The 116,088-nt window shown below is 36.9% G+C and overlaps 5 protein-coding genes across 7 annotated transcripts; 3 read left to right on the top strand and 2 right to left on the bottom strand.

Moving 5' to 3' along the window:
* Positions 1–3,857: 3,857 nt before the first annotated feature.
* Positions 3,858–42,328, top strand: pdlim4 (PDZ and LIM domain 4). The gene is made up of 7 exons (XM_079405403.1): positions 3,858–4,016; positions 10,615–10,766; positions 22,220–22,301; positions 32,802–33,001; positions 34,306–34,469; positions 37,742–37,895; positions 39,575–42,328. Exons 1-7 carry the CDS (start codon positions 3,924–3,926, stop codon positions 39,777–39,779), a joined length of 1,050 nt encoding a protein of 349 aa, XP_079261529.1. The 5' UTR covers positions 3,858–3,923; the 3' UTR covers positions 39,780–42,328.
* A 7,357-nt stretch (positions 42,329–49,685) lies between these two features.
* On the bottom strand, positions 49,686–62,384 carry dkc1 (dyskeratosis congenita 1, dyskerin). Its single transcript, XM_079405563.1, has 15 exons — positions 62,326–62,384; positions 61,689–61,744; positions 58,907–58,993; positions 58,486–58,577; positions 57,402–57,586; positions 57,237–57,301; positions 55,433–55,559; positions 54,783–54,913; positions 54,318–54,461; positions 54,113–54,233; positions 53,813–53,931; positions 53,629–53,732; positions 51,391–51,439; positions 51,152–51,310; positions 49,686–50,815 (listed from the first exon to the last, which is right to left on the bottom strand). The coding sequence occupies exons 1-15, from the start codon at positions 62,339–62,341 to the stop codon at positions 50,750–50,752; spliced, it is 1,521 nt and encodes a 506-aa protein (XP_079261689.1). The 5' UTR covers positions 62,342–62,384; the 3' UTR covers positions 49,686–50,749.
* Positions 62,385–64,866: 2,482 nt separating this feature from the next.
* Positions 64,867–78,242, bottom strand: tmlhe (trimethyllysine hydroxylase, epsilon). 3 transcript variants are annotated; one of them, XM_079405235.1, is made up of 8 exons: positions 78,024–78,242; positions 77,761–77,911; positions 76,541–76,717; positions 74,164–74,443; positions 69,596–69,715; positions 68,260–68,496; positions 67,274–67,412; positions 64,867–65,990 (listed from the first exon to the last, which is right to left on the bottom strand). In XM_079405235.1, exons 2-8 carry the CDS (start codon positions 77,903–77,905, stop codon positions 65,859–65,861), a joined length of 1,230 nt encoding a protein of 409 aa, XP_079261361.1. In that variant the 5' UTR covers positions 77,906–77,911; positions 78,024–78,242; the 3' UTR covers positions 64,867–65,858. The 3 variants fall into 3 exon arrangements, with proteins under 3 accessions (XP_079261361.1, XP_079261360.1, XP_079261359.1); XM_079405234.1 differs by having other exon boundaries at positions 78,013–78,213; XM_079405233.1 differs by having other exon boundaries at positions 77,761–78,225.
* A 6,006-nt stretch (positions 78,243–84,248) lies between these two features.
* LOC306862020 (5-hydroxytryptamine receptor 2A-like) lies at positions 84,249–97,301 on the top strand. The gene is made up of 5 exons (XM_079404601.1): positions 84,249–84,294; positions 85,304–85,365; positions 89,838–90,274; positions 91,576–91,776; positions 94,248–97,301. Exons 3-5 carry the CDS (start codon positions 89,977–89,979, stop codon positions 94,814–94,816), a joined length of 1,068 nt encoding a protein of 355 aa, XP_079260727.1. The 5' UTR covers positions 84,249–84,294; positions 85,304–85,365; positions 89,838–89,976; the 3' UTR covers positions 94,817–97,301.
* A 6,773-nt stretch (positions 97,302–104,074) lies between these two features.
* On the top strand, positions 104,075–115,006 carry LOC306862313 (actin-binding protein WASF3; the record flags this gene model as incomplete). The annotated part of the gene is made up of 8 exons (XM_079405062.1): positions 104,075–104,207; positions 106,831–106,965; positions 109,200–109,353; positions 109,852–109,969; positions 110,966–111,141; positions 112,078–112,320; positions 113,087–113,466; positions 114,849–115,006. The coding sequence occupies 8 exons, from the start codon at positions 104,075–104,077 to the stop codon at positions 115,004–115,006; spliced, it is 1,497 nt and encodes a 498-aa protein (XP_079261188.1).
* Between the last annotated feature and the right edge of the window lie 1,082 nt (positions 115,007–116,088).

Raw genomic sequence — 116,088 nt, 5'->3', positions numbered from 1 at the left:
CAACATTTCCAGAATTCGGGCTGTAATAAATAATAACATTTATTATGAAAAAAAAACTTATGGACTCACATAAGCATTGTTTTTATTTTGTGGTGTGTGTGAAAAAGCTATTGTTAATTTGAAAGAACTGTTGTTAATTTTGTTGCAACACAGTAGATAAAAACAGGATGATGCAGAAATGTACTAAGTACTGTATGTATTAACAAGCTTGGCCTTGTGTTGACTCGACTTTGCCCTCGGCTAGAACACTTATAAGCTCTCTATTGTGAAGCTGAATGTCAGTCTAAAGTCACATCCATGTAACAGGGAGTGGAATAATAATGGGCATGACATCATTTGTGTGGTAATGATTAATACAGTGCGAAGTAAGATGTTAAGAAGCTACAAAGTTTCCCTGTATTTTTAATGTTCTTAATAAACTTTAAATGTATCTAATGTTGACCTTTTTAAAAGCGGAGTCATAAATGGTCAATGATAAAAGATCATGTTATTTCAAAGGTGAGGGGGCAGAATTATACTCTCATTGGTAGCTGAAAACCAAATCAAACAGGCCAAAACATGACTTCTTCAGAAGCGTCCTGCAGATTCAGACCTTGTTCTGTCAGGTGGCCTGACAAAGGAGTCATGGTTTGTAAGCATTTATGGCTGTTCTGGTTAATCGTAAACCTTTGATCCATGCCAGGTTCTTCTCTTTTCTATATGTTTGTATGCTATGATTCAAAGGAAATTTACATGTAATCTTGCAGACCATCAGCTCCACAAGTATTTTTTCATAAGCCAATGAAATAAAGTAAATAAAAGAAGAAAGCTGCAGTGGACAGTTCAGCAGTTCAGTCTATTTTACAGATCATTATTTAAAGTTATTACATTTTAAATGTTCTAAATTGCAGCTTCATCATTACAAATGTGTAATTATAAATATATTTATAACAATAAAATTACATGATTTACATTACATTAGTTAATAGTGAGAATGTCTCCCTAAAGTGTTACCATATTTTTTTAAAGTTTATGAAGTATTTGTTTTAATCAAGTGTACTTCTGCTTCACAAGGGTTCCCGTGCTAGAAAGCACTTTGTATCAACTTTCTTCCATTCTTAAGGCTAGTTTAAGTCGAAACGGAGACAAGATTCAGTCTGAAGTCAAAGAAAGTTAGCATGAGGTGAAAATGAGGAAGGAAGCACAGAATCAACCAATGAAAAGCCTAAGGCTGTTTGTCATAGAGTATTATTCACTTATGTGCTCTGCATATGTGACACACATCAACTCCTTTTTTAACACACAACACTATTAAGTATTAAACAGGACCATCTGTCAAACACAGGTTTGTTATTCATGAAAAGTCAAAATGATACATATTATATTATTTTAGTATTTTATTTGATAATTGTAATTTTATTTGATCTTTCCCTATTCTACACAGCTCTCCCTATGTGTGATAAAGCACATATAGTCTTACTGTACTCAGAAGTTGGACACGATTGCACATCACGTCATCTACAAATACATCTGCTATTAATATCCCATGTAGCATTATGCTATCAACATGAATAAAACAGTCTAATTTTCTCCATTGCCTTCAGGAATTGGTTAGGAAATCTATATTGCCATTCCAAATCTCATACTGTAAAGCAAATTATTAATTGTGACTTTCTGCCAATTGGATAGTTGTTTGGAAAAACAATGTGCTGAAGAGTTGAGGTCAAGGAAAATGTATATGAACAGAGACGTCTTTAGCTTTCTGTTTAGACTGATGATGAAAAAGGTGAGGAGTATGCATGTGGGGTTTGGCTGCTTTACCAAACTAATGAGGCACATTTTTTCTCAAGTTAGATTGTTCATATTGGTTAAATGTGCAATGATTCATTCATATGAGCATTGCTGACCATGTTGTTTGTCTGATTTTCTGAGTATTCAAGTCAAAGTGTATATGATGCCACACAAAATGGAAAAAAAAAACCAAGGCACATAATGTTTTTTCCTCCGATAGGCCTTATGCATCAGAGAAACAAGTGTGAAGCCATCTTTAGAATTTTGCCTTTGAACTTCCTTTTATTGCATAGCTGTTTAAGAGTAGCCAAGTTAGCCAGTGAAGATTCACGTAGGCCTATTGAAGAGTTAACATGATGAGCATTGTAATGTTCGAAGCAGATGTCATAATAAAGTCATTCATAAAGTCGTACGAGCTTACCTTCAGGCTGTGAAAATACAAACACAAGCGCAGCTCGATCTTCTTTTATGTGAAGAGCATTTACAAAATCTAAGAAAATAACAAAAAAAAAAACTAATATTTTCCCATTATAAAGAACCTTTTGTGGAATCTTCATGGAACCACAGATGCAATAAAGAACCTTTATTTTTAAGAGTGTCACTAAAAAGCAATTGAGCTGTTTTGTTGAGATAAATAAGCCCAATTGGGTTTTAAAACTTTTTTCTTGCTCTAAAAAGTATTCATTGCTTATGATGTTGTGTTGATTTGCATATGCACTGAATGAATTGTGTGTTGTACTGAAGCCTTTAGAGAAGAAAATTAGTTTTGTTCTTAATTTGTTTGTTATGTTTGGGAAATATCACATTCATAAATGTTGATGGGCAAAAAGTACACCTAGCTTTGTGCAGTTTGAGCTTTGTCAGGTAGCCTATTTTAAAGCATTGGAGGGTGTAAAGACTATTGTTGTAAAGCCTTGAAATTTTATCCTTTTTTAGGATTCTTATATTTATTTTGTAATTAGAGATAAGGATTTGTTTCAATACCCCTCTGTAGGCTATATAGGGTGAAGTGAAGTCCACGCTTTGGTAAATGACTTATAATACCATCAAATAAGCTATGCATGAGATCTAATGATGTTCTTATAAATTAGCATGGGTCTCTTAAACAATCAGGTAAAATGGACCAGCTGCTCAGTTAAAATGGGCCAATATAAAAACAACACAGGTAATTTCAGCTTAAATCATTTTATTTTTAACAGTAAATTGACACTAATGTTTTTAGTGTGCCATAGCAACACCATAAATGTATTTCATTAAATAGAAAGTTGAATGAATATTTAATTAAACAATGCAATATAAAATGAACTGATCATGTCGTATAGGTGTGTGTTTCTGTGCACTGGTATCTTTTGTGTGCATGTATGTGTGTATGCTTGTATTTTTTTAAAAGACTGTTAAGATTTTGCATGGATACATATCTACAGTAGGCCTATAAACTTATTTTCACCCTCAGTTTCTGTGTGTGTGTGTGCATGTTTATGTGGTTTATGAGGATCCAAATTTGTATAATGACATGGGTATGACAGAGGTATTACAATATGAAGGTGGTTTATGAGGACACTGCCTATGTCCCCGTAATTCAAAAGGCTTAAAAAACATACTAAATGGTGTTTTTTTGAAAATCTAAAAATGCACAAAGTCTCCTGTGAGGGCTAAGTTTAGGTGTAGGGTTGGTGTAGGGCAATAGCACACACAGTTTGCCATAAACCACAAAAACCAACATGTGTGTGTGTGTGTGTGTGTGTGCAGCCCATTTTAGCTGAAAATTGTGGCCCATTTTAGCTTAACCAGCCATTTACCTTTTTCACAAAACTCAAAGTTTCTTTTATAAATGTTTGTTTTGTTTAGTATTATTATTACTATATTTGTAATATTTTTATTGATTTGATTGATTTATTGATTTTATATTTTATTGATTCTTGTTGTTGTTATTTTTACACATGTTGTGTGAGTTGTTACTAAAAAATTTTTTTTATTATTTTATTTTTTATTTTTTTTAATAAGTGTTCTGTTGCAGTGGGCGGGTTGTGAAGTTGTTCTTCTCTTGAAGCGCTGCTCTGAGTTGCTCCTCCTCGCGCGTCAGCGCTGGTTTTATTTAAAGAGTGAATGAGGAGAGCGCAGTTTTTCTGCTGTGGATACTGTTTGACTCAAATATGTCTGACACCGTGACTCTCACCGGTCCCTCGCCGTGGGGTTTTCGTCTGGTGGGTGGACGGGACTTCAGCACACCGCTCACCATTTCAAGAGTACGTCTTTTCTTATTCTTCTCTTTAATGATGCACTTTTTCAGTGCCGGGCTCACAATGCAACGGAGGCGAGGGCCTCTTTACCCCCGGCGTGTTACTTCACTGTAAAGATGGAACGTGGAATTTTAGTTTTTTTTGTTTTGCGTTGTATGTTGTGTCGGTTCTGTTACAGTAGCAAGATAGTGACCGTCTTTGCATTCGCGTCCCTTGTTACGAAAATATTTCAGTTTCACATGATTTTGTTGTTCACGCCGCTGTCAAGCAAACATATTGGTCAGAAGTTGTTCTTTTATGCTCTTTAAACTTAATGGAGTTCTTAATTCGGTTCCATTGAAATATCAATCTCTAAAGAGAAATAACATGAGAAACATTAAAGAGTTCATGACTTACAATTTGAGCATATAGTTGTTAAATGAATAGCATTGTGATCTTGGAAGAATCTAAAGGAGAATTGTTTTCTGATTTGGGCTCGGTCGAGGAGTTGAGAGATTTAGGAGAAAAATGTAAAAAGCAGGAGACATAAAGGGAAAGTTCACCCAAAAGTGAAAATGATGACAGCATCGTTTACTCACTGTACAGCTGTTCCAAACCTGTACGAGTTTTTTTCTTCTGCTGAGCACTTAAGAAGATATTCTGAAGAATGACAATAGCCATTGACTTCCATGGTATAATTTTGCATCAGCTTTTTAGTTACCCGCTTTCTTCAAGATATCTTCTTTTGTATTCAACTGAAGAAAAAACAGGTTTGGAACAACATGAAGATGAGTAAATATTAACAGAATTTAGATTTTTGGGCAAGCTGTCACTTTATGAAGAGGTCTATGAGAAACATTTAAGATATTTCAGAGATCTCACATATCTTTGGGCACTGACTTCGATGCTTCTCAAATGAATGAAAAGCTGAATCATGCACGACAAACCCTATCATTTACTGCACATTTGTGGTCAGTAAATGCTTGTGCCAGAAGAAATCTTACTCCGCTGCCTTCCACTTGCATTGCTTTAGAAAAGCGGCAGCTGGTTTTCACCAATTAATATTTACAGCCAGCCAAGGCTTTATCTGTGGTATGAAGTGGTCGTGGATGTTTAGTCTACTCCATCCATCCATATTTTATTTGTATAGGATCTGGATCTGGATTTTTATCGGCTCTAATAAAACTGTACCTGCATCCACTCCATCCATACATCCACTGAATCCATGCAGAACCTTGCGTTGAATGCTTTTGATGTTGTGCAGGCCAAAGAAATATCTGCAACTTGTAAAGATAGCAGCTTGATCGTACTGAAAGCTGGTGAAAGGCTCATCAGCACCACTGGCTTGAGCAAACTGGTAAAGTGGAGGCTCGGCTTCGGATATTTTGCATTCACGTCCTATGAAGGTTTCCATCTGGCACTGTGGGGATACATTTCCCAGTAAATGCTGAGATTAATAGGTCAGCCACAGGTTTTGTTAGGGAACGTGTCTGTTAGGGTTGCAGATGTTAAGTTGTCTGTTGGCAAAATAGCCATTTTTCCTGAATCCGAATGGAAAACCTCCAAATGGAAAAGAGGTAACAGTTTAAACACAACCCAAGATGCAGGTTTAATTCTGATTCGGATAAAGTGGCAGATGCATTGTTAATCTGGAGATGTTGTGTTGAAATCTGCAGTTACAATAGCCAGTGGGGTCTCTCCACAACCTTGTTGTCAAATGCTTTCGCTTCTGGGCTAATGGGTTGAACATTTGGTGTTTTCCTGGTGAATGTGAGAGTGGTGAGGTAAAAGCTGTGACTGAATCACTGCCAAGCGCAATATATAACAAATTGTCAGCACTTGTCCAGACTGACAAACATGGCCATCCATTCACAGGAATTCACAGCCCCGTGTCACACAGAAGGCAGAATGGAGCAATGCTTTCACTACTCTTCACTACAAAATAACTGAAAGTCTCATTTTCATTCCGATGATAAACCTTACATTTCGCATGCACCGTCTAATAAACATATTTACTCTGTTAATCTTCAGTGTCTGGCTGGCTCCTTTGGGGATTTCACAAGGCTAATTTATTGCATCCAGGGCCTTCCTCTTGTTCTTGCTCTGTAAGGGCATGCAGTAATGCTGGCACGCTGCAGCTCATTGTCCACAGTCGTTCAGCTCTGCATTCATAGCACAGCCACATTCCAGGAAGCCATGTGACATTATTCAAAATGAGATTAAGTAGCAAATAGGAGATTTTCAAGCACAGGACTCATCAAAGTTCACAATTGTTCAGCCTCATGGGCATCTTGCCAAGCAAGTTGAGTGTCTGTTCAAATGCTCTATACAACTGGGAAAAAATGGGTTGCTGCTCTATTCTGACAGGGTTATGGACGGTAGGGAAAAAACAATGCTTAAATTCCAAGGATTGCCTAATCAAACAATGCTTACCCAAAAAAACAGTATGCAAATTCATCTGATGCTAGGTAGAAACTAGGCAGATGCCAGCACTGACAGGTTGCGTGACATGCCCCCATCCTTGAAAAACAATACAAAATAAGAAACGTTCATGAAAATATGGTCTAGTTTACAATAAACACGGGTTCAGTTGCAACAAAGATAAACATGGATTGTGCTGACCACAGTGAAAGCATGATTCCCTGTTGCAGGTAATTTGTTGGGACTAAAGATCTGGATCCTGAAGCTAAACCGGTTTAGAACAGTGGCTCTATACTCATTTTTTATTAATTTTTTTACTATGTGTCATAAGAATTTGAGTTATAATGGATTTTTCTCTGCTGTGTTTATCACAAATTTAAAGCGTTTGGTCTGGAAGGATAAAAAATAAGCAGTTATACAGTGAAGTCTTGTGCAACATTCAGGATAGGTCGTTGTAAACCGCTTATGATATTCTGGTTCTGGGTACACTGAAACCAACATTTTTGACTCTTTATATCCAATTTTCAGTGAGTGTTCAGCGAACAGTGTTTTTTCATATTCCCATTATAATCATTAAACATTTTAAGGGATAGAAAGCACATTTTTATTTTGACAACTAACTCATCCTTTCTCCTCGTCATTTTCTCTGAATTGTCAAGTTCTCACAATGTAGGCCTATTTCCAGTGTTTTTCTCTGTAAAGCTTGGCTTTTTTTAGTTTTCTTAGATCAGTGTGAAAAATTAGTCTTCACACTCTCAGAAAAAAAGGTTACTGTGATGGTACTTTTTCAATGGATACACTTTTGTACCTTACATATGGACCTTTAAGGTACCAATAATAGATACTTTAGGTCCAAATTTGTACCTTTTGAAAAAAAGGTCCCGCCCTAGTGACAGCTTCTGTACCTTTTTTTCTGAGAGTGCACAAACTCTCCAGTGAGTTCAAATCACATAAATTGCCCTCTGTAACTAGTCATTTTCTGAGCAGGGTAAACCAAGATGTTTCAAGATAAAACACCATCCCCCGGTTTCACAGACAAGGCTTAAGCCTAGTCCTAGACTAAAATGTAATTCTGAACTGTTTCAAGTGAAATAAACGTGCACTGACTAGTCTTAAAACATATCAGTGCCTTTGTTTTGTCTCAAGATGGACACCAGTAATGTTTTTTCTAAGGCATGTTAATAAAAATTACTTAAATGTCCTAATTGAACTATGTATGGCCTAATCCTGGTTTAGTCTAAGCCCTGTCTGTGAAACCGGGCCCATGTGTCTTAGTTTGACTCAGGACAGTCACAAACATGGCAATGAAGCTTGTTAAATGGGATGAATTAGTAGGTCAGTAGCTTCTGTTTGCTAAATATTTAGGGTTGTACATATGTGCTTGGCTTATTATAGGCAGTTTGCTGATATAGTCTTGTAGTTAATGACTTTTAGGTCGGCTAAATCCCACTGTAATAACAACAGACCTCAGTGCTTAAGTCAAGTGTCCTGTACTTAGGAACAAATTCAGGCAATTTCCTGGCTTTACATCAAAAGTGGTCTTTTGTGTGACATTTAGAGGTCTCTGAATACTTCAACTTCATTGTATCTACAGTGTGTTGTTATAGTTGATCTTTAACATTAGATCTCTGTATCAAATAATTATTTTTACTACGGCTGGGCGAACATTATTATCACAATATTTTATTTTCATTTCATACAATATCAATACCATTAATAGGAAAATGGGAAATGCTTTCCACATGTTTGTTAGACCTTGAGAATGAATGTAAAGATAATTCGTTTTTTCACAATTAAACTCGCTTTAAATTGAGCTCGCTTTAATTTAGGGCCCCATAAAAACTTTTTTATTTTCCACAAAATTTTGTCTTCCATTTGAATTTTTTTCCTGGATATAATGGTGTCTAATTAAAAATAATAATAAAAAAAAATTATAAAACTTTTAACAATTTTACCAATGTTTTCAAATGTAATGAAAACATAATTAAACAAATTATTGCATTTTTATTTTTTGTCAAATAAGTACTGCATGGAAAAAAAAAATACCTTGGTCATATAATATTCCTTAAAATTATTATTATTATTATTATTTGAGAATTACTTTTTAGTATAGAATAGTAATATATTTCTGTCATAAATTCCTCAAGTTAAACCAGACTTTTATTTTGACAGTTTGTCATGAAGGTCTTTCAGTTTTACCCGTTTCATCTGAGATTAATCCATGTCAAGTAAAAATGTCCTGAGCTTATCATCGTTATCAACATAAATTTTATTGCGACTCCGTATGATATCATTTATCTCCCAGCTCTAACTGTAACCGGTTACAGAAGCATTTAACCTTTTACTGTACATTAGAATGTTTTTTGATACCTGATGTCTACATTCATCCATTTTTCAAACCACTTGTCATTGTGGCTGGTGATTTCTAAAGCTCTATATAGGAGTTTAATTGTGAAACACTTGAGTATAGATTTATAATATCGTCCCATATAACAGTTCCTTACTAACATAAACAGGCTATCTAATGGTAAAAATGGCTATTTGCATTTCATCACTAATTTTAAGTATTCAGAGATCAAAAAAATGGTGGCTGCTGTAAAATCACATGACCAGTTTTATCCCCATGAACTGAACAGATAACTGAGTTTAGTTTGTGAGATCTCAAAACCAGCGAGTGCTGGCAGGGTTTGTGATGAGGGTGAGTTAGATTATATAATTACTGAAAATCGTATTGAAAAGTCATACTTTTTTTTTTTTTTTTTTTTTAAGGAATTCAGCCATTGTTTACTGTAATTGTTTGAAGTACTTTTAAAAAATAATATTTTGGTTTTTGCTTCTCATGAAAACTTTGTCATTAAAAATCATGTGTAGATAAATATTTCTCCATAAAATCAAAAGAAAAAAACACTAAATTTGTTTTACGTAGTTTCAGTTAGTCTTTTTTTAGAATATTTTTTTATTACAAAAACCTTTGGCATTATGATGTTCCTTTTATGACTTCATTATTGCCTTTTCTGCTGTCAGAAAAAAATCTCTCTCATTACTGTAAGAAAAAAAAAAAAAAACACCAACAACTTTTAATCCTTTCCACACAAATTATGGTTGAAGGGGCAGATTATTGATTAATGAAGACTTTTTCCTTACACAGTACTCTTATAACCTCAGAACACTTTTAGTGTAAAATATAGTGCAGGGGACCCACATTTTTTGTCAGCAGATCTCCTTATACATAAAATATTTACATATCCCCTGGGATTTTCGGTTAATATTTTAATAATTTAATGACACATTGAGTTCTCTGATAACAGTCACATGACATGCAAGTAAACAGATACAATATTTAATCTTTTTTAGCACGTTTTGTTATTATTTTATAAAATATTTAAATAAAATTAGTAGTAGTAATTATAAAAAATTAAGGCAGAAATGTTACTGTTGTAAATTACAGTTGTACTACAAAATAAAAAATGAAATCTTTGACAACAATTTTATTATACACTATAATACTAATGTTTATGTCTAAAGTTCTTCACTTTCAAATGTTCAAACCAGAATGAACTCGTGAACTTCTGTCCACAAAATATGGAAAATTATGCATGAATCATGTAAATGAAATGAACATGGTGCTTGCAACACCAAGGTCATTGGTTTCATTCCCAGGTAATGCATAATAAGCTTACACAGTAAATGTACTGATTGTTGTACTAAATTTAATTAATGCTAGTTTTAATAATAAATAATGTTTTGAAAAGATGTTTTTAATTGCTGTGTTAAGTTGTAGTGATGAAAATTAGTTTTTCGCATTGCAATAACAATATTGTGATCTGTTAGCATAATAATGAGAATTTAAGGGGAAATTTGGATCATTATGCAAAAAAAATTATTAGATTTTTGGGAAATGAATCAGACATTTCTATAGAAGGTTTACACTAAGCATAATGAGCTGAATTTTGACGTGCAAGGTCTTGATCATAGAGTCAAAAAAGCAAACAGTGACTATGGAGCTGCCTCATAAGCATGGACTCATCACATTGAATAGTCATTACATTTCACATTGAGTGACTGATCATCTGTCATTGGTCTAGTTGTCGGCTTTGTCTCACTGACGGTTTCCAGTCAGTCAGTAATAGTACCTTGCAGGCGCTGTAGTGTTTGTCTTGGGTGTGGTGCTTCTTTAACCTTTCTTTTGTTCGTCTTTTGTTAGATAACACCTGCGAGTAAAGCAGCGCTGGGCGATTTGTGCCCTGGAGACACCATCCTAGCCATCAATGGAGAAAGCACAGAGACCATGACACACATGGAGGCTCAGAACCGCATTAAAGCCTGCACCGATCAGCTCGTGTTGGCCATCAGCAGGTAAATCTGCCTTACTGTCCATACATTCACATGGAGGTACTTTACAAGAGCTGTGACTGGGACGGTACCAATTTAAAGGACTTTTGTGCCTTATTAACCCCTGAATGGTGTATATTAGTTCCTAAAGTGTACATATTAGTACCTACAGTGCCCTCCATAAGTATTGGAGCAGTAAAGACAAAATTGCTCTGTTGGCTGTGGAGTCAAGACATTTGCAAATATGATTAAAAGATGAATATGAGACAAAACTACAGAATGTCACATTTTATTATTAGGCGTTTCAACACATACATGTTTTACCAAATAAAAAGAACAGCACTTTTAGAGTTCATCACTCATTGATGGACCCCAGCATGACAACTGATGTGAAATAACGATTGGCTTAGAAGAGTGTGGCTGGAATATGGCTGCGCTGTTTCTGCTCTGCTTACGCATCCAGTAAGAAACAGCCACTTTTCATCGATTTTCACATCTCATTTTAATCGTTACAGTCATAATAAATTGTTTAATTGTTCAACCCCTTTATCTTGAATTTGAGGGGCAATTTTGTTCATTTTGGTGCTCCAAGCCCCTGTTCATTACTGACCCTGCTCTTTAGTCAATTCTGTGTTGACAGAACAGAAACAAACTGTTTTTTTTTTTTTTTGGCCATTTTTATTCAACCACAGGAAACCTTGATCATCATTCTCCTTAAAAGTTTATCGAAATGACAATATGATAAAAGACAATCCTTTTCACACCAACAGATTTTTAGTGTGTGAGTGTCAGATTCACCCAGAGGCATCATATGCTACATTTTGCCATATTTGGTGTGTGTTCTCAGAGCGAGCTGCTCTTGTTATTTGGAAAAGCCCTGAACTCTTGGTAGACCTGTTCATATATCATCTTTCGACATTAAGTGGTACATTCACATAGGAGTAGTAAATTTATTTAAGGATACTCTGGGTTTTTTATACTCCGCATTCGACTGGGAACTTTAGAGACTCCTTTAGTTTTCCTCCACAGCTGATCACATTTCAAAACCTTCAGCCTAGCTTTTTTTCACACCAGTGAATCTACGTGATCTCTGCTGTCTTCGTAGGTGTTTTTTATGGCCTGTGTAAATGGCCCTGTGAAGGTCATGTGACAGCATTGTAAATGTAAAAACAAGGCCCCCCGTATCTTTTGGTATGTGACCTTTAGCATATGCCAATGAGTCATTTGTATTAGTCTGTGCTTTTGAAATGAGTTGTGCGCTGGCACGATAAGCACCGTTTCATTCCAGTGTGCATGGATGTACTGGAGCAGGGCGGGGAAACTGATTACAGACTGCAGATACTGTTTTCCGTGTGTTTGGATGGAAATACTTAAAACATGCCACCCAGAATCATACTGAATCATATTCTTCTTGATGACTTTGAAATAGACATATATTAAAATCAAAAACAATGAAGAGACATTATACAAATTTGTGAACTACTGTAGGGGTTTGTGTCACACTATTATGTTTAGATGGAAGAAATAAAGCAAATCATATGTTAGTAGTTGCTGTTTCAGTTGAGATATGCATAATGATAAATTGAAAAAATGAGTGACACATAATAAATAAGCCAATTCAGGTGTAGACAAAGAATGTGCTGCCTCTTCAAAAAACAAAACTTCTATAACCCATGTTAAAAAAAAGCAGGTTCTTCCAGTTAAATCAAATGTGCATGTCAGTTTAGATTCAAGAACAAGATTTAAGATTCAGGAGAAATCATTCCTGGATTATTTTCGGTAAACTGTGTCATTTGTGCCAAAGGGAAGTTTTTATTTTTACTTTCAAGAAATCATATTTTCCCACCAGGGTTACAACTGCCATATACCACCGTATACAGTATATATACAGCCCCCTACATTTAGAGTATACAAGTCAACAAATATGAGTTTTTCAGTAATTGATTGTTAAACTACTACCTATAATGCTAAAATGTGGTTTATAACCTTGTCAAGTATCAACAGTTTTTATAATAATTAGCCCCTGTGTTATTTTAGCCCTGTCACAGCAAGACTGGAATTGATGTGCTTATGCAGTGAATTGAATTACACTGTAGTAGTATTACAATCAGTGTTGGGGGTAACACGTTAAATGTAACGTGAGCTACGTAATCAGATTACTTTTTTCAAGTAACTAGTAAAGTAACACCTTACTTTTAAATTAAGTCCCATTTATTGACTGACAGCTCTCCTGTCCCTGTGTTGAGAGAAATGTGCAGAGGTAGAAACTCTTCCTTCAGCCGGAGGCTTATTAATTTCACTTTTGGTGTGAAAGGGCCTTTACAGTCGCCAAAAATATAACTTTTGGGTTTTTCGTTATTAAAATAAAAAAACAAATAAGCAAGCCCAGCCCAGGTGACAAAAAAGTAATGCAAAACTAATATAATGCATTGCTTTCCATTAAAAAGTAACTAAGTATTGTGATTAGTTACTTTTATATGGAGTAGTGCAATATCGTAATGCATTGCTTTTAAAAGTAACTTTCCCCAACACTGATTACAATATTAAGTTTTGGTGTGCCTTGTAATAAATCACAGGCTATCATTCAAAATGTACATGGTTGAGCATTATGGGATGAACTTATGCATAAAATAGCTGGCAACATTCAAATATCTTCACATCATCTTCCTATTATCTACAGTTATGCGGTCTTCATGCTTTTTATTTGTGCTGGTGCTGATGAAATGGGGACATGTAAATAATATATTCATATGAAAAAAATAAATCTTTAAAAAAGTTTAACGTTACATACTAAACAGTCACATATTTGAAATAATGTGATTAAATTTAATCAGTGTGACATACAGCACGTACACACGGCTCTGTTTATAATAATTACTACCATAATAAGTTCAATTTTTTAAGTAGCTGATTTATGCCACATGATGTTTGCTTTAGTGTATTTGTTCAGCCATAAATTCTAAAACAGATGAATTTGTTGTCCAAACATGTCAGTGTTTGAGGAATGAGGCTGGAAGTGACACGCATATGCTGACAGTGTAAAATTAGAGCATCACATTACAGCCAAAATGACCAGGAAAGCATGGGATTCTGAAGTAGAAGAGCATCCAGTACTTACATAAACATATTTGGGCACTGACTAAAGCAATTCGAGAAACCATTGTCTGGATGAGGTCGTATATTCAGCTTTTTATTGTTTTCAAGTGTCACAGTATGATTGATCTCTCAGTGATGCAGGTTAGTAAAGGTCATGACACACTAAGCTTATGGCCTGCATCTGGGCCCAAGTTGAACACGTTGCAAAGACTACACCTAACGGCCAACTTACATGCAAGGACTCTATGTGTAGGTGGCAGTAGTCTGTATTCAGCATTCAAAAGAGAAACTAAAGCTAGAACTGCAGATATACCATTTTGAATATGAATCATAACCAGACAGTTGTTGGTCACTTCACTTTCTTCATTCCAGACCGTCATGTCATTATGAAAATATTTATTAAAATATGAATATATGAAATAATAATAGAAATGAAAATCTAGCAAAAAAGTACATTTACTAAAAAAACTACTAAAATTAAATAAAGAAAATATAACTAAAGAAAATATCAAATTTAACTTATAAAAATAAAATCGAATTCATAATATTAACAAAAAACTATAATAGTGTATTAATGGTACTAAAATAACACTGTCGTTGATGGTCTGATTAGTTATAATGGTGCAAAACTGTAAAAACTGACCCGACAGACAATCAACAACAGGTTGTTCCAAACCTGTATGACTTTCTTTCTTCAGCTGAACATAAAAGAAAATATATTGAAGAATGTTGGTAACCAAACAGTTGACGATATCCATTGACTTCCATAGTATTTTTTCCATACCATGGAAGTCAGTGGCTATCATCAGCTGTTTGACTACCAACATTCTTCAAACCAGCTTGGTATTGTTACAATGCCAGTAGCAGTGTTGGGGAAAGTTATTTTAAAAGTAATGCATTACAATGTTGCGTTACTTTAATTAATAAGCTACGGATGCGAAAACTCAGAAAATCGAACCTGATCCGATTTTTCTTTTTTTTGACAGACGTAAGTTTCAGAGGCAGTGTGCAAACATGATTGACACAACATGAGGTCGTATTTATTTTTTAACGTGCGAAAATTTCGGACTCAGTGTGCAATGACCTTTACTCCCAATTTCTCTCAACATGTGAACAGGAGAGCTGTCAGTCAATAAACAGGAAAACAAAATTATTTGAAAAAGTAACTTAATTTAAAAAGTAATGTTAATTTACTAGTTACTTGGGAAAAGTAATCTGATTACGTAACTGATTGCGTTACTTGTAACGCAATACCCCCTCATACTGATCAGTAGTATACAGTATGTAAATGAACAATGTGTATTTTTTTCTGTTAACATAACCCAGATATCCCTCAGCAAAAGGGATTTGTGAAAACTACATAAAACATTAAACATCGTACTTCCGGATTTTTGTCTCCCCATTCACAAACAGTCGGATCGAGCCCAGTGCATTATGGGGGATGACGTTTTCCTACCTTTTAGTCAAACGGGAACAGCCTCTTTTCTCAGATTTCTCTAGTAATTATCGTTTTTCTACTGTATAGACAGCCCATGTATTGTTAAAGCCAGTGTTGCCAGTGATGAATTTCCCCTTTAACGCCCCTCATTCTTGTGTTTCTGACTGCAATGTTTAATGGTGCCATGTCTGGTTACTGGATGTACCGGATGTGTTCCCGCTTGACCTCTTGAGTCAGCGCTGGACAAAAAGGTCTAATGTTCATACAGACGCACCCTGGCATATCCTCGAGCCGCTGTGAAGGCCAAGAACAGCTGCTGGGAATGTCTCTGTATCTCCCTAGCCTCCTCCTTCCTCTTTAAGGAAAGAAAGTTGCAGTCTGGAAAAGGCGGAGAGTGCGGATGAGAAAGATTTTTTTCCACAAGTCATGAAGCTGTTGGAAAGAGGCTGCTGGGCCAGCGACTTAAAGCCGAGTGAGTCATAAGACCTGGGTCATGAAAGTGCAGGGGAGCGGAGAAAATAAAAAAGAGGAATTAAGGCACAGAGAAAACAGGGCAAGACTTAGTGCTTAGTGGACAATGACGCAGGAATGAAGAATTATGTGTGGATTTGAAAGCTTAGAGGAGGAAACAAAGGGAGGGAAGAGCTACGTTTGCCGTTCCTTGACAGATGAAAAGGATCGGTGGAGACGGGTGATGTCAGAGAAGAGAAACCCTCATTAGTGTTTGAAATGAAAATATAGTTTAGAAAGTCAAACTGGTTTTGCTGTTGGTTAAACAAACAGGACGTCCCGACCAAAGACACAGTGGTGGTTGAGCCAAAAGTTGACATGTTAGGACATCCTGCATGGGGGGGGGCTTTTTTGTTTTAGCAGCCTTGTATTGTGATACTTTTTTTCCATGAAACACAAATGTTTTATTAATATGATACTAGAGCAGGAATGGACTCTGTCCTCTAGGTTTGATCTCCATCCCTTATTAAATAGGGATGGAGATCAATAAATGCTCTGCATTTAACCCATCCAACGTGCACACACACAGCAGTGAACACACACACATACACACCGTGAACACACACCCGGAGCAGTGGGCAGCCATTTATGCTGCGGCGCCCAGGAAGCAGTTGGGGGTTCGGTGCCTTGCTCAAGGGCACCTCAGTCGTGGTATTGAGGGTGGAGAGAGCGCTGGACATTCACTCCCCCCACCTACAATCCCTGCCGGCCGGAGACTCGAACCCGCAACCTTTGGATTACGAGTCCGACTCTCTAACCATTAGGCCACGACTTCCCCCAAGTCGTGTAGGGTTATATTATGAGTAAGAGATTGCAAAGCGAAACTGGAACAGTCAGCTGTCAGCAAAGTGACACATCTCTGATGCAATAAAGTTACTCCCCAGTTTCTCTCGCTCCAAATTAGCAGTTTACAACAAAAGAGCTTTGAAGACAAAATTGATGCTTTAGGCCTTTAGCGATGCTTATTTATTACACCCTCAGTCCATTACACATGAGCAATTATAGCTTCACGGCTGGACCCAGGCCACAGCCGTGAAGATGGCCCACGGTGGAGGAGTCTGGCGACCGAGGCGGAGGCAGAGACCCGGAGATCCGCGGCGGAGCCGGAGCAACTGAGGACCCAGGTGGAGCTGAAGGGAGGAAGGAGCCCAACGGAGCGACGAGGCGCAGCCAGAGGAGAGGAGTCCTGAGGCGATGGCGGGTCGACGCCCGACCAAGGCGGAGCCGGAGGGACGAGGGAGCCCGGTGGAGCTGGTGGATCGATGGGTGACGGTGGAGGTGAGGGAGCTAGGAGCCGAGGTGGAGCCACTGGGTCTACGGGCCGAGGCGGAGTCCGAGCCTCGGAGGCTGGAGGCGGAGGTGAGGGATACTCCAGCCCCGGCGATGCTGGAGGATGGCAGACCCACGGGGCTCGCACCGTACAGATAGGGGGCTGAGGGTGAGCGGGGGGCTGCCAGACGACAGCGGTAGAGGAGGCAGGAGCGGGTGGAAGGGTGGGCATTTTTGAGGAGCGGGCACAGGAGGGCATTTTCGAGGAGCGGGCACTGGGGGGGGCACATTCGAGGAGCAGGCACTGGAGGATCGGACACCCCCTCTCTGTCCAGCAGTCCCAGATCTATCCTCAGCTCACCCTCAACCGTCCACGGCTTGTTCCCTCGTGATGGGCACTGTCGCTGGCTCTCGCACCTGGTCTGATGGGTTGGGCTCAACTTCTGGGGCGATCATCCGCTCAGTCGCTCGGCTTAGCGCTGGCTCGCAGATCGCGGCGGGAAATGGCTCTCCGTCATCGGTGGGCTCGGGCTGGTGCTCCACACCGCGGGGAGATGGTGGGCTGGGCTCTGAGTCTGGAGTGGCTCTGGCAAGATCATCTTCTTGGGAGACTGTGAGGGGCGATCCGTTTCTCGCCAGAGTCCACTCCACGAAGGCGGCGAATTCCACTCGAGGACCATCTTCGATCTACAGTGCCGAGGTGTTGAGGCTTGCATTATAGAATGAGCAGAGCGCGTTGTCCGGGTAGCTGGTGAGTTCCGCGAGGGCCAGAAACAGTCTGGTATGGTCCTCGAGCTCCAGCAGGAGGAGGAGGAATTCAGGGCGAAGGAAGGGATCCATAGGACACAACGTGGAGAAAAACACTGAGGAAAAAAAAAAAAAAAACGGAAAACAAAACGGAGGGTAGACGCAGGTAACTCTGTTGGTCGGTTCTTCTGTCACACTTCTCAGGATGCACGGAACAAGGAGACGAGGAATTCACAGACGAGAGTCTTTAATCCAACTGGGAGCATAGAAGGCACAGGAAACACAAGGAATGACGTTCAAGAACGGACAAACACTAACTGAAAGGACTGGGGCTTATAAACACAGGGAAATCAGGGAGGAAGACGAGACACACCTGGAATCAAATTAACACTCAACATGAGGGAGAAACTGGGTCACATGGAACACATGGGGAGCAAAACACACACAAAACAGTCCACAATCCTGACAAAGACTGGTTTTGTGGTCCAGGGTCACATATTGAATATATTAACTAACATTAACTTGCAATAAGCAATACATTGTTTCAGTGTTTATTAATCTTTGTTAACCTTAGTTAATAAAAATACAGTGATGGCCAAAATTATTAGAACACTTGGCATATTTAAGAGGTTTCAGTTGTTTTGTTGAATTGTCCATTACAATACCCATAAAACGACAGAAGGAATCTGCGGGAACATTGAAAATGATGGACTGGCCCCTAAAAGTCCAGACCTCAACCCCATCCAGCAATTTTTGGGGAAATATATTGACACTATGCCAGAGAGATGTGCTGCTGTAATTGCTCCAAAAGGTGGACATACCAAATATTAAAATTAAAAAGTGGATAAAAACAGTACGACTCACTTTATCTGATATTTGTTGTGCTCAGAGGAACCTTCTGCATGTTCCATGAACAATATGAAATGAAAAAATGTTTCGGAGACAAAAAAAATCAATATTTTCAGATCCGTCAGAGGTTTTCTAATAATTTTGGCCACCACTGTACAACTGTTCATTGTTCATTAGTCCATGTTAGCTCAGGTCCATTAAATATCATTAACAGATACAACTTTTGATTTTAATAATGTATTTGTAAATGTTGGAATCAACATGAACTAAGATTAATAAATGCTTAATGTTAACTAATAAAGGCCCGGTTTCACAGACAGGGCTTAGACTAAGCCAGGATTAGGCCATAGTTCAATTAGGACATTTAAGTAATTTTTATAAACATGCTTAGAAAAAAACATTACTGGGGCGCATCTTGAGACAAAAGAAAGTCACTGATATATTTTAAGATCAGTCAGTGCAAGTTTATTTCATTTGAAACAGCTAAGATTTACATTTTAGTCTAGGACTAGGCTTAAGCCTTGTCTGTGAAACCGGGGGATAGTTAACTAATGTTAACAAATGAAACCTTATTGTAAATTGTTACAATTTTAATTTATATAATACATAATTCATATTATGGCAATTTCATGTTTATAATCTTTCTTTGTGAACTGCTTTCATTTGGGGCAAGACCTCAAAAGGATCAAATGGATTTATAGTATTCGCTGTCTCCTGCTTTTGAAAACACATCTTATCATTGTTGCTAGTGAAGAACATAATGTCTCCAGTGAAAAGACGGGCCAAATGAGTCGATGTGCTTACACTCTTCAGAAAGTCATAGCTGACCGTGACACATTTCACTGAGATCAGAGGAAACATTTTACCATGTAAAAAAATAAAGAAGTAAATAACCACATGCTTCAGGGCAGAACGATTGTAGAACAGACTCCTAAAATGTAACGTAAGAATAATTCCATTCCTGTTTCAATGAATGAACCTGAAATAATTTAATAGTGCTCAGATACAAATACATACACAATACAAATGTAAATGTAAATAAGCGTCTGTTTTGTATTACTGGGGCACAGCAAAGTACCAAATGCTCACTGATCATACCGCAAGGGTCTTATGAAAAATGACATGACAAATTGGAAACTGTTTTTGAACAGTTCATCGCTGTGTTTTCTGGAAACATCTGTGCATTAGTCATCACCTTCCTGAAAATGGAAATAAAACAAAGCAGCAAAGCCAAAGCAAACGCTCTACTATTGCAACTCAGTTACTCATTCAAGGAATCCCAACCAGAAGGAAAATATGATAGACAGGAATGTTTTATTTTAGCAACAGGGCTGAGACACCCACCAATAACATGAGCTCTTTTTTTTTTAGTGTATATAGTACTTTTGAGTTGCTAATCTCACTCTAAACCTAACCGTAACCCTAAGTATATACAATATAAAGAAAAATGCAAACAAATCATGGTGATTACACCTATGTTTATTGCTAAAATGTCACAAAAGCAGTGCCAAAGTAGTCCAAATAACAATGTGAAAAGTAATGGTTAAACAATTACATAAAGGTTTTGAAGTGTAGTCTAGTTTAACATTATGCAATTATTTTACAACATTTCATTCTGTTCTGCCAATTTGTAATAATTTCGAATTAAGTAAATGATTCAACAGTGTTAAACAAATGCAAATGAAAACTAATGCAATAGAATCAAATTTATTCAGACATAATGATTTATAAACATGTTTATGTCTGATCATAAGTTTACGCTTTAGATGGCGTCAATCATTTTATTGTCTATGCAAACATAAGTAAATGTAAGTGTGGTACAACCACACTTTACGTAAAATACAGACAAATGCTCATGAAATCACGTTGAGAAATATCTAATTTGTCCCCATGAGGAGGTCAGTCTCCATTTGCAGTGCATGTCTCAGTCGTGCTGATAGAAGACAGATTTTGAACACCCTCCAATGCATAATTATGTGCCACATTATGAATTCTAAATTACTTCATAGATTATAATGGAGAAAGAGTGGAAACAAAATGGTACATTGTGTGCGTCATTTCTGCCCACTGCATCTGCCTCTCTCATTTTCCTCTCATTCCCAAACACACAATACTTCATGTTGTTGATGCACTAAGAGTATGACTGTTTATTTGCCACGTACCTCGTGTGAATTTTCTAATGTTTCCAATTGTGGCAGGCCAGAAATTCCTAGTAAATTTCACTAATAATTATAAAGAAATAGCAGTTTTCAATTTCAACAAATTTGGCTAGTGAGACATTAAATTAAATTTAATTAAATATCTTGTAAACGTACTCCAATAATCTTGGAAATGTATGTTTTATGGTGTAGTGTGACACATATACACTATGTCATGATATTACAATTTAAAAAAAAAATCCAGTAAAATAAATACTTTTACAATGAATAATACATATTTTATACAATATATTTTCAGTTTTTTTTTTTTTTTCTTTTTTTTTCTTTTTTTTGATGGACACAAACCAAAATGTATTCATCACAAGTAAATTATCGGTATCAGTACAAAAATCATTAAAAAAGACTCAGTAAAATTAATATTTAAAAAATGTTCGAAACTTGGAAAACGTATGTTCAAAGTAAAAAAAAAATAAATAGACGATAAACCCACACCTGTGACAGCATTTCAGTTCAGTTCCATATTAATTTGGAAAGTTGTGATATTACTTGGCGACCCAAAATACTTTCTTTTTCTTTTGCCGCATCTCATTTCGGAGGCTGAGTCCTCCAGAGGTTGTATTTGTCATCGAGGCAGACTCGTTTAAGAAAAGCAACCGTTAGACTGCAAAGTAAGAAAGAAATACCTGTGTTTTACACCTCACAAGGAGTAAAGGTCAATTTTATTTTATGGTCACTTTTCTGAAGTAGGACATCCTTGATGATGTATACAGCCTAACAAACGCAACCTCTGGAGGATGCAGCCTCCGCAGCTTTTGTCTTGAATTTTCCTTTTTACGGCATGGGTAAATAACATGAAGCTTTCCTGCCCAATATATATCTCCTGGTAAATAGTGTGGTCTCTGTACTGTCATACTACCCAGCCTTAAATACAACAAAAAGTCTTTATTCGAGTGGCTTTCATATGGAAAACATCCTTGAATCAGTCACATCCAGATGACCCTAAGTCACTTTGACATTCATTTCTAAGCCATTGCCTCACCCTGCCACATCCAAGCCAACTCAGAAGGGGGTGCATTCATGCTCCAGTGATGATGTGTCCATTATGGGAGGGAGGGACCACAGAGGTTTCTTTGTTGCGCAGATCTGCGTATGGCTGTGTGCATGTAGGTGTAAGTGGAGAGGGGGCAGAGGAAAACCGCCGTCTTTGTTCGTCCATTTGGTCTAAAGATGCTCAATATCCCTTTAGTTTTACCATTTAACTTGACCATCATGCTGTTTGAGATTTTCATGAAAGCAAGCACATTGATCACTGATATCAGTCAGGAATGTTATCTGTTATATAAACAGGCAGACTGTTCTCACTCACCTTTGTATATGGCTTCACTCACCTCAATGCTTTTGTTTTTTAGATCTGGAAAGGTTTGGTCTCCAACTGGAATAGAAGAAAACAAGACAAGTCCATACACCGGCACACTGGAGTCTGAGTCACAGGTATAATGGCTGGTGGCATAAATCTAATGCATAATGGGATGCTTTCAAACCCTCACAGCTTCAATTACATTTTAATTCAAGGCGTTTAGCAGATGCTTCCCTGCAGTGAATGGCAGAATTATTTTAGCTTCACATGTGAGCATGTTGTGATCAACAGATGAGCAGCAGCTGTTTTGACCATTCGTAGGAATATAAAGAACTTCACAATACTGAATTGAGTCTTTAAATCTTAAAAAACACATAACATTACAAAAGCCGCCTTCAAAATTCTAAGGACCAGTCAAAGATAATTATGTGTTGCCTTCTGATCTGTTTCGTATGGAAGCTTGTTTCAGAAAAAAAGTCTGATCTGTGAGATAAACACTTGCAATTACCTTTTTTATTCAGTGGTGAAAACAGGTTTGCCTACAATTCGGTCTCTAATAAATATGTTATAATGTCACTCACTTAATAAATATGCTAACAGAAAAATCAGGCTATTATTGTAACAATTCATTTTTAAAGGAGGTCAAATTCTGAGTTCCGAGTAAAAAAGTCCGAATTTTTTGTTAAGTCACAATAACCTCTTGTTTATGGAAACTTTATGGGTACCTTCGTGCATGGTAAAAGCATGATATTTACATTTTGGTATCATTTTTTTGCTGATACTTTCCATACTATGGAAGTCAATGGCTACCAGCAACTCTTTGGTTACCAGCATTCTTTGAAAGAAGCTCATACAGGTTTGGAACGACATGAGTTTCATTTTTGGGTCAACTGTCCTACAATATTGCTTTTAAATTCATGATGCTAAAGCTTTCTTTCTATTCAGTCATGTCATGAAAAATAGCGTATGTCAGATATTTTGTGGTAAACGAGACAGATGGCCTGAAATGGTTTTTGGCCCTGACATTGGAATCGGTTGGGCATTGCACAAATCTTCAGTAAAATCACATTCACATTTGGTGGCTGTATGTCATAACGTCTATAAAGTGTGTTTCAGTGATTTCCAGAGCAGATGTGTGCCTCATGCTGAGATGTAAGTCATTGTGGCTTTTGCCATGGCCACTGGAAAGTATGAATGTTGAAAGTCTGTAAGAATAGTGATAGAACAAGTCACGTCATTTCCAATGGAAGTAGACACAGCCAAGCATGAAGCCAAAGAATTTTTCAGAGGCTGTATTTTAACCCAGACTGTGTCGGTCAGAGCATAACTGAGGTATTGTTTCATTGCTTGGAATTCTTGTTTCTTCAGAGTTGTAATATGAGGCAGAATTTCTTTTATGAATGGAACAAAATTGCCTATTTCCCGTGATTCGCCGGGCTTTTAAGGCCCTCTTTTATAGCCCTATTTTTTTTATTGTTAAATACATGTTAACATTGTTATTATTTTGACTTATAATTGGGTTTAATTCTTGGTGCTTACCTTTTTTATTTGTACTTTTCCAGTCATGTGAGTAATCATTCTCAAACCAATATCAAATGTGACCCTGGAGCACAAGCAGTGGCCAACAATATGGGTCAAAATTATCAATTTTTCTTTTATGCCAAAAATCATTAGGATATTAAGTAAAGATATTTTGTACATTTCCTACCACAAACATATCAAAACTTCATTTTTGATTAGTAATATGCATTGCTAAGAACTTCATTTGAACAACTTTAAAGGTGATTTTCTCAATATTTAGATTTTTTTGCACCCTCAGATTCCAGATTTTCAAATAATTGCATCTCAGATCCAAATATGGTCCGATCCTAACAAACCATACATCAGTGGAAAGATTATTTATTCATATGAAAAACTCTTGAATGACTGGTTTTGTGGTCCAGGGTCACAAATATTTATCTATCACTCGTCAGTTTAGAATTAATTTGATTTTTAATGTTATTTAAATAAAGTCTCTTATGATCATCAAGGATGCATTTATTTGATCAAAAATGTTGTGAAATATTATTACAGTTTGATCAATCTAATACTGTATTAGTTTGGTGCTCACTTATTATCAATTATCATTGGTGCTCAATTATTAATAATGGTTTTTATTATCAATGATGGAAACAGTTTTTGATACTTTTTTAAGGATTATTTAGGAATATAAATTTCAAATGAATAGCATTTATTTGGAACAGAATTTTTTTTGTAACATTATAAATGTCTTTACTGTCCATTTTGATTCATTTACTGCATCCTTGAATAAAAGCATTAATTTCTTCTTTTTTAAACTTACTTATCCTAAATCTTTCATTGGTAATGTATCACAGTTTCCACAAAAATATTAAGCAGCAACATCTGTTTTCATCATTAATAATAATAATAAGAACCATAATTGACCACCAATGATGATTTATAATAATTGATATTTGACAATAATATTAAAATTATGAATATGAACCAGCTCAGATATTTTCAACATTAATCACTGATACTATTCAGAAATGTTTCTTGAGCAGTAAATCAGTATATTAGAATGATTTCTGAAGGATCATGTGACACTGAAGACTGGAGTAATGATGCTGAAAATTCAGCTTTGATCACAGAAATAAATTACATTAATATATATTCACATAAAAAAAAACTGTGTGTGTGTGTGTAAACTAAATATATCTAAAATATTTTGCCCTGTTTGGTACATTTTGTGCACTGTAATCTATTTTATTAATCTTAAATTAATTTTTTTTGAATGTATCTTTAATTGTTTGCTCTGCATTATGTGGTTGGTGAGGGGGTGACGTTATGTTATGCTGGGAGGTTTTTTTTTAGTCTGTCAACAGAAGCCATATGGTTTCCATCAGGTCCTCCCTTCAACTTCTGTATCTCCCTGGCAGTGCTCAGGTCGATATCAACCTCCATAAATCAGGGGTCATTTCCCCACAGCAAGCCTTAATTCATAAAAGTAGGCTTGGGGTTGGTTTAGATTTATTCAGTTCATTGCTAGCAGTTCGTGGCAGTAGCAGGGTGCTTTAGATGGTTCTGAATGTTCTGGCTCTGTGGGCAGTCACCCAGAACCAATTAAATGCAGTACCACAAATATTGCATTGCATGGTATTGCTTTGCAGTAATTTAAATTGCATTAAAGTAAAAGTAAATTGCATTAATAAAAAAAAAAAAAAAATATATATATATATATATATATATATATATATATATATATATATATATATATAATTCTTATTTCTTTAATAATACTTTTTTTTTTTTTTACATTTTTAATTTGTAAACCTTTTATGGGCTGATAACTCAGGTGAGGTTGGTTAGATCTGAAGACCCACACTGTTTTTAAACTAGTTGTCTGAAAAGGATGTCATGTAATATTTCCTCTGAAGTTGTGATAAACGTGGCCTGTAAAAGCAGAGTTCGTTTCGATGGCTGCTATTTCAGTGCTCCTCTACATTCACTGTACTGCAGAGTAGGTTAAATAAATCAATTTAATGAGACACAAGTCTTATCCAGATAACAAAAATTATATAGTGAAAATTTACAGTTAAAAAGGTACAGAGGTACAAATGAATGGTTTTCAGTGTTAGACTACAAAACTGGCACTTTTATAAGCTATACACCAGATGTGTAGACTAGTAAATCTGCCATTTTTATTGCAGTTACACCCTTTTGTGGCAGACATGTGAAGTAAAGAAGCGTGCATCAACACAGAGGTCCTTAGCGGCTAGGTTTTAGCAACAAGATGATTTCTGCCAAAATTTCTCTATAGAAATGCCTCTGGATGCTGTGTCCTCAACAGGGCTGTAAATATTATCTATAGCAGAACTAGCAGTCTGTTTGTTGGTCTAGTTCAATTTATGTTCCCAGAGGTTTTCGGTCTCTGTGTTTCCTTCCCAGTAAAAGTCAGAACAATCTGCATTGGTCTGAATTTTAATTGTTTTCAAATATTAACATGTTAATATTAACAGGGAAGTCGTGGCCTAATAGTTAGAGAGTCGGCCTCGTAATCCAAAGGTTCGAGTCTCGGGCCGGCAGGGATTGTAGGTGGGGGGAGTGAATGTCCAGCGCTCTCTCCACCCTCAATACCACGACTGAGGTGCCCTTGAGCAAGGCACCGAACCCCCAACTGCTCCCCGGGCGCCGCAGCATAAATGGCTGCCCACTGCTCCGGGTGTGTGTTCACGGTGTGTGTGTGTGTGTGTTCACTGCTGTGTGTGTGCACGTTGGATGGGTTAAATGCAGAGCACGAATTCTGAGTATGGGTCACCATAATTGGCAGTATGTCACTTCACTTCACTCATGTTTATGTGCTTCAGACAACCATAATATTTCTGTTCACTTCAGTGTTAATCAGCTTGTGGCAGAATCATTGTCCAAATACTGTAAAACAAAGAGTGTCTATAATTATAAAATAACAAATGTATATATGATGATAAATGAGCTGCTGTTCAGGTCTAACCAATCTTGCCCCGTTTCAAGACCACAGTCTGTAAATGTGTGGCGTTTGATCTTATTTGAACAGCTTTGTGAAGTTTGATTGAGGTTTTGTATCCATATTGTGTTCATGCTTTTCCAAGATTTTCAAAGGTTCCATATATATACTAAAATATACAGTGCCCTCCGAAAGTATTGGAACCGTAAAGACAAAATTGCTCTGTTGGCTGTGGAGTCAAGACATTTGCAAATATGATTAAAAGATGAATATGAGACAAAACTACAGAACGTCACATTTTATTATTGGGTGATTCAACTCATAGATGTTTTAGCAGCTAAGAAGTTCAGCACTTTTAGAGTTTCATCCCTCTATCTGATGTGAGCATAAGTATTGGAGCAGTTGCCTCTCAGGTCTTTCTAAGTGATCAGCTGTGTCCTGTTGCATTAATTCTTCAGATATTAAAAGCAGGGAATGTGTCGTATCAGTTATATCCATTACTTCTGTATTCTGAATCTTGCATTCGATGATGACACACACAAACCAGGATGAAGATGAGGGAGCTGACTTTGAGAAAAGCAAGCAATTTGGATGCTAAAAGAAAAGAGGAAGTCAGTTAGAGCTCTAGCAAAAACAAAGGGCATGGAGAAATCAAGAGTTTGGAAACCATCAGGGACACCAGCAACCAACAACGACCTGATCAGCTGAGAAAACAACAGTAGTTGATGACAGACAAATCATAAAAGCTGTGAAAATGAATCCTAAAAGACGTGTCTGTAAAAGCACCAAAAATAGAAAGGCAAGATTAGAGTTTGCAAAAAAGCACAAAGGTGAGCCAGGAGAGTTTTGGAACTGTGTTTATGGACCGATGAGACAAATATGAACCTTTATCTAAGTGATGGGAAAGCAAATATGTGGAGAGAAAAAGGGAACTGCAAATGATCCCAAGCATACAGCCTCATCTGTAAAGCATGGTGGAGGGGGTGTCATGGCATGGGCATGCATGGCTGTCTCTGGAACAGGCCCTCTCAACTTTACTGATGACTTAATGTATGATGACAGTAGCAGAATGAATTTGGACGGGTACAAAACCATCTTGCCTTCCAATATTCAAGAAAACGCCACCAGATTAATTAATTATTAATTAATTTATAAGGGCAAAGAAATGGAAAGTCTTAGATTGCCCAAGTCAATCTCCAGATTTATATCTGATTGAACATGAATTTCAGCAGCTGAAGAGGAGAGTAAAGGCAGAAACTCCCCAAAACAAGCAACAATTGGAATTGGCTGCATTAAAGGCTGGGAAAAGTATTTCAAAGGATGAGAGCAAGAGTCTGGTGATGTCTATGGGTCACAGACTCACTGCTGTGATTGTGCACAAGGGATCTGCAACTAAATAATAGCTTTTAATCTTTTATATCTGCCTTATGTTCAACTGTCCCAATACTTATGCTCACATCAATGAGTGGGATGAAACTCTAAAAGTGCTGTTCTTTTTATTTGGTAAAACATGTATGTGGTGAAACGGCTAATAATAAAATGTGACATTCTGTAGTTTTGTCTCATATTCATCTTTTAATCATATTTGCATATGTCTTGACTCCACAGCCAACAGAGCAATTTTGTCTTTACTGTTCCAATACTTATGGAGGTCACTGTATTTTCTACCAGTATATTTTTATTTTATATATTTTTGTTATATTATAATGTAAATATATTTTTTAAACCATTTAAAAATATAGTTTGCCCTCTAAATAATTACCAAAATATATTTACAAAATATTTACATATTTGTTAAAGTATATTTCAAAATACATTTACATATATATTTTTACCAATATATTTTGCCCTCTATATATTTTAGTCCAAGTAAATGCATTCACTTATGTAAAATTTGAAGAAAATCTTTATTTGTTGTCTGTAACGTGTGTGAACATATAACACATAATCCAGCAGGCTATTCCATCACACATTTGCATTTAGCCTAAATGTAGGCTATTGTAAGATTGGAAATTTATTTTCTTACCCCTGAAATACATTTTGAAATATATTTTAGTATGTGATGGTTGATATATGTGATGGTTTGGTATGTGAAACTAAATATATTTTCCATTTCAAAAATAGATGTATTTAAATAAATAAATAAACAAACATTATTTTATGTGATGATATGAGTTCCATGACTTTCCACTTTGTTAATGAAACTAACTAACATTTATTAAGACGAACAGGCAAAACAACTCATTCTGAACTTCTGGATCTTTCTGATGTTAACTTAATGAAAGCATTAGCAAGTTTATTGTTATCCCTGATCATTTCAGTCTGATCTTTACATTTGAGCGCCACATTTCTAAGTGGATCGTTTTTATGAACCTCCCATGCATTTTTGCACCGAAGCTGGATTGGGATGTTGGAGCTAAAACTGTACTTCATGTACTCTATCCTATTCATATTCAGTGAGGCTATTTACAAAGATACAGTGGCAAAGAATTCTGTTTTTCACATTATAAGAGGCCCTCGAGGGAACAGATAACATTATAAAATGCATATGAACCTGTTAAAGCATACGCATAGAAATAGTCTCGTACATTGTTTTAAATGAGTAGCTGAGAACAGCTGGCTTCCGTCCACTCAAAATGAGAAATGCAATTTTCATACTGACTTGTTGCCCTGGGAACATTTTGTACCGTAATACAAAGGGATGTGAGATCTTTTCATTGTCAACAGAAAACAGAACCTCTTCCTCAAAGAGATGAAAATGTGGTTTGCAGACGAATCTTTCTGCCCCCTGCTGTGGAGCTCAAAGACGGAGCACTGCTTGCATGCCACAGTTTGACTCTTGTGAACGTTTATTCACCCAAAAATTAGAATTATGTCATCATTTATTCACCTTCATGTCGTTCCAAACCCAGATACTGTTATTTTTTGGTAAAACACAGTAGGATAAGCCATGCATTTTGGAATCGACTCTAAAGAGATTCAGCTCTTGTTTTAGGATCGTCTGTTTGTTAATGATAGTCCAGTGATGGAGTCGCACCGATCACTAGAACAACAGGCTACAAATGGTACACTACCAGTCAAATGTTTGGAATAATTTTATAAAAGAAGTATTTTCTGCTCACCAAAGCTGCATTTATTTGACCCAAAATACAGTAAAACAGTACTATTGTGAAATATTGTTACAATTTAAAATAACTGTTTTTATGTACATATGCTATTAATATTTATATGATGATTTTTTTAATATAGTATTATATGCAGCAACCATGTATGTCAACTATATGTATTTTATGTATGCATTGGATAAAAGGCCCTGCTAAATGAACAAATGTAAATGTATAAAAAAATCGGTAACACTTTATTTTAAGGTAACACATATTAAATATACCAACGATAATAATAACAATTAATTATATGCAAATAACCCTATAAGCCAAACCCTAAACATATAGTAAGTACATGTAGTTAATTAATATTACTCAGTACTTAAATATATAACACTAACAAGGACACCTTAAAATAAAGTGTAACCCAAAAATCTTTATATGTTTTGTAATATTTTAAATACATGTCCATCTGTCTAAGTACTTGACATGTACTTACAGGTTTTTAGGATGATGTACATGTGCATGGTATAAACACATTATGTGCATGTCTTAAAAATGAATTACAGATATCTTAAAAATACATATTTCTATAGGCTTTTTTCCATTTCTAATAGATTTCATATGTGTTTACTTCATATGACAATGTAGTTTATATATGGAAATGTAATATATGTATATATTACATTTGGATATGGGATATAAATTGAACAGCACAGTTGCAAAATGTAGAATGATTTGCTACCATTCCTTCAGAATTTTCACCAGAATTTATTAATGCTTGTTTGGACTTGATGTAGATTAAATGGCCTGGTATTTCTGGCATGCAGAGATTTGAATTTGGCAGCCATTCATACTGAGAAAAAGTTTCTTCTTTTCTCAGAATTAGTCTTGAAATATGCTACTTCAGACAAACTGTTTACCAAAAAAGGCATATCTACTCCGTCTGCAAACAATAACACAAATATGTTTCCTTAAATGATTGCTGATTTCATAAAATGTCTGCTATAGCTTGTATTTAAGCGTTGAGTTGACCAGAGGTGAGTGTATGATGGGAATTTGTGTGCAACTGTCAATATTTACATATTTGTAAGTAAGCTGTTTATTGGGTGCATGTCAGATCTGTAAACTTGTCCTAGGCTGTTTTACTGTTCCAGTCATGGATCGTGCTGGACTCGTACACAGTTCGGTAGGGATGTAACGATTCACTCAACTCACAATTAGATGCGATTCACAATACTGGGGCACGTTCAAGCTCACGCCCAACGTTTTGCTATGGTTTCCGGGTTGAAAAACATGTTTCCTGGAAACGATGTGCAACGTTTTCTCTTGTTTGGTGGGTGTGCCAAAAATGTCAGCCCAATCAGCAGCAAAGTGTATATAAAGCACACGGTATTAGAGAGACAATGGGTCCAAATGTGTCCCTGCAGCTCGGTTTACGCAACAATTGAAGATATTAGAAGATATGTTTGTCATAAGAGTTTTATAGTAACATAGCATATCAACATGATGATAATGAATTTGTAAGTAAACGTAATTAACATCAAAATAAATTCACAAGAGCAAGTATATTGTTTGCACGTTTATTGACATTAAAGGCAAAATAACTGACATAATAAGAGCACAAGTATAGATCTGGAAGTCTGTCTAAATATCATAATTGCAATGTCTTCTGGTCCACATCCTTTCCTCAGGAAGGTGTGCTAGACACTGATTAATGTAACATAAAAATACTATACATATTTATATATTTTGCTATTGTATTGTGGAGTGACACTTTCATAAACTTTTCTATGCTCCTCTGATTATATAATGGTAAATATTGCAATATCATAGCACAACAACAGTGATCAGCAATAATGATAAGCCTAATACTCACAATAAGGTCATATAGATCATAACACAGTCTCGGAGGTAAGAAGTGGATTATCCTTCACCTGATATGTTTGTCTTTTCATCCTGAAATGCGAGGCAAATGTTGGATCACTATAATTAGGAACCACAGTTTCCACAAATCCCTTCACTCGACTGGGATGTTGTCTTTTATTCTGGATGGCAAGGGCAGTGACTGTTACATCGAGCGTATTTTGCAGTATTAAATATACCGATTTCATCAGGCTCAGAAAATTCTTCAAAAAGAACAGAAAGAATGGCCTTCTCAGCTGCCATAGCTGCAACTCTTGCATCATCAGAACAGGGTGTTCGGCGCACCACCGTTTCTGTTTAATGAACTTTGTGCACCGATTGTTTCGGGGCTGAACGCAGCCCTGGTTTCACGTTATGAATTCATCATGATTTTTTGAACAAAATCAAAATTTAAGACAAATTATAAATGAAAAACTGTCAAAATGCTGCACGTTTCTTTGTGAAATTGAAATATATTTGATGTCAAATAACAAAAATTTTAAAACAAATCCTAAATCAAATAAATGTATAAACCAATAGTACAAATAAAATACATATTTTCATATAAACATAGGCTTTGCTTATGCTCTTTCCTAGCTTGGATTTATTTATTTATTTCAGCATGTCCACATTTTCCATCAGAAAATGGACCTAGTATAGAAAAAGCATTTAAAGCAAAAACAGAATGGTCCAACTTTAGCTTTGTGAAATTATGCTACATAAAAGCACACAGGCTGAATGAGATGCAAATTCACTCTCTGACAGCAGGTGGCGCTTATGGAGCAGCAGCGATACAGTGTTTCTTTGGTTATCGCTGTAAACAAAACAGCACTGCCCTTAGAAACACTACTTTAACATGCATTATACAGAGACAAGATGAACGAAAATACCATCTAAACTCTTCTGAAGACAGTCAGTTCTCCACAGAGATGCACTCATATAAACCCCCACACCCAACGGTATCGTGAATAATTTAACATCTCAACCTACTTGAATCGTCACATTTTCATCAACCAGCTCATGGTGCATCATTACATCCCTACAATTCAGACAGGATTTGCTTTTAGTAAAGCAGTGGATAAGATAATTTGCTTTGGTATTTTGACATTTTTGGAATTCAAATCACTTTTTTTTTTTCACAGACCTTTCGACCAATCAGCAGCGGCTATAGCCCCACTCCCAAGAGTCCATCCCCCAAGAGTCCCATCACAGGCGCTGTGCCCTACAATAACGGCAACTCCAGATCTACATACAACAATCCAGCAGGCCTGTATTCACATAATAACGGAAATGGTGCCCTACCGAAGCAGATGGCAGGCCTCAGCCTGGGCTCCCCTCACAGGTGTGCTATTTCACAGCTTTTCACACATGCACAAGAATAAAGCATTTTTCTTTGGAATAACAATTAGACAAAGCACGCTAGGTAAATTAGGTCAGTTCTGATTTCACATTAACTGTATAACTGTACACCGCTAACTTCTAGCCAGCACAAACCACACTGCTCTTGCAACGGCCAGAAACTGATATTTATGATCCTCACAAGACTGTGATTTATCAAGGAAGCAATTTTGAGCATCTTTCCCATGTTGGAAATCTACAGCGCAGGTCCTGTCTTCACTCAGAGCACTACACAACAATAAACACTTCAGACTGTAAGATATTACAGCTCTTCGTGTCTATTGTTATGAAAAACGAGTTCATGTTAGAACTGGATAGTGAGTGAAGAGTCTTCAAGGAGCATCTGCTGCACTGATATTTGCAAAACACCCTTGAGTTTTCTGAAGCACTAGAGTATTTGTGTGTTAGATAAGGGTGTTAGAGAAGCATTTGGTTGCTTGTAAATCCCACTGTTTACTCTGAAGATGACAAATCCACTGTTTATGAATTCCTCCTGTACTGAAGGTAGAAGTTGTCATAACACTGATCACTCTCGTGGAAACTTCCAACAGGAAAATCCTGCTGTGTACTTGGGAAAAAAAAACTTCAGTACCTTCAAAGGTCTTAATGCATACTCATATCTTCATTATTATTTATATACTTGTAAAATGAATATTAGTTTCAGAAATATGCTGTGCTCAAGATCAAGCACTTGAAGTGTGTTAATTATAATTTTTAGCTATTGTTATTTATTGATTTCTGTAATTGTATCAGTTCATTAAGGCAAACTAAAATTCATCAGATCTGTTAATTGATTGTGCTTTTATTTTCAAATTATAAAGCATGCCATTTCTGGGAGTAACATCAGGGAAATTACTTTTAAAGGAATATTTCAAAAGTCCTAACAGGTGGAAAGTGATACCAGAAATATTTCTTCATGCCAGAAATAACTCCTTGAACCCAAAAGTTTTAAAGCTATTTGTAATTCACTTCTATTTTCACATAATTGTGATATTGTAATAAATATGATTTCCAACTTTAACAATTGCAAGTTTAGTACACTACGCAGCTTTACTGCATTTAAACGTTTGACTGGTAGATTTTTAACAAATGTGTTGAGAATTTTTTAATCAATTACATTGGCTTCCATTCCTTCAGCTTTTATAAATAGCGTGATGCACGGAGAAAGTGTTTAGCTCACTATGAAAACATATGGCAATGGCAGATGTTTCTGGAAGAGAACGAGATCTGGATGTGTTTTCCTCTCAGTTTCAGCCCTGAACTGCCAGTGAATTCATCAGGCAACCCCAACGGTTTCGACCCGCAGTCAGATGTCTACAGGATGCTTCAGGACTATGAGGAACCTGTGTCAGCTCCCAAACAATCTGGCTCCTTCAAATACCTGCAGGGAATCCTGGAAGCTGAGGATGGGGGTCAGTTTTACTTTTTTCATTTCTCTCTCAAAATGGATGTTGAAATTGTTATTTACTGGTATTGTCCTATATAGTCTTTTTTCTGAGTATGCGATTTTAAAAATGGATATCTTTTTTTTTATCAGTTGTATCTTTAAGTCTAAATAACTAGCATGTTTCTACTCGTGTGAAATAAATTCATATTTGCACTTCCAAATATTCAAACGTTAATAAACATTCTGCTAGAAAGAATGTCATATAGGTTTAGAACAAAATGCGGGTAAATAGTGACAGAATTATTTATTAATTATAATTTAATTCCTCTGAAGAATTTGGGTTTCTGATATTAGAATTACAAGGATTTTGGGTCCAAGTTTTTGTAGCTTATTTGGATTTTTATTTTATTTATTTTATTGGTCGGATCGTAGTAAACTCAAACCTTTTAATTCAAAAGTCCAAACGTTACTCTAAAGTATGGGCCGTTCATGAGTGAAATCTGAAACTGACTGAATGGTGAGTTGCCTGCACGCTTGCAATGTTAAGCACTGTATATCTGCTTTTAATTGTAAATAGTCTTTGCAATTTATCCATCCATATCAAAAGTGAAAATGTTGTCCAACGTGGCACACAGATTTACTAGCAGTTTGCACCAGCGCAAGACCTTTTTTGGGGGTTAAAAACTGCTGTCAGGATTTACGAAAAAGACATTAGCGAAAAAGTATGGACTGAAGTTTTTTTTGCAGCTGACCTTGTTGCATATGCATTGGTAGGAGTTTCCCTTTGAGACAAAACATTTATGGGAGGAGAGGATTTACAGTGGGGATCGAAAGTTTGGGAACCCCTTGCAGAATCTGTGAAAATGTGGATAATTTTACCAAAATAAGAGAGATCATACAAAATGCATGTTATTTTTTATTTAGTACTCTACTGAGTAAGATATTTTCCATAAAAGATGTTTACATATAGTCCACAAGACAAAAAAATAGCTGAAATTATTAAAATAACCACATTCAAAAGTTTGGGAACCCTTGGTTCTTAATACTGTGTGTGGTTACCTGGATGATCTTCGATGTTTTGTGATGGTTGTTCATGAGTCCCTTGTTTGTTCTGAACAGTTAAACTGAGCACTGTTCTTCAGAAAAATCCTCCAGGTCCTGCAGAATCTTCAGTTTTCCAGCATCTTTTGCATATTTGAACCCTGAGATTGAACAGTGGTCAACGCTGCAGAAACGGCGTGTTAAAAACCGCACTTATGTGCAAGACGTTGCAGAAGACGTGAAACAGGAGCGCAGTGATTATACACCGCATTTACATAGAAAAACAATGGAAAAGTAGCGCATTGGAATGGAATAACGCGTTCTGTGTGAACGGCCCCTACAGATTCCACTTAGGGTGAGAGCAGTAAATTAGATAAAACACATATTGTATTTATAACTAATGAAATTAGAGAAATGTATGCAAGTCTATGCAGCAAATTTACATGAATCTACATGAACTTTTCACATCAGTATGAGCAAAGGGAATAATAGCATCTGTGATGCAGCATTTTATCACAATGCTTTGCTATTTGCTTGTTAAATGCTATACTCTTTTGAAATTGTCATGCTACTTGCACTGGATTTTTTTGGGCCAGATCACTCTGCAGTCTCTTGCAGGCTAAAAAGCCCCAAAAATGCTGTTCTTTATGTCATATAATCCCAGAAATGTGTTTTGTCTAAGCCTGATCCCGTAGAGAGGCTCCTAGACTGCTATACTTAAACTCTGTGTTCTCTTGCACACTGAATTAAAGCCCCGTGGAGCCACAGGGCTCAGAGATCAAGTGTTTAAGCGTGTAATTAGTGGTATTCGTTGACAGGTTTGGAGTTGTAACCTGTCCCTGCAGTCACTGGGAATAACGCAGAGTTAATGATCTCACTTTGGCACAGCAACAGTCAGATGATGGAGGCGGGCACCATTGTTAACATTTATCCTTCAGATTTTTCTCGGATGTTTCCACATCTAGCAGCAGGGTGGTTTTCTCCACTGAGCTCATGCTACGCCGGCCCTGGTTTTAGGCTTGGCTTGAAACGGAGAAGATGGGAGGAGGCCTTGGCAGCTGTGCTCCATACTTGGCCATATGGTTCGGCCCCCGCCGTGCCCTGAAGCTAACACACACCCGCGATTTTCAGCTATGTCTGCATGGAGAATAGCATCTGACCTGGGACTGAAGTGTGAAGGACATTAATTTCCGGCCATCTCTTGTTCCAGGGACAGCTGCTGAGCGCACATTTTGAGTTATTTCTCACTTTTTAAAGCAATAGTTCACCCAAAAATGAGAATTGTTCATGAATGTTATCTGAAGAGCACATTTGTATGTGAATTAATTATATGAAATCATCAAAAAGTTGAAAATAAAGTATAGGGTAGGGTTATCCTATCGGGGAGGGCTTTATTGTCCCAATAAGGTGGCATCCATTTAATAATTTGAATTAAAATTTAAAAAATTAACTCAATTAGTTATTATTGCATACTGTTTTATAATGTACTAAATACTGAAGTGCAGATAATTGCTACTATTTGCAATAAGTAGTATAAATAGCATTTTTACTTGCTTCTATCGCTATTTACACTAATTATTGCAGGTTTGTGTCATATTCTGAGTTTGCTTCTCTCAGTTTTTATTCATTTTGAGGAATACTGAATCTGTTTTTGGCTGTACATATCTGAAAAAGTAACTTAGATTTTTTCTTGTAAGTTAAAAAGTAATGCATTACTTTACTAGTTACTTGAAAAAAGTAATCTGATTACATAACTCATGTTACTTGTAATGATTTACCTCAACACTGTAATTTAATTCACACAGTGGAGAGACAAAGCTTTGTTGTTTGTATCATCAGTGCTTCATAAGCTGAGCGTTTAGTTAGCGTTTTACTGAATTGATCATGAAAATGAAATATTAAACAGTTCATATTTCCTTAGTTTATGTTGCCCCATTATGAGGAAATGAAATTGAATTTGTGTTTGAATTATCATTTGAATTTTGTTCATACATTCATACATCTGCGAGTTCTTTAAAGGGGTCCTATCATGATTTTTCATCTTTTCAACCTTAGTTTGTGATGTTGCTGATAAAAATAATTAAAGATCTGCAAAGTTACAAAGTTCACTCAAAACAGAAAACACTTTTCAAGAACTACAACAAACAGCTTGTTCCATTCTCAGATCCTGTCTTAGTAGAATAGTTGATTACTTACTGTATATGAGCATATAATATAATATTCTGTGCACTTGACTTGAGTTTATTTTCCTTGCAGGGGTCTCACCTGTGGACAGACATGGGGTCAGAGGCTTGCGTTCCCCTGTCAAATCCCCCGTGCCGAAGCTGGGCAGCCCCATTACGGCTCCTCTGGCACCCATCCCTGGCTTACAGAAGCTGCCGCAGTGCACACGCTGCACAAACGGCATTGTGTAAGTGTGACGTTGAGCTTCTTATCGGTTTGTTGAAATACATTACAATATTTGCCGAGAAAAGCCCCCAAATGAACATTTAGTAAGACATTAAATAGTATTGCATAGTCATAGCAAATGGCTTTGGAAGCCAGTGTGTTTGTTTCCATATCTTTGAACACAAGCCTTAACTTGCTATTAATGAAAGACTTTAACAATAGCGGCACGTTCATTGAGTATGTAATTGTTAATGAAGCCGGACATGCTGCAGCATGTGTTCCTCCCGCTGCACAGGTGATCCAGATATTACTGTAAGTCACTCTACCGCTGTTGGCACTTTCCCACAGTTTCCACTAAAAATGAGTAAACAGTGAGATCATATGATAAGGAAGTTCCACAGAAGAGTAAAACAATGTGTCCATTGTAAATGCTGTTGACAGATATTATAGCTATCAAATATAAAAGGAAATGGATTTCCAGCTAACAAAAAAAAAAATGTTTTACTTTAAGTTCTAATATGTTCTAATATGTCCAGGTTTGGTGAGAACATTACATTTCATTTTTTGCAACATATGAGAATGTTACTTTAGAATGTTCTCTAAACATTCTAAAACAAGTAGTAACATTTAAAAAAAGATGTTTTTAGAACATCATTAAAGACCAGACAACTTTGAACAAACGTTCCATTAACGTTACAGCGTTCCCTGTTAGCTGGGTTAGTGCTATGGATTCAATCAGCCGTCAGGTTCACATAACAGACATTCGTCCAGGACAGTAGCTTTCTGTTTCTGTTTTATGTCTAGGTTGTGTCAGATTAGCCAGGAATTTACCGTTTACTCTGTTACTGAACAAATGTTATCTGGCTATAATCCTGTCATATTATCATACAAGCCTTTTTGAATGAGTCTATCCATAGAGGTCTGTAGTATTGGAGTAGTTTTTAAAGATAATATAGTCTGCAGATGTGAACATACACTGAAAAAAGTTAAGTACATTTTTATATTGGTCTAATTGAAAATCATGGTTTAAATCAATTTTGTTCAGTTTGCCTAAAAGCAAATAACACTTCCTCATAGAAAAATGAAACCAGTTTTGTTGTTGATGTATATTTTAAATAATATACATCAACATATATTTTATATATATTTTATATTATATTTTAAAAAGAAATCACAGTATAAATAAAGACAACTTTGAACAAGATTAAGTAAACTAAATTAAATAAAAAATAATTAAAATAAATGATAATGAGCACTCTTTCATATTATAGCTATTTCTTGTGTCTAAAGCAAATACAAGTATGTTTTCTATAACTTTTTTTTTTTTAAAGAAATGTTTGATTCAATATTTTGAAATCAAAGTTTATGGTTTGAACCAAAACTATTTTAATTTGAGAAAAACTAGTACATTTGGCAGTAACAAATAAGAATGTTTTAATAAGTATTTAGTTTTTTTAGTGTGCAATACTACTTCAGAAGATGCAGAGTATTTTTTTGTTCACTATAGCAATCAAATTGAACAATGTTCATTTTTCTTAAAAATAACCTGAAAATATATTTCAGACGTTTGTAAGGAAAATCTACTTGGATACTCCAAATTGTGTTGCAATTTGAATGAAACATTTATAAAGCATAAACACTTAAAAGTTTTGTCCTTAAAATCTCAGCATTAAGTAACATTTAAGAACTGTCTTATCACAGGGGAACCATCGTGAAGGCCAGAGACAAGCTCTATCATCCCGACTGCTTCATGTGTGATGACTGTGGGCTGAATCTAAAGCAGAGAGGATACTTCTTCATCGATGAGAATCTGTATTGCGAGACGCACGCCAAGGCCCGTGTGCAGCCTCCTGAGGGATACGACGTGGTGGCTGTGTATCCCAACTCCAAAGTGGAACTGGTCTAAGCACGCACACACTCCTTAACCCAAACACACACACAAGCAGGTTTTCCTTAAGGATTCAGCTTGGCGAAGTGGAAATGAGAATAACAAACTGAAATTTCTTTTTCAGTCCCTGCTCAACTTTAACCTGGACTCTGTAGTTTGTTAACCTGCAGTTCACCTCGTACTGAAATCGAGCAGCACGTATTCCTAGGTTAGACAGCCTTCCTAACATTCGTACAGAGCAGTTTGGTGTTGCTTTAAGAGGAAAATTTGAAATGCAAGAGAACAGAATATTCCAGAAGAACATCTGTTCACCTAAATTCCAGTGGCACACCAGCGATTTATTTTTCTGAAAGCTGTGGTGAAACGAGGTGCTCGAAAAGACCACGGAGAATGTCTCGAGCCATGCGGAAAATGGAAATGGTATTCATTTATTCAGAAAGTTTGGGATGGTGTGTTTATTCTTTGGCTAAGAAGCTAAGACGTGAGTGTGTTTTTTTTCGATGATCTAGCTTCCATCACCAAATCCAACTTTATATTGCCGTAAACCGAAGAAAAGGAGACTGCATTTGATTGGCTCTGAGCAAATTTATGCTATATGCATGTTGTATGTGAACACCTAATGACAGTTTTCTGTCATAAATATGCATTGCATTCTTAGAAGAAACATCTACGGACTGTTTTCTCGTTCACATCAGCTATCATCATGGTGAAGCAACCATTTGAAGAGAATATTGCAAAATCAGACCACACATACCAGCATCTTTTATCTATTTAGGATGTTTTCTGTCATAAAGCTAGCTAGCTGAGTACTAATGTTTGTTACTTCCACAGTAACGCAAAAAACACACACGTTATGCACAATAGCGCCACATGGTCCAAATGTGTCAGCCAAGCAATTCTGACTGCGTTTGCATATTTGCGTACAGTATGTGATTTAAACTAGATTAATTTTGATGGTTTGGATGACTTCATGTAAAACTAAACCAGAATAGTAAAGTAGATATACTTCTATTTTTTTTCTTTAAGTGGTGAGGCTTTTGTAAATTCTGTAAAAAAAAATGAGAAATGTTTGTTTTTCTAGTTACTTATGAATGATATATATGTGGGTTTTAAAAACATGTAACACATAACTCTTCTTTGTTGTACTAAGGACCTTCTGTAAATAATTTGAATGCTAACAGATCATCTTTCAACTGAAAAGCAGAAACAGAAACCAGTTATAGTCATTTTAATGTAATAATGTGTCATTCCAACCCCTTCTGACTTTCTTCTGTGGAACACAAATGAATAATGCTAATGGTGTACAGATGCAGTTAAGCTACTAAAAAGCAGCATGAAAGTATTATAAAAATAGTCTGTAATGGTGTGAGCTCCCTGAAGCCAAACGATAAAATTGTGTGCGGAAAAGACCAAAATTGAAGTCATTATTGTGTTTGACTCATATTCTATTTTCAAAACGGCTTTAAAATCGCACTGGTTTAACTATTTATTTCTTCTTAAAATTTTGCGACAGTCATGAATGTGTATGCAAAGTTTCAACACACATACATACCTTTTTTTTTTCAGAATATTTGCCAAAAATCAACCATTTGGAAAACAGCAAACAGTTTCATTTCTCACAAGACACAATTTATACTTAGTTGTCATAATTTGATTCATGGTGTGCACATTTTTTTGTCTATTCAGCTATTTTATTTTTTAAATATGGGAATAATTTGTCATATTTTGTATTTTTTTGTCTCTGACAAGCTACAGTAGAGGTTTTCTGTTCCAACACAAATATAGTGCCCAGATTTTTAACGCAACAGTTGGGTTAAGCGGCCGTTCACAGACACAAAATGCATCTAAAAACGCTCACGAATGGTTTTTAAAGAAGTGCAGTACAGAATGCCTCCTCTGTGACATAAAACACTTGCCAACTTGCTACTGTAAACAAAAGCTTGCAACGCTTGCCCTGCCTCCAGGGTCTTCTGAGGTCCACTGTTTTGGATTTTTTTCAACTTGACACGGCGTCTTAAAACCACAGCGTAATGGTCATACGCAACCATCTAGTGCATGTTTACATAGAAAAACTATAGAAAAGTCTGTGTCTGCGCCTCGCAGAGCTCCTGAGGATGCGTTTCCATACCATTCCCAAATTGCTGTTTTCATTGTCACAACAAGCCCGTATGATTTTTGCTTATCAGACACACTCTGCATAAGTGACCAACATTAAAATCCTCCACTTTCACTGCAGTTGGCTTGTTTCTTCAAAGCACTTCATGCAGACGTAAGTTTCTGTGGTTTAAATGAGCATGTTTTCTTGAAGAAATGTAACCCAGCTGAGAGGTGTGCATGTAAAATGAGAGGGCTTTGTGTTTTCAGCTGTCAAGGTCACACTGCACTTCTGATGCATGGCTCTCGCTCAGTGGCCTCTCCATAATCAGAAGCAGAACTAGTTCTGCACTTCAGTTGCTTTTCAAATTCCATTTCTACTTTTTCTGTATCCCTCACCATCTCCAACCACAATGAGGGCTGTTGTAGTTCCTACATGAGAAATAAAATGACTCAGTGGTTAATATTGCGGCAAACCCTCGGACTCTCCATCACTTTTGCCGAGCTTGACTCAGTGAATGCTTCAGGTCGGGTCATGCTAAAAATATTGTGGAGCATGTTGGTACTTCATACTGAGGCGTTTTCTTCTCAAAACTTTGTGGTTAAGGGTGTAACAAAAAATGAAATGAACTGAGATTATAGGTTTCTGCTAATGAATAATGAGATTTCTCCCCGCTGAGTTGATGTAGGGCCCCGTATTTATAGCTTGTATAGTTTATACTTTTTAACACTTTTATTACACGCACATTTGACAAATAATTTAAAACTGTTAAACGAATATAATCTTTAAAGCATTGACTCATAATTCAAATTAATGCAATCTTCATTTGTGGGCCATATGGTCAAAAGTGACGGAAGCTTTGAAATTTAACTTTTTTTTCAGGAAACTCAATCTACTATATTTGATATATTTATAAAATTTTATGAGCTATTTTTATAATTTTTTTATTTTTTTTGTATTCTTTCACATTTCCCATTCATTTCCTATGTTGGTCTTTTTTTTTTTTGCCAAGTTCATCCCATTCCGATGAAGCAAAAAAAAAAAAATTAAAATTCAATTTATTTCCCATGTCCATCATTTTTGAACATGAAAGTGTTACTTTTTATTTTTTGACCCTTTAACATATCCAAATTATGTCTACGATTGTGTGTGTGTGTGTGTGTGTGTGTGTTCACATAGCTAATGCAACAAAAGTTACCAAGTATCATTTAATTCCGATGAAGCTACATTTTTCAATCAAAAGTGTAGAGGATTTTAAGGCTAAAATATCCAATTGTGAGTTAATAGCCATGTCTTTAAACTCTGTAGAAAGTTCTGTGGTTGCTTAGCTAGATAAACAAGTAATATTTGAGAACTTCTCTTTTCAGGAATTTCTCTTTAGATCAATTCTTTCTTCTTCCTCAATAAAATGTTCATGAACGCTGACTTCTTAAGCAGCAGAAAGACAAAGTATGCCAGTGAACAGCATGATCTGCACCTTCCACGAGACTAGCATCAAACCAGCATGGAAATTTATGGTCATTTCAGTGGGGTCACTAATTTTGAAACGTCGGAAAGATCCGCTGGGAGATCCAGAGGCATGCATACAGAAGCAGATCTCTCTTGTGCTGAGTAGCACACTTCTCAAGACCAAGTTTGGACAAAACTGTGGAAGGCAAATGTGGAGAGGGCTGGGATGGAGTATGGTTTAGATTAAGAGCTTCCTTTGCAACATAGCTAAAAATAAACCAAAAACCTTGTGCATTGTAAAAATCATCAGCAATCGTTATATAACCATCAGAAGGTGTCTCCAAAAACTCCTGAAGGCCACTCCACTTCTGTGCCAAGACTCTACAACTAGTCAGAAATATAGTGAATTACAAGCATATAACAGAACATTTCATAGGTCACAAATATGCTTAATAATGTGTTCTGGCATGTAATATAATAGTAACTGCAATAGTCTTTAGTAGAATGTAACAACTGGTACCAAACAACTGGAAATCTAGCGCAGTGATCTCTATTTGATCATTTTTACAAAATCTTTTCCACACTGAAATGTGTTGGTGAAAAGAGTGGGAACCTCTTCTGAAACCGCCAAAGGCACAATGATTGAGTCTTTCTTTACTGTATTTATGTGTGACAAAATGGCAAACATATAGCAGAGCAAACCGCAGTATAATTAGTGGTTTCACAGAATCCAAAATCCAGCGGCTTCTCAAAACAGTTCATATGAATTAATCATCTTACTACACAAAGTTCCCAAAGTGTGCTAAATGAGGTCATTAGAGGCAAACGGAGAGAAACCCCTGCTCTCCAAAACTATAATAAAAAACAATAAATGTTCTTTCATGTATAGCCAGAATAACCCGGGTTGCCAAGTGCAAGGTTTCCCTGCAGAACTTGTTTCACAGATTGCATACATTTTTTTATCGAAATGTTTGCATGAATGTACACACCTTCCAGTGTATGGTTTTGCAAATAGAGGGACTGTGTGTGTGCTTTGAGAAAGTGTAGGGTTTTGTTCTGTTTGGGCTTCAAATAGTAAATGGAGGGCCACATAGTGAAGTCTCAGCCTCAGTCGTCACGCCCACGAACCGTTGGCTAAATGTCTGACACACGAAATGGCAAACACTCAAGGAGTTTCAAAGTCGTCATCTGATTGGATTAATTCTAAAGGATTTCTGGGAGACGTGTGTCGTGTTCCACCTGGAAGCTGTTGTGACTCCAAAACCCTTTATGGAAGAAGAAGTCGTGTTTATAACTGTGACATAGATCATTTATCAGAATCAACTAAATGCTGGATTATCAAAAGTATGTGAAATTCGCAGCACCATCGTTGCAGTAAACTTGCATGAGATTTTTGTATAATTGATTTATTAGTTGCACGTCGGTCTGTAATTGCAGGGACATCAACTTTACATGTTAACGCCCCTAAATTCAGCGCTGAACCAAACAAACTGTGGCTTTACATGTCTGCCAGATGGTCCTTGGTCAGTGAAAGTTGTAAAGGAGTCTAAAGTTCTGGCTATGGGAGACTAGTGTAACCCCTCTTTGAGATGTTTCTTACCTGGTATTACTTACCTGCTAAGTTTGTTATTTAAATGTGATTAATAAACTTGTAAAACAAGAGGCTTATTTCTCTCTAGAACTGAAGTATGGTTAATATTTCCAGGTCTTTTTAATGTGGCACACAGGTGTAATATATTAATGGAGGAATCACACCAGTGACGGGAAACACTGATCCACTGATGCAGCTGTGACAGACTCTTCTTGGACCAGAGCAGCTTTAGTAGGAACCTCTCTGACTAGAGGGGTAGAGAGGGACTGAAGCAGCTTTGGAGACCAACTCTGGCTGAGGCTACGACAGGAAACCTTGCCTGGAACTATTTTGGCAGCTTCTGACCCATTTTGGGAGGAACCTTTGTGGCGGACAGTGTGGCACGGTTGGTCATGTCAGGAGCCTCTGGGAAGCTTTGCAACTGGAGCTGCCATAACACAGAGCTCTGGAAATGCAGTGGGATCTAGGGCTGCAGCAGCAGGAACCTTCAAGAAACTCTGGGACCAGGGTAGTTCTGAAATGATACCCTGTTGAGTAACTTTTGTGGTGCTTGAGACTCTGACCTCTCTGACCTCAGCCGGTTCTGGAGCAGCGGTGTTCAGGGGGGCAATCACAGTTATTTCTGGAGCAGCTTTGGAAGCGCAGTGCCTGTGGCAGGAACCTGTGGAGCTGCGGTGTGAGGGATCTCTGGGACCTGTGAAGCTGTTGAATCCTTCGATTTTCAAGTCAGGAGACTCTGTGGAGCCTCAGCAGCTTCTGCAGCAACAGGAATACTTTATAGTTGTTTTCACATGGATTTTGGATCTAAGGTGTCTGAGACCGGGAGCTCTGTGGTAGGGTGACCATACGTGCCATTTTTACAGGACACGTCATTGCCAGGATTTCTATATTGCCTAAAATATCCAGGTTTTGGCTGTTTGCACTTATACACACAGATAGAGATAGATAGCTATAGAGGGCAGAGCAGACGGCTCCTTATGCTCCTGTATAAATGGCACATTTGGCCACCCTACTCTGTGGCCATGACTGAAATGTCTGTTACATCCATGACACTAAGTCTCTGGCAAAGCCACTAAAATGTAAGCCTGCAACCTTTATCCAAAAAAAGCGTAACGGCTAATGCTAACGCTTCTGTTTTGGCAGTACTTGGAAAAGTAGACCAGAGGCCTATTTATTTTTTATTTTTTAAATGGATGTCAATGAAGGAGAGGCTTCACTATGCTGAATAAACAGCTTTTTAGAGGAAATGGCTCATCATTTAATGAATCGACAACCTATCTGCTAATCTTCGACATGTTTTACACTAAAAATAGTTCAATCCAAAAGTATTGTTTAGAGTTTACCATGAAAAAAAATGCTGTTTTATAAGAGAAGTCACTGACTTTTTGCGACAGGTGGGATTCAGCTTACGGCACTTCTCATTTATTCCTATGGTATCCGTAAACAGCGATTGAGTGTCGCACACCTCTGACTGAAATTCAGTGACGTCAAGGCTGAAATGTGATTGGTTATTAAGGTTATTAGATCTTTTAGCATGAACTTGACTGGGAGCTCTGGGAAGCCCTGGGCGACTCCATTATATAAAAATATGATTGGATGGTGCAATGCTTAACTAACTTAACTAAAACGAAAAGTTCTGCAGAATGCAAAAACTACCACCTCAAGCCAGATGCAAGGCTGACGCTTTCCACCATGACCAACAGAGGAACCTGAAACACAAAGTTGTACAATTAGACATAATTTATGAACATGTTTTGTTAAAGCAGGTAGGGCTGCATTATTTAAAACTTTATACAAATATTAATACAAATTTTGTACAAATATTAAATGTTCTTATCTGTATAAAACATTTATCACATTGTGAAAAAGTACTTAATTTTAAGTTATGATTTCGATTTTTATATTATGTGTAAATGATTAAGAGACGTCTTATTGAGAAACAAGAGAAAAAACGAGGCAAGCCTCAAAAGCCTGCTCTTTTTCTGCCTCTTCTTCTTGGTTTTCTGTCCCCCGTCTCCTCAGGGTGGCCAGGTCTGCGTAGCAAAACAGAAATTGCCCAGAGACCTTATTCCAAATACAAAAACTCTAAATATGCAATTGCCATAAGGCTCCCTATACCAGAGGCCCTCCGTCACAATACTGTTAAAGGGATAGTTCACCCAAAAATGACAATTCTGTCATTAAGTACTCACCCTCATGTCGTTCCAAACCCGTAAGACCTTTGTTCATCTTCAGACCACAAATTAAGATATTTTTGATAAAACAACAAAACAAAACCATGCGTCAGTGCATGCATCAATACTCTCTCCATAATGGCGGCACGCCGCTGCATACGGGAGGAGAATTGTTGAATAAAGTCATTATTTTTATTTTCTTTGCACATAAAAGTATTCTCGTAGCTTCGTAAAATTATGGTTGAAGCGCTGATGTCACATGGACTATTTTACTGATGTCCTTGCTACGTTTCTGGACCTTGATCGTGGTAGTAACCTTGCTGTCTATGGAGGGACAGAGAGTCTTATGGGTTTGGAATGACATGAGGGTGAGTAATTAATGACAGAATTGTAATTTTTGGGTGAACTAACTAACCCTTTAAGTTGTATCATTGGTAGAATATAATAGTTCAATATGGTATAGTAGAATATAGTAGTAGTCATGCTATTTGTCAAACCATTAACCCACAGCAACAGTGTAAAACTAGCCCAACCCTGTCTTCTTTCTCCCCCGCTCGCCTCCGTCAGTAACCGCAGCCGCCTCTTCAGGAGGGGGATGGAGCGCAGCCGTGTGGTCGATGGGTGTCAGTGCTGTATGAGAAATATATAGGCCTATACAGTCCCCTCCAAAAGTATTGGAACAGTAAAGACAAAATTGCTCTGTTGGCTGTGGAGTCAAGACATTTGCAAATATGATTAAAAGATGAATATGAGACAAAACTACAGAATGTCACATTTTATTATTAGCCGTTTCAACACATACATGTTTTACCAAATTAAACGAACAGCACTTTTAGAGTTCATCCCACATAAGTATTGGGACAGTTGAACATAAGACAGATATAAAAGATTAAAAGCTATTATTTAGTTGCAGATCCCTTGCACACAATCACAGCAGTGAGTCTGTGACCCATAGACATCACCAGACTCTTGGTCTCATCCTTTGAAATGCTTTTCCCAGCCTTTAATGCAGCCAATTCCAATTGTTGCTTGTTTTGGGGAGTTTCTGCCTTTACTCTCCTCTTCAGCTGGTGAAATTCATGTTCAATCAGATTTAAATCTAGAGATTGACTTGAGCAAGCTAAGACTTTCCATTTCTTTGCCCTTATAAATTCCTTGACTGAACTGGCAGGGTGTTTTGGGTCATTGTCCTGATGCAATATGAAGCACTTCCCAATTAATCTGGTGGCATTTTCTTGAATATTGGTAGGCAAGATGACTTTGTACCCGTCCAAATTCATTCTGCTACTGTCATCATACATTAAGTCATCAGTAAAGTTGAGACGGCCTGTTCCAGAGACAGCCATGCATGCCCATGCCATGACACCACCTCCACCATGCTTTACAGATGAGGCTGTATGCTTGGGATCATTGCAGTTTCCTCTTTTTCTCCACATTTTTGCTTTCCCATCACTTAGATGAAGGTTCATCTTTGTCTCATCGGTCCATAAACACAGTTCCAAAACTCTTCTGGCTCACCTTTGTGCTTTTTTGCAAACTCTAATCTTGTCTTTCTATGTTTGGTGCTGGTCAGAGGTTTGCATCTTGCTGTGTAGCATCTGTAATTCTGTGTCAAAGTCTCCTGAGGACAGTAGATTGTCAGAGCATCACCCCAGCTTTCTGGAAGTTGTTGGTGATTTTACAGACACGTCTTTTAGGATTCATTTTCACAGCTTTTATGATTTGTCTGTCATCAACTACTGTTGTTTTCTCAGCTGATCAGGTCGTTGTTGGTTGCTGGTGTCGCTGGTGGTTTCCAAACTCTTGATTTCTCCATGCCCTTTGTTTTTGCTATAGCTATAACTGACATCCTCTTTTCTTTTAGCATCCAAATTGCTTGCTTTTCTCATCTTTAATGCATGGTTTTTCCTTCTGGAGCATCTGTGAGTGTTTGAATCTTCTGTAATAGTTGCATATGTGTCCCTCATTTGTCCTCAGCGTGAAAAGATGGATCTCAAAATCATACAGTCATTGTTGAAAAGGGTTCAAATACACAAAAATGCTGGAAAACCAAAGAATTTGTGGGAGCTGAAGGATTTTTCTGAAGAACAGCAGGCAGTTTAACTGTTCAGGACAAACATGGGACTCATGAACAATCACTTAACAAAAAAAACAAAAACACAGCTTTGGATCGTTCAGGTAACAACACAGTATTAAGAATCAAATGTAAACTTTTGAATTCAGCTATTATTTTCTCTTGTGGACTATATGTAAACATCTTTCATGTGAAATATCTTATTCAGGTCAGTACTAATTAATAACATGCATTTTGTATGATCCCTCTTATTTTGGTAAAATAATTAACATTTTGCAGATTCTGAAAGGTGTACGTAAAGTTTTGACGTCATCTGTATATATACACACACACATATAGTGTTTAATGACGAATGATTGCATTTGTGTATGAATTACTGTAAAATGTTTAGGTAGCTTATTAAAAGTGTTAAAACAACACATCCAAAACACATTTCAGTATATTTTACAGCATATCACCTGTTTGTGTTTTATTAATCTTTGTGTGGTTCTAAGTGTATAATTACTGTGTAAATATAATAATTATAATTACACACTAAGATAAGCCAATTTAGAGATTTATTTTAACAATTAACAGTGTGCTTTAAGGGATTGTTCTGTCTGATAGCGCTGTCAAACAGTTGCTGGTATAGCCATTAACTTCCATAGCATCTTTTTCCACATAGCAAAGCATACAGGTTTGGAATAACATAAGAGTGGGTAAATGATGACAGAGTAGCATTTTATGGGTGAATTATCCTTTTAACTGTTCAATCTTATATACATATATTTTCTTTATTCTTCCAGTAAGACAGACAGATATTTCCTTTGTGCAGTGGCCCCAAAAATATTTGTCTGTTATATAGAGAGAGCGCAGTTTATTGCATTGAAGATATACGTGTGTGTGTAACTTGCTTGGTGCAATGCAATAAACGGTCTATTTTCTGTGATGCAGATGACTGTTGTAGGCCTATAGAGCCCACTGATTATCAGTTACAACTGATTTATACAACAGACTGCATTTAATGCATAAACCTGACTGATTCAAAAGCCATCAGAATTATATCTTCTCAGCCATAAAATTATCAGAAACTCCACCAGATGGCATGTTATTGCTAGTTTTTTTCTTTCCTCAAATATGATCTCTATATTTTCCTGTATCATACTATATGAGAATAAAGCTATGAATTCTTTGCTACTGAAATGGAAATGAAGAAACTCTGACAACTAAACAGATTTTCAATAAGACTGCGAACCCTGCAGCAACGTGTGATGAAAGGGTCCCAGCAGCCACTGAATGGACATTGAAGGAAAAGAGGCTTTTTTTCTTTTGTAAAAAGTCAGTCATGTTTCATTTGATTACAGGATTACAATTTCTGTATTTACAACAATAATAAAAAAAAAAACTCCATTCAAATACATGAATAAAGCCAGGCAACATGGGTTTCATTTGGACGGTATAAAAAAAAAAAAAGAAACTTAACCGCAACCATTTACAGGCAAACTCATGGCCTTTGACCAACCCGCCGTCCACTATGACACTGAACACTGACAGGTGGCTGAAAGAGTTTCCATTTGACAAGTCTGCTGTTAAATTCACTGGCGCAATAATATCACACGAGTCTGTTCATTCTGAGTCAGCCTTGGCATCCTTGGGCTTTTTCTTTTTCTTCTTCTTTGCGCTCTCCGTAACCTGTGTGAGAGAGAGAGAGTACGTTCAGAATTAGTGCTGTCAATCAATTAAAGATAAAACTTTTCTGTAATAAATCGTGACCAATTGTCTGTTAATATATTTAGTTATAATTTCAGTCAAATCTCAAAATAAATGTAGACACATGGTTATATTTGAAATGTCTTTAATGGCATCTTTTTACGAAGTAACCTATTAATAATGAAGGCCAGTATCATTGATATCAATACTGCTACGGAGGTCTCTTAAATGTATTTTTCCCTCAATTTATGTCATTAAATATTGCGGCATAATGTAGTCCTTTTTAACATTTAACAGGCTTTGAAAAATATTACTCGCCTTAGTTTCTTCCTCTGCTGGAGCCTCAGCCGCTGCCTCTTCTGCTGGCTTCAATTTCTTTTCTTTCTTCTTTTTCTTTTTCTCCTTCTTGATTTCTTCCGTCTTTGTGTCCTTAGCAGCCGCAGCTTCACTTTCGCTTCCGCTCCCATCTCGCTTCCTCTAGAATACCCCAGAAAAATTGTTAATTCAATACCAATATGAAAAAGTGCAAATGTATCCATGCGCTCCAGAAATCATACCTTTGATGACGTCTGAGCAGCCTCGGCACTCTTTTTCACCTTGGATGTGCTAGGAGAGGAAAAACTAAACATTAATTTAGTTCCAAACCAATGCAGCTCAGGAGTCTAAAGGAAGCGTGTGAGTGTTTGTGGCCATCAATTGAGCGCATTAATCTGATGAATAAAATGTGTTCAAATTAATGAAACAAGTTTACCAAATAAGACCGGTTTATTTTAATTAGTCTGACTTATTTTCAGTTGATTTGGTTCTAAACAAGTCAGTCTAACTGAAATGAACCTGGCTTATTTGGTAAACTTGTTTTATGAAACAGGACACAACTGTATAATGTAGCCTATTGGGATGGGAAGATTCCCCGATTCGCTCGGTGCATCGGCAAAAAAAAGTTAATGCATCGGTTTAAAAAGCATGCATCGGATACAAGTTGGCATTTGTATAGCCATGCATAGTTTCTAACATTTGCATCGGTAAAAATTGATTTATATATAATTACTACTGGATGCGCCACACTTTTGTTTAGAAAGTGACCAATAATCTGTGACCTATATACCTGTGTTGCATATATATTTTATAGGTAGATTGATTTCTCCTCTTGAAACTGTTTCTAAAGCGTGTTCTTTCATCACCGATGCGCGTGAATATGACGAATCACAACAACACAGTGACTCGAGGAAAAGTGGGGATTAAAGTCCAAAACCTGACTTGAAATAACCCAACAAATCAATCAAGGCTAAAGCGGTTATAAACTATGTAAATTCAGACAAACTAATTTGTGCTCACTTATTCTTAAGCAGCCCTTCAATGTCGATCATGGATCAAATTGATCCAGCATGGCAAACAGCGAATATATTGTGACGTGTTGTTTTCCTCAGTGCATAACTTACAGATGAAAAATATACTCGTGACATGTCAATGTTAGGAAGTCAAGTAAATGTATCCATTTTGCTGTCAGGAGTGGGCTTACGCGCTGCATGCACACTTAATTGCATGCACACATAATTAAGTCAAATATGCATTATATGGCGGCAGTAACTGTAAAGGGACTATTGTAATGGGTAAATAAAACGTAAGCTAATACAGTCCTAATTACTAAGCTCAGATGAGTTAATGTGTTTCTTAGCAGTTAGATTTTAGTGATTGTTAATGCTTTAAAGAGCAATGTTAGATTGTAATGTCTTAATGCTATCTGTTCTAACTATAAAAGCTACAGCTGTTATAAAACCAGAGAGAAAGGCTGCATGGCTATGATCGTATGTGAGAGAGTCAGTGGTAATATTGCATTCCTATTGGTCAGTGTTAGAGGAGCTCAGCTTAGCCTGAACCAGGTTAGCTTTCCAGCATAAGTAGTCACAGTGACTGAGGTTGATCATATCGTTGGCTATGTATCGAGATGCGCATCCCATCGGCCTCAGTTATGGAGCTGCACATCCCTATTCCCCTAAGAATGCAGTTATACACCCTAAAATTCAAGATACGACAGCAAAAATGCTCCTATATGGCTGTGTCTTATATTAAGATCATATGAAAGCGTTTAGCAAGAGTGCTGTTGTTTCTCCAAATATCTACATGATTGAAAAGTGATTTTATACAATTCAACGAACTGAGTTTCCTTTTTGAAACAATATTAACATGCGAGTCAATGATTCATAAAAACACTTGCTTAGTTTCTGAATGAGTCAGTCTTTTCAACATTTGCTGTTATATGAATATTAAAATATAAAACTATGCAATTCCACAATGTAGCCTTAGTGTTAAATCAAAATATTTGTAAACTATGAAATATCTACTCAATGTTTTTAAGACGATAATGACTATAAAAATTCTCTTTTGTTTGGCACCCATTAGACTAACTGCATAAGTGATTTGACGTTATTTAGTGTGATGTTTCTCTTCTGTTAGAATGAGCACTGTGGAGTCAGAGGCAACAAATGCTCTGTTTTCCACCAAAATGGAGCTGTAATTTGTGCCATGCATGCATTTAAAGACTACATCACTGACCTAACACATCCTTCCAGTCTATTTTGACATCAGAAATAATTTTATGTCATTACAAGATTCTTTTGATGCAACAGGAAGAAATTCTTAAATCAAAAATGGCATTTGCAAAGCTGATAGACTCCCTTATGAAATGCACCATTTATTTGTCCTATTATTACTGCTGTTGTGTTGAAAATAAAGATGTGATATGTTTGTGATCTTCATAAGTAAAACATTAAATATCGGCTCAGATGTAAGTGTACCTGTAGTCTACGTAGCCCTCTTTCCAGTCTGTAGGGGTGCTGCCATTCGGTTTGCCATGTTTGTCTAGAAGTCCTTTTTGGATCATCATTTTCTTCTGACTGGCCTGAAATGCATGAATTTTTAAAATACACGTAAACGCCGATTTCACCAATTAGCAGCGTGACTTCTCTGAACGTTTCTCACCTTCGGTCCGAGGCCCCATTTGCGCGGATACGTGTCTCGCTCCATAATGACCCTCTTGATTTTGGCGACAATACCGTGGTCACATGTGGATATGACTGCTGTTGTCATCAGGGCAACCGCTGAGAATAAAATAAAATAAAACTGAAATCTGCTAAAAGACACGTGGCCAGTATCTCACACAGCCATCAGTCTTGGGTGATAGATAGACGGTCATCTTTGCAGTAATGCTCATGAAATCTATATCACATCATGTGGTTTAAAACGGTACATGCTGGGGCTGAGAGATGTGTTAACATTTACCTGTGCAAATGGCTTCTCCTTTTGTAGTTATAATGACTATGTCTTGATTCACTTCGATACCATCTTCATACCGCAGGACGCCTGGTAGCATGATCTTAGCGCCGTAACATATAGCGTTCACCTGTTACACAAAAAGCATCATTAGACCGGCCGACTTCAAAACTGGTCTGGAACTTTGAATTGCATAATGAACAAGTTTTCATACAGCGCTGTCCTTCATGACGATCCTTTTGTGGGAGATGAGGAGTTTTTCCAGAGGGTAGATCACTCTCCTCAGGTAAGACTCGTCTTTGTTGTGGTCAAACTGCCACTGGGCATCCATCACGTCATGCATGGTCACCAGGTTATCCTTGGAGAAACAAACACTGGTATCAGCCAATGTGGCCTTGATCATTCAAAAGTCTTGCAACAGATGAATTAAAAGTTTCTGATGCAAACATTTGAACCTTTGCATTTTATGCAAGTAAATATTGTAATTGTTCATGCAATGCATGTAGTTTAATGTAGGTTGAAGTTCTATAAAGGTGGTCAAAGCATAACCACTTCGTCTTTCTATTGTCATCCAGCCATTTTCTGTATCAAAGATTAATTACCAGAACTGGGGAGAAAGCCCAGATCTGAACTCAACACTTTGGTTCTGCAGACTTCAGCGAACAAGTTATCGACGTACCTTTTCACCCATCACACCGGAGCGCACTCGCCGCAGCTCCTGCATCTGACCGCCAACTCCCAGCAGCAGACCCATATGAACACACAGAGTCCGGATGTATGTGCCCGCTTCACAGCTCACCCAGAAAATACCTGCACACCATATGAGAGCACACAATTACTCTCAATCTTGCACTTTTCAAACAAAGTCATTGTAGGGCATAAAAGCCATCAGTCAAGGGTGATAGATAGCTGGTCATCTTTGCACAGAGTGCTACTGCAATCTACATCACATCATGTGGCTTCAAAATAAGAGTCAACATCCAACTGCATTCACAATATGGCTGGGTGATACGGCTAAAAACAAATCACAATATTTTCCATATCAAACGCTATTGATATTTACTTACGAACAGTGTTGGGGAAAATTACTTTTAAAAGTACTGCATTACAATGTTGCGTTACTCCATAAAAATTAACCTATGCGTTACTTAGCATTTTATGCTGCTCCATTTATTTTACTGTAGGATCACTGTTAGATGAATCCAAAGTAAAAGTGTCCATAGATTAACGTTATCGACAAATTGTATCACCCAGCTTTTTGTAAAACGTAAATAGAAATAAGGTGCAGATTTCACGTGGTCTTCAATTAATCCTTTTAAAAGTTCCTACCTAATCGTCTCTCTGGATCATATTCAATAAGTTTGCTGTCATAGATGGTTCGCACTCGCAGCTGGCGCTTCACAGCGGCGATGAGCGGAGGCCTCTGGAACAGGGCTCCTGTCAAACACTCCAGAGCCTGCAGAGAAAAGCACAAAACACTCAGAATCTCTCTCAGACGTCCTGTAGCCATTTACAGTCACACGGTCCGTGTGTACGTGTTCAGACGTGTCAGCTCTTCTTTGGTGAAACCAGGCCCTCCAAACCTGCATGATCCTCCAGACCAGCGGCTGCAGAAGAACACTGCAGCAGACAGCAGGAGACCAGAGAGAGAGGAGGCCCGGAGACACTCAGAGAATGGATAAAACAAGCTCATCATCACACAACAGCGAACCGCCACGCTAACAACCTACACTATCTGCTGAATGAAGAGAAGTATTCAAGACATCAGAACCTCAATGTCAGAAGGAAAACGCAGTTGGGTCACGTACAATTAAATATTGAGTTCAATACAAGTTAGACTCAAACGACTGCATTCGCAGCATATTGTTGATTACCACAAACAAGAACTCACTGTTTTGTTGTTTTTTTGCCAAACTAAAGGCCTGTTAGACATTTTTAATTTGACAATGATTGCTGATGCCGCGATTTAAACCATCATGTGCACAATTTTTTTTTATAGAGTGTAAAATGTAACTTGGCCAAAAAAATGTGCTCAAATCTTTCATGTTTCTTCACTCTGATTTTAATATTGATCTGATTAACAAATGTCTTGCATGTGTTTGTTTTATTGGTTGTGTTTGACTCGTCCCACCAGACGCATTTTTATTCTTTTTAAATCTAAGGAGAGAACAACCAGATTTGTTTTAACCCAATAAAACCTAGTTTCAAATTTGATAATTTAAGGCCCCTAAACGATCAATCAAAACTTCTCTAATAATGCTGTTGTTCACAATCTACTACATTTTTTTCCATGAAGAAAAATATATTTTAGTATAACTACAAATGTTCACTTCCACTTGTGCTTCATGCATTTTTGCTGTGAAATATTTACTGATCTTTATGAAGTAAAAATAACTTTGATATTAGCAATATTTCCAGATGAATACTTACTGGACTAAAGCAGCTGCGCTTGACTTGATTACCCAGACATTTTTTTTTTAGAAAAATCAGTGAGTCTCAAATATGATCATCATCAGGCTTTTGAGGAACGTTTATTTGTTCATCTCTCAATCACCATTGGATTGAACTGTATTATGTTTTTATCAAACAAAGCATTTAATCTTTTTGTCCATACAAATAACAGCACCTGCACCAAACTTGAGCATTTTGCCCAGTTTGAGCCTCTGAATAAACCTCTGGGCTCCATATTCTCACTAAATCATACTATATGAGCCATAAAGGCCTCATGTATCAAAAATGCATGTGCAGACATTTTAGATTTTGCCTAAAGGCTCAATAAACCTTTGATTTTTCTGTCCATTTCATATTTCAGGCTTTACAGGGTTAAAGGACCAGTCAAAATTAATTGTAGTAACCAACATCATGGGACAAGCACTGTTGACTGAGCTAAGAATATCCCTTAGTCACAATTCTGCACATTTACATAAGCTTGCTTTAACATTACTAATAATGGCTTTCAAAAGTTCATGCAAATGGATTCTATAAGGACTCTATTAATGTTTTTTGGTCCAATTTCTTAACATACAAAAGTACCTCTTTAGAATTAAAGAAAATATACATTTTAAAAAAAGATTTCTAACATCAGCGTATATACAGTACCAACTCGACTAGTTTAAAGCACAGTCCTACTTACCCTGGCTAGCTGGTGCTCGTTCTCTAGTGCATTGTGCAGCCGTACTATGCCCACATACTCTTTGCCTAAAAGCAAGGGCACAAGAGTAGTAAGGAGAGGCCACTAATTTTATTGTGAGTGTGAACATATCAAAGTCTTGATGTGGCAGCGTTACGACAGACCCACCTGCGCTCTGCTGAGACTTGACCAGTCGTGTAGCTCGATCCACACACACGATCAGGCAGCCCGTGACTTTAGGGTCAAGAGTGCCGCTGTGGCCTGTTTTGTCCACACGAAGAATTCTCTTGATCCAAGCCACGACTTCATGGGAAGAGGGGTTTGCAGGTTTGTCCAGATTAATGAAACCAGTCCTGGGCGGATAGATAAAAAAAAAAAAACTTGTAGGAACTCATGGTACAACTCATAACCTTGCATTTTTGGAGAAACCATCAGTCAAGGGTGATAGATAGCTAGTCATCTTTGCACAGAGTGCTACTGCAATCTACATCACATCATGTGGCTGTGTGTCATGACAAATACTTTAGGGATGTAACAGTTCACTCAACTCACCACGATACACGATACTTATTTCATGATAGGATTCTCACGATTTTAACAATTATATTTTAGGCAAATTATAAATGAAAAGGTGTCCTTTTATTATTATTTCTCAGATAAAATGCTGCACATTTCTTTGAGAAAATTAAACGCTAAAATTAAAACAAAAACCTAAATAAAACAAAGATAATCTCGTCATATAAACAAATTAAGGCTTTGCCTGTGCTCTTTCTATTTAAAATGGGAGGCAACTACTGCCTTTTAAATCACGATCCAAACAAAGAAGCCGAATACATGCAGCCTGAGCGGTTTCCGTTTCAGAAAACCGATTTGCTTTGTGAAACTATACTACATTAAACATCAGAACGAACAACCAGCAGATGGAGTGAATGAGATGCAGATTCACTCTCTGACAGCAGGTGGCGCTTATGTAACAGCAGCGATACAGTGTTTCTTTGGTTATCGCCGTAAACAAAGCAGCGCTGGGCTTAAAAACTCTGCTTTCACATGCATTACACAGAGACAAAATTAAAGAAAATACCATCTAAACTCTTCTGAAGACAGTCAGTTCTCCACAGAGATGCACTCATATAAACCCCCACACCCAACGGTATCGTGAATCATTTAACATCTCAACCGGCACATTTTTTTAGATTTTCAACCGGCTCATGGTGCATCGTTACATCCCAATTACTTATTAATGATTTCATACCTGACATAATCATGTATGTTCCTCTTGAGTGGATTCGAGCCATGTGGCAGAGGAGTGTAATGAGCCGTCCGGATGTTGAGCTTATCGAAGTTCTGTAGAGGAGCAGGTTTATAGGTCACAACAAGAACACAAAGCAGAAGCGACTATATCAAAACCTAAGTTTGCATGTGTGATCAGACACGTCTACTCGTCTTTGCCAGAACCGGTCTGACCCTAGCACCAGCGCATCAGATCCCGCCGCGGTCGACCCAATAGAACATTGGAGCAGCCGAGCAGAACCAGACCGCTGTAACCCTGCAGCCCAGAACGGACCACAAGGCCGCTGAGGGACAGAACCAGCAGCGCTCGGCGAATGGATAAACACGTTCATCACGCCACACATGCACTCAGTGAGAGGATCTGTGGGTAATCAGACACCAACCTTCAGCAGTAACGGCCATTGAGACGTGTCCAATCTTGCGACCTTAGATTCAGGTTTGATGAGGAAGTCTCCACATTCTTGAATCTCCTGAAGGCAACAATTTAAGAAATGTATTAGGAAGCTGAATTTGAAAATGACCAACATCTAGATTGAAATCAGGTGGTGTTGTCATACCAAAATTCAATACTACAATAATTCTGTACAAGTCATCAATTCTGGTTTTAACGCGTCTTAGAAACATGTAACTAAGAACGGTCTATTCAGTGGTCAAATACAGGGTTTCTGCAGGTTTTAGGATGATAACATTTTACGAAAATGTGTCATTGCAAAATGGGATGTTCTTTCTCAACATTTCTGTCTTGTTGACCAGTGAAAGTGTCTCAAGGTTCTCAAATCAAGATACATTTACTTTAAAACTTCAAAATTACACAAATCTTGTTTTCTGTGAAACTAATCTGAATTAAGTGAATTTATGTTTTAAAATCTGCCAACGGGCTCAGAAAAATCAACTAAATTTAGAAGCGAAGAGTTATATCGACCGATATTTGTTCATGTTCAGTATACATTCACATTTTGTTCTCTCTCAAAACAAGATTTCATATCTTCATTTTGCATAAAGGAAATCAAGTACCTTAAGACAAGGACATCTATTTATTTGTATTAAAATAAAGAAACATTAGGAAAAAAAAATTTAACATTTAATGCCATGACTTCACGAATTCATGACTTCCATTATGACTGCATTTGTAACCTTCAATCCGTTGAGCACCATTTAAGTCCACTATATGGAGAGAAATATTCAACCCTCTACATATGCAACTCAATCTTGGGCGACTAAATGACTGAATTAGCCACTGGCTAATAAGTTCACAGATTTTACTCGCCAGTGTGTGAGTTGGAAGCCAAGTATATAAGTTTAGCACAGATATATTTTCACTCTCCGAACACGCTTCAGAGTTTCACTCTCCATCAAGCGACCTGTGCTTTTTTTTTCCCAGTTCATCTGAATGGATGATAGATACATTTTTAGATGTTTTTATTAGTAGGCTACATGAACGCTCTTACACATTTTATCTCCCCAACAGATTAATTTGAAATAAGTTTGTTCGCCAATTCAGAAGACCGCACACAAAGCCCGTGTCTCTGAATGCTTCTCATACTCGCTTCACTTCAATTCCACTTGGATGAAATTAAACATTCAGCACATTTACCACTTGTTCTTAAAATCCCAAATACTTAAAAATAAACAAATCAGCCCATGTAACATGTAATGCTCTAATAATTGACAAAAGAAATACAGTTCTTTATTTATAAAAAATAAACATCTTTCCTGTGAAATTCAGTAATTCTGTAAAAAAAAAAAAAAAATAGTAATACCATTATAATCTTCCCTGCAGAAGGAAAAAAAAAAAAAAAAAAAAAAAAAAAAAAAAAAAAAAAAAAAGTAGAACCCCTCCCAAAACACAATAGAAAATGTAATGTATTTAAGGGTTATAATGGGAATTGTATTGGTTTTAACTATAATGCTGTCTGCTGGTATTTGATGCATTCTATTGGTGGGATGTAATCTAGCAGATGGCAACCAATAGAACAACAGTAATTCCTATTGCAATAATGCCCAAAACAAAAAACACATCTTGTAATGGTTTTTATGGAAACTATAAGAATTTCTGTGATGGCTTCTATTGTTTTTTTCAGCAGGGTAACGATACTTATACTGTGCTGCACATTATTGACAATATTGAGCTGAAGCTTGACTTTGCAAATTTAAAAAAAAAAAAAAAAAAAAAAAAAAAAAAAAAAAAAAAAAAAAAATCGCAATGTCAAAAAAAAAAAAAAAAATACAAATCGCAATTTGATATTTTTCCCCAAATTGCACAGCCCCAGCGCTCACCTATTATCGTCCCCATTTTGATTAACGAAAGTGAATTAACCTGATTAATATTCATGAATGCAGCAGCTCATTAATCCTTAGTGCGTTTTATATTGTTCTTAATAGAATTCTTATTAATCATCATCATCATCTATTATTGTTCATTTTTTACAGAAACACTGAATGACCAAAAAAGCACCACCACCAGTCCTAAGTTCAGTTAAAAAGACTAACATGCATTCATAAACGGTAAACAAGATTTAATTCAAATTACTAAAGTTCTATCATTACATAGGCCTACTTGATTATCATATTATAATGCTTGACTGACTGATGTTAAGAATACGTCCAGATATTTAAAGAGCTTGCATATATATATACACACACGCGTGCGTGTGTGTGTGTGTGTGTGTGTATATATATATATATATATATATATATATATATTTGTAATCTTTGTAAAATGGTGCATATATATACATAGAGTATATCAGTCTGGCAAGTAAACGGGAAAAAAAAATGTACTAGCCAATGGTGATTCAATTGCCAAGGTGTCCATAGAGGGTTGAATATTGGAATGTTTTCCTCAAAAAAAACTTAATTTCTTTGCAACTGAAGAAAGAAATACATGAATATCTTGGATGACATGGAGAATAAATGATCAGGACATATTTATTCTGGGCGTGGAGTAACGTATTCCTTCAAGACCTGCACAAACCATGCAAATATTTCAGAAGAATGAAAAATGACTATTCATTTTGGAAAATTTAATGTAAACATTTTCTCCTCGTGGCATACCCAGTTATCAGCATTAATGTGTACTGATGATACATCTATACATGCAAGTTAAAGGCTATGTAATCTGCTGATAATTCATAAATGTGCATGCATATAAAAAAAAAGCATTACCCCAATTTCTCCTTCTGAGAACGTCTTCGTCTTTTTCTTCTTCTTAGCTGATCCAACTGAGGACAAAATAAATCACGGTTACAAATCATTTTATCATGAATATTCTTCGGTTGTAGTTAGCAGTAACGTTAGCTGCGGAACCACGTGGCGTCTGCCTGAGCTCCCGAAAGAGTTTAACCTTGCATTATTAGCCTTAAATTACATTAAACCACCGTCACTACTAAATTCAGATCCCTTATTGCATTGTTATGTATTAAGGCTATTTATTAAAATTTTAATATGACAAGATATCAGGCGCCCACGCAAGCAGAAATATATATTTCCTTAATACTAGCCAAATAATCACAGCTTATTCGTGTTGAGAAAATATGCTTAGATTTCCTACTAGTGCTAATAGTAACATCAGTAAAACACATTACTTAAATTAGATGCATAAGCATAAATCTAGTATTTCTAAATGCACGCGGGAACTCTATTACTCGTTTGGTGCAAGCCGAGAACTCGATTTACGTTTACACTTCTGAAGCGCATCATACTTGTGAATAAAACGCAAAATAAATCATTTTGAGTTTAATTTTAAGCATCGTTACAGAAAACGTAACAAAAAATAACGCAAACGTGTAAAGCATGATCTTACCTTCTGTATCCGCCATCTTCACTGCTGTGCAGCACGTGTTACTGAGCGCGCATGCGCATTTCTCTGCAGAGCTCAGATCTCGGGGTATGAAGCATCGCGATATCATAGCACTTTAGCAACCAGAAATGTAGAGCCCCGCCCTCTTTCTAAGGAGACGCTCTGCCTTTTCACTTCAAAATATAAACATTTTTACTCCACAAATCTACAACATAAACGTGTTCACAAATCCCTCATTAACACATGAACACAGTCATGGCCAAAAATATCGGCACCCTTGGTAAATATGATCAAAGGCGGCTGTGAAAATTAATCTGCACTGTTAATCCTTTTGATCTTTTATTTAAAAAATTGGATAATAAGAATTTAAAATGGGGGAAATATCATTATGAAATAAATGTTTTTCTCAAAAACACGTTGGACACAATTATTGGCACCCCTAGAAATTCTTATGAGTAAAATATCTCAAATATTCACAATTTTGAGCACTCCAGGGTGATTATAAACATGAAATTATCCAGCCATGGCTTACTGTTTCACAGAAATATAAATAGGAGGGAAAACAAAGCCCAAATTTCCTTAATCATCCATCACAATGAGAAAAACCAAAGAATATATTTCTGATGTGCAGCAAAAGATAATTGAGCTTCACAAATTAGTGAAGTGGCTTTAAGAACAGAGCTAGAGCAGTGAAAAGTCCCATTTCCACCATCAGGGCAATAATAAGAATTTCCAATCAAGAGAAAATGTTATGAATCTGCCTGGAAGACGACGTGTGTCTATATCGTCCTGCACGGCGAGAAGGACAGTTTGAGTGGCTAAAGACTCTCCAAGGACCACAGCTGGAGAATTGCAGAAAATAGTTGAGTCTCGGGGTCAGAAAACCTTAAAAAAAAAAATTGGTCAAACAGCTCCTACATCACCACATCTTGTTGTCCTAGCTCATCCAAAAACAAACTCCAGCATATTCAGTTATCAGACACGACTGGAACTTCAAATGGGACTGGCTTCTATGGTCAGATGAAACTAAACACTCAAGATAGGTTTGGTGAACACAGGGATAAAAGGTACCCCATGTGTACAATGAAATATACTGCTGTATTTTTGATGTTGTGGGCCTATATTTCTGCTGAAGAGTAGAAGCTGTGAATCTGAAGGGTCTGGAGTGATTCTGGATGAAGGAATGATCTCTGATCTCTCGTCAAGTGTTCTCTAACCTCATCAGGCATTATAGGAGATAATTTAGAGCTGTTAAACTGGCAAAATGGAGTATTGAATAAAAGGGTGCAGTTAATTGTGGCCAATGTATATTAGAGAAAAACATTTATTTCATAATATTTCCCCACATTTTAAAATCTTATTCCAATCCAATGAAAGGTTAGATTTTTGTGAATTGTTTAAATAAAAGATGAAAATGATTAACAATGCAGATTAATTTTCACAGCCTTCTTTGATCATATTTAACAAGGGTGCCGATATTTTTGACCATGACCGCATAATAGGATAATCTTACAACACTGGTATAAAAATACAAAGAGAAAGAAAATATATTCCATTCTTTATTAACACTATGAAATGCTAAAACATTGTCAAGATTTCTTAAACCGGGGTTCATGAAGAAACGGCAAGAAACATGCATGTGTTACTTTAGCGTATTACTTTAAAATCTCAGGAGTACCTCAAATAGCACTTAGATGAAAGAGGTTTGGCTTAAAAAAAAGTTTGGGAATTCCTGCTTCACATGTAAAAAGTAACTTGAATTTGTGCATTTTAATGTCTTTAAAAGACTAAAGCCTTCCAAAGACAAAGACTTGTGTGAATATGTAATCAATAAATTAACTGTAGTCTGATGAGTATTTTAAAATGTAATATACTCTAGACAAGTAATCTGTGGAATCAGCACTGGTTATACAGCATGTCTGTGTGTCAGTGCATTCAAAAATTACGTTTACATTTACATTGATTCACGCCGTATTCATTTAGCAAAAGATTTTATCCAAAACGACTTAAATGACGAACTTCACAAGCTATTTTTTGTTCAAGTAAACTAGAGTAGTACACAAGCTAGAAAAGATATTCTGGGAAATAATAAATGAATAAAAATCAACTAAATTAAAACATACCTTGGTTAAAACTACACCTTTACATTTTAAAATGTGAATTGCATTGACTTTTCCATGACCTGCTGCACTCACACTGTGTGTATACATTATTATTATTTAGTCATTTAGCAGACGCTTTTATCCAAAACGACTTACAAATGAGGACAACAGAAGCAATCAATTGTAGTATTAAAACTACTAAAACTTTATAAATGCTACCTATATTTTAAAAATAAAGAAATTAAGTTTTGAATATGCATTTGTTATTTTTATCTAAATGAAAAAATAAAGCTAAAAACAATTAAAAATATTAAAGAACAAAAGGTATAATTGTACTAACATAACACTGTTATTATATACATTGTGTAGTGTTCAGTAAGTTCTTTGTCTAAACAAATGAATATAATCAAAAAGTGGTAAGACTAAAGACAAGACAAAAAAAAACACAAGGAGATTCATTTATTTTCTAGAGGTAACATTGGTATTTTTGTGCGTACATTCGAGATCATTTTATATAGGATACAAGATGTTAAAAAGGTACAGATTTTGTAAAAAAAAAAAAAATTATATATAATAAAACGCTCAGATTAATGCAATAGCATATATTTAAACTTTGTAAGATCTTAGCCATTATCTCAACCATGCATTCCCAGATCACTGTTAAGGCACAAACCCACAGAACTCCCAACATAGACAATCATTTAAAGGAATAGTGCACAGTGTTAGTTTAACTGGAGACGATTGTTATTGTGAAATAAACAAAAACAACTTTTTGCCTTCGTCATGCATGATCTTCACAAAATGCATGTGTCACAAGCTGGACCAATGCCACCATTTGTAGTTAAAAAGTACATAATTCTTTATTTTTCTCTGAAATTAACTGATCATAATCACTGGAGAGGACTTTTGTTTGTCAGCTAGGGTCATGTGGATTTCCTTGAATCTGCCTAGATACGGATTTCAATCGGTTGCAAATGATCTACAATGAGCGCCATTCACTTGCATTAGATGAGGATTTACTCTAAAAACTTTCATTTCTCTTCAGCTGAAGAAAGAAAGACCAATCGATTGCCCATTTCCACAATTCAAACATCATTCTGTGAAACAAACAATCTTCTGAACTTTTAGAATGTCTGTATGAACAAAAACCTTAAAACAGACATTAAAGCATAACCGTTTTTCAAATAAGTGACTTTTCACCTCATATTCTCTCGAGTTAAAGCATGTCCTGAACGTTTCTAAAAAAAAAGATAACATTTAAATTAAACTGTGGAAAGAAAACTTTATGGATCAAAAGATACAAACCTATTTTATTAAGATCATAAAATCATTGAAACAAAGAGCCGAGTCGATAAGTAATACTGTTGTGATCCTGGGCTGTTCTAACGCTTGAGAAATCAAGGGGTTTTTGGTAAATGATGGTTGGGTAGTCGCTCAGACCTGGAGACCCAGAGAGCGAGCGGTGTTCAGCACATCGTCACGCGTCAGATAACATCCACACAGCTGCCGCAGGCCGGTGAACGACTCCCTGCCATGCAGAACGCGCCAGTTATCGATGAACAGGACCTTGGAGAAAACAGTGGGTATGTTTACATGCACTGATTTTCAACAACATGAGTAAATCCAGTCTGATTCGGAAAGTTCTGTTTAGATGCAGCATAAACCATCCAATCTGATTCACATACATGAGCAAAATTTCAGTTGCTGCATTCAGAAACGCAAAAAAGACAGTTTGTGAGAGGCAGAAAATCTCCTTTTAATTTTTGATTATTAATATGCATTGCTATGAACTTCATTTGAACAACTTTAGTTGAGATATTTACGGTAGGGAAGTTACAAAATCTTCATGGAACATGATCTTTACTTAATGTCCTAATGATTTTTTGGCATAAAACAAAATGTATAATTTTGACCGATACAATGTATTGTTGGTTATTGCTACAAATATACCCCAGCGACTTAAGGTTTTGTGCTCCAGGGTCACAATGGTAGGTAATATTCTCTCGTCTCCACACATAAAAATATACTTTATGCTTCCAGGCACTGAATTGATTGAGAAGGATTCAGATTTAGAAAGTAGTCAAATTTTAAAGTTTGGCAAAAAAAAAAAAAAAAAAAAAAAAAAAAAAAAACCAATTATGATCTACACCACCCCAAAATTGAATTAATTTTTTTCAGTCCAACTGAATCAAACCAATTAAAGATAGATTTTTAGGTTGCATGTAAATGTAGGTAGTCTGAATTAATACACAACTTTTTCCACATCAGATGAGAGAAACCTTATGAAGAACTGTCTGGAAAAGACATACTGCACCCATTAATAAGAGATATAAGTCTATTAATAAGTCTGTGTGTACATTGACAACTGACACTGTAAAGCTTGACATGAAATTATATTTGAAATAAATAAATTTTTTTGACAAGTATGCATAGGTGTTTTTTACGGAGTATCATTTGAATTGGTTTGATTTTTATACATCTGTCTTTTGAGGCTCATATAGTATGATATAGTGAGAATACAGATCTAATAGTCAAACTGACCACAAACATAGTTTAGTGCAGATGCTGATATTATGGACAAAAAGTGATGAAATTCTGATGCTTGTAACTTAAATCAGATCTTACTTCCCTCTATATCTCCAATAACATGTCTTAGTAAGATGATGTTTAAATGCTTAGTTTGATGATCAAAACAATGCAATACAATGATGATTGAGAACATAATAAATGTTCTTCAAAAGCCTGACGATAAGATTTGAGATTTTTCTAATAAATGATAAAATATGATCTAGGCATGTTTTCAGACCAGTTTCTCGTTTCACAAACTTCAGTGGAGATGTACCGCATACCTTGCCTGGTTTGAGTTTGACCCAGAGCTCATTGTCTGGTCTCCTGAGTTCAGCGCTGAGCTGCCTGTGAGCCGTGTACCAGCGCCGCACCACATCATGAGGGACGGTGTTAATAACAGAACGGTCATAGTTATTATACCTGCAAAACAAGAAAACACAACAGGACGAAATGCAGCAGAACCTTCATGAGTTTATTAATATCAGGAAATTAATATCCTTTAATAGCTTAACCCTGCTTTCAGTTCAGTGCTAAACTTCTACAGGAAAAAAATAAAACAAAAAAAAAAAAAAAAAAAAAAAAATCAAAATGCACATTTTTTTAAAAGATTTAATCATTTAAACTAAATTATTACACCTTGAAGTGTTCTGATCAGTTTTGACCCGGAAGTGATCTGTAGCTTTACACATGAAATACAGATATTTTGTATTACACCTATTAGTTAGAGTGGTCTAAAATTACTAATGTGTGACCCTGGACCACAAAACCAGTCAGAAGGGTACATTTTTCAAAGACTTAAGAGGTTTATACATCAAAGGTGAATAAATAATCTTTCCTTTGATGTATGGTTTGTTAGGATAATTGGCTGAGATACAACTATTTGAAAATCTGGAATCTGAGGTTGCAAAAAAATAAAATAAAAATTAAATATTGAGAAAAATCACCTTTAAAGTTGTTCAAATGAAGTTCTTAGCTATGCATATTACTAATCAATAATTAAGTTGATATTTGCTTGTGTGTTCCAGGGTCACATAAAATGCATTTAGCCTCTCTCTCAGGAATGAATTTTGTTGGTAAATCTAAATATGCACCCACAGAGACTATAAACTGATTAAATATGTAACTGACATAAATGAACTACATCTAATGAACAACAGCTCAAAAGGGTGTATGGCAGAAGTTAAAAAAGGAAATAAAACAGGACTGTTTTGGTGCAAAAAACATGTTAAAGAAAAATGAATGACACGTGCAGGAAAAGGTCTGTTACCGAATCATGTACACCTCGTTGTTCCAGGGATAGACGTTGAGCACGGGGCCGATGCCGATCATGTGGTTGCGATGCTCCCTCAGGTTCTCCACATACTCGTGTTTGATCGGCACGTGGGAGAGCAGCTCAAAGTTCTCTGGCGTTTGCTGGAGCACCGCGTCAGCGGCGTGGAACCCGTCCACCAGCAGAGTTCTGCCCCCCGTTCCTTCATGTCTCAGACAGTGAAACACCTGCATGCTTATGGAGCAAAACAAGATATTAAAACCATATTCACCATTATATATGAACGTTGTGTTACTCATTTCAGTTCACCAATGCCGAGTAGTAACTGATTACATTTAAACTGATTATGTAATCAGCACAAGCACTTGTATTACATTTTAAAATGCTCATAATCAGATTAGTTACTTTTTAAGGATTACATGTTAAACCTTGCATGTCATTGATTTTCTCATGTTTATTAATGTTTGTTCATGAGATGCACGAATTCACAAACGTTTTTGTCAGCCTTAAAGGAACACTACACTTTTTTTGAAAATGGGCTTGTTTTACAACTCCCCTAGAGTTAAAGAGTTGAGTTTTACAGCCGAGTGCATCAAGTGTCCTACATGCCACACTTGATGGTTTCGGTTGAATAAGTGCATCAAGTGTTTGCTCTTGTTGGAATTTTCATTGTGAACCCCACTCAAACTATTTTAATCAATGAAATGAGTAATTAGCAATTTGCTATTGGGCCACTCTTTTCGGCTTCACCTCTGATAAAACTGAAATCTGACAATTTATAGTACATGCACTTCAGAGATCGGACAATATTTTTTGTCTTGCATCCAAGATCAATACAAATGTTTTTGTTAAGTGTCTTTAACCATTTTGCAAATTAAATCTCATTTTGTTCTTATTTCTACTTCTTAACTAAATCATAGATATCAGCGAAATTGTGTCTTTTACAATCATAACAATACTTATGTGCTGCAAGTCTAATATCTTCTGCAACATTTCACTGAGTAGCTGATTGCCTGTTACAAGATAAACAAGCTAATAGTACGTAGTACTGTAGTGTTGTTTGTTTTTTAGAGACTGGCATTAACAAATGAGTAGAAAAATGTGAACATCAGTTATAAAAAACTAATTAAATACAAATCTGTCAAATATCCTAACTTGTTTTCTAAGGTTACTCCAGTGGTCATTAGATGTTTCAAGCTCTTATAACAGAACAGAGGATGTGGATTTGACTCCCTGCCGACTGACCGAGCATGCACTACGGAAACCTGATCTGACAGACAGACATTTGGCTTTTCGTGGCTAATTGAAGCCAGACTTTGATTTTCCCGTTTACCCGCAGGGATCTTGAAAGTATGACGTGTCGGTGTGGCAGTCCAGCGCCAGCTTTGTGTAGGCTGTATCTCCACGAGAAAAATCTGAAGTGAAGCTCCACACCCGCCCATACATGGTCTCCCTGGAAACAAAGAATTGCTGATCTTAATTAGGATAAACTATTACGGTGACCTTCATTTTCAAAATCTCCAGAAAAACGGAATGACATGGATCTACTGTTACACTGAAACAAGGGCAGCATGACATCCATGTCACAAGGACTTAAGATAACTCAATGAATTTAATACTTATGAAAGTTTATGGTGATGCAGATAGCAGACAATAAACTAAGTGAAAGGCATATGAGTGCGCAAAAGTCTGAAAGCGGCCTGGGGCAAACATGAACACTCATGTACCTGCGGTACTGTCTCAAGAGTGCATTTAACTAGACCAAGTCTACGCTTTATACAGAGAAATATCATATTATAGACTTCACTTACCATTGCTCCTGTATTTATTCATTCTGGTGTGCAACCTGTTTTAGTCTTGTTTGGATTATCTGTAGTATTATATAATTGTCAGTTTTTATAAATGTTTTACATTTTAATTTAATTTATCATATCACATACATTTTTCTTAACCATCAAGCAGCAAAAATCTTCGTCTAAATGCAACTAAAAATGGAAGAGGACTGGTGGTCCTGAACTTGATTTGGTCTGACCAGCGGTTTAATGAAATCCCTGGCTAGAGAAAGAACCTAAAGTGCCCATATTATGCTCATTCAAGTTCATACATTTTATTTTGGGGTTCTGTTAGAGTAAATTTACCTGATTTGAAGTTCAAAAAGACATTATTTCTCTCATATTGTACGTTGCCGGAGCACCTCTTTTCAGTCGCTGTCTTAAAATACTTTTAGTTCCTGTCTCTTCCCAAAAAGCCCAGTCTGCTCTGATTGGTTAACTGCTTATGTAAAGCCTCTTGACATTACTGAGGATTCATAAGCAGCTGTAAACATTATGTATTTGGTAACTTTGGCGTCGCTATTATTAATCCATACACGTCTCCATTTCTCACAGTGAAAAAACAAAAACAGCATCTCCAATCAACAGTTCTTTGAGGACAGGCCAAAGCAGCCAGAAGGTGGGAATTAGAGTCGTCAGAAGTACACTGGTACCAAGTCGATACTTAAAATTTGAAAACGTTTACAATTCCAGCCTCAAACGCTGTACATATTTGAGTGAGTCTCTGAAGAGCGTCTACGGTTTCTATTTACAACATGCTTTTGCAGCCAATCACAGACATGTTTGTTAAGCATGTGACCGTAATAGCCAATCAGAGGCTTTTAAGTCAGAATCCACTCAATATGCTAGAGTTTGTTCGGAGTTCTGCACACTTGCGAATTCTTTAACTATAACAAAGTATAAAAACAACAAGCGGTTCCCTACAGTAGACAGATTTTGAGTGGTCAATGATTATAAAGCAAGTGCTCTTTGCTCACTTTCTGTATAGAACTCATTCGTCATTTGAATAAAAGTTGTATTTTCACATTGCATTCTACGCTGAAATGCAGGACTGAATGTGCAATTGCGATGTTTGACAATCTGTAGATTAAGTTTTGCAATTTAAGTGCAACAGACCTGCCACTTGTTCGGTTACCTGTAATGGGTTTCTTTGTTTTTAACTATTACAAATTTTTAATTTGATCTTTTTAGTGCAATGTTTACCTAGTAAGTGAATCATACATTAACATGTAGCCTTCAAATATTGTTAAACTAATTAACAGCATTATTAATCAAGCAAATTACACTTTTGTTTTTATTTTCAAATAGATAATTTTGCTATGGCAGTGAAATGGGGGGGGTATTGGTACGGATTACTGAAACTTTGGTAACGTGACACCAACGGGCATTTAGCTAATGTATGGTGATGTGGCTTTCTTCTGGAGAAATGGCATGGACTTTATGCTTTGTATCTTTGCACAATTACATGCAAAATATTACACTACACTTTAGTGACTAAAGGGAAGGTTTAAAAAAAAAAAAAAACCCTTGTGCAAGCTTTTGGACTTTTTTTTTTGTCTTAAGTAGCAGTGGCACTAAAGCAGCAGCTTTTTGAAAAGCAAAGGTGAAGTCACTGTTGTAATTTACTCGACCTCATGTCATGCCAAAACCTGTATAACTATGTTTTTTCTGTGGACTGCAGTGCTTTTCTACATGTCCCAGATGCGTCAGAATTAGGTCTTGTACATTGTGTTCTGGTTAGGCTTGGTTTTGTTCCCTGACCTAGTTTCCTAGTGTGTGGCAGTTTGTTCCCTTAATTACCAATGTTGTTCACCTGTTGTTTTATTAGCTTACTCATTAGTTCTCCCTGTTACTGAAGCCCTGTGTTTCCGTGTCTTCGATTCCTTTGTCCAGTATCTACCTTTTTCTTCATCATGGAAGTAAGCCTATGGGGAAGACTTCGGGTTCACTAGCCGCTTTAGGGAATTAACGAAAAGAATAACAACGTGCAGAAAATGGTAAAACTGTTTGAAGCAGCCTGACCCACAGAATTTACAAATGGCTCACGAAAAAAAAAAAAAAAAAAAAAAAAAAAAAAAAAGTGGATTCTTTGTGAATGCCTAACATGGTTATCTAGGGTCATCTAGGATCTCCCAAGTCTTCCTGTGTGGATTATAATAAAACTCTCCTAGTTTTAATCTCATTCATCATGTTCTTCTGTACAACCTCAGAAACGCTTCTGCTTATTTCTATAAATGCATGTGTATTGGGACAGGGGCAAGCCAAGCTTCAGATGTTATTTAAAAAGCAACATAAAACCAGCATATATGACTTGAGTACAATATGCCTAGCTGTTTGTGGTTTTCAAAAGTTTAAAAAAATAAATAAATTGGATGACATGAAGTTGAGTAAATGACCCATAACATTAAAGGTGCCATAAAATGGAAAACGGTCTGTACCTTGGCATAGTTGAATAAGAGTTCTGTGCATGGAATGACATACCATGAGCCTCAAACACCATTGTTCCCTCCTCATGTAAATCTCGTGCATGCAAAAGACCACTGAGAAATAAGCGAATCAGAACATAACACCGACTGTGATGTTACAGTTAGGATCACTTAGTTACGCCCCCAACATTTGCATAAACCCGCCCATGTTCTAGGCCAGCCGAATCAGAAGTTCTACAGGTATTGCGAAGAAACAAGCGAGGACAACAGCAAAAACGGCAGATCATGGAAACAAATGTTATGTCCCAGGCTGTGCAGGGGATGTGAAGTGTAGGGATGGGTTGGTGTCTGTATTCAGAAAGGCACGGAAAGCAAATAACGCTTTCTAATAAAACACTAGCCACTAAAGGGACATGGTTAGCTCCTTGCTAGCGGTAGCCTGTTACATTACAGTACATAAGATTTCACTTACCCCATAAACCGAGTAAGGAGAGATGACGGAGGATGATGGTGAATGATTTACAGATCCTGAGCACCACTGACAAGCATCTGATCTTGTAAAATGTGTGGCAAGTGCTGCTGTAGTTTACACAGAGCACGAGCGATCGCGAATCTCGAAAGGGAAAGTAAAACGCGATCGTGCATTCGAAAGCGGTTTCAGTGCCCCACATATTAATAGCGGCTCCCTGATGCCCGCGCATATACACACACAGTATAATTAGCCAACGATATACACTGCCCTCCAAAAGTTTGGAAACGCCCTAGAAAAGTGAGGTTTTGGACAATACTGGCATGAATCCTTTTCAATTTGTGATAATTTTGCACTGATAAGGGACAACAAACTACGAAAACATATTACATAAACAGTTTATACATAGAAGAAAAAAAAAATAATTCAATTCATCAAAATAGCCCCCATTAGCAGCTATTACAGCTCTGCATAATCTGGGCATCCGAGCAGTCAGTTTATTCAAACATTGATTGCCAATTCAAAGTCAATTGTTGAAGCCGCTGTAAGGTGTGCCGACCCAAAAATCTTTTAAAAACCTGGGCCAAGTTTAAACCAGTAACCAGGCATCACAGCTAACAAAGGGGCCTGTCTGACTTTGACATGTATATATTACCATTATTATGTTTTATTGCTGGTCTTCAATGATAAGGTCAAGTTACTTTAATGCATTTGCACCAAAAGAAAAGTAAGGATTTATGCTGATATCGTCCAAAACCACACTTCGCCAGGGGTGTTTCCAAACTTTTGGAGGGCAGTGTAACTGCGAGAGATAGTATCGAAATATATATTTTCCTCCCTGTGTTTCCTTCCTGCTGTGTGAGCTACAGAAATGAGCTGCACTGTGAAACAGCCAGTCAGGGCAGAGCTCAACATTATTATTCATGACCCTTCCAAATAAGGTAATAACAGACCATTTCATTCTGGGGAGAAATCCTAGGGTTGTAAATGCACATGTAAAACGGTTTCTGGAGAATTTTTACCCTTACCTAAGCCACATACCTTCTATGTAGATATCAGAGAACAATTTAAAATATTGCATCAATGCATTCTATGGCACCTTTAAATCAACTATCAAAACAAGTTTGAATGACTTAATTGACTTATTTCAGAGGCGTTAGACACTAGCCCTGACCTGATGAGGCTCACTCTTTCGGCCGCCATTTCAGTAGCTTCTAGGGTTGGTGGGATGCCTTCGACGAAGGCAATTCCGTAAAGCAGAAAGTTGTTGAGGAAGTTCTTCAGCTCCTTATTGCAGCTCATGAACTTGTCCCAACTGGCAGAGGGCACCTTAGCGCTGGAGTAGATATCGGAGCTCCACAGGATACGAGGTTGCACGGCACTTCGCTTCTGGCCCTCGTAGCTGTTCTGGGCCAGCCATGTTAGGCTGTACCGCGTGACGTGACCATCTGGCCCTGGAGGTGATCACAAACAGTGGAAATTACTTCATTAGGAGATAACTATGATCAATGAGTAGACATGTGCCAGTATTCGGTAATGCGATATATCACGATAGTGAACATGCACGATATTGTAAGAACCATCTTACACAACATTTGGATCGTTTTTGGGTGAACTATCCCTTGGTTGAACAGCAGAGGTGGGAGTGTGTTTTTTTCTAGATTGACAATTTTAATTTATTATAAAATATTTAAAGATAAGCTGCTGTTTTTATGAACTCATGCAAAGTGTAATAAACCCACATAAATAAGCAGACAAATCTAGACATACATCTTACCTGATATTAAAATGGCCAGTCTTAAACTCCTGTGATTTGGCTCTCAAATATTCATTATATTTAGATTTCTTGGCAGAGTCAGACTGGATTAAAATCTCAAAGTACACAAGTGTCCGCTGGGAAAACTAGCCCCGTCCGGATAGGCCTTTCAAATTTAAAAGGGTGATTTTTCTGAAAAGTGCTATATAAATAAAAATAGTAACACTTTAGGGAGCAATTCTCACCATTGCTTGTTAGCATGCATATTACTAGCATATTGGCTGTTTATTAGTACTTAAAGAACATTAAATGTTTAATTCGGCATGATCATATTTCAGATTCTGAATCCACCCCATGCATAAACTCACAACTAGCTTACTAACTAATAATAAACAGCAAATTAAGAGTTTATGGAGGCACAAGTCATAGTAATGCTTAGTTAATAGTGAGAATTGGTCCCTAAACTACAGTGAGACCACAAATTATTTTACAAGAAATGAAAAACGTTTAATGCAACAGCTATTATACTTTTTTTGGTATAGTGTGAAATGAATGGAGCACAGTAATATTCAGATTACACAAATGTCTTAAAGTAAACTGGGCCCATTTTGATTTCAGATCAAGTTAAAGGGGATAAAAAGCTAATGTCAGGGCAGTTAACGCCTCTTCACACCAGTTGACCGACAATCAATCCTGGGCCAAAGTAACACAAAAGTCCTGAGAAAGTGTGGAATGCTGTTACTATGTAACTAGCTGTTATAATAATGTAATGCTGTCTGTAAAATGAATCTCAGATGTCTGCTGAGTTTCGTAAGAGTCAAAAGGTTTGTCTGTCTTTCTCACAGAGTTTTATCTTTACTTAGGAAAGAGATATCCATCTTTGTTTGGGAAGAGCGTTAAACTTATCTTAGCACACTAGGACCACAATCTCTGAGGAGAGGACTGAAACATGAAGACACCGTTAAAGTCGGCTTATCTTCCAATCCCAACATTAAGCAATCTTGCAGAAAACCGTGACCGTCATGTAAAGGTGACACACGCTCAGTGACTTTGTTTGGTTTCAATCCATTCTGAAAGGATGTTTACCAGGAAATGAGGAATAAATAAACACGTGCCAATCCCTCACACAAGTCAGACAAGAAAAGAATGAAAAAAAAAAAACGCATGAATGCCAATCTCATCTAAAAAGAGTCAGTCGACCAAAAAATGAAGATTAATGGTGCATCTAATTTTAAAGGCTGCACATTTGTCAGCCGCATGAGCTCATTGCAAAAAAATAAACATTGCATTTCAAAGGAGGAACGAAACTACAATCATTGATGCCTCACAAGGAATGACAGGCCATTTTATAATGGTTACTTCACTAAAATATGAAGCTGACAAATGCAACCTCCAGAGGATGCATCCTTCAAACATTTATTATTTTGAAAGGCCTTCCTTACTGTTAACATCAGCTCATAATCATCAAGCTGCAAAAACAACAAAAACTAATCCATATTTCTCAGTAAAGACATACATGGCATCATATCAGACCTGGAGAAAATGAATCAGAATTTTGGCATAAGACAATTTTGACCTGTTCCCTCTGCACTTGAGCTGCTGTTATGAAAATAGTCACAGAAAAAGGAGACAAAATAACTAAATGACTACAGGCTACTTTTATGGTGGTTTTCAGTTGTTGAAATGGCAGAATGTTCCTTATTTTGGTAAACTAGTATCCCTGGCACATATTTAGTGGTTCTCTTGAATGGAAGCGATTCTGATTTTCAGTTGAACTGGATCAAGCCACACTTACATGTGAGGAAGATGTTGTTCTCATCCACTCTGCTCTTTGAAGGCCTGATGTTCAGATCAATGCTGGTAGTGTCCAGGTTACGCTGGTTTGTTTTCAAGTTGTAGCATGAAGGAGATCGGCAGTGATCTCGCAGCCAGACGTAGTCAAAGTGCATTACAAGACCACCATAGCTGAGCTCTGCAGAAATACATCAATTCAGTAGACTTGTTTAAAAGCATTCGTATTTTAACTATTATGGCATGCAATGATGTGCATATATCAGTGTAAATAATGTGGATATAGAAGTGATTCGTTTTAGTGAATTTTGAATGGAGCGTAAAATAATCATGCTATTATGAAATTGTATTACATACATTTACATTATAGTGGCCTGTTCTCAATATATCTTTACCAGCTATTAAATAAAATATTTTTAATCTAAAACATGCTGTTTGATCCAGTGATATTTTAGTATCATCAACAGACCACATAAAATTAGATTTTATTTGTGTATTTTCTGCTTTCATTTGAATTTTAGCCAAAGTTTTAGCTTTTACAGTCTTTGTTTAGTTAATTTTGATTTCAGTTTTTTATTTTTGTACATAACATTAAACTAAATGTTGCTCTGTTAACCATCTATAATTAAATACTTTTTTTGATATTACGCAGCGCCTGAAAGTAGTCCCCAGCTATATCGTAACTAGTTACCTGGGGACTACTTTCAGGCGCTGCGTAATATCACTGCGCCTGCTGCACCTACGGCTGTTCCTTGATTATTACGCCGGAACGCGAGTATAGTTCCAAGCCATATCAGCCTAGAAAAATCGCAACTTTTCATTTTCCGTCGGTTTTAGTGCACGATGTAACTACAGAAGACTCAAGCTTTAAATAGGAAAATTATCGAAACTCTTTGGTCATTTTTTATGACCAAATGCTAATGGTCTAATCCGATTCAATGATCTATGCTAAGCTAAGTGCTACCGCCAGACCCGGAGATCAGATAAATGGATTAAATAATGGTAAAACTCACTGTTTAACGCGTGTGGAGTTGTAAAACGAGCCTATTTCCAAGAAGTGGAGTGTTCCTTTAACTAGAATAATCCTGGTTTGATCATTGTATCCATCTATAATTACTTGGTTGAGAATGATCCTTTGCAGTTCCACACATTTCAAAACTCTGCTTATAATAACAACAACAACAACAACATGTAGATAATCTATTTAGAATGCATGTCTCTCACCCAGGCAGTCAGGCAGCAGCTGATAGTTGCATGAAGATGAATGGGATGCAGTGTGCTGGAACTTATTGCTCTGAGAACTGGCTCCCAAACACTGCTTCAAGTGCATATATCCACTCAGTCTGGTCAACAATCTTATCAGAGCCATGGTGACCTGCAAAGAGAGAAGCACCCGTGCACATAGCGCATTACTCACCAACACATGCAGCCGAATAGCCTCATACTGGATAAGAGCACAGATGTAATGCATGTTACTTGCTGCGCACGAGATGGATCCGGAACTTCAAGCTCGCGCGTGCTGTGGTGATAATCGTGAAACTTCGGTGAACTTCAATTTAAGCTTGTTTCTTAACGAGCTGCCATATATACTCATTAGCAGTAATCATTAAACTTGAACTTCATCCCCGCCATTGTGACCACGAGGCGTCCACGCAAGCGCTGAATTCCGCCAATCCTACTGTGTTGAAGACTTGCTACTTAATATTCATGAGCCAGAGTTGTGCCATTGGAGGTTGCCGAGCAACGCTTGCTTCACGTAATTAATATTAACAAGTCTTCACCAGAAGGTTGCCACACAGCATCACATCGGATTTATTAATATTAATAAGCCAAGCCTGTAGCATAGTAGCATTCAGTTTTAGCGGTGAAATATAAAACGTGCATATTCTTATATTTATTTTCCGGGTTAGAGGCCTATTGAACGCCATTTAATTTACACTATCGACATTACATAGTTTACAACTATATTTATTTGATAAAATGTTAATGTTATTTCTTCCTCACAACTTACTAGTAGCCTATGTTATTTTATTTTCCAACTTAAGTATATGCCTATGTGTTCATTAAATACTAATACTGTTATATTTTTCGGTAGCTAGTGGACTAGAAAGCACTAGGTCTTTTCTTAATGACAAATTAAATTTGTTAAATGTTAAGAATAAAATATCCCGAACTCAACAGATGGGTACTAGTAATATTTCCAGAATACCATATAATATAATATATATATATATATATATATATATAAACATCTCTCTCTCTCTCTCTCTCTCTCTCTCTCTCTCTCAATTGCATTCAATTCAAATGAGCTTTATTGGCATGACCTGCACAGTATTGCCAAAGCATTGTCCATTACATGAATAAGGAACAAACAATCTTGCTTCAGTTTTGTCCACTGGCTGATAGTCTTAGTTTGTGGCAGGCTGATACATATCTTGCTGCTGTTGTGATCATTTTGGAATTTTCTCCTAAAATGTGACTTAATTTTTCTGCATTTGGTAATGCCATAACATTTGGTTGAATTAGTTGTAATTTGGGGAAATATTCAGCTCTAATGTTGTGATAGTAATCGCAGTGCAGTAAGAAATGTTCCTCTGTTTCCAGCTCTTTCTGCGAGCACAGTGAACACAGTCTCTGTTCTCGTGGCTGTCGTCCTCTCTCTATAGCCAGACAGTGATCGCTCAGTACTTCGTTGGTGTCTTTCTTAATGTGTGATCTTTTACACAGATCAGGTATTCTGCTGGTTTGTAGTCTCTTTTCAGGTGTAAATACAGCTCCATCTTCTTTTGTATTTTAGTGGCATCTTTCTAGTAGGTGATGTAGTTGTGTTTCTGTAGCTGTGTGATTTGGTTGGGTCTGATTGTGCTGTGCTGGTTTAGGTGTATGAGTACCAGCTGTAAAAGTGCACTCTTCTGCAGGGCTTCAGTCTGGTAAGAGCTCGGATCACTGGATTTCAGCTGCTGGTGGAATTTCACAGCTCTCTTTTGAATATTAATTAATAGTGGATATTGTCCTAATTCAGCTCTGCACGAGTTGTTTGGGGTCGCTCTGTTAACTTTTAAGATGTTTTTACAAATTTGGGTGTGCATCATTTCAATTTCTTCTTTTTCCCATTTAGAGAAATCTTGGTTTTTAGAGGTCCCTATATCTCACTGCCATATAGTGCAATTGGTTCGATTATTGCTTTTAGGATTTTTAGCCAGGTTTGAATTGGAATTTGATACTGAATTGTATTTTTGATCATATAGAAGACTCTCAGTGCCTTTGCTTTCCGTGCATTCACAGCCAGATTGAAGTTTCCTGTTGAGCTGATTTTTAGTCCCAGATAGGTGTATTCATGGGTGTGTTGGAGGACCTGGTTTCCTGCTCTGAAAGTGTATTTATTTTCCTTACACCTGGTTCTCTTTTGAAAAATCATGATTTTTGTTTCATTCAACAAATGACTGTCTCATTCAAGCATTCAATGTCAAGTCACATGTATTCATCATAACACATAGGCCTATTGTTTCACAGTCATACATTTGAGATCTTTTGACAGATGCTAGATCTTCTTCTTTATTTGTTTCATTTCGATACGACACTAGCTAGACAGGAAGTGAAGTGGGAGAGAGGGTGGGGGGGGGGATTTGGGACAAGCCGGGACTCTAACTCTGGAAGACTGAAATGCAACAGAGCGTGCTGCCCACGAGGATAACGGCCTGTGGAAAACTGCTGATAATACTGACGACCTTATATATGGATGCTTAGGTTTCGTATTCCTATAGGTAGATGTGTCACGTAACAGAAACGAGGTCTGGGTCCAAGAATGCAGGGAGGTGTCTTTAATAAAACAAACACAAAGGCCAACACGGCACAATAAACAGAAACCACATAACATTAGCAGATCTCAGAACATGAATCACGGGTAACAAACATATAATGAAAGCACACAGAGTGGTGAGAAGGCGGAAGCTATATAGTCCGTGGTGATGGGGATCAGCTGTGGGTGTAATGATTAGCCAGGTGTGTGCAATGAAACAGGTGTATGCGTGTAATCCTGTGAGTGGAGTCCGGGAGGAAGGGAGATGGCGACCTCTGGTGGGGAAGGGCAGACCTGCAGTCCGGCCTCGTGACAGTACCCCACCTTAAAGGAACGGCTTCCAGACGTTCCAGACGGAGGGGGGTGAAACAGTGAACAGGGGGAGGGGTGGCGGGCCAGGTCCGTGTGGGGGCAGAGGGTCTGGAGATGGAGGCAGCGCAGGAAGCCAGGGCGGGTCTGGAGGAACGGACCAGGGGGGCTCCAGCCCAACAGGAACCCCAGGGCCCAGCCAGGGTGGGGCCGGAGGGACAAACCAGGCAGTGAGTTTAAGAACGGCCTCTGTGGCCGTGACAGGGGAGACAGTGAGTTCAGGAACGGCCTCTGTGGCCGTGACAGGGCAAACAGTGAGCTCAGGAACGGTCTCTGTGGCCGTGACAGGGCAAACAGAGAGCTCAGGAACGGTCTCTGTGGCCGTGACAGGGCAGACAGTGAGTTCAGGAACGGCCTCTGGCAGGGTAAGGAGCTCGAGTGGAGCCGGCAGGGCGAGAAGTTCGGGTAGAGCCGGCAAGGCGAGGAGCTCGGGTGGCGCCGGCAGGGCAAGGCGCTCGGGTGGCGCCGGCAGGGCAAGGAGTCTGGGTGGCGCCGGCAGGGCAAGGCGCTTGGGTGGCGCCGGCAGGGCGAGGAGTCTGGGTGGCGCCAGCAGGGCGAGGAGTCTGGGTGGCGCCGGCAGGGCGAGGAGCACGGGTGGCTCTAACACGGCCTCCTGGCCAGCAGTGAGCTCTTGGGAGGCCTCCTGGCCTTGTGAGATGGAAGCCTTCTTCCGTCTCTTCCTCCGTTTCCGGGAGCGGGATGCCGTGGCATACTCAGCCTCCACAGTGGGCGCCGCTGCGGCATTCTCGGCCACCTCTGGGGGATAGAGAGCGGCCACCGCCGCCTCGGGAGCGCTGCGAGCGTGCCCCGCCGACATCTCCGCCGCTAACTCCACCCTGAAGGCTGAGCCGCTCACCTGAAGAATCCTGTCGATGTAACCATCCAACGACTCCTCAGGGTCCCAGTATGGTGCTCGGGACCTGAACGGCTCAGCTAGACCACTCCAGAAAAAGACCACGAGACACTCCTTCTCAACGGTCGACTGCCGAGCCAACCCGATGAACTCCTTGGAGTAATCCTCCACGCTCCGATCCCCCTGGCGCATGTTCAATAACCTCCCCGCTGGACCCATCTTTGGTGCTTTCATTCTGTCACGTAACAGAAACGAGGTCTGGGTCCAAGAATGCAGGGAGGTGTCTTTAATAAAACAAACTAACACAAAGGCCAACACGGCACAATAAACAGAAACCAAAACATAACATTAGCAGATCTCAGAACATGAAGCAGGACATGAATCACGGGTAACAAACATATAATGAAAGCACACAGAGTGGTGAGAAGGCGGAAGCTATATAGTCCGTGGTGATGGGGATCAGCTGTGGGTGTAATGATTAGCCAGGTGTGTGCAATGAAACAGGTGTATGCGTGTAATCCTGTGAGTGGAGTCCGGGAGGAAGGGAGATGGCGACCTCTGGTGGGGAAGGGCAGACCTGCAGTCCGGCCTCGTGACAAGATGGGGATCAGCTGAGAGTCAGCTGATGTGAGCTTGACTAACGTGACCTGCCAGAACTAATGCTATGCTCGATTTTTAGCCTTACAACCATAGTTGGGTGCTTCTACACCCTTGTTATTCAACCTTTTCCCTCTGATTTTAGGGATGAATTATGGGTAGAGTTAGGTTTAGGGGTAGGCATAGGGGTAGGTCCATATTTTTGGACAATAATGTTGATCCAGGATCAACATCATTCTAAATGTGCATCAGAGAGTTCTAGTAAAACAAGTGGTGAGCATTTGTTTTTCCAATATACCGTCACTTAAGAATTTTAATCAAATAAATCATGCATCTTTGTAGATACTGTAATGATGATTTTTAAATGGATAAATGAAAATCTGTCTTCATTTACTCACCCTCATTCTTGTACCAAATTATGACTATTCTGTTGAGCATAGAAGATAATTTGGTAACCAAACAGTTTGTTCACACTGACTTCCATTGTAAGGACAAAAATACAGTGGAAGTAAAAGGGGACTGAAACTCTTTGGTTACCAACATTCTTCTTCTTTGTGTTCCGCAGAAGAAAGTAAGCCATACAGGTTTTTAATAAGGTGACTGTCGATCACCTCACAGGTTTATTTTGGTTCATGTTTCTTAAAGATACGGTTCACCTCAAAATGAAAATTCTCTCATTATCTGCCCATTCTCATGTCATTCTGAACCTATATTATTTTGTTGTGAACCACAAAAATGTTTTGGGGCATCTTTTAGATCAGTCAATATCACACTGATACACAGAGCCCTTACAAAAAAAATTAAAAGTACATTTTATTAGGTAAAGTATAGGGTAAGATAAATAACTGTAACACATGCTTAAATATTTTTCAGTGCATAAAAAAAGTAAATGATATTAAGTTTGCTTAAAGAAAACTTACAACTTGCAGTATTAAAAAAATCATAATTAACAGTACTCAGTTAACAGACTACTTAAAAGCGTACTTTCATAAACATAAAAGGAAGTATAATTGGTCAAATTAAAATAGCAATTATAAACAAAGTTAGATGTTGAGCTAGTTGAGTACTGCTACCTGAGACTGTTGACAACAACAAAAAAAAAATGTTTTTGCACATTCATATATTATCCAAAAATAAATAAATAAATATCATGTGAAATCGGAATTTTAATTTTTAATCGGAATTATTTTTTTCTTTTTATCTGGTTCAAATCACTTGATCGCTTACAAATATTGCGGATAGTCTGCCTGAGCTGATTTCAGGAAAAAAATCCAATATGCCTGCAGTCCGAACAGACTAATTGACTCGTATATGCTCAAGCAGGCATCATTGTTCGTTTTCATTTTTAATTTTTTCTTATTATTTGGCACAGTAGTTTTCTGTCTCCCATTGCACACTAACTCTGGTTATATGGCGCTGCCTGGTGGAAAAAGTTTCATTTCTGAAACATTGGCGCTCAAATTAATTAAATTTTGTGAATTAAATAGGCTACTTAAAACAAAATAGGGTGGAGTTGGGGAAAGGTGTTTTGAACAATTGATTAACAAAATGCAAGTACAAAATGTTGAGTAACGTAGCGAATTTTAGGCAATACACAGCCTAATTGCAGATAAATGGACGAAAAAATTTATTTTTGATAAACAGCGAAAAAAAACCCGTTAGGCTAGGCCTACAGATGTACAGATATTAAAGAAACAGGAGTTACAACCCTCTGTTGTATTATTAAACATACACTTATTATAGCTACGCCTATAATAAATAGGCTACACTCTTAAGGTTCTTCACAGCGATGTCTCAAGAAGAATCATTTGCGGTTCCACAAAGAACCATTCAGTCAAAGGTTCTTTCAAGAACCATATCTTTCTTACCTTTTTATAATCTGAAGAACCGAAACAGAAAGGTTCTTTATGGAACCATCTAGACAAAAAGGTTCTTCTGCGGCATCCTGAAACACCTTTATTTTTAAGAGTGTAGTTATAGGCTACACACTAAAACTGGTCCTGTCAGGAATGGATGAAACTGAAACAGCAGGTTTGTCATGTAATGTCCTGCCCTCGCTCGGTGACTCCTACTTCTCCCCATAGAAACACGCTCAGAGAGAGAGGCAAAGACACTATGAACACAGCGCAGCTGCATCAGGGTAAGAGACTGTATGGATACTGTTCTTCATCTGATTGAGATGAATTGTGTAGTCTGGAGTATTCATACAATAGGAGAGACCTGAGCTGAAGTGTCTCAATAAGGTTAAATGGTAGCGTGCATAAAGTTGTGTTTTCTATCAGTTGGGTTCAGACACAATTAGAAATGTATTTGTCTTCTAAACTAAAATAAATGAATGTAATTAGAAAGGTATTACATGTATTTAAGCTGTGTACTGGTGGGTTAAATCAAACTAAAGTGCAGCTGGATAAGGTGTACAGTATAGTTACACATTTATTTTAAGTAGCTTATGTCTGTGTACTTACATTTATAATTACGTTGTATCAAGTCTGCAACACATATGTAACAATCTTTTGGTTTCATAAGTAGCTGTGTAACAGACTCGGTTTGTTACATATGTGTAACAGTATTCCATCTACATAATTACAAACTGTTCCATAACTTAGTTACATGTTAAGTACATCTTATTTCATGTAAGTACAAGAACTACTACTAAGTACTTAACTAGGTAATTACTCTGTATTATGGACACCTTAAAATAAAGTGTTACCAAAAAAATCTCTGCATGTACTGTACTTACATCTGTAATTAATTTCTGTAATTGCATTTATAATTACATTGTTGATTTACATCGTAACCTACCCATACCACTAAACCTGTCCCTAGCCTTACCCGTATCCCACTTCAATAGCAGCAAAAGTGTTTCGAAAAACTATATGAACACAATAAGCACAATGTACTTATTTTAATTTAGTTAAGGCCATCTAATTTTATTTGCTCGGTAAGTCACTTAAAAATTTCAAGTCAGGTTAAAAATGTCAAAAACACAGATCATTCATCCTGAAGAGGTTTATTCATGTTTTACAGAGAAGTAACATCAGCTTGTACTTGTACTGTACCAGGGTTCAGCCTCTGCAAGCTCATGATATATTAACCAATTGCAGTGACTATGAAAAATATTGAAAATGTGTTTTCTGAATGTTACACAGGAAGTACAATTCAAGCACAGCAGGAGGCCAAAGCCACGATGAAATCTGATATCATTGCAACCGTAAGAAATACATTTGAGACTTTTAATCTTTTCCAAATTCATAGTTGCATATGATGAGAAATCTGACTCCTCTGGCAATGACAGCTATACAATAACTGTACAAGACAATGTAGGCTACAAATGTATTCTTGAAGTCATCCTCGGACCGGGTTCACGAAACAAAAATTCTTCTTTACCGCTGTTCTTATTTTAGAAACAATGTTTTTGTATTCCTAAAAAGCCTTTTTAAGAATGTTATTTTTTCCCTAAAATTATTCTTAGAACCTTAGAGATTTCAGGTTTATTTAGGGTATTGGGTTATTCAAACCTATCCATCCTGATACAGACTCTTTTAAAAATAAGCATGCACTGTTATTGTTATTATACATGTCCTTTGAATCATTTATGACAATGCATTGAACAACTACATCTTTCAAATTGCATGAATTATTTTCTCACTCAGACGCAACCAAGCCGGTTTACATAAAAACTGCCTAACCCAAGTTCAAAATGTAACATTATACAAAACTGAATAAGAGAGCAGTTTGCTATTCTACAGTAACACCATACTGAAATATATTCTGAATCTAATCAAATTAAATACTATCAAAACAATTAGATGTACAGTAGCTGAACACTAGCACAGGTGTTTGTCTCCCAATTTCATCTACACAAGTAAATTTAGACCATGCAACATATTCTGTGGTGAATTCTGAGTGTCATTCTTGTTTTGTAAAGACATTTTACAGAAGAAAATGCTGTGTAATGCTAACGGTTGTAACTTGTTAGTGGTTTTAAGGCAATGTTTTATAAGTGACAAAGCGTGTTTGTGGTATTGTGGTATTCTTGAGGCCTCTTGTTTTCTTCTTAAGAAAGAAAGATGTTCTTATGAAAATCTTTGAGAGAAGAATTAATCAAGAAATTTACAGTACTTATAAATAATCCTACAAACATCTTGGCATTTGTCTTAAGGAATGCCTTAACTTCATTCTTAGTGAATCCGGCCTTTAATGTCCCAGCATGCCCTTTTTTTGTTTTGTAACCGGTTTGGTATGATTGTAAAACTTCATCTCAAAAGAGGAATATTGGCAGCCAGCAGTGAACATGACTCACCTAATTCATACATAACGTACATAATAGGCTGTAAGTTTGTGAACGCTTTGAAAATATCAGGATTTCTGCATCGTTTACTCATAAAAATCTAATCTTAATTTAACTCTTAATTATACACAAACACTAAACTAATAACACAAAAATACTTTTCACATCTTTGTTGCATATACTGTATGTTGAGCAATCATTTGGAAAAGGAAAGTGGACCCTTGAATGTAACCTGTAGATCCTTTCAGATAAACTTTAAGTTTATCAGTACTTCAGGGTTGTAGGTTATGCATCTCATTTGACTCAGCCATACTTTATTTGATTTCCTTGTGTGCTTTGGGTCATTGTTTTATTGCACCACCAAGCCTCCCTAAAGCTTGAAGTCATGAATATCTTGATGCACGTTTGAATTCACTGATTCCAGACCCTGAAGCAGCAGCAAAGCAGCATTAAACCATGATGCTCCGTCCAACCTACTTTACAGATGGGAACAGGTTTTGCTTGCATGCAACAATCACTCTTTTGTGTGCATGTTATTGGTTAGTCAGATTGTGTTTGTCTATAACTTAGATGAAGAACGGTCCGTATTTTATGCAAAAATCCATATATTTTCAAACACTTTTGCATACCATGGCACTGTTAATCCATTAAGGAGCATTTATGGTAACATTTTACTTTAAACCCTTTTTGTATAATGCATTATTATATAGTAGTTTTAATGCATTAATTATGCCTTGAAATGCACCGCATTAATAATTGTAAACACAGTTAGTACATTATAACACTTATCAATTCATTGTTACACTATGCATTTTAAATTTGGTTATAATTTTTTTTTCGACAAAATATGTATTACAGTGCACATTATGAATAATTATAATGCATTATACCCTTTAATAACTCTTTATAATACGTTATATAAAGTAAAGTGTCACCAAATTTATTTCACATGTCTGTAAACAAAAGTTTCAAAAAAGCTCCCCTACTCACAAGTTCCTTGAACAACATACTTCCTGCTTCACATTTAGCCAGAAAATATCAAGATGACTCAAAAAATATTTGTTTTCAAATATTTGTTTAATGAACCTTCTTTGAGAGTCAAGTGCACAAGTGCTGCTTTGCACTGATGTTTAATCTTTGTGGGCTGAACCGACATGCTGCTAAACTAGTTCCTTGCCCTACTGGCATTCTTGGCAGAGTGCTTAAATGCAGAGAGGGTAGCAGATCAGGAAAGTTTGCTTAAGCAGGCATTGTGAGTATTTGCTTTCTGTCATTCGGTTTTGCTCGCGGGTTCATCCCCATTCTTTTGTTACTTAAAGAGTATTAAAGACTAAAGAAAGACTACTAAAGTAGTTTTCTTTACTTTTTTTCCTGGTTACGTTATGAATGAATGAATGATGCATTTATATAGCACTTTATTGTGTATTGCTACACCCAAAGCGCTTTACAATCATGTGGGGGTCTCTCCTCAACCACCACCAGTGTGCAGCATCCACTTGGATAATGCGACGGCAGCCACAGCACAACGGCGCCAGTGCGCTCACCACACACCAGCTACAGGTGGAGAGGAGAGCCAATCAAGTGGATGGGGATTATTAGGAGGCCATGATAGACAAGGGCCAGTAGAGGGAATTTGGCCAGGACACCGGGGTTACACCCCTACTCTTTTACGAGAAGTGCCATGGGATTTTTAATGACCACAGAGAGTCAGGAACTCGGTTTAACGTCTCATCCAAAAGACAAGACATTATTTGCATATAAAGAGTTTTTCCAGTTAAATCGGTCCTATGATCAATTGGGCAATTGTGAATCACATCCTTATTTCATATAATAAGCATGGATTTTGACAATCACTCATCTTTTGCCACAGGCAATAAGTGAAATATCAAGAAATATATTCGACTACATATATTTCTTAGTGATAAAAGGCAAATTACTGTGAGCTATGCAAATCAAGTCACGTCTGTTTACGCTCCTCGTCATCCAAGTGTGAAGAAAAAAATCACATGCAGCAGTTTACCTAAAAAGGAAAGTTCTGTCATTATTTACTCACCCTCATGTTGGTTCACACCCTTATGATGTTTATTCCATAGAAACCATAAAGTATCATGTTGATGTTACTCTTTCATACAGTGGTGCATGTAATGTATGTACAGTACGGTAATGTAAATACCATAAATGTAGACTTATATTCCAAGTCTAGATAGCTGTGTATGAGGAACAGATAGAAATTGAAATCATTATTTATTGAAAATCTTGCCCCCACTCACACTTTTCAAATATCACAGACCTTAGTCAGGGTAGCATCATATTTCATCTTAGGCAGGAATGAAAACAAGGCTGTGAGGGACGGAAGTACAGGATTGAACTGTTGCCAGTTGTTTAGCTGATGAAAAATCTTTCCAGAAAACTTTAACTAGACTATAAATCTGTTTTGAAAGTTTTAAGACTTTATACAGCTCGTGTCATTGTAAAGACTGTAAGTATATCCCTCACATATAACATTTAATATGAATTGACTAAGGTCTATATGTGTTTATACAGAATACAGTATTCAAGATGAGTTCCAAATTCAGATGTAACAAGTATGTATAACAGTACAGAGTAAAGTGCAACATTCAAATACAATGTAACGTGATACATTAAGTGTGATATGTTATATTAATAATTATAATTGTAATAATACAGTGCTCATTCTACATAGAGACTGGGGTTCAGGATTTGTGGTTAATTCAGACTAAGACATTTTGTAGTCCAGTGACTCTTAACTGGTTTTGCTTTACGACCCAGATTTGACATTGTACATCGAATGGTGGTCTAATTTTGCAAGCTTTAACAAAGTGACTCAGTCGTGTCGTGATCCATCATTTGTGACTGCTATGCAAGCAGTACTGCTCAGTATAGTCTGGTCTAGTTATATCTTACGAATTGCACAGGTATGAAGATGTCTTCCAGATAATATAATCAGAATATCTGCTATCAGATACAATACAGTAGAAGCTAGAGCTTAACTATGCAACTCATAAGACTTAAAGAGTTTAATGTCTGATCTTTTTCCTACAAGAAGCAAGACATTTCACTCTGAGTTTAAACAGATATTTACGTGTAAATATTTGGTAGTAATTGCTTGGATGTCTCTTCACAAGAATGAAATAAACCTAAAACATCTATCTATTTATCTGTGTGTGTGTGTGTGTGTGTGTGTGCAGTCAGTCAGTCTGACAGACACACAGACAGACAGACACACACACACACACACACACACACACACAGACAGACAGACACACACACACACACAGACAGACAGACACACACACACACACACACACACACACACAGACAGACAGACACACACACACACACACACTGACCAGTATTTCCGTCTGTTTTAGGTGTAGGACGCATAACCACAAGAGTAAGCAGTTCTAACAAAGACGGCCTGAAGTCAGTTGACACCTGAGACTGATCGCACAGAAACAATACTGACAGTTGCTGAGAACCCTATCAGACTTCAGCTTTACTTCTACCACAATGGCCTTATTGGACGTTACTCTTCCCTGGAATGTCTCTTTGGACCTCAACCACAGCTATTTCAAACCCAACCTCTCAGAATTAGAGGACACACAACCCACGGGGAAGAACTGGCCTGCCCTGTTTATTCTGGCGATTATATTTTTCACTGTTGCGGGGAATATACTGGTAATTATGGCCGTGTCCATCGAGCGCAAACTGCACAATGCCACCAACTACTTCCTGTGCTCTCTGGCCGTGGCAGACATGCTGGTGGGATTCCTAGTTATGCCAGCCTCACTAATTAGTATTCTTTACAGTAAGTACTTTTTTTTTTATAGGAAACCTATAGTGGATGAGTCTCACAAAAGCCGTCAAGAAATGTCTAAAAAAAATCTCATTCACATAACAGTAATAGTTTTCTTATGGATAAAAAAAAAATTGTCATTGAATGGGCTTCATTGTCTTTATGCTATATATATATATATAGGCTTTCCTATAGCTCAAATAGTAGAGCATGGCGCTAGCAACGCCAAGATCATGGGTTCGATTCCCAGGGAAAGCAAGAGCTGATAAAATGTAAAACTGTAACTTGAATGCAATGTAAGTCGCTTTGGATAAAAGCGTCTGCTAAATGCATAAATGTAATGTAATGTAAATGTAATATATACACTGCCCTCCAAAAGTTTGGAAACGCCCTAGAAAAGTGGGGTTTTGGACAATATTGGCATGAATTCATTTGTGATAATTTTGCACTGATACACAACATAAACTACGAAAACATATTTTATTACATAAACAGTTTATACATAGAAAAAAACTTAAATTTTCGATTCATCAACATATCCACCATTAGCAGCTATTACAGCTCTGCATAATCTGGGCATCTGAGCTGTCAGTTTATTCAAACATTGACTTGGTACTGTATATTAATCCAAGCCTCCTGAAGGATTGCCCAAAGATGATTCACACTGGTTGGACACTTCTTACGGACATCACGGTCCAGTTCCTCCCATAGTAGCTCAATTGGGTTGAGATCGGGTGATTGTGGAGGCCATTCCATGACAGACATGATGCCAGCTGACTGTTTCCTCTCCAAATAGGGTTTGCACAGCTTGGAAGTGTGCTTGGGGTCATTGTCTTGTTGGAAGGTGAAGCCAAAACCACACTTTGCCAGGGGTGTTTCCAAACTTTTGGAGGGCAGTGTATATACTGTATATATGTGTGTGTGTGTGTGTGTGTGTGTGTGAGTGACCCTGGACCACAAAACCAGTCATAAGTAGCACAGGTATATTTGTAGCAATAGCCAAAAATACATTGAATGGGTCAAAATGATCGATTTTTCTGTCATGCCTTAAATCATTTGGATATGTTTTGATTTTTTTCCAGATTTTCAAATAGTCGTATTTCAGCCAAATATTGTCCTATCCTAACAAAACATACATCAATGTAAAGCTTATTTATTCCACTTTCAGATGATGTATAAATCTCATTAAGACTGGTTTTGTGGTCCAGGGTGACATATTACCATGGTTTTTTAAAAGGACCAGACACTCAACTCTACTTCTATCAGTTTGTGCTCGTGTCTCTGAAACATCTCCTCTTGTTGTCCATTTCCAGATCACTCCTGGCCTCTCCCTGAACCGCTGTGTCCCATGTGGATCTTCCTTGATGTGCTTTTCTCCACAGCCTCCATCATGCACCTGTGCGCCATCTCTCTGGACCGCTATATCGGCATCCGTAATCCAATCAAATACAGCCGCAGCAACACACTTCGCAAGACCATGATCAAAATAATCTCTGTCTGGACCATTTCTATAGGTGAGAATGAAGCATCCAATTCAGAGTTACAGAAGATAGCACAGGCCTTCACCAGGCTTAAAAAAAACAAGAATAAAGCCTTAATACCATAGAAAAATCTTTGTTTGAATGAATGAACCCACATTTAATTTGTCGTTGTCTGGATTAAAAAAAAAAAAAGAAAAGAAAAAATAGTGCCACAGTTTTCAATCTTCCAAAATTAAACAAATGAAAAAAGTATTTTAACATTGAGAAATTACACGCTTCACTTTTAATCACAAAATCCAGACATTTGAGAAACTTTCAGAAAATGCTGGGAATTTTCTGAAAGTTTACAGAAATGTTCTGCCCCTATGCAACCCTACCAAAAAAAAAAAACACAAACTTGACAGAATTTTCATTTTGGGGTGAACTGTCCCTTTAAACCTCATTATATATAGCTGAATAATGAATTATTAATTGTTTATTTAAAATGCCATATACATACCATTTCTGATATAATATGATCTTAACATTGGTTACAATTACAATTTTTGATGTTACTTTTACTGACTTAAAATAAAGACATTTATTCACTTCCAATTTATTCATTATCCGAAGTGACTTACAAGAGAGAAATACAGAAATACTGCTTGCCCAAGAGTAATGTTTCAACTCAATTCTCTTTTGCTCTCATTACGACAATTTGTGCTGCACTTTTATGTTTATAAATTAAAATATATTCTGTAACAAAAAGCAATCAAAGTTGCCATGCTGCACTGAACGTGTTTTACACTCTGAATAAAAAATAATGAAGTTGTAAAATGACTGGACTATGTCTTACAGGAAAATACTTTCGACTTCAAAATTTCACATTTAATTCAACGTGTTATTTGCCATTTATTTGTAATTATTTCTACACTGTTAAAGTCAAGATTCTACACCATTTTTTCCCCCAGTGTACAGGTGATTAATGATAGCTTTCAGATTGCTAAACTGGGATTTACAAATCTCTGCACACAAATTGTTGTAATGAGGGAATGGGGTACTAATCAGTTTATAAACTGAGAGTACAGATTAGCAGTTGCTATAATTTTTTATAGTATTGTGACCCTACAGGTCTTGGTATTAATGATCGCTCACATCTTGCCACAGGCTTCCGGCCCCTGCTCTAGATTTATCAGCAGCTTCTGAATCTGAAAAGCACTGCTAGATTAGGTTTCAGGATGTTGCAGCTGTTCCTCCGCTCGTTCAGCATGATGATGAGCAATAATGTGAGCAGTCAGGCAAGCGCTCTGACCCTGTTTCTGTGAGCTTCCCACCTATAGTAATGTTAATTTAAATCATAATTTTTTTTTGGCCATTTCTCTTTTGACCTGAAATGAGCAAATGCTCTAGCATTGATCTCTGGAACAATACATAACAGACTCTTAAAAATAAAATAAATTAAAATCATTTTTTTTTTCAGCAAAACCATAGAAGAACAATTTCTGCAAATAACATTTCAGTGAACAGTTCCTTAAAGAACCATTTTTTATTAATCTGAAGTATTTTTTCCACTATAAAGAACCTTTTGTGCAATGTAAAGGTTCCATGGATGTTAAAGGTTGTTGATGGACCCGCAGATGCCAATAATGAACTGTTGTTTTTTAGAGTGAGTTTAAACAATGAAAATTAAATTATGCTTAACCTAATTACATAATAAGGTCACAACCAGCAAGCACCAAAGTGAAACCCATGCATGTGACCTCATCTTGAAGTATCTCTATACTGCCCAGTTAAAGCTGCTCTGTAAGATTTCTGCACCAGTAGTGGAAGAATTACAACAACAACAAAACATGCTAAATTTATTCATTTATTATTGTCATTGTTCAGCAAAATAGCAACAATCTCAAACTCTTCCGTTTGCTGTTGTCAATCAGCATGCCTTGTTTTTGCCAGTTTTTATGCTTTACACTAAAAGTCTGTCATTACCTTTACATTTCAGATCTGGCTTGCATTCTACCTATACCCTTGGTTTGGTATTATATAGTAAACTTATGTAATTAAACATACAATGAAACAAACTGCATGCTTTTTCTAAAAACAAACAAACAAATTTTTTTTTTTAAAGTCTAGATTTATTATTCTTCGCTATTGTTTCACTAAAACTACAGTGAAAAGCAGTTTTAAATTGATCAGTTAGACGCTACAAAATTGACAAAAAATAATATAGCATATGTTTTGCTAATTGTGGGGGGAGACTGACATGATAAACCGAGAATTTATTATTTTTAATACATTTTTAAGCTTCATTTAACATTTTGAAATCAGCAATTTCATAATGGTTATGTGTTATAAATTATATGTATTAAATTGTCTTTTGACAGCTTTATTTTTCAAGTTGAGCAGACTGGAATTAAATAGGTTTGTGTGACTGTTCACAGCAGTAAACATGTTCACATGGATGTGAGGACGTGGGATGCAATGGATTAAAACATGCTTTCTAAGCTGATTCTTCATTTTTCTTGCAGTGTTGTCACTGCCCATTCCAGTAATGGGTCTCCAGGACAAGCAGAAGGTGTTTGTAAACGGCACCTGCACCCTGAACGAGCCTCGTTTCGTACTTGTTGGCTCATCCGTGGCCTTCTTCGTTCCTCTGATCATCATGGTGGTCTGCTATTACCTCACTCTCCGTGATCTCCAGAGGCACAGCGCTTCCTTCCCGCAAGAGAGCAAGAGCCACTCCAAACAGTCCTCTGTTCAGATAAGTGACACGAGTCTGCTTAACAGTAAGAAAAAGCCACGAGGCCAAAGCAGACGAGGCATGATTCAAGCTTTGAACAATGAGCAACGAGCCTCCAAAGTCTTGGGGATTGTGTTTTTTCTCTTCCTGGTCATGTGGTGTCCGTTCTTCATCACCAATGTGCTGATCGCCATCTGTCAGGACAACTGCAGCGAGCATCTCTATAACCTCATTCACTTTTTTGTCTGGGTGGGATATATCTCCTCTGGAGTGAATCCTCTGATCTACACGCTTTTCAACAAGACGTATCGACAAGCCTTCGCTCGCTATCTACAATGTAAATATCAGGCCATCTGATAACATTCACACAGTTACAGCATAATGGTTAAAACTGATTAATCGACAAGTCGATTGTTTAATGTCTAATTCGCTAGTTGACCATCTTGTAGCCTATCTACATGTTTCTAATATGAGGCGGCCAAACTTACTTTCCCTTTAATGACTAACAAAGTCATTAATGTTTGGTGTGAGTTAAAAGTTATTGTTCTTGTGTTACTGGATATTACAAATCTTTCCACAGAAAAGCATTACCTTATTTTGAAGTGTGGAAGTAAGCTACTATTTGTGTGAATTTGCGAGACTTCTGGTTCATTAGCTGCAGAACTGGGTATTAAATTATTACATGTAATCTGAATTATGTAATCAAATTCCAGAAATAAAAAACTTGTAATTAGAGTATTGTCACGGACACAGGAACACGCAGACGAGGATGTAAACTCAAATATATGTCTTTACTGATAACATCAAGACATGGCAGGACAAGGCAAGGCTGACACAGACAGGAACACCGGGGAGTAACGACTAGACCAGACCAAATCAAACTGAACAGACAGGACTATTAATACACAGGTAAATCATAGATAACGAGACAAACACAGCTGGACAACAATTAACTAATGATCACACTAACAAGGACAGGAAACGAACCAAATATGGACACAAGAGGCGGGAACATATGACACACGCGACAGAGGACTGACAAGTATATTACATTTTATAATGCTTGTAAGTATTACTGTTACTTTTTTATGGATTACATGATTACATATTATTCACACAATCATTCATAAATCATTGATTTATGAACTCTTTTAAATTTTCCTCAGCTTTGAATATATTCACAAATGTTGTGTAAATAAATTTGAATGTATTTCAATAATTAAAAACACATTTGCATGTTTACTGTTCAATGCCACTTAATGGTAACATTGACATGCAGGTAAACAAATTAAATATTTTTGTTTTTAGTGTTCAAGTGTTTAAATAATTTGACATTTTTATGATTTAATTAATTATTAGCTTTTTTAACTCACAAACCCTCTGCAGTTCTTACATTAAGACCCGTTTGGAAAACCCATGTTTAATGCATTTTATGATGTTTATATCAAAAAACGGAATGCATTTTCTTTCTCTTTGCTTTTTTATATCAATATGGCACGTTTAAACCAAGGTTTTTTTGTTGTTGTTTTTTAAGTAATCCAAAAGTAATCTAAAAAGTAGTCAGAATACATTACATGTAATCTAGATTACCGTTTTTATCATGCAATCTGTCATCAGTAATGGACTACAATGTCAGTAATCCACCCAGCTCTAATTAGCCGCTATAAATATAACTGCAGTGAACAGTAAAACTGTTTGCTTTACAAACCAGTGTGTTCATGACTATGATAATAAAATGTTATTATATGACAATACCGAGCAGCATAACGGATTGTTGTTGTTCGGCTAAAGTGGATGAGACCGGAAGCCTCGCACATTTAATTAAAAAATTTACCTGTAAACATGTTGAGGGTAACAAGTAAGGTGAGTTACATAATCAGATTACTTTTAAAATAACTAGTAAAGTAATGCATTACTTTTTTAATTTAGAAGGAAATATATGAGTTACGTTTTCAGATAAGTAACGCCAGTTTCCCATGTATTGACTGACAGCTCTCCTGTCCTCATGTTGAGAGAAATCTGGAGTTAAGTACAGAGGCGTTGTGTGAACATGATGCTACTGCATATGAACATGCATTTAAATAACAAGTTAAATAAGACTATCATTTATGTTTATTCCCATTTTATAAACCAGTGTCTTTGCTACTGACCTTTAATGATCCAATTCAATCATACAAAGTAAAAACGACACATTTGTTTCATTTGTGTTATTGCTGAATAGTGCTGAACTTTCTTCTCCTGAGTCATATTCTTCATGCAGTTTGTTTGAGCTGCGCTCTTTACTGTACAGACATGAATTTACATTTTCTTCAGCCTGAAGCGTATTCATTTAACTTTTGTTATAAAAGGGCTTTTGCATTTGTAAAAGAAGAACTTTTTTATATTAAAAACAATCAAGCAAGCAGATTTAAAAAGTGCACTACTTTCCATAAAAAAGTGACTAATTAGTTACTTGTAGGAGATTCTCAACTTTTTGTTGCATAAACTTAAAACAGCAAGTTGAGAAAACTCAAAAATCTGCTGAAGCTGGTTGCCTTAAAATTTTAAGTTGGCTCAACTTTTTTTTTTACAGTGTATATGATATCTCCTAATGATATAGGCCTACAGGATAGAGAGCAGAGCAAACACACTCCTTGCACTGTTTTCTTTTCTCAGCTGATATCAAGCCTGTTTGTGTTAATGCCAGTTTATAACGGGACATTTGTTTTCTGAACCAGTGATTTTTGGGGTTACTTCAACAATGATAAAAATATTTTTATATGCTTTATTATAGTGACACTTTTGTTCTTCGTTCTTGATTGAAACTGTTTGTATTTGAAATAAATTATATAAAGAAACAGTCTGCAATGAATGCTGTTATTTTTTTACGTTTTCACTTAAGTTGGAGGCATTTTTATACATATACATATTTTATACTATGTATACATATGCATGTTTATATGGTTTATGAGAACACAAATTTGTATAATGACATGGGTATGACATAGGTATTACAACATGAAGGTGATTTATGAGGACACTTTCGTTGTTCCCAGTTTTTTTTTTTTTTTTTTGGGAAAATCTAACAATGCACAAAGTTTTCTGTGAGGGGCAGGTGGTAGGGCGATATACGGTTTGTACAGTATAAAAACAATTACGCCTATGGAGAGTCCCCATAAATCATAAGAACCAACATTTGGACGTAAAAAGATTTAGATTAACCGACTAAAATTTAACAAATTTCCCGTAGGAAAAAAGTAATTTATTCTGTAAACATGGGTCGAAGCCTATACAATACAACAGCTCTCTCCTACTCAAAGCTTTCCCACAGTGGCCACAAGAAAACCCTCTTTGTCCCAAGCCATACAAACTGTTAAATAGGAAGACTTATAGGTTGAATTGGGCATAAAAAAGGACAATTCATGAATGTCAAATACTAGTGTTTAACTTCAAGTGTGTGTATTTCTGCATATTTCATCCATCATGTCAGTGTTCATCCTCTCTTTCTCTCTCTCTCACACACACACACACACGGGGTGGTGGTCTGTGGGTATCGCGCACGCATGCGCAGTGGCATCGCCTCTGCAGCGCACAGCGACGAGCGACGCTTCCCAGGCAACGCGAGCGTGCGTTTTCATCGCACCACAACACATCGACATCGTGACTGCACCGCGTATTAACGCCATGTAACGCCGAATAGCCCATCGAAAACAACGAGAGCAGCGAGAGGACGGAGACAACTACAGTTATTCGTAAGTAAATGGCAATTACGCGCAGGATTTCCTTGCGCTCAGTGTTTTCACATAATTGTTACGTGATAATGCCGACATGACTTGAAGGACAGACGCGAATATTTAACGCTGCTGGCTCTGTAGGCATTCAAATAAGCGAATAGATGAATAATTCATCCACTTCATATTAATGACTGCCACCGTTCCGTTCATTTTCCCGTGTGGCCCAAAGATGCACCTGTTATCATATCACATGCCAGCACAGGGGTTTGGATGCATGACGTCATGAGACACGGCGTTATGGATCAGTGACGTAATCAACAGCCACAGACTGAGTTCTCATGTGTGACCCCGGACCCCAAAACCAGTCATAAGAGTCCTTTTAAAAAAAAATAAAAAAAAGCTTAATAAATAATCTTTCCATTGATGTATGGTTTGTTAGGATAGGACAATATTTTGCTGAGATGCAACTATTTGAAAATCTGGAATCTGAGGGTGCAAAAAAATAAAAATATTGAGAAAATCTCCTTTAAAGTTGTTCAAATGAAGTTCTTAGCCATGCATATTACAAATCAAAAATTAAGTTTTGATATATTTACAGTAGGAAATTTACAAAATATCTTCATGGAACATGATCTTTACTTAATATCCTAATGATTTTTGTCATAAAAGAAAAATGGATAATTTTGACTAATTTTGACTCATGACTTTGATAATTTTGTATTTTTGGCTATTGCTTCAAATATTTCCCTGCGACTTATAACTGGTTTTGTGATCCAGGGTCACATTTGTTCTTTATTTTGTCTAAGATGCTTCTGCTGAAATAAAATGTAAAATAGCCACAAAATGATAATTGTCGTTGGAAGAGTATGGAGTTATGAAATAAATAAAGACAGTACAGTTCAGATCATTTGGTCTTGGGAGAGTTTGATGAGAATTGCTTGAGTTCACAGAGTAATCTTTGACTTTTGAGTATTTTGGCAAATCTGAGCATAGATTGAGACATTATTGGGTGGGTTTCAGACATGAAAATATGCAGAATTGACTGATGGTACAGCAGTCACGTCATGTACACTCATGACCGATTCTTCTTGATTACTCATAATTAAATTATACACCCAACATTTGAGATTTTATAATCAACAGCCACAGAAACTCCATGGTCTGCTGTCAAGAGCTACACCTTGGTGTCAATTTAATTAGTACTATTATCATTAAATGTTAGTATCTGAAAGACATAGGTGGCTAGTTCACCGAATGAATAATCTATGCTCTGTATTGTTATTTTGTCATTATTGAGTATTTAAACACCAGCTTGCAGTTCAGAGTAATTCTGGTTATTATAAACTCCAGCTTTCTGCTTAGAAGCAACAATTGGCAAGAAAGAAAGTAAACATTTGGTAATGAGGTACGATCTTATTTCCAGAGTATCCCACTTCAGATCTTGAAACCCGGGCGCCCCGTTCGTTCCCACAGATCTAAAGCAGCCGCAAGCACGGGAATGCAGGGCTCGATGCACATTCCAGGCTGTAGCGCTGGGAACAGATTACGTAAATGTGTTTTTGGTGAAGGAGTCTAGCATGTCTTGCCACCAGCATAGTTGAGGCGTTGCTATGGTTTCCTCTCATGAATCAGTTCCTGCCTCTGACTGTAGAGACAGAAAGTGAGAGATAATTCATCTGTGCAGAGAAATTATTAAGGCCCGATTTGTGCCAAGAAGCAAATGCTGTTTTATTTTCACATACAATAAGTCAGATATAATATGTGCAACATTTGTATCTTTCTTTACAAAAATACTGTATTCTATATTCATGTTTGTATTTTATTCACCCATTAACTCGTAGTTTATTATATGTATTATATTCTATCATTTATTCTATTTTTCTTGTTGTTTCTGTATGTTGTTGCACTGTTGGACGAGGAAGACAAAAGAGAACCTCATTCTTGTAAATGGAAGTATTATGACATACTATTATCCTGGAAGCAGAAAACATTATCCTGAAGTTTGTTATATATCTGGTATCTCTCAGGCTTGACATTCTCTTATATGTTGATAAAATGGCCCAACTGTGTGGTTAAATCTTCAAAGGGGTAATTAAATGTGTAACAAATCATGTAAAAATGTATCGTCAATGTAACATTTTTATCAAACTTTGATAATTGCCTTAATCTGTTAAACAACTGAGAATTTAAGATAAGTAAAAAATCATCAATTAATGCAAGTGAAGAACAAATTTATACTCATGTGCGTTACGTATTACGTACGTTACGGTCTCTGGCTGACAGCATGTTGAAGTTGCTCAGGCTGTCATTTTCTCCTTCTCGGAAAGCGATGAAGTAGTCAAAAGTAGTGTGAGTTTTCTAGGAAATGCATGTTCTCTCTAGACCTATGCTTCTCGTAAATACTTCTGTGTATTGTGCACATTATTTTTTGACAGGCATTGATGTTGTAATATACATTTTTTACCAGGAGAGTGTGTGTGTGTGTGTGTGTGTGTGTGCGTGTGCGTGTGTGAGTTTGTGTGTGTGTGTGTGTTTGTGTGTGTGTGTGTGTGTGTGTGTGTTTGTGTGTGTGTGTGTGTGTGTGTGTGTGTGTGTGTGTGTGTGTGTGTGTGTGTGTGTGTGTGTGCGTGTGCGTGTTTGTGTGTGTGTGCGTGTGTGTGTTTGTGTGTGTGTGTGTGTGTGTGTGTGTGTTTGTGTGTGTGTGTGTGTGTGTGTGTGTGTGTGTGTGTGTGTGTGTGTGTGTGTGTGTGTGTGTGTGTGTAGGAGTATTAAGCAATAAAATGAATCTGGATAGAGTAGATCACATAATTAGGACTTGGAAAAAATTGATGAGAATTATTTGAGTACTTCGACACACTTTGAAATCTCTGACATTTGATTACAGGTTTTGGCACGATGGTAAATTGTTGAGCTCTCACCTGAAACTCGTGAGCTTTGAAACTGGCAGCTGAGCATCGTACTGAATGGCAGGTGATGCTTACACTCATTATCGGGGAAGTCGTGGCCTAATGGCTAGAGAGTCGGACTCGTAATCGAAAGGTTGCGGGTTCGAGTCTCGGGCCGGCAGGGATTGTAGGTGGGGGGAGTGAATGTCCAGCGCTCTCTCCACCCTCAATACCACGACTGAGGTGCCCTTGAGCAAGGCACCGAACCCCCAACTGCTCCCCGGGCGCTGCAGCATGGCTGCCCACTGCTCCGGGTGTGTGTTCACGGTGTGTGTGTGTGTGTGTGTGTGTGTGTGTGTGCATTTGTTCACTACTCACTGCTGTGTGTGTGCACTTGGATGGGTTAAACGCAGAGCACCAATTTCGAGTATGGGTCACCATACTTGACAATACGTCACGACTTTCACTTTCGACTTTTATGACAAATTTCTAGACTGATAATTGTTTGGTGCGACATGGGGATTGTGTTCTAATACCAAAAGCAAATTCCTCTTTACAAATTACTCTTTAGCATGTAGCGGGATATTTGCATGTCATAATACTTCAGTTTACAAAAATGAGCTTTCATTTATTTTTCAGTCTGTATTAATTGTAAAGTAAAGAGGGGAAGCACTGTTAGCATACAAGTGCTAGCAAACATGCATATCATCAGGCTAGCTACTAGGCTACTCACGCAGCGAAAATAGCACGCGTTTGTTTCGTTTGAATGAGCTAACTGCGTCATGTGCACCGCAGACTGAGTTCCCCGTGCATCTGTATATTTCTCCATGCTGAATTATCAGCATTATAACAGCTGTTCGCAGCCTCAGGGAGCACTGCAGCCTAGATTTGAAAGATACAATTCTTTATATTGAAAATGGCAAAACAGAAATAAGATGAGTCTGAAAATGGATATGTTTAGAGTAGCATTACAGAGAGATTGTCTGAGACGAACAGACTTGCTCACATGAGAGTGACTCTAGAAGCTCTAGTACTCAGAGGAGCATGAGAGAGGGTCTCGCTTGGTCGTCATGGAAACGGTTGTAGGCTTCAAGGCAAATAGCCTGAGTAAACGCATCAAACACACAACGACTACATAAATATATTGCTAACATATAGTGAATTATCCAAATCGACCAAATAGAAGCAATCAAAATCAACAAAAGAGCAATGACATGCAAGTGCTATGACAAGTCTCAGTTAACTTAACACAGTTCACGTAGTAAGGTTTTTTTAAATTATATAATAAATAAAAAGAAAACAGATATACAAAAAGAATAGAGCAAGCTAGTGTTAGAGGCCTTTTTTGTTAATTGTATAATAAATAAAAAGAAAACAAATAGATAGAATACAAAAAGAATAGAGAAGCTAATGTTAGTTAGTAAATGAATAGAGTGCAAGTCTAATTATAAAAGGGGCAAGTTTTTTATTTTAAAGAATAGAATTAGAATAGAGAGTGCTAGAGTTAGAGGGTCAAATAAATAAATAAATGTATATTTAAAATATATATATATGTGTGTGTGTGTGTGTGTGTGTGTATTATTCTATTGTATATACGTGTATATATATATATATATACATACAATAGAATAAAAATACAATTATTTTATAGCAGGCTACATTTTAAAATACAATGCTTTTATTTAATTATTTATTTATTTGAAGTTTCATCATTTTCAGACCTAAAATAAACAAAGTGAAACACTGAACCCGTGTAGTGAAGGTAGGCTTTGATACATTAATTATGAAATGTAATAATCAATTATAATGACTAATAATTACCCAATGTTTTAGACCCAATGCAGTCTCACAACAGGCATGGAGTGCGTGAGACTGAGCAAATAAGCACTCGCTTTAAATGAAATGAAGTTTACAGAGATTGACTTTCTGTGTCATTTTTAATTGCATTCATCCAAGTGAGCATTTTCATTTCTTTCCCAATTATAATCAGCTCTATTATGCATTTTATGGAATATTTGGTAAACATGCGTGAAAAGGCATTATTGTTGCACACCTCTACTCATGTTGAGAATTTATAATGTTTTATAGGCCTGCATTAATTTAATTTTGTGATCCTGCTTGATTTAATGAGACTTGTCTGCCTTAAATCATATGCTAACCTGTAATAAACCAAAATTGTCTGTTTTTTTTTTTTTGCATTAATTCAGGCAAAATCTTCAGATTTTTTTAGCAGTGTTATTTTTCGGTTTATATTTACAGTAATGCCATTTTGAATCTTCTTTCTGCTGCACATTCAAATCATGGTTTTATGCTTTCATTTCAATCCAAGTCCAAAATGAATTTTTTTTGAGCCAGTTAATGTAAAGGCTGCCTGGTTTATGTTTGTCGCTACTCACCTATAGTGCACATTTTCTCTCCATTACAAATAATCCTTCAAGCATATTTTGTAAAATAATAATGAATTGTGCCAAAAATAATTATACATTTCATGAATAAATATTAAGCATATGTTAACAGACCTAACACCACTCCGCTGATGAAAGAGGTATTTGTTTGTTCAGTTATAAATCATAGAGTAACACAAGAGCTAGTATAGTGCTAAAAGACATCAGTGTTCATGCACACCCTGTTTTCACTTGGGAAACGCTGATTCTGTCTGTGCAACCGATTCATATTTTAGGGTTTCTTGTGACATTGTGGTAATTATTAAGGTGAAAATGTTGGCAACACTCTATGCCAAATAAAAATATTTAATGTGGAGGTTGAAATGAAAAAATAAAATTGCATTGCAGTTTCGCTTGTTGGCACAAAATATGTTTAAAAAATTTCACAGTACTTTGCAAAGCTGTAAATGGTGAAAGTTTAAAAATGAGAGGTTTTAAAGGCCGGATTTGCTGATTTTGAAAACAGCATTGTTTAAAATGTTTGTGTTTGCAGCATGACGTTACCTCAGAAAATGTGTGTGTAAAACAGGCTTCTGTGCTCTCTCAGGTCGGTGTGTGTAGTTGAGCTCAGCCATGCCTCTTGTAAAGAGGACCATCGAGCCCAAGCACCTGTGCCGGGGCGCCCTGCCCGATGGGGTGACCAACGAGCTGGAATGTGTCACAAACAGCACATTGGCGGCTATCATCAAACAGCTGGGAGGACTCAGTAGGTTCAGTTTTTCTCTCTAGCATTGCTGATGCACAGTCATCTTTCACCCTGGTTTAATCCAGCCCTGGCTTGCTCTTTTCATTCATTACCCTGGGTTTGATATGAGCCCATTAGGCTTCTGCAGCATCGGCTCTGAGCGCAGTCAGCTGTGTTTTAGCTTTGAACATCATGATTTTCTAGTACAGTATTTTTCTACATGGCTTTTTCAGGAGTGAAATGCAAGTTGCTTGTGATGTTCCTTGTTTGTAAGTCTCTTGGGATATAAGTGTTGGCTAATTAAATATAATTAAATAAATTTAAATAAAGGCAATTCATTATAAGTCAGATAATTAGGGCTGTCGATTTAACGTGTTAATTTAATTAGTGACAAATGTTTTGCTGGGGAACAACAGGGGACAATTGTTAACATTAACAATTGTCAATTGTCAAGACAGTTTAATTAAGCTACTACACCTTAATTTAAAAAAATAAATAAATAAATGAATACAGAAATCTGAGTTTAAATTTAGCACAATAATAAGCAATAAGCAACATTATTATGTCACCATAACTCATCAAAATAATGTTTGCAACTTAAAAGTTTTTATTTTTGATATATATTTTTTAAATAGCCCACACCAACATACTGATAATTTTGATAATAATATTGAAGTCTGTTCAATCAAAATTTTTGTTGATATGTGAGGAATCGTATATTAAGATGAAAAGTTTCAAAAGAATGTGAAATGAAACGTTTGTTGTAGATTTTATTTAATTTTGTTTGCACTTTGTAAAAATAAAAAGGTGATTGCTAGCATCTCTGCATTTTATTTATATATATATATATACAGCAGATGAATTACAAGTTTTGAGTTTTTTACTCTTTTTGAAATATTTTTCGATAGAATGTGCACTAAAAAATTATTTTTCAAATTTGTAAATAAAACAAAGACTGGAGTACATTTTACAGGCAAACACTATCAGTTTTTCTACTTCAGAATTTGATGTGTTGCTTGCTGTTTCTTTGTAATTATTTTTTTAATTTCTGATTTTCTACAACATTTTTTTCAGTGTACATTAAAACAAGAACCAGCCTTTTTCATGGGGTCTCTAATTAAAAATGATTTTGTAGATGAAAGCTACAGTTGGGCAAAAAAGTATTTAGTCAGCCACCGATTGTGCAAGTTCTTCCACTTAAAAAGATGAGAGGCCTGTAATTTTCATCATAGGTACACTTCAACTATGAGAGACAGAATGGGGGGAAAGAATCCAGGAAATCACATTGTAGGATTGTTAAAGAACTTATTTGCAAATTATGGTGGAAAATAAGTATTTGGTCAATAACAAAAGTTCATCTCAATACTTTGTTATATACCCTTTGTTGGCAATGACAGAGGTCAAACGTTTTCTGTAAGTCTTCACAAGGTTTTCACACACGGTTGCTGGTATTTTGGCCCATTCCTCCATGCAGATCTCCTCTAGAGCAGTGATGTTTTGGGGCTGTCGCTGGGCAACACGGACTTTCAACTCCCTCCAAAGATTTTCTATGGGGTTGAGATCTGGAGACTGGCTAGGCCACTCCAGGACCTTGAAATGCTTCTTACGAAGCCACTCCTTCGTTGCCCGGGTGGTGTGTTTGGGATCATTGTCATGCTGAAAGACCCAGCCACGTTTCATCTTCAATGCCCTTGCTGATGGAAGGAGGTTTTCACTTAAAATCTCACGATACATGGCCCCATTCATTCTTTCCTTTACACGGATGAGTCGTCCTGGTCCCTTTGCAGAAAAACAGCCCCAAAGCATGATGTTTCCACCCCCATGCTTCACAGTAGGTATGTGTTCTTTGGATGCAACTCAGCATTCTTTCTCCTCCAAACACGACGAGTTGAGTTTTTACCAAAAAGTTATATTTTGGTTTCATCTGACATTCTCCCAATCCTCTTCTGGATCATCCAAATGCTCTCTAGCAAACTTCAGACGGGCCGGACATGTACTGGCTTAAGCAGGGGGACACGTCTGGCACTGCAGGATTTGAGTCTCTGGCGGCGTAGTGAGTTACTGATGGTAGCCTTTGTTACTTTGGTCCCAGCTCTCTGCAGGTCATTCACTAGGTCCCCCCGTGTGGTTCTGGGATTTTTGCTCACCGTTCTTGTGATCATTTTGACCCCACGGGGTGAGATCTTGCGTGGAGCCCCAGATCGAGGGAGATTATCAGTGGTCTTGTATGTCTTCCATTTTCTAATAATTGCTCCCACAGTTGATTTCTTCACACCAAGCTGCTTGCCTATTGCAGATTCAGTCTTCCCAGCCTGGTGCAGGTCTACAATTTTGTTTCTGGTGTCGTTCGACAGCTCTTTGGTCTTGGCCATAGTGGAGTTTGGAGTGTGACTGTTTGAGGTTGTGGACAGGTGTCTTTTATACTGATAACGAGTTCAAACAGGTGCCATTAATACAGGTAACGAGTGGAGGACAGAGGAGCCTCTTAAAGAAGTTACAGGTCTGTGAGAGCCAGAAATCTCTCATAGTTGAAGTGTACTTATGATGAAAATTACAGGCCTCTCTCATCTTTTTAAGTGGGAGAACTTGCACAATTGGTGGCTGACACACAACTGTATTTGAATTTGTGTGTTTATTGATTCAGGTCGACATGCGGAAGACATCTTCGGGGAGCTGTTTAATGAGGCCAACATCTTCTACGTGCGCATGAACAGTTTGCAAGAGCGCGTCGACCTGCTGGCGGTGAAGGTCACACAACTGGACTCCACAGTGGAGGAGGGTGCGTAAGCTTTCCTGTAGCTCAGATAGTAGAGCATGGCGCTAGCAACGCCAAGGTCATTGGTTCGATTCCCAGGGAAAGCAAGAGCTGATAAAATGTAAAAACTGTAACTTGAATGCAATGTAAGTCGCTTTGGATAAAAGCGTCTGCTAAATGCATAAATGTAAGAATGAATGTGCATTAGCAAATGCTGACCTGATCTTTTGTGACACAGCCTGGAAATACACCAGGATACAACCAAAGGGCTGTTGTGAGGATGGGCGCAGGTACTCAGTACAATGCAGAAGTATAGGGCCCTATGAAATCCATTGTATTTTTTCCCAAATTCTATTAAATTTGTTCCCCAATTTTGTTTCTTTTTTTAAATTTTAATATTTCTGGACTGTTTTTAATGGTTAAATTAATTTTAGTGATCAAAAAGCATGTCTAATTAATTGAAATCATGAAACTTACACACTTGAACAACAATACAATGCAACAAAAAGTACCATTTTCAGGACCCTATAAAATAAGATTTACTGTTTTTCAAATTATGTTTTATACTTACAAAATTTGGTTTTCCATTAAAATTTTTCTGGATTCCATTTATTGGTTTAATTAAAATGTAATAATCAATTAAAATGCATGTGTAATTAATTGGATTCATAAAAATAAACGTATTCATTCACTCATTTAATATGATATGACGATAGTTTTTCTCATATGAAATGGAAAATGCTCATGTAGTGATTCAGAGCAGTCTGAATAATAACTAGAGCTGAGCAGATGAGCACAGATGAGGCAGCTGCAGTAATTAGCAGCAGAGACGCAGTGCTGCGTATCCCACTGCTGTCTAGACACTAGCTGAGTTATTTAAGAGCGCTGTGGAATAGTTTGGTTGACAAGGGAACATAATTAATAGAGCGGTGCCTCGAAGTCCTTATGGGAAGTTCCTATTTACGTAAATGCTGTATGATGTAATGCGCGTCCGTAATGTGCTTCATTGTCTGACTCACTTTATTAACCGTGCATAAAATAAATGCAAACTTATTGTGCAGGTATCATTTACAATTGCAGCGTAATTATCAGAACCATGAGTCTCTAAATTATATGCACAGAAAGAGAAAGTTCCCCACAGGTAACAACTCTGAAAAGAATTATACTTTGGACCAACTTAAGGAAATTCTTTAATTTGTAACAGCCAAATATATTAGTATTTCTCAACAACAAAAAACAAGAAAACTTACATTTCAGTTTAATATTAATCAAAAACATTATTTTCACAAAGACAAAAAGCATAAACGTAAAAAGTAAATAAATAAAAAGATCATTTATTTGCTTTTAGATAAACCGAACAAAACAGGTTTAAACCAGAAACCTTGCTTCTGAGATATAGGGCCAGATTCACTCAACAGGGCAAATTATCATGAAAACGTGATGCAGATGGGAGTGTAAACTTCTGTGGGTGATTTACCAACAATATGCAAATTAAAGTACCAACAGAGCCATCGTATTTCCATAATCATAATAATAATAAGAGCAGTGGAAATTAGCATAGGGTTGCAAACAAGCAGAGCCCATGATATCAGGTGTGTATAATCTATTAACAACACTGGTGCAAAATGGGTTAAAGGGATAGTTCACCCAATAATGAAAATTGTGTCATCATTTACTCACCCTCAAGTAGTTTCAAACCTGTATGAATGTGTTTGTTCTGCTGAACACAGAGGAAGATATTCTGAAGAATGTGGGAAACAGAGCAGTTCTGGGGCACCATTGACTTCCCTAGTATTTTTTTTTCCTACTATGGAAGTCAATGGTGCCCCAAAACAGCCTGGTTACAAACTTTCTTCAGAATATCTTCCTCTGTGTTCAGCAGAACAAACACATTCATACAGGTTTGGAGCTAATTGAGGGTGAGTAAATGATGACACAATTTTCATTTTTGGGTGAACTATCTCTTTAATACATGCTTTTTGGAGCATTAACGAATGGCACAAATACCAGTAAATTTGAGTAAATCACCTTGCATGATTCATTTAAATCCTCTCCTTACATAAATGTTGTGTCTGGAAGGGAAACTCCTAAAAAAAACTGCAAAAAACTGTTCACACTGTTTCACTGCACATCTTTAGTAAATCCTGACAGCATTTTTTAACACCAAAAGAGGGTTTGTGCCAAATCTGGCACATAATATAATTTCTAGCAAGTTTTTGTTTGACGGTGTTTTCCGGCTCTGTCTGCTTGCTCTACAGTGTCCTTACAGGACATCAACATGCGGAAAGCGTTCAAGAGCTCCACTATTCAGGACCAGCAGGTGGTGTCCAGAAACTCCATCCCGAACCCTGTCATGGAGATGTACCATCGCTGCGACAAACCACCTCCTCTCAACATCCTCACACCATACAGGTCAGTGTATACTTCTGCAGTAAAATTCACAAAAACAAATCTGACCTGTTCATCACCCATTTCTGTCATGTATGACTGACATGTGTGCATCACATTAAGTTTAATTGTGTTAAAACTGTGAAATCCAAAGATATGACAATTTTATATGCAATACATCTTAAAATGTAGGACTTAAGCTTAGTTTGAAGAAATTAGGTTTAGCCGACAGTGCTTGCCGTTGCATCATTATTTTTCTTTTGGGACTTAAAATTGCCATTTTATCTGCAGCATTTTGGTGTACAGAAAACATTTAGGTTTCACTTGTAACCATTAGCATATGGCCTTGGCTAATCCAAGTAATAAGCTTAATTTTCTTTATGCAAAATAGTAATAATAATAAGATTTTTTTTTAATTACAAAAATAAGAATTAGTTTAATTTTGGGGGTGAATTGTAAGCAATATGAAATATTAATATTAAGCAAAACGACTCCATTTCTAAGCATGGCGTTGTGTTGCAGGGATGACAAAAAAGACGGGCTCAAATTCTATACCGATCCATCCTACTTTTTTAACCTTTGGAAGGAAAAGATGCTGCAAGCCACAGAAAACAAGAGGAAGGAGAAACGACGGCAGAAGGTGTGTGTGTGTGTGTGTGTGTGTGTGTGTGTGTGTGTATGGCCAGAAACATGCATTATGTAAGTACATAAATGCAGTCCCAACTGCTTATCCAATATATTGCAAGAGGATTAAAAAAAAACAGCTGAAAACAGGAAACAAGGATGACAAGGTACAAAACAAAACTTCCAACTAAAAGTGCAAACAACAAAAGACACTAAAATACATTACAGTATCTTTCTCAAGTGATGACAATTTAAAAGTAGGCATGTATTTGACAAAACAATTTTCGCAAGCAACATACTGTATATATTACGGAAGCCCATTTCCGTCACTAAATTACAAAAAAAAATGTATCTCATAATTCTGACTTTTTTTTTAAGTTTTCCTCAGAATTGGACTTTATAACTCACTTTACATATATTTTTTTTTTCTCATAATTGTGAATTTAAATCTCACAGTTCTGATTTTTATTCTTGCAACTGCAAGTTTATATCTCAGATATAATATATTTATATCAGAATTGAGAGATGTAAACTAACAATTGCGATTTAAAACAAATCTGAATTGTGAGATAAAAAGTCGCAATTACTTTTTTATCCCGTGGCAGAAACAGGCTTTTATAATACATCAGTTATATTATACTAGATATTTTGCCAGTGACCAATCAGTTTTGGATTTATTATATTTCTCACGGATTTAACAGAATATTCCCTAGTGAAGGCACTGGGAACATGTTCTGGTAAACTGGTAAAATAGCTGTTATAATGTAATCAAATAGTTGCATTTGGAAAGTTGAGATAATGTTCAATTCTATACAAACATGATTGATTTTTGATGATCTGTTGTGAGATTTGCACTAAGAGTTTTGAAAATGTACAAGTTGCTTGTGAAATCTGGCCCAAAACGAATCATCTGTAATCATCAGGTCTGTGTTCATTTACAGACTTTTCCTATTCTGTGTGGTTGAATATTATTACTCGAGCTTATTGAAACAATTCCTTTTTTCTGCCTTAGCAAGAGCAAAAACACACGGAGGATCCCACTCGCAAGGTAAAGAAAGTCCGTAAAGCTCATAACCGGCGTCAGGAGTGGAACATGATGGCGTACGATAAGGAATTTCGCCCGGACACTCGCCTGACCCCGTCTCCTTACCATGGCATGTCTTCTGAGGGATCTCTGTCTCCAGATAGGTGAGTCATGTGATCTCTTGACTCTATGGTCAACTCACTTAAAGGGATAGTTCACCTTTGACAGCTCTTATAAACTGCATTGGTTGTCACAACGCTTCATTAATGTATAATATTGTTTCAGATTACAGTTGCTTTTTTACAGAAGACTCACAAACCCACTGCAGTTCTTACATTAAGCCCAGTTTGGGAAACCCCCGGTGTAATGTATTGCTAATGCATTTTATGGTGTTGATATAAAAAAATTGAATATATATACCCTGAATTTGACGTTAAACCCAACAATATACAGGTAGATGAAAGGTTAGTCATAGTAATTTATTTTTTAAAAAGCACTACAACAGTATTTCAAATGACCCGTGCTGCATTAGTCGCCTCTCAGTCATTATTTGCTCGGTTTCATGCATTTTGCAAAACACAAAATGTATTTTGATTGGACTATTTATTCATTACTTCAAGTTTGATCTCATCCTTGTCTGCTTGAGAAAGATTGAAGATGCATATTAATTTGTTAAGTATTGGAAAACACTGTTTTAAATAACTTGCCTTAAAACCTATTAGGCGATGATTTCAGCCATGCAGAAAAAAAGAATCATAAACTAGTTTTTGTTGTTTTGTGAACATGAACTTTTGTCTATTTTTATTGTACTTGCCAGGTTTCAGTAAAGCAGATAAGCAGTATTATTGACATGTTCATTACTCATTTTAATGCATGACTACAAAAACGTATATGAATGCATAAAGTGGATGAAAATGACCCATACTGTATGGTTTTCTTCAAAAGAAAAAAGTACCTTGATGTTCAGTTCAAGTAAATAATTTAAGAATTTGATTGCACGCAAATGTTTAAACAATGATCAGAAATGAACTTCAGTATAGCACATTATAACTATATTGTGCATGCTGTGTGTCTGTATGTTGTTCTGTGCTTTAACCCAGATCTGGCATGTCAGATGAACACTCGTACCCAGCGAGTCCCAGCCACCCGCAGGAAGCAGGTGGAGCAGGAGCTGATGGGAAAGACGCAGGCCCCACACAGACTCAGTCCCTGGACCGAGCGTACCGGCCCCCGGCCTCTTCCACCGCCGCTGCAGCCAGACAGCACTCTCTAGGACGCGTTCAGGCCCCACCGCCAGACTCGTCCCTCAACGGACCCCGGCCAACATCTGCCAAAGAATACAGGCATGTCACTTCTCTCTCTACAGTTGAAGTATATATACACTTACATACAGTAGGAGTAGCTTTACCCAAAAATTAAGATTTTCTAAAAAAGGCACAAAGACATCCCCAAAATCTACAATTATATTTCTTGATTCTTCTTCTTTTGTTTATGGTGATTTGCATTCATAGTGCATATTGCCACCTACTGGGTGGTTGTGCAATTATGTTTATTCTCATCTTTTAATCTATAATCAGTTGTTATTACAGTGAACAAGAAATATATTGTTTCTTTAATGCTTAATATATAAATTAAAAAAGAAAGACTGATTAAACTACAAAAAAAACAGTCTGCACTTGCAAAGATAGTATGGCTGTATACGTTTATTTTTTTATGTTTAGCCATTTTACTTCAACATTTGTGAGGTGAGATGTATCACAAATGTATTTTTATTACAGAAAGACATTATATATAAAAACCTTTTGAATGCTGATGTGTGAGATTACATTGCTTTATATTATAATTGTGCTTTATAATTAAAATATATATGTATAACTATATGATATAATATTGTGCTACTTATATACCTCAGTTACCTCTAAAGTTTAGGTTTTCTTTTATTTATCTATATATTATCCAGGTATGTTGGTAAATTATCATTTTGTTCTTAATGAAAGAAATAACTGCATAAAGATTGCATGTTTATTTTTGGGTGAACTGGGATGTGACGAATACATTTTTATTGCAAAATAGTTCCTTAAACATTTCTCCTTTGTAATCACTTCTCAGCGGCCATCAAATCCTGGAGCATTTCATCCCGCCTGCACCTCCTCCACCTCCTCCCCTCATCCCTTCCTCTCAGACTGCCTTTGACAGCACGTCTGGACCTCAGTCTCTGGCTCCGGGGACAGTGGTCTCGCTCTCACGGCCCTACAGCCCATCTCCTCCTCCAGCTCCTCCCTCAGCCTACACCGCTTCCCCTTCACATGCTGTGATGGGCGGCCCGCCTGTGGCCCCGCCCCCTCCCCCACCAGGACCCCCCACCCATGCCCCGTCCCCGTCCCGAGTAAAACACCCGTCTGGAGAGTCTACTCTTCCCAGGAAGGGCCAGGTATCTCTCATCCCCATGAGCGACGCCCGGAGCGACCTGCTGGCCGCCATCCGCAGAGGTAAGTGTGCAGAGAAAACAATTCAGTCTTCAGCATAATGTGTTGAATGAAGCATGTTGTCTTCCATGTGCTTTTTTAAAATTAATTAGACTATTAAAGATTTAAAAATGGCCTTAAAATAGGCCCTTTACACATGTACGCAAAAAAAAGAAAAAAACTGTATACATATATATGTGTGTGTGTGTGTGTGTGTGTGTTTTGCTGCTTTATATTTTTGTTGAAACTGATACTAAATTCTAAAATTTAGGATAAGTACTTTTTTAATGAATAAATTTAAAAAAGAAATGAATGCTTTTAATTAGCAAGGATGCATTAAATTGATCAATTAAAGTGACATTAAAGATGTTTTTAATGATTTTTTAACTATTTTAAAGATTCATCAATGAATCCTGCAAAAAATGTCACAGTTTCCACAGAAAAATTATTCTGATATGCTGATTTATTATCAATGTTGGAAAGAGTTGTGCTGCTTAATATTTTTGGGGAATTTTTTTCAGGAATCTTTGATGAATAAAAGTTTATTTTATTTAAAATAAGTTAAGTTTATTTAAAATAGAAATCTTTTCTAACAATATAAGTCTTGACCTATCACTTTTTATCAATTTAACATATCCTTGCTGAACAGTATTCATTTCTTTGAAAAAAAGGAAGAAAAAATGACTGACCCCTAACTTTTGAATGATAGTGTATATATATATATATATATATATATATATATATATATATATATATATATATATATATATTTTATATATATAACACACAATATATATATATATATATATATATATATAAATAAATGCTGTTCTTTTTAACGTTTTATTCATCAAAGAATCCTGTAAAAAGTATCACAGGTCCCAAAAAATATTAAAGGATTAGTTCAGAATAAAATCAGACTAAAAATGTCCTGATAATTAATTAGATAATTCATCCAAGATGTTCATGTCTTTCTTTCTTCATTCACAAAAAATGTTTTTGAGGAAAACATTCCAGGATTTTTCTCCATATAGTGGGCTTCAATGGGAGCCAATGGGTTGAAAGTCCAAAATGCAGTTTCAATGCAGCTTCAAAGATCTCTAAACGATCCCAGCTGAGGAATAAGGGTCTTATCTAGCGAAATGATCGGCCATTTAAAAATATATATATACTTTTTAACCACAAATGCTCGTCTTGCACTAGCTCGACTTCACACATTACGTAATCATGTTGGAAAGGTCACGCGTGACTCTATTATATGAAGAAAAATCCTGAAATATTAAAATAGAATACTTATTTTAAATTTCAGTATTTTTGATCAAATAAATGCAGCCTTGATGAGCAGAAAAGTCTTCTTTAAAAAACATAAAAAATCTTACTGCTCTCAAACTTTATTCCTCCTCCAGGTATCCAGCTTCGTAAGGTGCAAGAGCAGAGAGAGCAGGAGGCCAAGAAAGAGCCAGTGGGTAACGACGTGGCCACCATCTTGTCCCGACGCATCGCCGTGGAATACAGTGAATCAGATGAAGACTCTGAGCCGGAGGAGAACGAGTGGTCCGACTGAGGCTCCGGGGGAAAGATCTGCGACCATAATGCTGCTATTTTCCATTCCTGCACATAGTACACACTCCTCAGACGGTCAGACGGACATCGGACGGGGCTACAGAGGAGATCATGACAGACAGAGAAGGAAGGAAACAGAATTTATGCAATGCAAGGTGAAAGGACACAGGGAAAGAGAGTTTGGTGAGGTAAGATCAGGAACTTTTAGAATACAGTTTGTCTCATTATAATGTAAATTCAACATGCTAGCATTTCTTTTAGAGTTGCCAAGAAAACACTTATTGAAAAAAACTCGTTCTGTGATTTTGATTATATATTTTGGTAGCTGTCCAGAGAATATAGAGAAATACTTATCCATTTTTTGTGGTACACGAAAATTATGATCGGCAGTGGTATTAGCACTTATATTAATTTTATGTTACAAATCATTGCCACAGTATTGTTACACAAATTTGTTGTGGTATCTCTGGCTTGAGATGCCCTAAATATACAGTATGGACAATCAAATCATCGCTACAGTATCAAAGTACATTTCTCCTTCAATATCACAACTCTTCATTATCCAAAATGTGTCACTTTGTTCAATTGTGGACAGTGTTGTGATGAATATTTATACCCCAAATTAGCAGTGAGTAAATTTTTAGATGCTTTCGTTGTTTGCTATTTTTTATTTCTCAAGGAACAGATGTGGCCAATAATTTAATTATTACTGCTTGCTGTTTACTAATCGTGTGTGTTGTTTGTGTGTTGTGTGTGTTGTGTGTGTGTGCCTAAATGTGTCAAATGAGGTGATGGAGTGCAAGACAGTGTCATCTGCTATTTTAGACTTATTATAATTTGTAACAATTCTATGTAATTTACAAGTACTGTATCATTAATGTGTTTTACAATTTATTGTTGTATAGATTTTTGTAACGCTGCTCAATATGTCAACAATATGTTTAAGCTATCATGTTGTAGGAATATAGCCTAATGTGCATGTATGAATAATAAATAACATTTTAATAATCTACTTAAATTTTGTATTTATTGAAACTGATTTTTTTTTTTCCCCACCGCACTGCTTGATGCATTTAATCAGAA

The sequence above is a fragment of the Barbus barbus genome, assembly GCF_936440315.1.
Source record: "Barbus barbus genome assembly, chromosome: 43".
In the NCBI taxonomy this organism is placed as follows: Eukaryota; Metazoa; Chordata; class Actinopteri; order Cypriniformes; family Cyprinidae; genus Barbus; species Barbus barbus.
This window is presented reverse-complemented; position numbering and strand designations above follow the sequence as displayed.

Bases quoted from the DNA above. Each gene is read 5' to 3' on its own strand.
- pdlim4 (XM_079405403.1), top strand. From the start codon at position 3,924: ATGTCTGACACCGTGACTCTCACCGGTCCCTCGCCGTGGGGTTTTCGT. The intron at 4,017-10,614 runs GTACGTCTTTTC...GTCTTTTGTTAG, and splicing joins CACCGCTCACCATTTCAAGA to ATAACACCTGCGAGTAAAGC. The intron at 22,302-32,801 runs GTATAATGGCTG...TTTTTTTCACAG, and splicing joins CACTGGAGTCTGAGTCACAG to ACCTTTCGACCAATCAGCAG.
- dkc1 (XM_079405563.1), bottom strand. The intron at 58,994-61,688 runs GTAATGCTTTTT...TGTTGCCTTCAG, and splicing joins TCTCAGAAGGAGAAATTGGG to GAGATTCAAGAATGTGGAGA. The intron at 54,462-54,782 runs GTACGTCGATAA...TGTTTCTCCAAG, and splicing joins CCGGTGTGATGGGTGAAAAG to GATAACCTGGTGACCATGCA.
- tmlhe (XM_079405233.1), bottom strand. From the start codon at position 78,007: ATGCATTACATCTGTGCTCTTATCCAGTATGAGGCTATTCGGCTGCAT. The intron at 68,497-69,595 runs GTAAACGGGAAA...TTGCTCCATAAG, and splicing joins TACTTTCAAGATCCCTGCGG to CATGCAGGTGTTTCACTGTC. The intron at 65,991-67,273 runs GTATGCGGTACA...GTTTTCTCCAAG, and splicing joins TCAAACTCAAACCAGGCAAG to GTCCTGTTCATCGATAACTG.
- LOC306862020 (XM_079404601.1), top strand. From the start codon at position 89,977: ATGGCCTTATTGGACGTTACTCTTCCCTGGAATGTCTCTTTGGACCTC. The intron at 90,275-91,575 runs GTAAGTACTTTT...GTCCATTTCCAG, and splicing joins ACTAATTAGTATTCTTTACA to ATCACTCCTGGCCTCTCCCT. The intron at 91,777-94,247 runs GTGAGAATGAAG...TTTTTCTTGCAG, and splicing joins TGTCTGGACCATTTCTATAG to TGTTGTCACTGCCCATTCCA.